Consider the following 144179-nt stretch of genomic DNA (forward strand, 5'->3'; position numbering starts at 1 on the left):
GCTACACTATGTAAGACAACACTATCTGGAAGCAAAGCTTAAGTATAATAAAATACTAGGGCCTTTCTATAGTATAGATGCTCAATAGATGACCAATCTAGCCTTAACCAGCTGTTGCATATCAACAAGGTTGCAGTTGAGGTTTTCAAGTGACTAAAAGGTCCTACAGCAGGTGCCATAATTATCTAACTAAAAGAAGAGCTTAAAGAGAAGTAGGTGGTGAAATGCTGCCTGTGTGAACTCTCCTTCCCGGACAGCTCTGCTTGGCCACCTCAGTCTAACTATGTCTGTATTGCCAGTTCTTGTGGGTTTAAAGCAAGTGAGATACAAGCCCTGTTGTTCATTACATTTGCAGTGTTACAGGCTGTGTTCTCCTTATAAAGTCCTGCTGTGTTACAGGCTGTGTCCTCCTTATAGAGAGCCTTGCTGTGTTACATGCTGTGTTCTTATAGAGATTATTGCTGTGTTTCAGGCTGTGTTCTCCTTACAGAGTCTTGCTGTGATTACAGGCTGTGTTCTCCTTATAGAGTCTTGCTGTTACAGGCTGTGTTCTCCTTATAGAGTCTTGCTGTTACAGGCTGTATTCTCCTTGTATAGTCTTGCTGTGTTACAGTCTATGTTCTCCTTATAGAGAGGTTCTTGCTGTGTTAAAGGCTGTGTTCTTATAGAGATTCTTGCTGTGTTACAGACTATGTTCTCCTTTTAGAGTCCTGCTGTGATTACAGATTGTGTTCTCCTTATAGAGAGAGTTCTGCTGTGTTACAGACTGTTCTCCTTATAGAGTCCTACTGTGTTACAGGCTGTGTTCTCCTTATAGAGAGAGTCCTGCTGTGTATATATGACTGAGTGTGATTGTCCTTTATTGGCTAGTTGTCAGGAAATGACACAGCAGTCAGACACACTATTCCCACAGTAACACCGCAAATGTTGAGGTGCGTTGACGGAATCTTGCTTCAAAGACTTAAGCATCGGCAATACTCGCACACCCATGCAAAGTCCTATTGTATGTATTGTAGTGCATTTTGTGTTTTCTGGGGGGGACTGGTCTGGGAGGGTCAGCCTCTGCCTCGCATGACTAAGTACTCTCCCCTGTCCAGCAGAGCTGTGCATGCAGAGCTGATGAATCATGCCACCGCATGCGCACCAGCATGGTTTCTTTACACTCACTTCAACCCCAACGCAAGCCCAATGCAACATTAAACATTTTGAAACCTTAGCTATCCTTAGTTCTGTATGGTTGTGTAGTGTGGTTTTTAAAACCAGTTGTTTTAAAAAATGTTTGATAATTATTGAAATAGTAATATGTTTTCTGAAAAATCTAAATTGATGTTGTGGATCCATTCTGAGTATTTTTTCTGACACGTTTTTTTCTGATACAGTATGTGAGATAATTCCATCCACATTGCTGACGGAGCATTTCCAGTAGTGTTGGTTTGTCTTGGATTCAAAAAAGCTGTTCATGCGTTTCTTCACCCTGCCCCCCGCCATCATATTCAATATGTTCAGTGTTTTGAGAGTCAGAGGGTAGATACAAGTTACACACTTCATGCTAGTAGTATTCATACCTCAGTCAGGATGTAGGCACAATGTTTGCTGTAGAAAGCAATATGCTTTTTGTTGGATGTGGTTATGAGTGGTACAGTATATTAGTGTTGTAAATGACAGTAGTTGTAGTTGTTCATTTTGAAATAAAGCCTCACCTGAAGCATTTTCCATAACATTTACCCCAAACCCTACTCAATCTCTCTCTCTAGATAAAGTCTAAAAATTAAAATAAAATGTCCGGCCAGCATTATGTATGAACATGGTATTTGCTTCAACAACTGCAAATATCATTTCCTTTTCCCTTCACCTGAGCGGCTCAAGCTAACAATCAGAATGGCTTATTCCGGTAACCCCCTTTGCTTTGAGCACCATATGCCATGCCTGGTCTGGGTTCATGCTGAAGGAACAGACACTGATACAGTACATGTCCTGCTCAACCCTCCTCCTCTCACAGATAAATGGCTCATTTAAGCTGGGAGCGGCTCGCGTTCTGTCAGGCTGGCAGATGCAGTGCCTAGTGCCAGGCCTCCAGGACAACGCCAACATGAACGGGGCTGGTGAGCCGGCGGACATACTGCCGCCCCACTGCATGGTGAAGGACCGCTGGAAAGTGGTGAGTGTTTTGCCGTTGTCAGATTAAAGTATATTATTTTATCTCAAAGGCAGCTTCTCTAATTAGCTAAGATTTTTTTTTAAATCTTGACCTTGAGCCTTATTTCACTGATTGCACAAAGACGTCTTCTCTGTTGCCCTGTACACCTTGTGAAATACTCTCACATCGTAGCTATAAATACTGCCATTTTCACCTACTAACACACTGGACCCAAGGAACAAGTAGTCAAGCATTGCATTTCAGCATTAAATTATAGCTGCTGCGCAGCACTTGATCGGGACTGGGTGGAGTAAGAAGAAGAAGAAGGAGGAGACAAATGAAAAATATATGAGGGTCTAGTTGTACATACATACACAAACTGGTGCAGGCAAATGATTTCCTGTTAACTGCTACAGTTAGGAAATGGAACAAGGTTTGAGGTTGTGACATGGTCACAGCTCTATTCTGTCCTGGCCACACAGTAAACTGCCCACCGACATCAGGACTGCTCATACTTCGCCATACTGTAGGCTCAAAACTCACATTTTCAAGAAGTACTACTGGGATTGTCCCTCTTAAGTACCTATTGTTTTTTTTTGTTATTTACTTTTGCACTTTACCTTAAGCACTAGATTATACTCTTAGTCACTTGTTTAGAAAGGAGACGCACTTGTGAGTTCTGATGAATAGTAGTACACTGACGTCCTATGTTAAATGTAATTATTGTAAGTCACTTTGGAAAAAAAAAAAGTATCAGCTAAATGACTACTGTAATGCAAACACCCAAAGACATGCCATGCTGTTGCTAACTAGCCCAATAATGAATCTTAGCTGTGTGTTGCTGAAAGTTGAAGATTGAGGGTGAATGTCATATTATTGGTTTAATTTGGTTCAGTCCAACTACTGTTTGTAATCACACATTTTGTTTTACATGAAACCAGGACTGGATTTTGATAGAATACTGTGGCAACCCGGGGCCCTCACAGCCCAAAGTGACCATTAGCTGTGGGACTGCAGTTCCCAGAACCCCACAGGTTGTGGATTAGAGCTGAATGACTGTACCTGGACTGATTGTCCATACTTGCCTCAGATCATCAATCAGCCACATCCCCTCACCAAAAACTGGAAAACCCAGGCCAGAAGAAGCCTGTGAGAAGAGGGGCGAGGCAGAAAGCATGCTGCCTCATAGGTGGATTTTGTTTGAGATCTTTCATTTGTAATACTAAGTTTAAAGATACAACCTCTGGCTATTTTCTGCAACTTGCTTCCCTTGTCTGTGTGCCATTGCCATTTTGGCATTTGTGGTCTTCCCTGTCCCCTGGGTTGCACGATACAGAGAAACTATGGGGAAGTTACTGTGCATGAGGTAGAAGTGGAAGAAGAGGAGGAGAAAATGTGTTTGCTCAGACCATAATTTAAACCTTTTATTAAAATATCTTTAAATAAACCATGTCACAGCACAATGCCTGAGATGCATTAGCATTTTTATTCTGCATCTCCCTGGGCTTGAACTCTTGTTGAGCTACCTGCCATGTGAGAGGCCATAGATGGTTTCACACTGACAAGCAATCAAGGGTTGCATGTAGATGTCACAGGTGTATGTAACATGGGGGTTTCATCAGTTTCCATAAACGGTTTGTTAAAGGCACCACAAGGAGTAAAAAGGAATCCAAAGACTAAACAATAAAACTAAGGTACAAACTCAAGTGGAAAACAAAATACAAAGCTTACAATCGTACTGTACAAGATGGCACAGGGAACACAAGGGACAACACACAGCTACAGCAAATAATGAACAAAGAACAAGAGGGGAGCTACATGTAGGCTATTTACTGTATACACAGACTAACAAGACGGGTGGAAACCAATCAAACAATCAGTGGCACAGGTGTCACTGAATAATAAATAAAGAGGCCAAAAACCTTTTATGAGAATGAAAATGCAATCCCTTATTGCATTTCAAACTTCCATACATAACTGGTACATGAAAATGGAATTGCAAATCACAGGATTGCTTTTAATTTTAATATTGAGTGAAATAATGCACGCAGAAGTTGAAAATGAAAATGCAATCCCAATTTGCATTTTCAAATTGCATGACAAAATAGAACATTGAATTGCCAATTGAAAAATGCATTGCCATTTGAATAAAGACACCAAAAAACTTCCATACAGCGGGTCCCCGATGGATGCTCCACCACCATTCCACAGGTAGTTTATTGTCTATATCCTAGGCCCATTGGCCCTAGGCCTATGGATTTCTATTGCTAAATTAACTTACTCTGAACATTTTTTGGGTAACCCTTCCTTTCATAGTCCCCCAATTACTAAACATTTACCTGGTAAATGCATGCAACGTATAGCCTAATATATAATGGGTAATTCCTGAGACACCTATACTGTAGGTATAATTTCAAAACAGGAGTATTTCAAATGTTCAATCACTGCACATAAATTCAATAACTGACATAGTTAACCAGGTAACCACATTTTTACATAGCTTATAACATCCAGTGACAAACAAGGAACACAGTCTATCTAAGCCTGTTGCTGCCCTCCCGTGGCCAAAAATAGTAAATGCAGTCTATCTGCCTCTTGTGGTAGCAACATAGAACTGCAGGTCAACAACACAACAGAGGAAGTCAGGGAGGGAGGGAGTAACAACCGGACATTTGCTATCATTGGTGCGCTGGCTTACAGCCACACACAAACAGAGTGATGAACATCATAATTCCTGCTAGCTCAAAGCATAATGGAAGTTTCTGCTCACTTCGGTCTACATTTTGGTGGTGGTTACAAAGTGATAGCACATATGGCTGATTTGTTATGTTTTTTAAAGTTTCAAACTTTAGACAGTTGCTGTAGTGCCACCATCAGGACTATTGGCCCACTATGCCAGTTGAGGACTTTGGGCATAGGACTGGATCTATGTGAAAAGTTTGGTGATTTTTCATGCATGGGAAGTCAGACTTCCTTGGAAGAAGAAGAATTTGGGGAAATAAAAGAGGTACTGCTGAGGCTCTAAAAAATGCAGCGCACTTTGATTTTGTGGTGAATTCGCCCTTTAAACTACTGCAGTCTATACTGCATATGAGAAGAGGAGGCATTGGAAGTGAAGTATGGGGTATTGCATAACAACACAGTTACAGCATTGCTGACGCTCTGACGGTACCCTGTCAGAACCAATCATGGATGGACTGAACTCTGCGCAAAAAAGTGCTACGCCTCAAAGTAGATGCTATTTGCACACGCATGGTCGATTTGTCTTGACCGCTTGGCTGTCATGGTGGAGCTGTAATAGCTGTGTGAGCACTGGAGCACTCGGTCAAAATGCAGCAGAGGAGTTCAAGAAATGCCAGGGGTAGTGATGGAACACACCGTATGTGTGTGTGTGTGTGTGTGTGGGGGGGGGGGGGGGGGGGGGGGGGAGTGAAGCTAAGGAGTGTAGCCATCCCAGTTGCTTATCCCTAGTGGATTCACTCAGGCCTTTGATCCATACCCTAACAACCACCTCTACGCAGACATCACAGGCACCTGTTAAATCCAAAGTGACATCCCAGTGTTTTGAACATTACTCAAATAAATGTAATATATTACTTATTTCTCTGTAGTCTTTTGAAAAGTAATAATACTAATTTACTTATTACTCCCAGTCAAAAGTAACTAGTTACTTTTGGAATATATTACTTTCCTGTTACACCCCTGTGTTAATGTCAGGGTAAACGCAGCTAATGGCTTCAAACTAGAAAAAAAAATCTGCAGCCTTAGAATCCCTGAAAGTGACAGGCTACAGTAGATGAAAAGCACACCTGGCTCAAACTGATGACACGACAAAATCTTTTAAACAACTACTGTTAATCATGTACGTTTCCGAAAGTGAAAACAAGACAACAAACAAAACAAAAGTAGGCCTAAAGCAACATTTAGGCCTACGTTCAATTTAATATAATATGGCAACATGCTATTTGCTCCTGCTTAATATGGACCCATTTTATAGCCTATCCTATTGCTTCATCACTATCCTATTTCATTGCTCACATCAATAGGGCTGTCTTCAACTGACATCTATTTTTTTCTTCAGGCCTCCAAATTAGGCTGATTATTCTTTAGTACCCTGCAGCATTCTGTATCATTTGTAGCTTAGAGATTGCTTTCTTTGGTAGGCCTGATAGTAGAGCATTGCACTAGTCCAGCCTGCTTGTGATGAAAGCATGCATTAATCTTTCAGTGTCAGCCTGAGAGAGAAAGGGTTGCACCTTGGCAATGTTCCTTTGGTGGTGAAAAGATGTCTTTGTAATATTCTTGAATACACTTGGTGATCTCCACTGCACAAGTAGAGTAGTGGTGAGAGCATTGGACTCCCACCTGGAAGACCGGGGTTCAAGACCCAGTGGGGATGACTTTATGGGACTATACCTCAAACCTCCACATGTTCATCCTTTCACTCCAACCTTTACCCCTTGCCTCATAGGTCAGATCCTGTCCCAACTCCAACCCTTATTCTAACCCCAACCCACACTAAGGACTGGAAGAAGGACACCAAAACCAACCCGCCAATCTCTACTGCACAAGTAGAGTAGTGGTCAGGGCTGGACTGGCCATGTGGCGTACCGGGCAAATGCCCGGTGGGCCGGACCTACTTGTGGGCCGATCAAAAAAAAAAAAGAGCTAACGAACGGCCCATAGAGCAGGGACAGCGGCCCATTGGTCCATTTTCTATACTGACACTGGGCTGGCCCAATCATATGTAGGCCCCACCCCTCCCTCTGTTAGCTTCAGGTGTCATTTGCGTGGGCCGTTGGAGAGCCAACTGGCCTGGCCCGCAGTGAATGGCCTGTCCCCCCGTCAACAAATCGCGCAGCAGCACCCCCCCCCCCCCCCGTCAACAAATCGCGCAGCACCCCCCCCCCCCCCCCCCCCCCCGTCAACAAAACGAAACTGAAGGTGTTCCATCTCACCGCGTCGGCTCGGCTAGTGGCCTGACTGGGGCTACATTTCCCGGTAGGAAATATTCACCCAGTCCAGCCCTGGTAGTGGTGAGAGCATCGGACTCCCACCCGGGAGACCGGGGTTCAAGACCCGGTGGGGATGACTTTATGTTATCAACAGTGTAACTGCTTTAGCCACTGACCGCTACCATTAATGTTATGGAAGCTGCGGCTAGTTGTTGTGAGCTCATGAGCTAACTGGCTATCCCGCTGTTATTGTGCTGAATTAGCATTGGAAGCATTGGAACTGAGGTGTCCAGGCGACATGACCTATCTTCATTTATCAGACATTATTTCATGTCATTTCAATTTACAGCTATTTCAGTAGCATGACTAGCCTCCGTCCTACCAGTCCTGAACAGAAACAAGCCAGCCACGCACATAAGCCTGGCTGGACCTGGCCTGCTTTATGTAGGCCTGCATATAGGCCTAGTACCTTGAGTTTTCGTCAGACAACATCCCATTTCGCAGGCCAAATAACCTTAGATAATAATAAAAATACCAATAACATGCATTACATCAATGGCAAATATGCAAACTGTAGCCTAAATTTAGGTAATGATCTTAAATAAAAAGCAACAAAAAAGCAAGAATTAAAAAGGATTAAAAGAAAAATATATGCAGTATTTTCCACTTGTAAGAATATAGGCTAATTACTTTTTCTTTGACATTGTGGGGTTCATCTGGGCCTTTCTGTCATCTATGAAAATGTAATGAAAAAGTAGTCCCTTCTGCAATAAAATTACAGCCAACACAAAGTTATGAAAACGGGGATGTTTGTGTCATTAATTAGGAAAAGGGGGCAAGCTTTGCAAGCAGGAGAGCGGGAGCCTGTGTGTGAGGGAGACGGATCGGTAAGAGAAGCACTTGAATCCTACAATCACACTCTGGGCTGTAAAATTATGTTTTACAGATACTGTAGGCTAATTTAATTTACGCTCCTGGCCTAGGACAAAAGTAACACAGTAGCAAGTTTTTGGAGGAAGTAACTGTAATATTACTTCTGAAATTTTATTAGTAACTGGTTACACCCCTCATTACTGGGGAAAGTAATATTATTACTGTAACATGTTACTAGTAACACGTTACTGCCCAACACTGGAAATCACTGTGAAACATTGTTGTGTTTGAACAATTTTTTTTAGTTGCTGGAACATTTTGAGTTGTTGGACTTAATTATTTCCAACTGTACAGTTAAAAGGATACCTCCATCCTAGAACAACATTGGACTCAAAAACTATACAAAGACAGAACAACATTGGGCTCTAAACCTATACAAAGACAGAACAACACTGGGCTCTAAAACTATACAAAGACAGAACACATTGGACTCTAAAACTATACAAAGACATGGGTGATGGTGATTCCCCTGACTGGACTTGCTCCTTTTAAACAAAATTAAGAGTCTGCTCTTCCCGGTATTTGCCGTGTCGAAACACTTCAATAACTTCTGCCGGGAAATAACGTGAGACTACGCGTACAAACTCAAGTATCTAGCGGCGGGTGCTCGGTATGATTAACAGTTAGGCCTCTTATTCTCAATGTTAGGACTCTTATTTTGAAAAGGGGATCTTGAGTATTTGGCTTTGTTGGGATAGAGAGAAATAGAAGGATACCGTTTGAAATCAATGTAATATGGACCTGGATTTCTGCCTGACTGAGCTGGCGAGCACCCTCAGCTGAGCTATGAACTGAACGTGATAGCCTACCGAGCTATGGCTAATCTATGAACGTGATAGCCTACCGAGCTATGGCTAATCTATGAACGTGATAGCCTACCGAGCTATGGCTAATCTATGAACGTGATAGCCTACCGAGCTATGGCCAATCTATGAACGTGATAGCCTACCGAGCTATGGCCAATCTATGAACGTGATAGCCTACCGAGCTATGGCTAATCTATGAACGTGATAGCCTACTGAGCTATGGCTAATCTATGAATGTGATAGCCTACCGAGCTATGGCTAATCTATGAACGTGATAGCCTACCGAGCTATGGCTAATCTATGAACGTGATAGATTAGCCATAGCTCGGTAGGCTATCACGTTCATAGATTAGCCATAGCTCGGTAGGCTATGAACGTGATAGCCTACCGAGCTATGGCTAATCTATGAATGTGATAGCCTACCGAGCTATGGCTAATCTATGAACGTGATAGCCTACTGATCTGGCTAATCTATGGCGTGACAGCACAGACTTCTACAGACAGAACTGGTATTGCTAACAAAGATTTTTGTTTTTTCGACTTGTAATTGTTGTAATTACTGGAACGTGGTCAACACAGGTGTGATATCATTCCCAGCTCCGAATTCTGAGGCAACTGGAACGCAGCATGAGTTTCAGGTTTATTGTTAATGAGACATACACAGTACACATACATATACATGTGCTTAGAGGCTACAAAGTTATATAATCCAATTTCCATCTCAAGTCCCAGCAAGACATATATATCTTGTAGCTACTGTAGTTACAAATAATATTGCATGTTATGTGAGAAATATAGATATCCTTCATGGTAAACTCGGCTTAGAAGAGTTTTTGCACTTTCCTTTTCAAGGCACATCATGTAAGTCTTCATCAGACTGATTGTGAAAGTGCCAACACACTCTTCATCCTCAACCATCTAGCTGAAGAAAATCGGAGGGGGAGGATTTGGGGAGATCTATGAGGCCCTGGACCTGCTGACGCGGGAGAACGTGGCGCTGAAAGTGGAATCGGCCCAGCAGCCCAAGCAGGTCCTGAAGATGGAGGTGGCAGTTCTGAAGAAGCTGCAGGGTAAGACCACCCCTGCAACGTCCTGAGTTTAATGTAAGATTTACTCCTTTAGAGAGAAGGCCCACCTTAATTTGAATATAACACCACTTAAGGAGCAGATCTAAGGTTTGAAATATAAAAAGGGATTGGCTCTTTTGAGTGCAGTTACTGTACATTTTCCCAGTTTCCCAACAGCCAATTTAATGTAACAGAATCAAATTACTACAGGCTGTTTATCTAACTGTATTAGCAGTTAACTAATTAGAATAAACATTCAATAAATGATCAACCTTTGTAATACAATGATCATAACTTGAGTAACACCTAAGAAGTTCCCTAGTATACAGACATTGGTTTCATGAATTTTAATATGTTAGATTAAGATATCAAAATGAAATGCACTGGGCTACTGATTAAAATGTCTGATTTAAGTAACGTGTGCCAATGGTCTAAATCCAAAATTCGAGCAACCAGTTGGATTGTATAAAGGCACTAAAGAAAGGCAAGATGCGTCACTGTTTTTGGTGGCCTAATGGATTAGACAGGTGTTTGTAGTACAGTAGGCCTGGGCCCCGTACCACGAAGCTTGTTCAACAAATCCAGGATAACTTTTCGCTAGCTTGCTCGAGTAAACCGGACAACTACAGTAGCCTAGGCTACTGGTGTTTTGTTTTTTTAACACATCATCAAAGGCCAATAATTTGAGAGCGAGCGAATAAGAGGGCAATATTTAGGCTGAAACAACCAAGCTTTTAGGGACACAATAAATAAACTACAGTTATATGACAACAATGGCCAAGCACCACGAAGAGGAATGACAGGACAATAAAATACACCCCCTTAAGCCCCCCACAGACCGCCTCCGCCACAATGTCGTACGACGTCGTACGACGGCCCCGCACACAGGCTGCGACACGCGACGCATTCTAGTGCACTTTAAAAAAACAAATCCCAACTGATCAGCCTTCGATGACAAACTGCCAACAACCTCGCAATGGGTAAGTTAATCTTATCATTTCTTTAAAAAAAATGATGGTGATAGTAGCTAAGCTATAGCCTTACAAGTGATTTCGTATCTTTTAGAAACAATTACGTTGATGCTGTATCAGCCACATAACCGTTGTTGTGTCTGTTTCAGTAGGCAACATTGTGGCAAAACATTGTAGCTAGCCTATCTGGCACTTGCAACATTGTGCTAACGTTAGCCTAGATAACATGACAGACCTTAGTATGTATCTTATGTAACATATAGCCTACTAACGTCTGTTAACTATGTTATGTAACATTATGTTATGCATCAACCGCAGTGTTTGAGTGTCTGTTTTCATGTAGGCAACATTTTATGGCAAAACATTGTATCTGGCACTCATAACGTAGCTAGTGCTACATAGTTAACAGACGTTAGTAGGCTAATATGTAGCGTTTGGCTATGCATCAACCGCAGTTTTTGAGTGTCTGTTTTCAAGTAGGCAAAACATTGTACTGTAGCTATAATTAATGTAGCTAACAAGAACATCTGGTGAACAGACATTAGTAATATGCACCAACCGCAGTTGGTGTGTTTGTTTTCAAGTTGGCAACAGGAACATAGTTAACAAATGTTAGTAGGCAAATTAGGCTATGTATAAGATATGCAAGTATCAATGAGCATGCCACATAATGCCATAGACCTACTACATTTTAGCAGTGTAGCCTATATGCAGGTTATATTATTCTTTTTTTTATTAAGACACACAACATTTCTCCCACACAAGCTAAATATTTACTATTGATATTGTTTTGTCCCTTTTCCTTGAACAGAACAGATACTTGTTGACAAACGCGAGGTGGCTACATTACTTCTACTCCGTAGAAGGCAGGGAAGACGAGGGCGCATGTGGGTTCACCCCATCAACCAAAGACGAGAGGAGCAGGGAGCATACCATAACTTGGTACAGGAGCTTGGATTGGATGAGGAGAGGCACCTGAAATATTTCAGGATGGGCACACTGCAGATGGAGGAGATTCTGAGTGTCATCGGGCCAGATATTGTGAAGCAGGCCACCAACTACAGGGAACCAATAGAACCCAAACAAAGGCTTGCAGTCACCCTAAGGCAAGTGTACAATGATACAGTTAAACATTTCCAATGACCACTCAAACAATAATGTTTAATAGGTTTTGACATTTTAATTAACAATGTTTGGATTATATTATATGGCTGTAGGACTCCCATGGTATAGGGTGGAGAGGAGTGTCAGATGGTATAGGCTGGAGAGGACTGCCAGTTGGTATAGGCTGGAGAGGACTGCCAGATTGGATAGGCTGGAGAGGACTGCCAGATGGTATAGGCTGGTAAGGAGAGCCAGATGGTATAGGCTGGTGAGGAGGACTGCCAGGTGGTATAGGCTAGAGGAGGACTGCCTGATGGTATAGGCTGGAGAGGAGGACTGCCTGATGGTATTGGCTAGAGAGGAGGACTGCCAGGTGGTATAGGCTGGAGAGGACTGCCAGGTGGTATAGGCTAGAGAGGAGGACTGCCAGATGGTATAGGCTGGAGAGGACTGCCAGGTGGTATAGGCTGGAGAGGACTACCAGGTGGTATAGGCTGGAGAGGAGGACTGCCAGGTGGTATAGGCTGGAGAGGACTGCCAGGTGGTATAGGCTGGTGAGGAGGACTGCCAGGTGGTATAGGCTGGAGAGGACTGCCAGGTGGTATAGGCTGGAGAGGAGGACTGCCAGGTGGTATAGGCTGGAGAGGACTGCCAGGTGGTATAGGCTGGTGAGGAGGACTGCCAGGTGGTATAGGCTGGAGAGGAGTGCCAGGTGGTTTAGGCTGGTGAGGAGTGCTAGATGCTTTAAGACTCCCATGCTCCATAGCTATGAAGCATGGGTGGGGGAGGGATGGAGGTGTGGTTGGAGGGATGGAGTGGTAGATTAAAATTGTGCTGGTACTCCTGGGAGTACTCCAAGTTGTCTAATAGAGTCAGCATTTGGATTTTGGCCCTTGCTAATGAGCGGTTATCAAGGCGCTTCATCTGGGGAGCCAGGCTTGCTACAAAAAAGTCTACCTCATGTGTTGGAGGGACACTTCCAGATGGTTGGGACAATATATTCAACAACTGCTCATCAATTTCTTGAGAAGCACTTTTCCTCTTTGTTCCTTTTCTTGTGTTCTCTCTTTCTTGTCGTCTCTCACTCTCTTTCTCTCTCTCAGTCTGGCCCTCTGAGAGATGGCTGCTCAGGGACTCATTTCCCACATTGAGCTCAGAGTCTTCTTCCCCCTCCTCAGCCTCTTCCAAGTTTGTGATTGAGCTAAAAAGAAATACAATAGTTATTTATCATGGTCTCTATATACTGTATATTATTTTCTGTACCAAATTAACATTGTAAATTAAGTACAGGTCCCTGGCATGAAATGTGTAATATCTGTTCTATTAGTATTCACAGAGGTTCAGCCTGCACAATGAATACTGTTGCTAACTTTCTGGGGAGTGAATATGGGGGCAAAAATTAGATTTGCTCAGCATATGTCCAACTCCTCTCATTCCTCGCTCCAGATCCACTGGGCTGATCCTGTCTCTTCCTCCATTTTTGGAAGGAGTCTCTTAACTTCCTCCATTTTTCTTTGCATTCCTTTCCTGTCAAAAAAATAGATGACATTATGTAGTTAATTTGAATGACATAAAACATTGATTAAACCCACAAATGTATATCTTTATCTTTCTCTATAACCACAGATATCTTGGAACTGGGGAGTCATTCAGTAGCTTGGCCTTCAGCTTCCGGCTGGGTGAGCGGACAGTGTCGGGCATCATTCTGGAGACATGTGAGGCCATCATCAAGAGGATGATGTCAACACAACTGCCACCACCAAACGAGGGGATGTGGAGGAAGGTGACAAAGCGCTTTGAGGAGAAATGGCAGTTTCCTCATTGCCTAGGGGCAATTGATGGAAAGCATATTGCCAACTTTGCTCCATCAAACTCCGGCAGCCAGTACTTCAACTATAAGAAGTCCTTCTCCGTTGTGCTCATGGCCCTCGTTGATGCGGCCTGCAGGATCCTGGTGGTCCAGGTAGGAGACTTTGGGAGATCTAGTGAAGGTGGAGTATTCGCCAATTGTGCCTTGGGAAGAGTCCTGAACAATGGAACCCTGGACCTGCCACCCCCAGAGGCCATCCCACGAGCCACCACCTTAGGGGGGGTGCCATATGTTATGGTAGGGGTTGCTGCATTTCCCATGAAAGTGAACATCATGAAGCCATATCCAGGGCACCATCTCAGCAAACAGCCGCAAGTTTTTAATTGCAGGCTGTCAAGGGCCAGGAATGTTGTGGAGAACTGCTGTGGGATCCTGTCCTCTCGGTGGAGGGTCCTTCTGAGCAGGGTCCTTCTTCAGCCTGAGAAGGTAGACAAGGTGGTGCTGACCACCTTCCTCCTCACAAGGGGACAAAATCATCCCCGAGTGTTGCAAGAGGAACAAGGCCTCCTCCAGAAGGCCTTGGAGGAATAGACACACTTGGGGGTAACAGAGGACCCAGGGATGCCTACATTCTCTGTGACAACCTGGTTGCATACTTCAGCTCCCCAGAGGGCAGTTTGGCCTGGCAGGATGGAAGGGTGTAGCCAACTCCTCCTCTCCAGCCTACACCACCTGGCAGTCCTCCTCACCAGCCTATACCATCAGGCAGTCCTCTCCAGCCTATACCACCTGGCAGTCCTCTCCAGCCTATACCACCTGGCTCTCCTCATCAGCCTATACCACCTGGCAGTCCTCCTCCAGCCTATACCATCTGGCAGTCCTCCTCCAGCCTATACCATCTCGCACTCCTCACCAGCCTATACCACCTGGCAGTCCTCCTCCAGCCTATACCATCTGGCAGTCCTCCTCCAGCCTATACCACCTGGCAGTCCTCACCAGCCTATACCACCTGGCAGTCCTCCTCCAGCCTATACCATCTGCCAGTCCTCCTCACCAGCCTATTCCATCTGGCACTCCTCACCAGCCTGTACCACGTGGCAGTCCTCCTCCAGCCTATACCATCTGGCAGTCCTCCTCACCAGCCTATTCCATCTGGCACTCCTCACCAGCCTATACCACCTGGCAGTCCTCCTCTAGCCTATACCACCTGGCAGTCCTCCTCCAGCCTATACCACCTGGCAGTCCTCACCAGCCTATATCACCTGGCAGTCCTCCTCCAGCCTATACCACCTGGCAGTCCTCCTCCAGCCTATACCATCTGGCACTCCTCTCCAGCCTATACCATTATCATCTGGCACTCCTCACCAGCCTATACCACCTGGCTCTCCTCACCAGCCTATACCACCTGGCAGTCCTCCTCCAGCCTATACCACCTGGCAGTCCTCCTCACCAGCCTATTCCATCTGGCATTCCTCACCAGCCTATACCACCTGGCAGTCCTCCTCCAGCCTATACCATCTGGCAGTCCTCCTCACCAGCCTATTCCATCTGGCACTCCTCACCAGCCTATACCACCTGGCAGTCCTCCTCCAGCCTATACCATTTGGCACTCCTCACCAGCCTATACCACATGGCTCTCCTCACCAGCCTATACCACCTAGCAGTCCTCCTCCAGCCTATACCACCTGGCAGTCCTCCTCCAGCCTATACCACCTGGCAGTCCTCCTCCAGCCTATACCATCTGGCACTCCTCTCCAGCTTATACCATCTGGCAGTCCTCCTCCAGCCTATACCATCTGGCAGTCCTCCTCACCAGCCTATACCACCTGGCAGTCCTCCTCCAGCCTATACCACCTGGCAGTCCTCCTCACCAGCTTATAACACCTGGCAGTCCCCCTCCAGCCTTTACCATCTGGCAGTCCTCCTCACCAGCCTATACCACCTTGCTCTACTCACCAGCCTATACCACCTGGCTCTCCTCACCAGCCTATACCATCTGGCAGTCCTCCAAACAATCCCCTCACCCCTCCCTCACCACTACACACACACTCTCTCTCTCTCTCACACGCGCACACACACACCAGCAGCAGTACCAGCAGTAGTATTATTAAACAATAAATGCATGATATAGCCTATACCATTACCATCTGGCACTCCTCACCAGCCTATACCACCTGGCTCTCCTCACCAGCCTATACCACCTGGCAGTCCTCCTCCAGCCTATACCACCTGGCAGTCCTCCTCACCAGCCTATTCCATCTGGCATTCCTCACCAGCCTATACCACCTGGCAGTCCTCCTCCAGCCTATACCATTTGGCACTCCTCACCAGCCTATACCACCTGGCTCTCCTCACCAGCCTATACCACCTGGCAGTCCTCCTCCAGCCTATACCACCTGGCAGTCCTCCTCCAGCCTATACCACATGGCAGTCCTCCTCCAGCCTATACCATCTGGCACTCCTCTCCAGCTTATACCATCTGGCAGTCCTCCTCCAGCCTATACCATCTGGCAGTCCTCCTCACCAGCCTATACCACCTGGCAGTCCTCCTCCAGCCTATACCATCTGGCAGTCCTCCTCACCAGCCTATACCATCTGGCAGTCCTCCTCACCAGCCTATTCCATCTGGCACTCCTCACCAGCCTATACCACCTGGCAGTCCTCCTCCAGCCTATACCATTTGGCACTCCTCACCAGCCTATACCACCTGGCTCTCCTCACCAGCCTATACCACCTAGCAGTCCTCCTCCAGCCTATACCACCTGGCAGTCCTCCTCCAGCCTATACCATCTGGCACTCCTCTCCAGCTTATACCATCTGGCAGTCCTCCTCCAGCCTATACCATCTGGCAGTCCTCCTCACCAGCCTATACCACCTGGCAGTCCTCCTCCAGCCTTTACCACCTGGCAGTCCTCCTCACCAGCTTATAACACCTGGCAGTCCTCCTCCAGCCTTTACCATCTGGCAGTCCTCCTCACCAGCCTATACCATCAGGCAGTCCTCTCCAGCCTATACCACCTGGCAGTCCTCCTCCAGCCTATACCACCTGGCAGTCCTCACCAGCCTATATCACCTGGCAGTCCTCCTCCAGCCTATACCACCTGGCAGTCCTCCTCCAGCCTATACCATCTGGCACTCCTCTCCAGCCTATACCATTATCATCTGGCACTCCTCACCAGCCTATACCACCTGGCTCTCCTCACCAGCCTATACCACCTGGCAGTCCTCCTCCAGCCTATACCACCTGGCAGTCCTCCTCACCAGCCTATTCCATCTGGCATTCCTCACCAGCCTATACCACCTGGCAGTCCTCCTCCAGCCTATACCATCTGGCAGTCCTCCTCACCAGCCTATTCCATCTGGCACTCCTCACCAGCCTATACCACCTGGCAGTCCTCCTCCAGCCTATACCATTTGGCACTCCTCACCAGCCTATACCACATGGCTCTCCTCACCAGCCTATACCACCTAGCAGTCCTCCTCCAGCCTATACCACCTGGCAGTCCTCCTCCAGCCTATACCACCTGGCAGTCCTCCTCCAGCCTATACCATCTGGCACTCCTCTCCAGCTTATACCATCTGGCAGTCCTCCTCCAGCCTATACCATCTGGCAGTCCTCCTCACCAGCCTATACCACCTGGCAGTCCTCCTCCAGCCTATACCACCTGGCAGTCCTCCTCACCAGCTTATAACACCTGGCAGTCCCCCTCCAGCCTTTACCATCTGGCAGTCCTCCTCACCAGCCTATACCACCTTGCTCTACTCACCAGCCTATACCACCTGGCTCTCCTCACCAGCCTATACCATCTGGCAGTCCTCCAAACAATCCCCTCACCCCTCCCTCACCACTACACACACACTCTCTCTCTCTCTCACACGCGCACACACACACCAGCAGCAGTACCAGCAGTAGTATTATTAAACAATAAATGCATGATATAGCCTATACCATTACCATCTGGCACTCCTCACCAGCCTATACCACCTGGCTCTCCTCACCAGCCTATACCACCTGGCAGTCCTCCTCCAGCCTATACCACCTGGCAGTCCTCCTCACCAGCCTATTCCATCTGGCATTCCTCACCAGCCTATACCACCTGGCAGTCCTCCTCCAGCCTATACCATTTGGCACTCCTCACCAGCCTATACCACCTGGCTCTCCTCACCAGCCTATACCACCTGGCAGTCCTCCTCCAGCCTATACCACCTGGCAGTCCTCCTCCAGCCTATACCACATGGCAGTCCTCCTCCAGCCTATACCATCTGGCACTCCTCTCCAGCTTATACCATCTGGCAGTCCTCCTCCAGCCTATACCATCTGGCAGTCCTCCTCACCAGCCTATACCACCTGGCAGTCCTCCTCCAGCCTATACCATCTGGCAGTCCTCCTCACCAGCCTATACCATCTGGCAGTCCTCCTCACCAGCCTATTCCATCTGGCACTCCTCACCAGCCTATACCACCTGGCAGTCCTCCTCCAGCCTATACCATTTGGCACTCCTCACCAGCCTATACCACCTGGCTCTCCTCACCAGCCTATACCACCTAGCAGTCCTCCTCCAGCCTATACCACCTGGCAGTCCTCCTCCAGCCTATACCATCTGGCACTCCTCTCCAGCTTATACCATCTGGCAGTCCTCCTCCAGCCTATACCATCTGGCAGTCCTCCTCACCAGCCTATACCACCTGGCAGTCCTCCTCCAGCCTATACCACCTGGCAGTCCTCCTCACCAGCTTATAACACCTGGCAGTCCTCCTCCAGCCTTTACCATCTGGCAGTCCTCCTCACCAGCCTATACCATCAGGCAGTCCTCTCCAGCCTATACCACCTGGCAGTCCTCTCCAGCCTATACCACCTGGCTCTCCTCATCAGCCTATACCACCTGGCAGTCCTCCTCCAGCCTATACCATCTGGCAGTCCTCCTCCAGCCTATACCATCTCGCACTCCTCACCAGCCTATACCACCTGGCAGTCCTCCTCCAGCCTATACCATCTGGCAGTCCTCCTCCAGCCTATACCACCTGGCAGTCCTCACCAGCCTATACCACCTGGCAGTCCTCCTCCAGCCTATACCATCTGCCAGTCCTCCTCACCAGCCTATTCCATCTGGCACTCCTCACCAGCCTGTACCACGTGGCAGTCCTCCTCCAGCCTATACCATCTGGCAGTCCTCCTCACCAGCCTATTCCATCTGGCACTCCTCACCAGCCTATACCACCTGGCAGTCCTCCTCTAGCCTATACCACCTGGCAGTCCTCCTCCAGCCTATACCACCTGGCAGTCCTCACCAGCCTATATCACCTGGCAGTCCTCCTCCAGCCTATACCACCTGGCAGTCCTCCTCCAGCCTATACCATCTGGCACTCCTCTCCAGCCTATACCATTATCATCTGGCACTCCTCACCAGCCTATACCACCTGGCTCTCCTCACCAGCCTATACCACCTGGCAGTCCTCCTCCAGCCTATACCACCTGGCAGTCCTCCTCACCAGCCTATTCCATCTGGCATTCCTCACCAGCCTATACCACCTGGCAGTCCTCCTCCAGCCTATACCATCTGGCAGTCCTCCTCACCAGCCTATTCCATCTGGCACTCCTCACCAGCCTATACCACCTGGCAGTCCTCCTCCAGCCTATACCATTTGGCACTCCTCACCAGCCTATACCACATGGCTCTCCTCACCAGCCTATACCACCTAGCAGTCCTCCTCCAGCCTATACCACCTGGCAGTCCTCCTCCAGCCTATACCACCTGGCAGTCCTCCTCCAGCCTATACCATCTGGCACTCCTCTCCAGCTTATACCATCTGGCAGTCCTCCTCCAGCCTATACCATCTGGCAGTCCTCCTCACCAGCCTATACCACCTGGCAGTCCTCCTCCAGCCTATACCACCTGGCAGTCCTCCTCACCAGCTTATAACACCTGGCAGTCCCCCTCCAGCCTTTACCATCTGGCAGTCCTCCTCACCAGCCTATACCACCTTGCTCTACTCACCAGCCTATACCACCTGGCTCTCCTCACCAGCCTATACCATCTGGCAGTCCTCCAAACAATCCCCTCACCCCTCCCTCACCACTACACACACACTCTCTCTCTCTCTCACACGCGCACACACACACCAGCAGCAGTACCAGCAGTAGTATTATTAAACAATAAATGCATGATATAGCCTATACCATTACCATCTGGCACTCCTCACCAGCCTATACCACCTGGCTCTCCTCACCAGCCTATACCACCTGGCAGTCCTCCTCCAGCCTATACCACCTGGCAGTCCTCCTCACCAGCCTATTCCATCTGGCATTCCTCACCAGCCTATACCACCTGGCAGTCCTCCTCCAGCCTATACCATTTGGCACTCCTCACCAGCCTATACCACCTGGCTCTCCTCACCAGCCTATACCACCTGGCAGTCCTCCTCCAGCCTATACCACCTGGCAGTCCTCCTCCAGCCTATACCACATGGCAGTCCTCCTCCAGCCTATACCATCTGGCACTCCTCTCCAGCTTATACCATCTGGCAGTCCTCCTCCAGCCTATACCATCTGGCAGTCCTCCTCACCAGCCTATACCACCTGGCAGTCCTCCTCCAGCCTATACCATCTGGCAGTCCTCCTCACCAGCCTATACCATCTGGCAGTCCTCCTCACCAGCCTATTCCATCTGGCACTCCTCACCAGCCTATACCACCTGGCAGTCCTCCTCCAGCCTATACCATTTGGCACTCCTCACCAGCCTATACCACCTGGCTCTCCTCACCAGCCTATACCACCTAGCAGTCCTCCTCCAGCCTATACCACCTGGCAGTCCTCCTCCAGCCTATACCATCTGGCACTCCTCTCCAGCTTATACCATCTGGCAGTCCTCCTCCAGCCTATACCATCTGGCAGTCCTCCTCACCAGCCTATACCACCTGGCAGTCCTCCTCCAGCCTATACCACCTGGCAGTCCTCCTCACCAGCTTATAACACCTGGCAGTCCTCCTCCAGCCTTTACCATCTGGCAGTCCTCCTCACCAGCCTATACCACCTTGCTCTACTCACCAGCCTATACCACCTGGCTCTCCTCACCAGCCTATACCATCTGGCAGTCCTCCAAACAATCCCCTCACCCCTCCCTCACCACTACACACACACACTCTCTCTCTCTCTCACACGCGCACACACACACCAGCAGCAGTACCAGCAGTAGTATTATTAAACAATAAATGCATGATATAGCCTTTACCATTACCATCTGGCACTCCTCACCAGCCTATACCACCTGGCTCTCCTCACCAGCCTATACCACCTGGCAGTCCTCCTCCAGCCTATACCACCTGGCAGTCCTCCTCACCAGCCTATTCCATCTGGCATTCCTCACCAGCCTATACCACCTGGCAGTCCTCCTCCAGCCTATACCATCTGGCAGTCCTCCTCACCAGCCTATTCCATCTGGCACTCCTCACCAGCCTATACCACCTGGCAGTCCTCCTCCAGCCTATACCATTTGGCACTCCTCACCAGCCTATCCCACCTGGCTCTCCTCACCAGCCTATACCACCTGGCAGTCCTCCTCCAGCCTATACCACCTGGCAGTCCTCCTCCAGCCTATACCACCTGGCAGTCCTCCTCCAGCCTATACCATCTGGCACTCCTCTCCAGCTTATACCATCTGGCACTCCTCCTCCAGCCTATACCATCTGGCAGTCCTCCTCACCAGCCTATACCACCTGGCAGTCCTCCTCCAGCCTATACCACCTGGCAGTCCTCCTCACCAGCTTATAACACCTGGCAGTCCTCCTCCAGCCTTTACCATCTGGCAGTCCTCCTCACCAGCCTATACCACCTTGCTCTACTCACCAGCCTATACCACCTGGCTCTCCTCACCAGCCTATACCATCTGGCAGTCCTCCAAACAATCCCCTCACCCCTCCCTCACCACTACACACACACACTCTCTCTCTCTCTCACACGCGCACACACACACCAGCAGCAGTACCAGCAGTAGTATTATTAAACAATAAATTCATGATATAAATCCATGCACTCATGCCGTTTTTATTCAAAAATGAACATGACTACAGTTATGCTACTATGGAAGGAGTATTGATTTAGCAGTTTAGTTTTTTTGTCATAGTTCAACCCCAGGATTATTTATTATAGCCATGTACATAACACACCCATGTTATTTAATTGCACTGACTACGTCATGGACACAATCAGTCATCGGATGGGATAAGTAGGGAAGGGATGGGGTAAGAAGATGAGGATGATACTGATAGACTGCTATATTACAGATAGTAATGTAAATTGTCCGTTTGGGAACCTTTGCGTCTAGTGGAGTACTTAGGACTGGACCGAGGAACTGGTTTGTACTGACACTAAGGACAAGCGATTACAAGAATTCCAATGAACCCTGTACTCATACTTGTTTTACACATAGCAAATAAACGTTATAACGTTATTATATTCTGTATACAGTAGGCACCACTAGAGGGAAGTCTGGTATACCATATATATATAGACACAGCCTGCACCTGGGCCATGTTTAATCTATAAACCGGTGTGCACCGTTTTGTTACGGTTCCCACTTTAACCCAATCAGCAGAGTGATTCAATCCACCACCTGATCTGTTTCAATAAACGTTTTGGCTATATTTTGTCGGGGCTGAACGCAGCCCTGGTGACCGGTGCTGTTTCTACTACCTCCATGCGATGAATGTAGGCGAAGATGATCGTGGCTAAAGATACTTTTCAAACTTGTCACCAGTTATCACCAGTTAACTAGCTAGCACTAGCTAATTTTACACTTCCAAGTTAGTAGAAAATTCATGGTCAAGACTGAGTACTTTACCTGATAATCCCACGATTTCACCAATCTCTCGCCAGCACCGGTCTCTTCTTACGTTGTCTTTGTAGTGTTTGGACGTGGGGTCAAAGAGCATTGGGTATTTCTGCACCTCTGCAATTATTTTCTCCTCCATTGTACAGCTGGGTAGACTAAAATAACCGTTAATAAAACGGTTATTTGAAAGCTACCCAAATGTTCTAAAGGCTTCACGTGAGATTCAGCATTGAGCAGCTAGGTAATTTAAATATCCACCTGGATATGTAGCCTACACAATAATAGGCCTACTTAAAGGATGATATGATGATATGCTAGTTCCAATAGATGTAGGCTAGCCTACATTTTAGCAAAACAATAAACGACACATGGAATAAGGACATGGAAGAGATGGGAATAAAACTAAAATGTTTAACTTTCAGTTATTAGCTTTTACATATATTTAATAGACAGGCATTTCAGTGCAGGAAATCACATGCATTAATCCAAGTTGGATTGCCACGTGTCGGCAGCCGCATTCCAAAAAATAGAGCCGAGTCAAAATCAACCCGGGGCGACATTGTCGGCAGCTGTCGGCACGCCGCCAGTGTGCGGGCTTCCATAGGAAACAATGGGAGCTATTTATTTGGAACGTCGTTTCCTGTCGTGGCGGTGGCGGATGCGGTCTGCGGGGGGCTTTAGGGAACAGCACTCAATAGCCTACTCCCCTACTTCACTAATCAGTGTTTAGACTACTAGCTTACTAGGCTACTAGGCGTATTAGCCCACTGCTCCAGAAAGCAAAATCCACGCTCTCGAGTGCTGATTAAACTAGGCAAAGCAAAACGCACAGCCATAACAACTGGTAATTAATCACAAAAGACCAACCTTATACCGTAACCCAAACTCGTTTAATCCACTTCAATTTGGAATCAACTTTCAACAAATACTCAAGATCTCCGTTTTCCATGTTTGTTGATGCTGCCAATAGCTAGATAGCTAAAGTGGGTAACGTGATTGACAGGTAATGTGAATGACGGGACAGTCATGACAAGTTTTTCGATTGGATAAACCGTCCCAATGTTAAAATGTCAATGGGAATTCCAATGTAAGCACTTCGAGAACTGGCTTACCCTACGCCCACTTTTAAGCATTTTGACAAATCACAGATTAGGTTACATTTCGACTGATGACGACATTGTTCGCAATTTTGTATGTGTGGGCTAATTTGATTGGTTGATTTTTCATTTGGTTTTGACTTCCGTAAGACAGAATCCTTTTGCCTGGCCTACAATGTTAAGTGAATGGCGAGCTAGTAAGACCGGTATCAACGGACCGTAACATGGACTGTATTTTCATGAGGACTGTAGGGGGCGACGGAGCACTACCAAAACGCTAAGCATGGATGAAAATGAAGCGATATATGGCAGAATACAAGACGCATTTAAGTCAAAAACAGTCTGAAAGCCAAGAAAAAAGTAGGCGAGGGCTACGGCATTCAGGTACAGGTAAATAGCTTACCTTGTAAAAGTAGTTGAAGGTGCTCATTAGACTTGCTGGGGGGAAGAATCCAGTAAGAGTTTGTAATAAAATCCAAGGCAACTCTTCATTCCAAATAAAAAGCCTTTAATACAGGGCTAGTTCATAGTTGAACAGGGAACCAACATGTTTAGACGCTAGGTCTTCATCAGGGTAAGAACAAAGAGAGGAAACAGAACTCTGACTTGAACGCTGTCATGATTAACTAACATGAGACAGCTGGCAGAGGCTCAGTCAAGCCCAGCAATAACATGGTCAAATTGACCTGAAGGGGTCAGCAATAACACGCCAATATATATACACAGGCTAACAAAATGATTAAAACCATACATAATCCAATGAATAACAATGCTACATAATAAACTCAATTTATACAAAAGACCCAATCATATAGGCTATATTAAAGAGCCCAAAAATATATATTAAAGGAGTAGTAAAGGTAAAATGCATGTTTAGCCCTGTTTTAAGGTTATGATCATATACAATGGTTCAGATCAAAACGTTGACAAAACTAGCACTTTTGAGAAAGTCTGATAATTGCTCTACCACCACTTAGGTCATACAATGGATGTGGGTGGGCACCTTGAAAAATCATTCAAAAACATGTTAAACTCTCGATTTCAAATACAAGAAGCTGTTTTTTGAATGATTTTTCAAGGTGCCCACCCACATCCATTGTATGACCAAAACGGTGGTAGAGCAATTATCAGACTTTCTCAAAAGTGCTAGTTTTGTCAACGTTTTGATCTGAACCATTGTATATGATCGTAGCGCAGCGATTCAGTATAAGCGATGATTTTGGAGAGACAGAGGGCCGTGCACCATGACTCCATGAGCGGAGCGCACAGCGTACAAGGGCTAGCCTACTCCGGAGTCCGGAGATCTAGTATAGTAGATCTGCAATCTTGGTGAGATGTGGAAATCAGTCACAAGGATCTGAACTTACCGATGGAGGAAGAGGCTAGGGTGCAAAATTCCAATATCACTTTTTCCTAGCGGGTGGGCATGGGGGCGGGTTCTTGAGACAATTCGGCGAGGCGAGGGGGAGTGCCAATTTTGTAAGTCTGACATCAGACTTACAAGGGAGGTGAAAATGGCAGTTTAAAATGATATTGATGGTTACGTATTGTAACCCTAGTTCTATGAGTGGAGCTCATATTGGCTAGCGAAACCCAGCTAGCCACATTGACTGAAGAAAAAAACATACACGCACCTGTGTCCAACCAAGTCCGGTGCACCGCTGTATAAGCGGGCTACGCCCGCACATCTGCTCCTAACTAAAATTTTCAGCGAGCAGACTGAGGGGTCAGCAAGTCTGTTCCCTGTGGGGCTCCGCTCCACTCATAGAACTAGGGTTACAATACGTAACCATCGTTCTATTTTAGCTCCTATTGGCATAAGCAGAGCTACACGACCGCACCATACACTCTTGCTGGCCCCAGTAAAGGAATGGCTAGTCAGGACATGAGCCAGGGCTCCAAGGCGAAACCATACTAACAGTTGATCCGACCCAAGCACTGGCCCGCCACACTCGGCCTACCACAGCCGAGGGCAAGGAGAGGTACGTAAGGTGAGAGCTGGACCAAAGCGGTTACTCCGTAACAAGCCCGTCCCAGACTCACTCATAAACAGGAGCGGAACGTCACTAGATGGGCCTGCTCCTACCTTAGCTGAACCGGTGAGACCTGCGTGAGTCACGTCTGCTTTCCTAGCAGAAAAAGACCCGTAGTTTTGGCGAACCCCTCATGGCATGCAGAAATAGCACATGCATACACTTTGATAGTGGATGCTGCCAAACCGCCACCATGACCCATCAGGTGCTGAAGGAATTCCAAAATCGCCTCGACCGAGCATGACTCGGGAGCGAAGTCCCTTTCTTCACACCAACGCGCAAAAGCAGCCCATTTGCCAGAGTAAACCGAGGCAGTGGAAGCCGCGTGCGCACTCTGAATCGTACAGATCACGGCCGGAGAGAGTCCCCTATCAGACAATCTCCGCCATTCAAGAGTCAGGCCACCAGCGGCCGTCCCAAGACCGGAGGTGCGCAAATCGAGCCTTCCACCTGGGACAGCGCGTTCGGCCAATGAGGGATGTGCCACGGTTCTACAGTAGTCATGGCCATCACTTCTGCATACCATCTCGCCCAGTGGCGGTCCGGCGCTATCAGTATTACTGATACACCCTCTGACCGCACCCTGGCCAACAATGGTAAAATCAGCCCCATCGGCGGGAAAGCATACAGCAGCACCCCTGGCCAGCGGGCATGCGCAAATGCATCCACGCCCAGCAGAGGCTGGTCCTGCTGTTTCAGAGAGAACCAGAGGGGACACCTTGCGTTCTCTCTCGAAGAGATCCACCCCTGCTCTCCCGAACCGGGTCCAGAGCTGAGCCACTATCTGAGGATGTAGGCTCCACTCGTCCGGGTGAGGCCTGCCCCGAGACATCAGGTGCGCCCCGATGTTCAGACGGCCGGCAATGTGCCGTGCCGTCAGTGACCGGAGATTGACATGAGCCCATCGCCACAGCTTCACCGGCAGTCGGTGAAGCGCTGGCGAGCGGACTCCCCCTTGTCGGTTGATGTAAGCTACCGTGGTCTGGTTGTCTGACCGCACCAGCACATCGCGGCCCTGTACCAGGTGTACAAAGTGGCGCAATGCCAGCCGCACCGTCTCCAACTCCAGGAGGTTGATGTGGCGCCGTTCTCCGACGGCCCATAAACCACCTACAGCCTGGGACAGACATGTACCACCCCAGCCGCTTAGAGACGCGTCTGTGAAGACGGCGACATGAGCCGACAACCTGCCTATTGGAACGCCGTGCGCTATCACGCGCCGGTCTCTCCAATAGTCGAGGTCTGCTGACAATGACCCCGGCATCCGCACAAGGCGCCGTCTGTGCCTCACAGGGTCCAGACGAAGCCGCGCGAACCATCTCTGCACGCGTCTCATGTAAAGTAGGCCCAGTGACACTACCACATGGATGGCTGCCATGAGACCCAGGAGGCGCATAATCGACAGAACCGCGATCTTCCGAGAAGGACGGCAAACGCTGAGACTCTTCTCCAGCGTTCCCCTCCTTGAATCAGATAGCCGTGCTCTCATGGCGCTCGTGTCCAGATTAACAATCTGACGGGCAGGCCACAGAGCGCTCTTCTCCCAGTTGACTGCAAACCCCAGGTCGATGAGATGTCTCACCACCGTGGCAGTATGCGTCAGAGCCAACAATGGCTCCGTAGCCAGTACTAGCAGGTCGTCCAGGTACGCCAGGATCCTGATGCCCTGCCGGCGTAGCGGTCTCAACGCCGCCTCCACACAATTGGAAAAGGTTCTGGGGGCGAGCACATATCCAAACGGGAGTCTGGTATATTCGTACGCCACACCCAGGTAGGCGAAACGCAAAAACCTCCAATGCCGATGAGCTATCGTATGTGGAAGTAAGCGTCCTTGAGGTCTATGCTGGTGCAAAATTCGCCAGGAAGGAACGCCTCCAGCATTTGTCGCACCATAACTCATATGGAACTTCAGATTCGCCACCGTTTTATTGAAAAGGCAGAGGTCGGGGACGCCCCCCGTCGCCCCCCGTCGTCTTTGGCACGAGGAAGTAGCGGGAATAAAATCCCTCGTTCCTCTGGTCTGACGGGACCACAGTTACCGCTCCCTTCGCAATCAGTTCTGCAATCTCTGCTGACAGAGCGGCAGCCTGAGCGGGACGCGGTATCACTGTCTCCACTACGCCCGTGAAGGGCGGTGGGGGGCAACAAAACTGAATGAGAAACCCTTCCTGTAGAACACGCTGCAACCAGCTGTCCAGGAGACATTTCTCCTGCCAGACTGTGAAGCGGTTGGAAAGAGGTTGTGCCGGAGATCGCGGGAGCAGATCGAGGAACCTGCCGTAGTTCAATTTGTCCCTGATCGCCACCGGACAGCTGAGAAACTCTGCTGTCCTGGCCCAAGGCGGGCCATCCTCGAAAGGGAGATGAAAAATCCCCGTTGGGAGTTCCATGTCTCTGAACAGCGCGAGGATGAATGGCATTCCTGTCAAGAAGCACTTCATTCATAAAAAGAGGAAGTGAGTCCACACCATCCGCATTGCTAACAAGTCCCCGTTGCTCATTCCATTGAGAGAAAACCGCGGAGTGTTGCAATGCGGGGAATCCCGCCTTCTCATTTGCATGATCTGTCAAGGTGCCGTTTTTTCACAGACCGACTAGACGGGACATGAGAGGCGGGCAGTTATTTCTCACCAACATCACACAAAGCGTCTAGGCGAAAACCATGCGACTGGTGCACGTTGTGAGATGAAGTGTGGATATCAGACACCATAGGCCTACTCCTTTTAGCTAAAGGCCGAACGTTGGCGTCACACACACTGACAGAGCGGCGCCTCGGCTGCTCATGAAAATAACTAGCCGAGGCTGCCGTCAAACCATCACCCTGTTTACCTCGCCTATCCCCGGTGGCAAGTGAAAACGTTTTAACTGCCGAAGCAGAAAAACGTGCCACTGTCCCAGCCGGAGGCTCAGTAAACATGGAGGTATTTTCACTGACCGGTGAGCGTGAAAACTCTCTACCTGTCGAACACACAGGGAGAGGCTCGAACCCTCGGCCCGAATGAACGAACGCCGCCTGGGGGTCTAGCGCATCTTTTTCGCCGCTAAACCCCGCCAGCGGTCGGTCCCGAGAAAACTCTGAACAGGGCAGTACAGCCATAGCACTTAGCCTTGGCGCACACATCCCCTTTGTTTTAACATGTTTGTTTTAACCCCTTTGTTTTAAACAGACCCAAACGGTCTGTTTAGGACAGGGGCGGCGAGACCTGCCGTGGTCAAATCTGACTTTCTCACAGAGGACCCGGCGGCTCTAGCCGAATATATTACATTCGCTGAACTGGCGAGAGCTGCACACGTCACGTCTGCTTTAGCAGGAAAAGACTCCGTGGCTCGAGCCGGTCTTCCAGCTGCGGCGAGACCTGCCGTGGTCAATTCTGACTCTTTCACAGAAGACCCAGCGGCCCGAGAACATTACAGTAGCTGAAACAGGAGGAGATGCAGACTGTACATGACAACCAGGATAACGTTGCATTGTGTTTGCTTTATTCCTCAACAAGGAAACTTGCTCACCGCCACTCTTAACAGAGCGTGGTGTGGGCACAACACAGTCACGCATCTCCACGCACGGTCAATAGGTGCGCCTCTTCCTACCCCAAGCCGAAGGCGGAGCGGTGGGCGCGCTTGAAGGCGCCGGTCCGGTCTCGGCACCCTGGGCGGGGTAGGCAGGGGGAGGTTGCGGGGGAGGAGCCGCGTGCGTAGTCCAGGAGCCCGGGCGAGCCGGTCCATGGGCCGTAGCGGGGCGGGACCCCGTGGCAGGTTGTTTAGCCTTGTGTGTTCGCCGGCGCTTGCTCCCGGTCGCAGCAGCATCAGCCTGAGCACAAGGACGTGCTGGCACACTGCGCTCCCCCGGAGCAGCGAGGTGTCGAGCGAGGAGGAGCCGGTCCTGCTCCTGGCTGCGACAACCCCTCCCTACTGGCCGGTGAGTTGAGGAGGGCACCTTTGTTTTCCTCGCGCAGACGAGTCAGGGAGAGCCATAGGTGGCACTGCTGCATCACCGACGTGGCCATCACTCCACCCAGACAGGAGGCGGAGATTCTCACAAGCTGAGCAACGGCTCCGGCGGCTTTGGCCATCTCCGCTCTCCTGTCTTCATCCATAGAGGTGGGGGTTTGCTCCTTAGCCAGCTGGCCGATGGCCAGCATAGCAATGGAGGAGGAGGCAGCCACGGCCTGCGCGGCCAGCGAAAAACTTTTGTCGGCCAAGGACAGGGTTGTCTGGTCCTTGACGTCCGGCATGAGAGGCTTCCTGGCCAAGCCCCAGGCGGAGGAACCAGGCACCAGGACCGCTGCAATGTCGGGTTCCAGGGGAGGAGAGCCGATAGCTGCTATGTCAGTCCAGCCGGTTACCCTCATAGCTCTGCTGAACTGGCAAAGCGGACCTCTGATGGCCAACGGCCGCTCCCATTCTGCCTCGACGAACGCCTCCAGGTCAGGCATGGCCGGCAGGAGACGAGGAGCAGGCTGGGAGGGACGCCCGTAGCAGACGGAGCTCCACAGGGGGAGCCCCATAGTCGCAGCAGCCTCCGGGACGGAGATACCGAGGTGCTCTCTCCAGCAGCCGGGGCAGGTCGCGATCGAAGGAACCCTGCCCCGGGAAGGAGGTGCCACTAGCCGTAGTGGCTTCTGAGGCAGAGAGACCCTCGTCTGCCTCGGAGAGCTCTTCCTCATCATCCATAGGCGGGAGGGAGGTAATCGGGGCCGCCGGTCGTTGCGGGGGCGCACCGATGTCCTTGCCGTCGACCGCACCGACCAGCTGGGCCAGACCTTCAGTCTCCAGCGACGGCGGAGCGAAGAAATGCGCCCGGAGCATCCTCTCCATGGGGTCCAGGAGGGCGCAGATCTCACAGGTGGGGGACGGAGCCAGACCCGCTCTGGTGTGCTGCGGTCCCAGACAGCGGAAGCAGAGGTGGTGTCCCACGTCGCTGTAGCGGGAGCCGCAGACATAGAAATGATCCGGCAGATCAATCAGCGCCGGCAGGGGGTCATCGAGGGATGCCGCCAGCTCCGCTTGAGTCTGCTGAATAGACATTCTTATCTTGATTTTTCTTCTAGCACAATGCGAGCTGAAAATTTCGAAGGAGCAGATGTGCGGGCATAGCCCGCTTATACAGTGGTGCACCGGACTTGGTTGGACACAGGTGCATGTATGTTTTTTTCTTCAGTCAATATGGCTAGCTGGGTTTCGCTAGCCAGTAGGAGCTAGCCCTGTGGGGCGGAGCTCCACGAAATAGAACATTAATGGTGCGTTCGTTTATAACTGGGAGGTGGCAAATTGCGACTTGCTACTAGGAATAATTAAATAAAACGCTGCATGAACTCGCACTTCCTCGTCGCAAATTCGGATATGTTTCTCAGCCTCCAGTTGCCGGCTGATGTCAATATCATATCATCATCGTATCATTCACTATAGCTCGAATGCACACAGGTCGGAGGTAGGTATTTTGCCACTTGCGACTTGCCACCTCCGACGACAAACGAACGCACCATAACACCGACAGGCACTATTGAGTGAAAATAATCTGAATGGGCGCTTGGGTCTGGTTTTCTGGTTGAACATTAGTGCTATACTGTAGAAGCCTACTGCTAGCTAATTTAGCTGTCAGTGGAAGTAAGGTTAACGTTAGCTACCCTAACGTTTGACATTAGCTAACGTTAACTTACCGGCAAATGTTTTTTCAGGTTGGACATTGAGTCCTTGGCCATCGAGAGGGTTTTGTTGGCTGGGAGGCATAGTTTACACTGTGCTGTAATATTGTTGTGGTTCTGTGACAGGTAAAAAAAAAAAAACCTCCTATTTCCAGGATTTTAATGCACATTGCGGTATTTCTGACATGATGCCCGTGCTGCTCGCTGTCTGTCTGGCAGCTGTGGTCCAACGAGCACATCAGTGGGAATCTTGTTGGCGCGCTGCGCGCATTTGGTAGCCTATTACTAGCCTACTTCTTTTTTTTTTTTTTAAAGCTATTTTGTAAAACTGATGAGGAGGCGAGGGGTGATTGTAATCACGCCTGTAATCCCTGTTACTATGCAAATGTAACTGTAATCTAGATTACATATTTTAAATTGTACTGTAACGGATTACAGTTACTGTTTTTCTGTAATCTGATTACGTAACGGCGTTACATGTAATCCGTTACTCCCCAACCCTGGGAATTGAGTACATCTTGATGTTGACACTTGAAACAAATGAGAAGAGGCAAGTTCATTCTAAAACGGATTGTTAGTAAAAACTTGGAAAGGAGATGTGAGGAGATACCAGAAAAAAATAACTATTAGTTTTGCATATGAAGGCAGGCCAGTTAATGACTGCACTTTAGTGATGGTGACAGAAACTCAGGAGGGTAGAGAGGTTGAAGACTTGAAGTTTGAGTTTATTTCATTCACAATCGCAGTTTACACTGAGAAAGATTGCAGCATTTCACCTAAAAAGTAGCTCATATTAAATACAGATATTTAACACTTTTTTCTGACATGGCCTGAAATGGCACCCTAGGGGGCGCACTTTCTCTTCTAATCAGGCAGTCAATGACTCACAGTCATCATACTTGGTCCAGGTGAGCACATTGGCACACTTTGTGGAACACACACCCTTATCTTCCCCTCATCATAAAAATAGTCACACCTTTCGTACAGGTGGCCATTTCTGGACACTTTTCAACCTCCATCGAAAACTCAACTCAAAGTCATAAGAAATACTGACATTACACATTTTCACAGAAAATGACCATGCAGACATAAAAACGCAAAACATTATAAGCCTACAGACTCACACATTACAGACAGGACAAGACCTTGGGGCTATTCTATGGACTTGTTATACAGTATAGTCTGACAGCTGTGGGCAGGGTTGATGTACAAGCTTGCCAGACTCCTAACCCACTCACCTCTATCGTACTAATTATTTAGCAATGCAAAATATTTCTGAGTGACATTTATAAATATGTCTAAACATCTGATACAAATATCTGTGAAGATTAATTTTTCCAGGTAAAACATTTTCAAAAAAGAATTTTCTTTAAAGATAATGAAAAAGTGAATAACAAAATGAAATGGACTGAAAAATGATGCCAAGCGGGGGTTAAGGCCTGAGTGACCTAGGAGAAATTCAGTTATAGTATGTTCGTGGATAGTCTATTCCATAAAGTATGCCCGCCCTCATACTTAACAGTGATATTGTAATCATGACTAACCAAATTAGGACATTGGGAGGCATTGAGTGTGTACAAGCCCATCATCACAGCCCAACACATGGTCTCCATGGAGAGCCTGGTTTGCTGTAGGCAGCAGTGGTAAGCTAATAAAAACACATCTGTCATCAGAGCCATCATCCCATGAAGCTCTTTCCAGTGTTTCATGCTTCATTCATATTCATTTTAGTAATGCAAAATCTTTTTCAAAGTGACACTTATAAACATATCTAAACACTAGTGTCAGAAGATTCATTTATCCAGGTAAACTACGTTTGAAAATGCTACCAACATGGTGCAGAACCCACAATCTGACCCTAAATGTGGATAAGACCAAGGAGATGGGTAACTTAGCTGGAGATGGAGGTTGACAGGAATAAAATGAATTAAAATCAAACCATGATTACAAATACAGTATATATATATATATATAGAGAGAGAGAGAGAGAGAGAGAGAGAGAGAAAGAGCAAGAGAGATATACATAGATAGATAGATAGATAGATAGATAGATAGATAGATAGATAGATAGATAGATAGATAGATAGATAGATAGACGGACGAATAACCAGTCGCCCTTCATTATTTGCTATACTCGCCTAACGCATGCCTGCGCGCACGCGTATTTATCAGTATCCATATAGACGCAATTCAACCGTAGGTGACACGGTTAAGGCACCGAGTGTTTGCTGCGCTGGCACGAATCACCCCTCATAGCGTGCGTGTGTGTGTGCATACGATAGAGACATGACCCTGATTGAGTTCTGATCATGTCACAAACAGAATTAAATCAACAGGCTGGAGAAGAAGACCAGCTCTTATGTCCCTTTTCAACACCACAACACTGCTAGGTTTCAACCTGTGTTTAGTATGTGTTTCATTTGATTCCCTATCTTTGTCTTTTATTCTTTTAGGTAAAAACCATGTATGTAAGTTTATTGGCTGTGGGAGGAATGAAAAATTCAATTACGTGGTCATGCAACTTCAGGTAAGTAACTCAATGTACTAATCAGTACTAATGTACCAAGCCTTATCGGTTTATATACTTACTGTAGGTCACACTCCACACAAGTCATAAAACTATCATAAACATAACATAGAAGGTGCATATATTATTCAAAATCTGTCACAGTAGACCTCTCAAGTGGCCTCATTTTGTAGCTGAATATTAGCATCTGCAACTTCCGCGGTTTTAAAAACAGAAAGTCTATGGTGAAAAGGAATGTTTGTTTTTTTAAAGGCTTAACTATGGATTACGTCCATTGTATATTTGCTAATACATACATACATATAGATTTTGACACATTTCTTATATATTTCTATGCTTCAATGTGTTTTTAATAATATTTTGCAATATTTACTAACGGCTAACTAGCAAACGGTCACACTTTCACTGCTAGCCAATGGTCACAGCTTTCCAGACTACATTTTCCACCAAAAACTATTTTCTGATCATCCTTGAAGAACTGCAGTAGATACTGCCATAGTGGATGGATGGGGAGTGTAGCTAGCTAGCTGGCCAGTGAAATGATCCAGATGGGGTTGTGTTTACCTCAGGTTCAGCTAGTAGCAGCGAAACGAGCGCTTAGTAGCCTTATCCTGATAAGCACAGAGCTTGGTGGTGATGTCAGTTGTAGGTAAATTATTACTTTGGCTACTTAATGCAAGTCCCCAGGAGCAGCTCTGGGCTGTGTGGCGTTTTTGGCATAGTGGCCAAGCATTGCAAGTCACATGACGCCATGCGGCCCAAAAATACTTTTTCCCATAGATATACATGGGGAAAAAGACAGCTTTTTTCTGGGTAGATCATTCAAAGTCAAAAACGATTCTTTGAGTTATCAAGTTTTAAACCATTGGGGCCATTTTTCTTCAGAGGCCACCATGAGCCAGAGTTTACAGCTGATTCTTTCCCCATGTACGTACAGTATGTCTAAGGGAAAAGAGGGGCCAAGAAAAACACTACTTCACAGGTGCTGTGGGCCATGGAAGTAGGAGTCGTTGAGACTCAGCGTATGCGCTGGGTGAGCAGCTTTCACTGGAACAAAATGAATGGGCCACCATCTTTGAATGCCTCATCCAGAGTTTAACCGGTCCAGTGTTAGTCATATGAGGAATTTACATAGGGCAGAAGTTCCATCTGGATAAATCCTGTGTTAACCATAGACATAGATAGCAGCGATTATGTAAAATCACATAGATTTTTCACATAGAGAAAAAAAAAGTATAACCAAAAACCTTATTTGGGCACAGTTTGGACTAGTGTAACGTCAGACTTGAGAGGTCTACCTTACAATCAAAATAACGCATTCTTGGGTGAATGTGTAAGAAGCTTGTCAACATGTCTTATGTCACCTTTTTATTAAGTAGTGGTCTGTTGAAGGGCTTTTGATGTGGAAATCGTAGAGAATGGGTTCAGTTTGTCCATAAAAAGGATTCGGACATTCTCTTTTTTAGCATCAAAGCATGTGTAGGAGGGAAAAAGCTAGCTGTGTTTTTATAATGACTTGATTTGACTTCTCAAAGTGCTGCAAAAACCTGAACCACCTGAGTTAGAATGCAAATTGGTGCCACCACAACTGACTCAAATTGCAGCATTGTCAAACGAAGTTGCACTTCGCACAAATGCTTCTGTTTAAATGGTGTTGTGTTTCTCTTGTTTAAATGTTGTGTTGTGGTTCTCTTGTTTAAACGGTGTGTTCTGGTTCTCATGTTTAAATGGTGTGTTCTGGTTCTCTTGTTTAAACAGTGTGTTCTGATTCTCTTGTTTAAACAGTGTGTTGTGGTTCTCTTGTTTAAATGGTGTGTTGTGGTTCTCTTGTTTACGAGGGATATTGCTTCAGAAATACCTGCGGATGATCTAAATAAGGATGATAGAATGACCACTTTGATTCGGGAACTTGACAATGTGTTTTTGAGAGAAGAGAAGGACAGGGCTTACGAAGCCTATTCTGAGTTCGATCGGATATCACGGGAGAATGCCGTCTCAGTGGTGGACTATATCGTTGATTTTGAACAGAAATATAACAGGATGCGTAAATTCGATATGGTTCTACCCGATGCTGTTTTAGCATTTAAACTACTGGATACAGCAGGTCTCGACGTGAAAGACAAGCAACTGGCATTGACTGCATGTGGTAGGCATACTTTTGTTGATATGAAGTCAGCACTAAAACGCATATTTGGAGACAAGCATGAGCAAAAGGCGGGAGTCATTAAAGTGAATCAGGATGCAGCATACTACACAGATCAAAGAAGAGAGCAGCCACGAGCCCAGCTAGAGGACCACTCGCAGGCACAAATCCACTTGATAAGTATGGAAGACGAACGAAGTGTGGAATTTGTCAAAGCACATTCCACTGGGTGAAAGATTGCCCACATAAGAAAGAACTTGTAAAGATCACAGAACAAAATGAATGCACGGGAGAACCTGATGAGTGTAATATAACACTGTTTTCTAAGGAATCGGATGCGGAAATATTCATGGTTGAGGCACTGGGATCGGCTGTCATTGATACGGCATGCACGAGGACTGTATGTGGTAAAAAATGGCTGGATAACTATGTAGGGGGACTAAATGAGAACGAAGTAAAGAAAGTAGTTAACACACAGAGTAACAAGCCTTTCAAGTTTGGGGATGGGCGAGTTGTACATTCTACAAAAAAGGTCAAAATACCAGCCAAGATAGGAGAAACAAAATGTTGTATTGAAACAGAAGTAGTCCCATCTGACATCCCTTTACTGCTAAGTAAAATGTCGCTAAAGAGAGCAGGAGCTGTGTTGAACTTGGAGAACGATACAGCGATAATGTTTCGGAAACCAATAGCTCTGGAGTTGACTTCATCAGGACAATACTGTCTAAACATACTGGATAAAGAGTCCCCAAGTGATACATATGAGAATGTGGTTCTGGCCATCACAGAGAATATGACAAAGGAACAAAAACACAAAGCTTTACTTAAACTTCACAAGCAATTTGGACATGCATCCGTTGATAAACTAAAGAAGCTGCTGACAAATGCTGGAAATACAGATGATGAGTGCACTGCTATTCTAGAGGAAATAGTAGGAAAATGTGAGATATGTCTTAAGTACAGCAAGGCTAAGCCCAAGCCTGCTGTTGGTCTTCCCATGGCCTCCAGATACAATGAGACTGTGGCAGTAGATCTACATGAGATAGAACCTAATGTGTGGTATCTACACATCATCGACCACTTTACTCGCTTTAGTGCGGGTAGCATTGTGACCTCAAAGAAACCAAGTGTGATAGTGAAATCCTTCGTACATTCCTGGATCAGTGTCCATGGTCCACCAGAGCGTCTCTTCAGTGACAATGGCGGAGAGTTCAACAATGAGGAAATAAGAGACATGGCAGAGAACTTCAATATCGAGATCAAAACGACAGCTGGCTACAGTCCATGGAGCAATGGCTTGCTGGAACGCCACAACCAAACACTTCCAGAGGTGATACTGAAGGTAAAACTTGAGAAAGGACTTGACTGGAGAACGGCTCTGGATTGGGCACTCATGGCGAAGAACACAATGCAGAACGTGCATGGCTTTAGTTCACATCAGCTGGTGTTTGGACAGAACCCAAACCTTCCCTCTGTGTTAGTCGATCAGCCACCTGCTTTGGAGGGAACTACCATGAGCACATGGGTGGGACAGCACATAACAGCATTACACGCAGCAAGGAAAGCTTTCACAGAGGCAGAATGCTCAGAGAGAATCAGAAGAGCTCTTCGAAAGCAGCTTCGTCCAACAGATGAGAAGTATGAAACTGGGGACAAAGTGTTCTACAAAAGGACTGACTGTGTTGAATGGAAAGGCCCTGGAGTTGTGATAGGGCAAGATGGGGTGGTGATCTTTGTACGCCATGGTGGGACCTATGTCAGGGTTCATCATTCTAGGCTGCGGAAGGTGGATCAGGGGAAAGTAGGTGCTAGTGAGGGTCTGGAGCAACCTGGGGAAAATGACACTGAGGGCAATAAGAATGTACCTGTTACTGATGGTGATATGTATGTTGATATGAACAATGACAGTGGGAATATGCATGTTACTAATGGTGATATAGGTGGTGACATGAACAATGACGGTGAGGCTGGGGGTATAGCAGACCATGATAAAGATAACTCTCAGGGTATCAATCATAAGGATAATCACCAGACAGACATAAGGGTAGGAGCCTCCCTAGGGCTGAAAACGGGTCAGACAATCAGCTTTGTGGATAATGTAACAGGTGCTTCTCACACAGCTAAAGTAATGGGACGAGCAGGAAAGGCTACAGGGAATAACAGAAACTGGTACAACCTATAGTACTTAGATCCTTCTGACATCGCCGGTACTTTGGGGTCAGCTGATCTTGGTAAGGTAGACAACCTTCAGGTTAAGCCAGTGGATAGTGTAGAACTATGTTCTGATATGCAGCAAAATTATGTATTAGTAACAGACGGTGTATCATTTGATAAGGCTAAACAAGATGAGATCAGTAGCTGGAAGGAGAATGGGGTGTTTCAGGAGGTAAAAGATGTGGGTCAAAGGCAGGTGTCAACTAGATGGGTGTGTACACTAAAAGAAACCCCTGATGGTATAATACCCAAAGCGCGTCTTGTGGCTAGGAGTTTTGAAGAATTCAACTCTAAAGATCTACAGAAGGACTCACCTACATGCTCATCTGAGTCCCTCAGACTACTCATGTCAGTTATATGTCAGAAAACATGGACATTGAACTCTATGGATATCAAGTCAGCTTTTCTTCAAGGAATGGAGCTGTCTCGGGACATCCACATTCGCCCTCCTCCTGAGGCTAAAAGTGAGGGAACACTGTGGAAGCTAAGAAAATGTGTCTATGGACTCACTGATGCCTCGCTTTACTGGTACAACAGAGTCAAAGCAACAATGCTGAACACAGGGGCCACTATGTCACAAGTGGATCCTGCTGTCTTCTACTGGCTTGATGAAGAGTATCATGTGACTGGTGTCCTTGCCTGTCATGTGGATGATTTCATCTGGGGTGGCTCGCACGCATTTGCCACCACAATCATCCCCCACCTCAAAACAGTTTTCCAAGTGGGACGTGAGGAACAGGACAACTTTCGCTACGTGGGAATGGAGCTCACCACAGTAGATGGAGAAGTGCTCGTACAACAAGAGATCTACATAAAGAATCTTCAGTCCATTCTCATAGACCCATCAAGAGCTTTGCAGCGTGATGCTCTTCTCACAGAGTGTGAGACTGACGACCTAAGATCAAAGATAGGACAACTCTTATGGGTGGCTAGACAGAGTAGGCCAGATATCATGTTTGATACATGCATCCTTGCAGCCAATCTAAAACATGCTACTGTACAAACCATGCATGAAGCGAATAAGGTAGTAAGAAAACTGAAATCAGAACATGTCACCCTGAAGTTTCAGAACTTAGGAAAGAAGGACTCTTTAAAGCTTGTTGTTTTCAGTGATGCTTCCATGGTAAACCTCCCAGATGGAGGAACACAAGGAGGACATATCATAGTGCTGATGGGCGAGGAAGGACGATTCTCGCCAATCTGCTGGCAATCAAAAAGGATCAGAAGAGTGGTTCGTAGCACGCTGGCAGGAGAGACACTTGCTCTGGCTGATGGTATTGATAATGCCATATTTCTGTCCTCCCTCTATTCTGAACTTACCACAGGAACGGTCAAACAGCGCACCCTACCTGTGATATGTGTAACAGACAACTACTCCTTTGTGGATGCCATCAAGTCCACCAAGTCAGTGACTGAGAAACGACTGAGACTAGAAATAAGTGGAATCAAAGAACTTATCCAGAGCAAAAGGATCCAACGTATTCTGTGGGCAACTTCAAAGGAACAGCTGGCAGACTATCTGACCAAAAAGGGAGCATCTTCCCTGGTATTGCTTGAGGCACTGAAGAATGGACAGTGGAAGCTTGTTAACTGAATGACTGTTTATAAATATGTTTTTTGTTTTCCTGAATTATCCAGTTTTTTTTTTTTAAAGTTTTTTTGTTTAAAAAAAAGAGACGAGATTGTTAAGTTAACTTTGGTGGGTGCTTATAGTACAGTTAATACGATAGCCCTAATACAGTTTTGTGAGTTTCTTCTAATGCAGTCTTTATGGTAAACTGGAGGAATGCGGAAGGCGCACTGCGCACGGGGGTTGGGGTTTTTAGGTGTTCTGTTGGCTGTGGCCACGATGCTGCTAAGAGCATAAATAAACTGAGTTTACTAAGTATAGTTGTCTTATTTGGAGCTAAAAGTTTACACAGTGTTTCTCTTGTTTACACAGTGTGTTATGGCTCCTTAGTTTACATGGTGTGTTGTTCTTCCTGGGCTGACAGGGCCGGAACCTGGCGGATCTGAGGAGGAGCCAACCTCGGGGGACCTTCACCATGAGCACAACCCTCCGCCTGGGGAAGCAGATCCTGGAGTCCATAGAGGCCATCCACTCTGTAGGCTTCCTGCACCGAGACATCAAACCAGTATGTGTGCTCAGGATTTTGCTACTGGGGCTTAATCTAATTCACTCGATTAACCTTTTATTTATAAAGGTAAGTATTATTGAGATAGAAAATGTTCAGTGCTGAAGAAATCTGTCCAAGATGGCTTCCTTCTAGATAACACCATTATTTATTCAGTTAGATCTGACACATGATAATTTGATTGATTGAATTAAAAGGAGTAGTTCTTTAAGTACGTAGAGCTTTTAGTCAGTTTATGAAGGTGTATTTGAACATCAATTAAATCTTAGATGTTTATTAAACATTACAAGCACTATTTAAAGCCACCATATATTTTTTTTTTTGCCAACCATTCATGACCAATTTTGTCTGTTTTCCTCCAGTCCAACTTTGCTATGGGAAGGTTGCCCTCGACATACAGGAAGTGCTACATGTTAGACTTCGGCCTTGCGCGGCAGTACACCAACACCACTGGAGAAGTTCGACCGGTAAGCCATTTGGTTTTCATTCACTTTCTCTGTTATTGTAAAGTTATTAAGGCATTGCTTGGTGTTGGTTTGTCTGTTATTGTAAATTCATTAAGGAGTTGCTTGGTGTTGATTTGTTTGTTATTGTGAAGTCATTCTAAGGTCTTTTGGGAGTTGCTTGGTGTTGGTTTCCAGTGCTTTGTATGATGTGGCTTACCACCACTTCTGCACTAGCAACATGGCATGACCACGGCTTATCATTTATTTAAGCCTCTAGACCAGGGGTCTCAAACTCGCGGCCCGTGGGCCATTTGCGGCCCGCCACACCCCTCCATCCGGCCCGCGACATGATGTCAGAAATATAATGTAATCCGGCCCGCAAAATAATTTATCGTAAACGGCGCCGGCAGACAGGCCTACAATGCGAAATTGAAGTCGGCGCGAGGTGAATGCTGCATACAGTCACAGGTCCAATCAATCCGCACGCGACCATGAACTACAGTATGAACGGAATGCAGCTAGACACCGAGAGGCTGTTCTCATGGTTAACTAACGTTAGGAACACAGACAGTTTCAAGAAATATGGACATTGCAGTATTTTTTGTGGAGTTCAATGGAAATACTACCTGCCTGATATGCAAGAACAAAGTCACCATTCTAAAGGAATATAATGTCAAGAGCTATTCATTAGCCTACTAAACATGGAGTGTCATAGGGAGACGAGAGGAAAAAACGAGCCACACAGCCGAGAGGGCTAACGTCTCAGTCTTTAAAGATAAGTGTCTGGCAAGAAATAGAGTGGTAGCCTACACATGTATTCACGTGCCTGGTAAGAAATGGAAACAAACCTGAACTTTAATAAATGCAATTACAGGTCCAGGGCAGGCTTACAGTAGTGATGCATTTTTCAGCTAAAACAGAATCAAGTACAAATGTAGGCTATTCAAGATAAAATAAAAGTAAGGAAAAATGATTTGCAGCACTAACTGTTAAAAAATATTAAAATGAATGGAAACTGGTTTGAATTTGTATGATGAAAATGTTATTTATGGAATAGTCTTGCAACATTTAGAGACTGAGTTGTGAGTCTAGTTATGGAAATGAAAAATGACATTTTCAGAAATATTGCACTTTCTTATAGTTAGTAGTATATGAAGTTGACATTGAAGTGGCCCTCCTATGAGTTGACGATACCAGCAGTGGCCCCAAGCCAATTTGAGTTTGAGACCCCTGCTCTAGACTTTATGAGTCTAGTCTATTATTTAAGAGATCATTAACACTCACAACAAGAAAAACTTTGGTAGACTGATGTCAAACTGATAAGTTATTGCGAGAAAAAGAACAATATACAAAAAGTGGTGCAGTCACTACAGTATATACAGTGAGGATGCAGAGTGTAATGTGTAAGTGAGTGTGTGAATATGTGTGCGGCGTGATGTGTGAATGCGGTGCCTCCTATACATACATTCAGGTCATGCAAGTGTCTGTCGACTGTCTCTCAACGGTGGTGGAATCTGTGGTGAGGCGGGGGATGGGGGGGGGGGTCAGAGGCAAGGCAAGGCAAGGCAAGGCAAGTTTATTTATATAGCACATTTCAGCCACAGGGCAATTCAAGGTGCTTTACATGAGACATTAAAAGCATTAAAAAAAAAAGCAAGACATTATAGACATTTAAAACAAAAGGCAGGACAAATTAAAAGCATTAAAACAAAAAGCAAGTTATTATAGACATTTAAACAAAAAGCAGGACAAATAGAATATAGGAATAAAAGTTACAGTGCAGTATACTGGTAAACATAGCTCCTCTTAGAAAGCAGTGGCAAAAAGAAAAGTCTTCAGGCTTGTTTTAAAAGAACCAAGAGTTGCAGCAGACCTGCAGTTTTCTGGAAGTTTGTTCCAGATATGTGGAGCATAAAAACTGAATGCTGCTTCTCCATGTTTTGTTTTAACTCTGGGGACAGAAAGCAGACCTGTGCCAGATGACCTGAGGGGTCTGGATGGTTCATAGCATATGAGCAGATCAGAGATATATTTTGGCCCTAGACCATTCAGTGCTTTATAAACCAACAGCAGTATTTTAAAGTCAATTCTTTGACAGACAGGAAGCCAGTGTAAAGACCTTAGTACTGGTGTGATATGCTTCACTTTCTTAGTCTTAGTGAGGACTCGAGCAGCAGCGTTCTGAATCAGCTGCAGCTGTCTGATCGATTTTTTAGAGAGACCTGTATACATGCCGTTACAGTAGTCGAGTCTACTGAAGATAAACGCATGGACAAGTTTTTCCAAATCCTTCTGGGACATAAATCCTTTGATCCTTGATATATTCTTCAGGTGATAGTAGGCTGACTTTGTAATTGACTTAATGTGGCTGTTGAAATTCAGGTCTGAGTCCATGACTACACCAAGATTTCTGGCTTCGTTTGTGGTTTTTAGCATTACTGATTGAAGTTGAGCACTGACTTTTAATCGTTCTTCTTTGGCTCCAAAGACAATTACTTCAGTTTTATTTTTGTTTAGTTGGACAGAGGGGGACACAAGCCTTGTTGAAGAGGTTGATGGATGTGGGGAAGCGGCTGCCTCTGTGGCGTGCAGATATGGTCCTGATGGACTGCAGCCTCCTGCCTGAGGGAAGTGGCACGAATAGATTGTGGCTGGGGTGGGAGTGGTCGGCTAAAATCTTCCTGGTCCACCTCAGGGTCCTGGAGTTGTGCAGGACCAGGAGGGATGGCAGGTTGCTGATCACCTTCTCGGCAGAGGGGTTGATGCGCTGCAGTTTGGCCCTGTCCTTGGCTGTAGTGGCGGAGTACCAGATGGTGATGGAGGAGTTGAGGATGGACTTGATGATGGAGGTGTAGAATAGTACTATCATTTCCTTTGGTAGTCTGCATTTCTTCTTCAGTACATCCTCTGCTGTGGTCTCTTTGCGAGGGAACTGGTGTTTAGTTCCCATTTGAGGTCCTGGGTGATAGTAGTGCCCAGGAAGCGAAGGGACTCGACAGTGGACACACTGGGGTATCATTCAGTGTGATCGGGGGGTGGGGTGGGGCTGATTTATTTCTAAAGTCTACAATCATCTCCACTGTCTAATGTGTTGAGCTGCAGCCTGTTTTAGCCGAACAAGGACAGCAGCTGGTTGATCTCCCATCTGTAGGCGAACTCGTTTCCCTCAGTGACGAGTCCAATGAGGGTGGTGTCGTTAGCAAACTTCAGGAGCTTGACAGACTGGTGGCTGGAGGTGCAGCTGTTGGTACAGGGAGAAACGTAGAGGGGAAAGTCTCTAAATGACTGTTTTACTTTTTCAAGTGTACAGTACATACAACCATAACCACTTAGTAATGTTAGAAAGCTAGATCCCGGACCACCTGGAGGATCCGTTAATGTAAGCCTCCCATCATTTCATGACTCAGCCATATTAACAACTTGTAATTGATCACATAAAGCCTACCTTATCTCGTAACCCAATCCCGTTTAATCCACTTCATTTAGGATAAGTCCTTCTCATGCTGTTTTGCAAGTAAAATCCACATCATGCATTTTGTGCATGGAGCAGTTGAAGTTGATTCCTCGTCCTAAGTAATGTTAGTGAAAGTGTATCTTACTTCACAGCAATGGACTCAAACATTGGTTGCCCTCAAATAAACACAATCTAATGCCTCGTCTCTGATTCATAATTTCACCATCCCAGCAATCAATCATCTGAGCTGGTTCTCAAATGGTAGTTTTGTGAAATCATTTTCCAACAAATATTCTAGATCTCCATTTTCCATGTTGATTGCCACCAGTAGCTAGCTATATAGCTAACGTGGCTCACGTGACTTGTGATTGATTGACATGTGAACAATCGTGGGACAATCGTGACAAGTTTTGATTGGATAAGCGGCCCTATGTTAAAATGTAAATTGGAATTTCCATGTAAACTACTTCCGGCGGGCATACGCTATACCGCCCACTGACAAGCATTTTAACAAATCACTGGTTTGGTTTACTTACGTTACTTACTTACTTAATTACTGGTTAGGTTACATCTTGATTGATTTAATTACTTTACATTACATTACAGTCATTTAGCTGACACTTTTATCCTAAGCGACTAACAATAATTGCATTTAACTTAGGATAAGCATAATCTAGTGCTGAAGGCAAAGTACAAGAATAGCAATGTAAAATACAATAGGTGCTGGGCCTGAGCGTGTGACAGATGTGATATGTACAGAGAATGATAGTTGGTCGTCCAGGGTCATACCCAGATTCCTTGCAGTCCAAGTCGGCGTCACCACTGTGTCTTCAATGGTGGGACTTTGCCGTTTTTTCTGGGAATTCACTTTTGGCAGGAGATGGGGGACCCCACTCCTCACACATTAGAGGCTTGACCCCGCTTTGGGGACCCGGGCTCGGGGGAACCACCCAAGGGCTCTACCCCGATTAGGGGACTGGGGCTCGGGGGAAGGACACAGGGGCTCTACCCCGATTAGGGGACCGGGGCTCGGGGGAAGGACACAGGGGCTCCACCCCGATTAGGGGACTGGGGCTCGGGGGAACCACCCAAGGGCTCTACCCCGATTAGGGGACCAGGGCTCGGGGGAACCACCCAAGGGCTCTACCACGATTAGGGGACCGGGGCTCGGGGGATCCACCTAAGGGGCTTTACCCCGATTAGGGGACCGGGGCTCGGGGAAAGGACCCGGGGGCTCCACCCTAAGTCATTGCTGGATGGTTGGACTTGAGGGTGCATTCTCGTTTTGTTTATTTGTTTATTTAGAAGGATCCCATTAGCTCTACCCTAAAGTAGAGCTACTTTTAACGGGGTCAACATTTAAAACATTACATTACAAATAACATTTAAAACATACATTACATATATCAAACATATAAAACATACATTATAAATGTCAAAAGATAGATAATGTTATAGCTCATTAGGGGCAGTTTTACAGTAGCTCCCCTATCTAACCTAACTCCACTCTCCTTACCCTCCACTAACCTAGCCCTACTCCCTCAGTCCTCCTCTTCTCCATCCGTCCTTCTTTACCACTCTATCTGTCTGTCTGTCTATCTATTTATCTCCTTTTTACACCACTTATCCCTCCATCATCTTTCGCCTTTCTTTATGCATTATCTCCTCTATTTTTCATATCTGTCCACTCCTCTTTTCTTCCATCCCCACCCCTCCCCTCTTCCCTATTCTCTCTCCCATGTCTTCTCTCTTGCCTCTCTGTCTCTCCTTTCTCCTCTTTCCTTTCCTTCCTAATTTGTCTTCTTTGTTTCTTGTTTCTCTTCCCTCCCATCATCTCTCCTTACATGAGCTGCCCCCCCCTCCTCTCCTTTCCCACCCTATCAGATTTCACTTCTCTTCTGGCTGTTCACTCCATCTCTCCTCACTCCCTTTCTCATTTTCCTTCCCTCCACTCCTCCTTCCAACTCTGACATGGGAATTGTAACCTACTCCTCTCTCTTCCATTTGTGTCTCTCCTCCTCTCGTGTCTCCCCTCCTCTCATCTCTCTGGCTACAGTGCTAGCAGTGTCTTCATCTCTGGCTGCAGTGCTAGCAGTGTCATGTCTCTGGCAGCAGTGCTAGCAGTGTCATGTTTGGCTGCAGTGCTAGTACTGTCCTCAGTTCAGTTCTTACGTTGAGTGCTGAGAGCACAGCAGCGTGAGATGAATGTTTGATGTTCCTTCATGCATAAGTGGGCGATGCCCCCGGGCGCAGCCTGCGAGGACGTCTCCTCCTCCCCCTCCCTTCCTTTCCTCCCCCTCCCTTCCTCTGCCCCCCCCCTTTCCCTTGCTCATTTTTCCCTTGTTTATTTCTTGTCTTCTCCCAGCACAGCTGAGTCAGCTTCAACTCACTGATTCATGGCTCCAGCTCCCACTCCTACATTATCTCTACCTCCCTCTTTTTCTCTCCCTCTCTCTCTCTGACAGTCATTCTCTCTCTCATCAGCCACTCTCTCCCTCCCTCCCTCTCTTCCTCTATCTCTATCCCTTGACTTGACCTCCCTCCCTCTGCTCCCCCAAGTTCCCCTGCCTCCCAGGTAGAGGTCTTCACGGGTCCAAAAAATTGGACCCGTTCCGAAAAGGACCTGTGGCTTTCTTACCCGAAACTGACCCGCATAAATTAATTTTCAAAAAACAGAGACCCGTTCCGAAACGACCCGAGGTTAATCAGACCCGTCCGAAATGGACCCGAGGATAATCCGGACCCGAACCGAAATGGACCTGAGCACAACCATAGTTACTAGACCCGTGGCCTAACAGAACCTGACGGGCCTAGGACAGATCCGACTGGACCGACACTGACATTCCAGCAACAACACGGCATTCCAGCAACAACACGGCATTCCAGCGACAACACGGCTAAGATGGCTATGGCAAAAAAGTGATCATGTAACCATTGATTTAATACTGAATTTAATGTAGCCTAGCCATCGATTTAATAATGTAATTCCAAAATAAGTAATGCATTCGTTTCAATGACATAGCCTATTTTATCTAAATAATTAGGCCTATGGCTTTGCAAAACAATCGTCTCGTTGCTATCCTCGGCTTGCTCCGTCATTGCCTACCTGCACCTTAGTGAACCATCATCAATGTGCCTTTTTCATGGGTGGATTTCTTCTCACTGGCAATTCCATTCTTCTCTCTTGCAATTCCATTCTTCTCTCTTGCAATTCCATTCTTCTCTCTTGCAATTCCATTCTTCTCACTTGCAATTCCATACAATTTGACAGTAGGCCTAGTCTAGACCTATAGCCTATACAGCCTTTCATAGTTGAAAATTAACTGATGAAACCTGTAGCCAATATAATTAATTCGGCATTAACTTAAGTCGACACTGCTAATCCATCACAGTCTGATTGCAGAATTAACATAGTAATAATAATAATAAATATTATTATTAACATAGGCTAGTTATAGATATGGATAACGATGACAAAAAGGCACACAAAGTAACTTGAAAGTTCCGCTTTTTTCAGCTGGTGATCTGTGTGCTACGCGTCAGATTTGCATAGGTCTACAGCCACACAGGTTTTGCTGAGTTTCCATTGGCCGAAACGTTAAAGTCGCACTGATACGGACGTTTGAGATCATCTAATTTCCGTAGTTTGACGTATTTCCGACGCAAACAAGCTATGAGGGTGGGACATAATGTTTAGAGGAATTTGATTGGAACATTGACAAGTGGACGGGTTTGAACTTTAGACAGTTTTGGTAGAAGGAAAGCGTTGATTGACGGGTGGATGTCGTGAGATTATTGGCCTAAAATCTAAGGTACCTGTTGTCGTCATTGCATGTGACCTACCATTTTCCAGGAAGTAAGAAATGATATACTTTGATATAAGATTACAACAAAAGTAGAATTTTGTAATTTTTTTGGCATACATCGTTAAATAGGTGAACACTATGACCAATTATGTGAACCAAAATGGGACAGAATGCTTTTTTCATTTCAGTGCGACTTTAAGCACACGCTGCCTCAGTGTGCAGCAACAGATGATATTTAGAACGTAATTCAACACAGATGACCAGTAGGTTAAATGGATCGGGAAACTTCTCCCCCCTTTTTAAAATGTATTTTTATTTATCAGGTCTTCGCGGGTCCATATGGGCAAATCAGTTTCAGATGTGTTTACCCGAGACCTGCGGCAATGTATGATAGACCCGACCCGTAGCCTACCCGTTAGACACGGCAATATTTTGGACCCGACCCTCACGGGTCTCGGGTTTTCAGGTCCGGGTAGACCCGTGAAGACCTCTACTCCCAGGCTCTCATGTTAGTTCCCTCCCCCTCTTCCCCGGTCTCCCCTCTCTCTCTCTCTGCCCCTCCCCCTCCCCTGTCCAACAGCAGTAGGCCCCTCCCCCAGCTCTATCCAACAGCAGTAGGCCCCTCCCCCCAGCCCTGTCCAACAGCAGTCAAATCAGTTTTATTTCCAGGTAGTTTTTACACATACTGGGAATTTGTTCTGGTCAGTTGGTGCACACCATTGATGGAGATAACATTAGACAGGGTGCAAGGACTAGATGGGACAATGTAAAGACAGGACAGTGCAAATGTCAGCACAAAATACAAAATGTTGTGCAATATGTGTACTGTATATACAGTGTGTGTGTGTACAATGTGTTATTGTGTTTTTATGCCCCTCCCCTAGACAGACAGGCTTAAATGACCTTCACCATGCCACCATTTGCTAACGCTTAGCTGTTAGCCGCACAGCCTACTGTTATCACATATGTGACAGCGGCTGGTGATTTGGTCCGAAACTCGGCAAACCCCGCTAACCCCCGCCAAAATGCGCTAGGGGGCAAAATAACTAAAAAAACTTTTTTTTTCGTTTTTTGTTTTTTTGTGTATTACCAAAGTTGAAGTTGTGTAGAACATACTTACTATAACAGACAACAGTTTTAGGTTCAGGAAATAAGTTTAATTAGTCTGCAAACTAAGCTCGTTTTTAGCTGATTTCGAGTCGGGTTTGGGGGCGGGCAGATCAATTAGCATGATTTGGTTTCATTGGCTATTGCTTCCGGGTTCTCCGCCCCCCACCCTTCCCAAACAACACGCCGGCTTTGTTTACATTCAGTCCCAAGTTAACCATGGATGCTACAGCTTTTGCTAAAGAGAAGACGGGGATGGCATCCAGGGCATGGAAAGAGTTTTAAGAGCAGCTAAAACTCCAGCAGAGCAGGACTCGTTCGTACACGGAGTTTTATTCTTGATGAACTGTGATACAGAGATGACTGTATCAACAAAGCATGTTGCTGCCAAGCGACGAACGACGTACCAGATTCACACCACCGCCAAGCATTCTGCTTTGCTTTGGGGTAAGCTGATCTTTATACTATCTGTGCTGTTTACATTACATCAACGTTAGTCGTTTAGCAGAAGCTCCTTTCTAAACAAGTGACTAAGTCTAGCTAGCATAACAAAGGCACTAGCACTAACTAACAAAGGCTAGCTAGCTAACGTTAGCTAACATGCTAGTTAGCTGAGCTAGCCCTTTGTTCCTAAACTAGCCAGCGAGGCAGCTAATATTGAGCTAGGTAGCTATATTATAGAGAGAAACAGAATGAGAGAGCATGAGAGCTATGGTAGTCTGACACCTTTTTCTTTGTTTTGGTTACAGGATGAGCAAAAACCAGCTCCAGCTTGTAAGGAATTGCAGCTCTCCCTTCATACCAGCCAGCAAGAAGATCACTATGCACTACAGCTTTGATTTTGCTCAACAGGTGAGAATACGTTCATCCTATCATGCATTAGCTAGTCTATTTAATCAACACATTCTGGTACTATTTTATCTATATGGAGTGCCAGTACTGTGGGCAATAGTTTAATGTACTTTCTTCCTTCTATTCTATGGCAGTTTTGATGCAGAGAGACCTGGCATGGTTGTGGCCAGAGAACACCGTGATGCACCGGCAGTCGAGTTTCAGCTGCTGCGCAAGCCTGATGTCCTGCCCCCCAGAGAAGGTCTTCTTGTGCAAGCCCCACCCGGACTGGACATGGCCAGACAGACGTATCTCTTTGACAAGATCAGAGAGTTCTGTTCTGATGAGGGACGAGACATCACATGTCCCCCGCCAAACTCCACAGCAGCTCAGAACAAGACTGTCCGCTTGTAGATTCACTGCAGATCATCAGGACGGACAGCACTGCAGGAGAAAGGCCACAGCCTTTCCTGTTTTCCTGTTTGTATACTGAAGCGTTGCTTGTTCTCTTGCACAGACTTGCCCACACTTGCACAGACTGCATTGTTAGAATATTGAATACTGAGCTGAGTACTGTTGTGATTACCTTGAGTATTGAGCTGGGGACTGTTATTACTTTGTTGTACACTTGATCACAATGAACACTATGCACCTTGTCTATAAAACAGACAACTGACTGTACACTTTAACACTTAGACTGTTGCCTTTTTTTGTACACTTAACTACTTATGCTTGTACTTTATATCATGTATGTGACAATAAAGAACGTTAAATTTGAACTTCATCTTATATTGTTCTTAACTGCATTCACAACACAAGATGAATACTGACTCAAAGAGTGTGGGGTCATCAGTGAGAGAGCACCCCACTTGGCTGCCACTCTCAGGTAATACCCCAAGTTGACAGCCACTCTGACAGATAATGACAGATCGTCCAGTGGGGGAGTGGCTGGGGGTGCGGTTACCAGGCTATTGTTCACGCCCATTACCTGGCAGTCAGAGGTGTGAAAATGTTGGAGAACTTTGGAGGGAGATTTCTCAGCGAAGTTGATTTGGCAGTACTAGCATTCAAATAAGCATATCTTCTTCAAATATGTTCAAATTTCAATGTATGAGACCTCATTTGAAAGCTTACAATCTGCACTTTCATAATCTGTAAAAAACTGAAAACTGAAAATGCCTAGTTGAGGACCAAATTACCAGCGGCGGTCACATATAAGCCACATAGCATATTTAGTTAGTAGTAAATGGTTAGCTTGTGCTGTAAAGGTCCTCCCAGCAGCTATATGAAGCATTCTCAGTACTGAGGAAGGTGACCCCCCCCCCCCACTCTGTCTCCAACTCAAACAGGCACGCATCCGGCATTCGCCAAGGTCCTCTTCTTCGATGCTAGGAGGTCGCTGGAGAAGTATGACACGTGTGTTGCGTTTTGAGGTTCTCATGTGCTACTGTTCTGTCTTGTGACATTTATGTAACATAATGATGTTGACACCTTAGGGACATGCTAATTATGGATTCCATTTCCTGGAGAATGCCGTGATATATGAGAAGGGCATCTGGATTCTGTGCTCTGCAGCAAAATAAGAACCACTTTCTTATAGGCCTACTGATACTGAGATAATTCGATATAAGCAATTTTAATATCTTGTCTCAGTTTAGTATTATATGCATAAATTCCTGACTTCTTAATTTTAATTCCACAAAAAAACGTGTAAATATAAAATAGATCATTACACTAGAAACTACATGAGCATATCTTATTTGAACCTGATGAGTGTTGATTTATGTTGGAACCCATGTTCAGGCCACCTCGTGTGGTTTTAATTTCTTTGTGTTTTAGTGCTTGCATTATGTTTTGTTTTGTTTTTCTTCATTGCAGTTTCTTTGGACTTATGATTTTGAAGTGCATGATCAACTCGTTTGTCCATCAGGTCCTCATGGCTGACAGTGACAGAGGGACGTGAGTGTGGTCACCCAGCTTTCTGTTCTCCTCATAGCACAGGGGTCACACCTTGGCTTGTGTTAGTTGAACCTGCAGGAAGTCAGCTAGGGACGCGTTTATAACAACCGATCAGTTAGGGACACGTTGGTGTCCCTAACCGAACAACCGATCATACGTGTACTGTACAGTACTGTATGTACAATACAGAAATAGACAGGTGTCACTTGAGCACCAGATTAACCTTCCACTTTTGTGTGCCTTCACAGAAAACTCAGCATTACTATGACTGCTGAAGGACTAGTGTCAAGTCTAGCTTTACCACTGCTTTCAAGACTGCAGTTTCTCTCATTCTAGTCCCACAGTTTCTCTTGGGACTGAGGGTTTCCTTCCAACATGATGCCTCTCATGGCGGGGCCTGCGGGAAGAGCCTAGCTGGCCGAGAGCACAGGTGTCACAGCTGACGGAACGGGGGCTTCCCTGTCACGCCTCCCCCGTGTTTACCTGGCAGTGTTCAGCAGCGTGCTCAGTGTTCCAGAAACAAACATGGGCATTCTGGGGCCTCATTTATCAAAGAGCGTGTAAATTCAGGTGTAAAAGAGGGCTTACGACAAAAACGAGAAAAGGGCGGACTGCCGCGTACAACGAGAATATTTACACGCTTTTCGGATCTATCAAACATGGCGTACACGCTGCTGCGCCGATTTCTCAATGATAAATCCCACGTTGTCGTAGAAGACAGCGGACGTGCACACGCCTCGTGTTCCGCCCTCTCCACGCCCAAATTCAACCATATATGGCCAAAACTATGACAGTGCACAACGTGGTTACCCGGAAGGAACCGACATAATATAGCGTGGAGCAAAGGCAAGACAATTATGTTTACGGAAAAACGCGGAAAGAAGATAAACTTTTCGGAGACGGAGGTGCATGTGCTTGTTGGTGAGGTCCACGCGAGGAAAAAAAATCATCTTCGCAAGGTATTTGAACTAGCCTACCTTTGTCTGATTGCTCCTACAGTTTAGGTAGCCTACTGTACGTTTTGTGCATCCTGTATTTGGCGTAGCCTACACGGACATTCTGTATTATGTGGCTGTGAGGAAAGCAAACATTCCAAACATTCTGTGGTAGGCTATGATTGATTTAGGACCAAAAACAGGGAACGATAACACAGATGATCACTTCATAATGTTAGACCACATTAAACATTTTCCCCTCTGGGAAATTAAGACTCTCATCTAAATCACCCGGTAAATCACACTTAAGCATTTATTTGGCTGCCAACAGAAAAACATATCAAATGAATATGGCTACACAATGAAATGTTTAATGCATAATAAAGTTTACAGACAAACTCAAAGAAAATGACTGAAATTGTTTCTCCAGACTCTGACGTGGGGTAGGACTCAGAGGAGGGGGAGTCTGCAGTGGTCCTTGACCTGACGGTCGTGCCCCCGCCGGTTGTAGCCTCCACCTCCAGCGCCACGACCTCCAGTGCCTCCACCTCCAGCGTGCCGGCCTCCACCTCCAGTGCCATCTCCAGCGCCTTCGTCTCCGTCTCCACCTCTGGGTGCCAGCGTCCCTGCCTCAAGGGTCCCTGAGGGCTGGGCTTCCTCTCAGACGCTGTGCTGGAGGCTCATGGTCCTAGAGGCCCAGAGGGACATGGCAAAAGGGATTGGGGCAGTTGTGCAGCAGTTGGTGGAGGTCACCACACTACACCACCAGAGCCAACAGGACATCCTCACTGCACTTCATTCCCTCACACACGCTGTCACGGACCTCACACAGTCACTCACTACCACACTCACGGACCTCACACATTCACTCACAAACGCACTCACACACCTCACACAGTCACCCACCAACAGACAATAAAATGGTAACAATGTGAACCTTACTTGTTTGTGTCTTCATAGCTGGCGCATGACCTCAGTGCGGGCCCTTTGGCCCCGCTGGTAACCCTCATGACGGGGAGGGGGCTGAGGGCTTGGGTCCTCATTTTGTGGTGGGGTCTTGACTGGTTCTCATTCTTATCAGCTTTGAATATATATCTTGGCAAACATAACACAGGATGATGTACAAGGAGAGGACAGATACCTAGTGAAAGTACTATTGGTTGCTAGTAAAAAGACAATAATGAGGGCTTGGTATAAGGTGGAACCCCCAACCAAGGAGCAGTGGCTGGGTGTTGTGGAGGAGATTTATATTATGGAGTTCACGCATGCATTGAGGATGCAGGAAGGAAAGTTTGAAGGGAGATGGGAAAAATGGATGGATTATAGAAGGAAGTGTGATGATACCACTAATATTGAAATTGTAATTAATAATAAGTATTATTAATAAGTACAATAAGTATTAATTATTTTGTTGTTTTTCATATTCCATTTTTTTGTTACAGTAGTATTTATACTTTTAAGCAATGCTTTGTGTCCTGAATGGTTAGTTTGTGGATAATTCAATTTTGGCCAAAAGAACCACCAAATCTGTGAGTTAAATATTTTGCTGTTTATGAAATAAAAGTTTCTTATTTTTTTCATCATTATCCTTTTCCAGCCAAGAACTGTTGCAGGATTCCGAGGAACTGTCAGATATGCATCAGTCAATGCACATAAAAACAAAGTAAATATTATTTTATTGTATTCTCAATAGTATTTACTTGCTGCTTGATTACATAATTATACTAATCTTTAAAGAGTTTTTGTTTAAGAAGATGTCACATGTGTAACCAAAGGCTTTAAATAGCTAGGAAGTCACTTGTATACAGTGCATTTTGATAACTATTTCTAACTATTTGATAATTATTTCATTTTCTCCAGGAAATGGGTCGCCATGATGATTTGTGGTCCTTATTTTACATGTTGGTTGAATTTGCAGTTGGACAGCTTCCATGGCGGAAAATCAAGGATAAGGTAGACTGACTCTTTCTGCTCACCATATGAATTCAAGATAGACTGTCCCTGCTCATCATAGTAAATCAAGATAGGTAGACTGTCCCTGCTCACCATATAAAATCAAGATAGGTAGACTGTCCCTGCTCACCATAGCATACATGCACCTTGTTTGCAGTTATAGCAGAGGGATATCTGTTTAATTTCATTAATCAGTTTCATTTCACAATATGGTGTTAGCACTAAAATCTACACAAGTCAAACAATCTGCTGTAGATAGTGGTTCATTTGTAGTATATTTTTATCCTGTATTACATCAATCATATCTTTATTACTATCATTTTATTAGAATAATGAATAAACTTCACTTTAGTTGGAACTGTGTTAATTTAGAGTTTAACATGTGAGTTAAAACAGATGTCTCTGAGTCAGCATTCCTTTGTCCTGTCTTGAGTCAATAAGATAGCAAATGGTCGCTTCTAAAAGTAGCCTACAGTGTAACGTGATCCCAGGAAGGACCCAAGTAGCCCCCGTGTCCGAGGGGGGCAGAGCTCAGTGACCGTTTGTGACCATATCCGTGTTAATGAACATCCCTTGTATGCAAATTTGTTTGTCATGTGATTCCTGGCTTGAAGCCAGGATATAAACTCGGCACCTCCATGAAAACATCAGTATTGCCGAAGTTCTGACCCCATGTAATAGGCTTGCTCAATAAATTGTTGATTCAACCGTTTTTTCTCCTGAAGTACTTTTTGACTCAAAGTTGTGCATTTGAAAAACACTGCACATTGTTGATGTTTTTATTCTCAGGAGCAAGTTGGGCACATCAAGGAACGGTATGACCATAAAATGCTGCTGAAACACATGCCTTCAGAGTTTAACATCTTCCTCGACCACGTGCTGGGCCTGGACTACTACACCAAGCCAGATTATCAGGTACTTCACCAAAACAGATTATCAGGAATTACACCAAAACAGATTATCTGGTACTTCACCAAAACAGATTATCAAGTACTACACCAAACCAGATTATCAAGTACTACACCAAATCAGATTATCAAATACTATACCAAATCAGATTATCAAGTACTACACGAAGACAGATTATCAGATACTTTCACATTATTTGGAGATGGGGAAGTAATATGCAGCACTTGTTACTACAGTAGATTACATTTCCAAAACAAAATAATTGTAATGGAAAAAACAAAACACAGTAAGTATGCTACACTAATTGCTCAGAAAGAAATCATTGACTGTAATGTGACATCATTGACTGTAATGAACTGATTTTTCCCTGTCATTCAAGAATTTGCTCATAGAAAAATTAGCAATTGGTTAACTGAAGAGACTGGTAGAGGTTGGTTCATTAGAAGAGACTGGGAGAGATTGGTTCAACTGAGCCTGGAACCTAACCCCTGAAGATGATTTTGTCAATCTCATTGCTGAACAAATTGTTTGTCACCACTCCTTAGCTCCTGATGTCAGTGTTTGAGAACAGCATGAAGGAACGCATCATCACAGAGAATGAGCCGTTTGATTGGGAGAAAGGAGGGGCTGACTCCACCCAGTCCACCAGCGCCTCCACCCAGCCACAGCACAACACGCGGCCAACCGCCGCCATGGTGGGGTAGGAACCTGCTCAGATCCACAATCACACCTGGCCTGCAGCGGTTCACATTCAGCTAATCCTTTTATGGCGGCCTTACACCAACCAACTTCTCACCCGATTTCAATGTCACTGACAAAGCAGGGTGAACTGGGAGCCCGGGGCAGGGGCGAGGTTTTGGGAGCAAGGAGGGGGGACCTGGCTCGAACCATAACAGTGTGTGTGTGTGTGTGTGTGTGTGTGTGTGTGTGTGTGTGTGTGTGTGTGCATGGGCGATTTTATAGGGGGGGCAAGTGCCCCCCCTGATTGGCCAGCCCAACTCTGCTCCAATAAAATAAAAATAAAAAACTTTTTTTTTTACTAATTAACACAATTATTAAATACATAATTGTGGTTTGTACCAGTTTGTGTTAGGTCATCATTCATTTTTAAAGTGTATTTATTACTTAAACTAGGCTATCTTAAAAATATATATATACCTTAGCCCTATTGTCGCATTACGCTCGCTCATGCCACACAACAGTCCTTTCCCGCTCCATTCACTTCGCCGTCAAAATAAATCGTCTAAATAAGTTATTTAATGGTAGCGCCGAGGCTTCAAAACCCAGCATTTGTTTAAATAGACCATTTTGCTTAGGTAAGTGAAGTTTCATGTTTATCTGACACTTGTAAATATGAGCGCCTCTCCTAAATAGGCCGACACCAATTTATTTTGACGGCGAAGTGAATGGAGCGGGAAAGGACTGTTGTCTGGCATGAGCGAGCGTAATGCGACAACAGGACTGAGAAGGGCTATATATACCTCAACTATTTCCGGTTTGATCTGTTACCGCAAAATGAGATCTGAGAAAAAATAAAACTGGGAATGCTAATGAAGAAGCTACCACTCGAAATAACACCGCAGCAGGTGCAATCGAATGCAGAAGTGCTCCAGAGGCCATCAAACCCAGCTAGCCAAAATGGTTTGGCCCGATAATGGCCCAAATCCGGCAGGCCGGAAGAACTAACTCGGCCCAAGTCCGGTTGCCAGAATCTTGCCGGATCTGGCAAGAATTACGTCCCAGAATCGGCCCGAGTACACTGGCCCGAATCCGGCTGCCGAAACGGAACCAGTATTGCCGGCATTGGGCCGCAATCACGCCAACAAAAAATGACACCCCTAGCCTATACTGGCCCGAGTCTGGGTGCCCAAAGCCTAACCGACTCTGCCAGCATTGGGCCGTAATCACCCCAACAAAACCGCCAGAACTGGCCCATATGTAAGCAGGTTGACAGCCTCTAAAAAAGTAAAGACTTACCCAGTATCAGGGGTGCAAACCCATCACAACTGAAAAAGGTGACATATGCAAACCCATACATACAAATCAAACAAATTACCAATTTTGGGTTAAAAGTGGCTATTTTCACCTAAAGGTGACATGTTTTCACCCCTGCAGTATTCTGCCAGAGCTACATAAAATCTGCCTATGGCTGTCCTACTGTATATATGGCCAGAACTAGTAAATGTTTGATTAGTAAAGGGTTCCTGCAGGATTGTAGAAGTTAAATGTAACCTTTTAGGACCTTTTTGGAACACTTTAAATAGAATATCTATTTCACAGCCATACTTGCAAAAAAAGTATAAAGGAAAATTACTATGAAAGAAATAGGTTTAAGTCCCCCCTAGCACATTTAAAAGTGAAACAGAGAACAAGTTATCGCAACTGAAGTAACTTCATAATCCAATTTTATTATTACATTTTAGACTTTTGAAGAGTAAAAAATATGACTGTATTTTGGAAATGCAAATACATAATGAATTGCTTAGTTTGAACTAAGAACAAACAGCAAATATAACAACACAATAGTGATTTACAACAGAAAAGCTACACACACACAAGCGATAGAAGGTAAACAGCACTGTGAAAAGGCCCTTTCTGCCATGAACACACACACACACGCACTGTTGCTTACAAAGATGGGGTCCTTCTTCGGTGAATTCTCTGAAGCTCTTGGATTAACTGTATGAACACACTGGTGTATCTTTAACTCTCCTGACTGACTGAAGTTCTTCCCACACACACACACACACACACACACACACACACACACACACACACACACACACACACACACACACACAGTGCCTCTGTTGAGGGATGGGCCAGGGGTATGGCAGCTGTAAATGACCCTTTTGACCCTGAAAGATAGACAGAGAGAGAAAAGGAGGGGCGGGGGCAGATAAAGATACACGGTTACTTACACAGTCCGGATTAATATAGATACAGATAGACAGAAAGAGATAGAAATATAAACAGTATTTAGAGAGAGAGATTGCCATTTGCTATATAGATAAGTGAAATATTGTAAGACAGAAGACATGAATGGTCTGAAATATGACAACAGTCAATAATAATGTGATTAAAGTTCCTACCTACCTGGGTAGCAGAGCGTAGTGGTCGGAAGGGTTGCAGAACGCAGTCACCACGTATGTAGGACCTGGCCATGAGAAGCAAGTAATTAAAGTTCACTCACAAAGTACAACTGTTTTCCATCGTGATTAGCTTGCTAGCTAGCTATATTAGCTAATCCATTTTTGCGGATAAAATTACGTTAGTGCTACCTAGCTAACGTTAGCTGGCTAGCGGTAATGTTACTCAGTTAGCTAGCACTAACGGTTCTCAAATTCAAATTCCTTTACTGGCTATGCGCTAGCTATATCAATCATCTGCACATGATTTGAGCCTCTTTATCGAAAAACAATAGGTTACATCGATAGTATCACGGTTTATTAAAACAACTTTACATGGTAGATGGTTCATATTGACAGATATACTCACGGGATGGATGCGGGTGGCAGGTGAAAAGCTCAAAGTCAACCCCCGAGGAGAGCCTGGTGACGCGAAGCTAAGTAGGCATGAGTCACGACTCGCGCCTGTTCAAAACTGTCTTCTTCTTCTTTTCTTGTTTTTGCAACTCCGTCATCATGCCAGTGTGATCACAGTATAATAATGCAGATGTAGGCTACTTCAGATAATAGATGGTTATTTTGAATACGCTGAATACTCTGACAGGTTGCCCCATCCATGATATTGCCTTGTTAAATAGCTAACCACTGCATTACCACTGCATTTGTCCAACAAACCAGTCCCTGCACATATGGAGCTTGAAATATGCCACCCGAATTATTGTTAAATTGTTTGATTACATGAATTCATTAATTACTTGCTCAATTGAGCAAATTTGAATAGAATATTTACATTTTAAATTGATTAATTGGGCTACGTTGACTCAAAGTACAATACATACATTTAATTTAAAAAGCAAAATGTGCCAACTCTTGGCCACAATCGGCCCAAGTATGGCGACCATTATTGGGCCAGATCCGGCTCAGTTTAGGTGAGCCGCTGCCAGAACACAGCCTAATGCCCCGACACTTAGCCGGAATCGGCCCGATTCGGCTGGCTACCTGGGAAGCTAGCACTAGCAACATCAACATCGGCGAGGATGCCAGCACCAGCAGGCAGTTGCAGTTTGATGTTGTGATGTTGGGTATGGCCTAGTGCTCGGTCATAAAGTCATATTGACATGCTCGTGGTGTCTAGATGAAGTTTGATGCATTGTGCATATTGAATTGTCATACGGATTTCTTATTAGCATACTGTTCACAACTGGCATTCTTTGTAACTAGATGGGACGGGACGGCAGAACTGTTTTTTTTTTTTTCTCACGTCAAAATGTTGCCCCCCCTACTCTCAGAGGGTAAAATCGCCTGTGTGTGTGTGTGTGGGTGTGTGTGTATAACAACTAAAGAAAAATAATTGAATGAAAATGTCAACTTTTAACGGATTGGCAGAATTCATCTTATTCAAATCAATATGGTAAAAGCCTGTTAAATATTTACAAGGCATTACATTTAAAGTAGCACCAACCTTTTTATAGCCATCCAATCCACAGCACAGCACATTCATTTTATAGCATTTCATTTTACGTTTATTTTGCATCATGCAAGAATCGAGCTTGGAACATTGAGGTTTTGCGCATCAAAATATTTCCATGAAGTGTCTGAGTGTGCTCCTTAACCTTCCTTTCTCTGGACTCAGGGCCGTCAACGTCACCCCAGTTCCCGGCGACCACCAGAGAGAGAACACAGATGACGTCCTCCAGGACGAGCACCTCAGCGACCAGGAGAACGCCCCTCCAGTGCTACCTGGCCGACAGGGATGCGAGGCGGGCAGCCAGGGCCCTGCCCCCGAGGCCGAGAATTGGGAGGACACCGACTTCAACCGCAACAAGCTCAGGATCAGCCTCAGCAAGGTGCGGCTAAGCTCAGGATCAGCTCAGGATCAACTCAGGATCAGCTCAGGATCAACTCAGGATCAACTCATGATTAGCTCAGGATCAACTCAGGATCAACTCAGGATCAGCTCAGGATCAACTCAGGATCAACTCAGGATCAACTCAGGATCAGCTCATGATCAGCTCAGGATCAGCTCAGGATCAGCTCAGGATCAACTCAGGATCAACTCAGGATCAACTCATGATCAGCTCATGATCAGCTCAGGATCAGCTCAGGATCAGCTCAGAGTCAGATAGAAAGTGATGGTTGGATGATTTGAGAGAGAGGGGATGGGTAAAGATGGATGGATGGTTTGAGAGAGAGAGAGAGGATGTGGGGGGATGTATGGAGGGTTTGAAAGAGAGAGAGGATGTTTGGAGGGTTTAAGAGAGGGGGGATGGGGAGTGAACAGTGAATGAGGTGTGAAAGAAAGTACGGTTGCAGTATTCATTCTCCATACCCTGCTGGACAGGTAGATTGCTGTATTCGTGCTCCAGTACCCTGCCATGAATATGTAGGTAGGTTGCTGTATTCACTGTATTCATGCTGCTGAATTGGTACTGTAGGTTGCTGTATTGCACCACAAAGCAGTGACTGTAACCGTAGACTCGTTCCTCTTGTCTTTTCCCTGTTTGTGTCCCAGCAGGGGCCTCAGGAGGAGGACCCCGGCCGAGGGTCCTGCCCGGTGTCTCCGGCCCGCATGGGAGCCCCGGAGTTGCCTGGCGGCCAGTGCCGCTCGCTCCGATTCAGACGGGTCAACAGCCCCGAGTCAGACCGGCTGTCCGCCGCTGAGGGGAGGGTGGACGGCTATGGCCAAAGGTGAGTTCCTGTCCCTCTACCATCCATAGTGAGTCCCTGTCACTCTACCACGAGTCTCTGTCCCTCTACCATCTCTGTCCCTCTACCATGAGTCTATGTCCCTCTACCATCCATGGTTAGTCTCTGTCCCTCTACCATCTCTGTCCCTCTACCATCTCTGTCCCTGTCCCTCTACCATCCATGGGAAATCCCTAACCCTAAGATCAACCCAGGTCATATTTCTTAATAGAGTGTCTGGAACTTAGGTGTCAGAGGTAGGACTGCCAACACACTCTAATATTGTGTATGTGTGTACACGCGTGTGTCTGTGTGCGTGTACTGTATGTGAATGTGTGTGTGTGCGCGTACGTGTGAATGTTTGCGTGTGTGTGCGTGTGAATGTGTGTGTGTTCAGTGTCAGGTCACGTATGGACATCCTAGGCTCGCCCTCCCGTCTGGTCTACTCCTCCCAGCCCGCCCAGATGCTGTCCGTGGACACCGGCTGCCGTGGCGACCGTCAGCCCAGTGGCCGCCGCGAGGGCTCCGTGGCGTCGGTGGACCAGGAGGCACACAGCAACGCCTTCATACGCTCCGTGCCGCTGGCCGAGGAGGAGGATTTTGACAGCAAGGAGTGGGTGATCATCGACAAGGAGGCGGAGCTGAGGGACTTCCAGCCCACGACATCGGGCACCACGGATGATGAGCCGGAGGAGCTGAGGCCCCTGGAGGAGCAGGAGGAGAGGAGGAGGCTCCGCGCAGGAGGAGGTGAGAGAGCAGGAGGAGGTGGAGGAGGTGAGAGAGCAGAAGGAGATGAGAGAGCAGGAGGAGGTGGAGGAGGTGAGAGCAGGAGGAGGTGAGAGAACTTTCCTGTACTTTCTTTTCATGTCATCTCTTTCCCTGATTCCTAATCGATAATTAAGCAATAACACACGAGAGGGAGTGCTTTATTATGGTTACGGTTATTTATTTGAAAAATATGGGTTTGTAGTGTCCAATTTCGCTAAATTGCGTTTCTTTCAGGCCTCCGCAAACTGAAATAGTTCTCAATTGTCTACCGTTGCTATGGCAACATAACGCAGCTGAGAGCATTTACGGAGTGATACCTTTACCGGTGATTTGCCCGTTGGTATATTGTGGGTATCGGCACGGTCCGAAGGCATCTTGGCCAATCACAATGCACGGTCGGAACTAGCTGTTGCATGAAAATAAATAAATTCACACTTCTTTTGAGATAGATAAAAAATAAACCTGCCCTTCTTTTGAGATGGATAAATAATACTCCATGTGTGGGATCTCTAATGTAGTCTGATCCATGTGTGGGATCTCTAATGTAGTCTGACCCATGTGTGGGATCTCTAATGTAGTCTGTTCCATGTGTGGGATCTCTAATGTAGTCTGTTCCCTGTGTGGGATCTCTAATGTAGCCTGTTCCATGTGTGGGATCTCTAATGTAGTCTGATCCATGTGTGGGATCTCCAATGTTGATCCATGTGTGGGATCTCTAATGTAGTCTGTTCCATGTGTGGGATCTCTAATGTAGTCTGTTCCATGTGTGGGATCTCCAATGTAGTCTGATCCATGTGTGGGATCTCTAATGTAGTCTGTTCCATGTGTGGGATATCTGATGTTGCCTGTTCCATGTGTGGGATCTCTAATGTAGTCTGTTCCATGTGTGGGATCTCCAATGTAGTCTCATCCATGTGTGGGATCTCTAATGTAGTCTGTTCCATGTGTGGGATATCTGATGTTGCCTGTTCCATGTGTGGGATCTCTAATGTAGTCTGTTCCATGTGTGGGATCTCTAATGTAGTCTGTTCCATGTGTGGGTGTAGGAGAGCTGGTGGTGCGCCCCAAGGCGCATACGAGGGACAGCAGTCGCGGCATGCTGACACTGACGGAGGAGGAAGCTTCCAGACGGAGCAGCAGCAGCCCCGCCCAGTCTCCGTGTCACTCGCTCCCGTCAGGCCGCCCCCGCAGGAGGGAGTCTGAACCCGCCGGACCCCAGAGACCGGTGAGAGAGCCAGCCGGCCATCCCAGGAGAGAGCAGCTCTCCTCTCTCCATCCTAGGAGAGAGCAGCTCTTCTCTCTCCATCCTAGGAGAGAGCAGCTCTTCTCTCTCCATCCCAGGAGAGAGCACCTCTCCTCTTGCATGTTCATGGTCATAGAGGCTTCCAGGCGTGTTTCTGTGGTGCAGTTCCACCAAATCTTTTAATCATGTGGATGGGCCTATCTGAGTGTTGTGGTGGCACTGGCGGCTTATCCAGATGGTTAAAGGAGGACCTGTTGCTGAGTCTGCTTTGGTTGAATGCCCGTTGACATGCAGTACTACTCCAACAATGAAGAGGGCAGCCAGACAACCCTGTAGAAGTGAAACACCCAAGCTAACCAGTATGCCTGCAGCCTTTTTTTTAGTGACACTTTCCTTGAGCCACTACTCATGAGCTGGTCTTTGACGTTAGCATGGCATTACACATGTCCTAAGAAGCCATGTTGTTTCGAAGTCCATGTTTAACAGTTGGGGCTTGATGACTCTCTGGTAACAGAAATTTAAAGGATGATTTTAGCTTTCAGAGCTAACGCTCAGACTCAGGTTTCACAGTCACAGTCTTGTGGTAGTCCTTTATATACAGCTTTATACCGTAGCTTTAAAGTTCTTGAAACAGTCATGATTTATGCCAGTTTACTCTACACTAGTGAATTAGTTAGTTAGTTAGTTAGTTAGATAGTTAGTTAGTTAGTTAGATAGTTAGTTAGATAGTTATTTAGTTAGATAGATACTGTAGCTCTCAAGTCATAGTTACATTTCTATATGACATACCGGTATTGATGTAATTTGACTTGCAGCTTTGCCACACCATACAGGATAAACCACCTGCGATTTGACCAAAGGGAGGTTCAAGAAAAGTGTTACTGTATAATCCATGTCAGTTAGCCAAATGTTTTGGTTTGGTTTTCCCCATGGCGTTTGGTTTTGACCATTGTTTCTGTAGATAGACACTAACTGCATATCACATTGGAAGCAACTGATAGGACAATTAACTTTTGATGCCTTTTTAACAAGATGTTACATCTCCTGGACAGTCCATTTTCTTCGCTTGCACAATTCAGTGTAACATTTCCAAGGGATGCACAATACACTGTAACAACTGATTCACTGTCTTGACTCATTGTCTTCGCTGGTTCGAGAATACAAACAGCTCGCTGCTTACATTAGGTTTATTAGCAAAATATACCATTTCTAAGCTGTTTGCAATTAACAAATTACACAAGAACTGTTTAAGTAGTTCAATGAAACTATTATTGCAAGGGTTTTTATCCTAATTCAACACAAAATGCTACTTTTAATGACTACTGCCGTCTCAAGATTATTCAACCCCTTCATGACAAGCATCTTCAGTACTTAGTAGAGCACCCTTTTGCTGTTATGACCTGCTGCAAACACGATGCATAGCCAGACACCAGCTTCTGATAGCGTTCCTGAGGAATCTTAGCCTATTCCTCATGGGCAATGGCCTCAGTAATATTCTTGTGTGTGCATTTTGTTTCATCGCTCCACAAAACAGAATTCCAAAACTTCTGTGGCTTATTTATATGGTTTTGAGCATATTTGAGCCAACCTTGCTTTGAGCCAACCTGCTTTTGGGTCAGTAGTGGTGTGAGTCTTGGAGTCCGGGCATGGAGCCCTTCAGTGTTCAGTATGCGTCTTACTGTGCAAACTGAAACCCAGTGTCTTGCTGCAGGTGTGTTGCAGTCACTCTAGGGTTTTTGACCACTTGCCTCATCAGGAGTCTGGTGGCAGCCGCTGACAGCTTCCTCTTTCTGACACGTCCAGGGAGTGTAGCCACTGTTCCTTTAACTTTAAACTGGTGAACTACAGTAGAACCTCAGAGATCCCAACAACTTGGTCAACCGAACGGGGTCAAAACAGGAAATGAGCAAATCCTGACAGAAAAAGTAACGGTGAAATGGCTAATGTAAAACGCAAACGGGTGACACACTGACGATTGAGAAAAAACTTGAAATTATAGCTAAACTCGAAAAAGGAGCAACTTTGAGCACTATTGCTAGGGAGTACAATGTGGGAAAGTCAACTGTGTCTGATATAAAACAAGACCAGGGGAAAATCCGTTTGCAACGGAGGCTAAAGACAGTAAGATTCTGAAACGAAATAAATACATGAAAGGCTGTTTATCCTATAGGCCAGGGGTGGCCAACCAGTCAGAGACTAAGAGCCACAAAATTTACTGTGGTACCACCCAGAGCCACACCATATATACCAGCGTTTCTCAACCTTTTTTTCAGTCACCGCACCCTTCATAAGTACTTAAAATCCCAAGGCACCCCAGTCTAAAATAAGAAGAAAAACGTTATTGTCCATTAAATATACATTTAAAGTCAATTTATTAAAAATTAATACATACAACAAGATATTTTCTGACATAATATATTTTGGACTGGGTTGGGTTACGCTGGGCTGGACTGGGTTAGGCTGGACTGGGCTGGGCTGGGTTACGCTGGGCTGGGCTGGGATGGGCTGGGTTAGGCTGGACTGGGATGGGCTGGGCTGGGTTAGGCTGGACTGGGCTGGGCTAGGCTAGGCTAGGCTGGACTGGACTGGACTGGACTGGATTGGGCTGGGCTGGGTTAGGCTGGACTGGGATGGGATGGGCTGGGTTAGGCTGGGCTGGACTGGGTTAGGCTGGACTGTGCTGGGTTAGGCTGGACTGGGCTGGGCTAGGCTGGGCTGGGTTAGGCTGGGTTGGACTGGGCTGGGTTAGGCTGGACTGGACTGAGCTGGGTTAGGTTGGACTGGGCTGAGTTGGGCTGGACTGGGCTGGAGATTTGAGGCTTTGAAATGTCCCAATGATGTCTGGCATATCAGACAGAATGGCTTACCATTACGTTCTATGAAGAAAAAATGACTCTCCCACTCGGGTAAAAAATGTCCTGTTTTCGTCTTCATATTTTATTTTCGCTGCGCATTTCTTTCCAGCCATTCTTTGGTTGTGTACAGTAGCCTAGGCTACGTTAGCTTTTGTTGTAAAAGAGAATGACCCACGCAAAGCAAATTATTTTGTTTACAATTTTGTTACCAAGGTGATTTGCTACCTATATGATTGGTTTGAAGTGGTTCTCACGCCACTTCCTCGCGACCTAGCGAAACGAATGATATGATTTTATGACAAATCTGCAATAAACTAAAATGGGCAGGAAGAAATGCACAGCGAAACTAGAGAGAGAGAGAGAAGCTGAATCCCAAATTGCGCACTTAGGCGAAAGTGCAGAGCACTCGCGGCCTTGTGGCCTTATATGCGTGTTCCCGCTAAGTCCACAAGGGCTCAGGGTAGTCCCAAAACGGAATTGCTAGGTCCACAAGTGCGCCACTGACGCCATTTTGCGCACTTTAACCGCACTTACCGAAAGTCCGCAATTTCGCGGACTTAGGAGCAGAAAATACCCACAGCCAACAGCGTCTCATGTGACACAGTGCTTGAGTGCACCCGATTCATGATCCGAGTGCATCACACATAAATGATGACATTTGCAGATAACACAACATTTATCTTGAAATCCACATGCTGCAAACATATCCCACCCAACAATAATTTTTAAATTAATATTAAATTAAAACAGACGTCAATCGGTCAATTTGCAGAGCCGAGCGGAGAGCTGAGGGGAGCGTCAGAGCAGCCTCTGCGTCGGAGGGACGCGGCAGCCAATGAAAACGAAGTGGGAGGGGCATTGAGCTAAAATTTCAAATAGAGGGTCGTTTTTAACATATATCAAGTGTCTACACATTACATATTATGTTTTCTAAATTTTGTGTATTTTGGGATAACCTTCAGAGTTACGAACATTTGAGAGATCCAAATGACGTCATTCCCGGTGGGTTCGGATCTTCGAGGTTCTACTGTATGCTTCCAAGTGTATCTCTAGGACAGAGGAGGCTCGTCCGTTGAGGCAGGGGAGGGCAGTTCTCCTCAGTTTTTGGAGAGAAGAGAGAGATTAAAATATAAATATATGGATTTATTTATTTATAATTAATATTTAATATTATCTCAGTTTTGTTCATAAAGCAGGTTTTCCCTATGGATAAAAACCCATTATTGAAATTCTAAAGCTCCAACAGTGACATATAACATGCAGCTGGAGGACCCATATATATCTATGGAAGGGAGGCTAGCCTCCTTTACTGCAGGGCGGGTTCTTTTATATTAAATCAATGTAATGCCTTTTTTTCTTGCTAATTTGGGATTGGCCAAAACGCTGAATAATTATGCAAGGGAGGACAGGGATTTAATGATTGACATTTTGTTAGTCCAATCACATTCCAGATTCCAGATTTACCACAGTGAAGGCCGATTGAGTCGGCGTTGATGTCTGTGTTACTCTTCCCTGTGCCATTGGAGACTTTTTGTGTGTCCGTAGCTCCATAATATAATACATCCGAAAGTATTATGGGACATATTATACATCAAACTGTTCGTCTATTTGTCTTGATTCTAGCCATCTAAATATCTAAGCTGACATAAATACTTTTTGAGCTAGAGCCATCTGAACACAACAGTTCCACTGGCTGGCTATTAGCCAGTAACATTAGCCACTGTATGGGAGCTACAAGGTGCACGTCAGGCTACGGCATAGGCAGGTGCACAGACTGGCCGGAGGCGCAAACTGTCGGAAACTTGTCCAAAACATTTCTGGAGACTGGGTCACAACACCGGATCGGAGAAATCCGTAGCCTGGCTCCTGCTTGCGTGAGAATTGATCGCTTTGCGGTGCTTATTCCTCATCCAGTGATGGATGGGTGGATGGAAAACGTTCAACTGAATGTTGATATTGTTCTGATAATTGTAGGCTATAGCAACATAAGAGTGGCAGCATTGACAGCAACCCAAATGAGCTAATCCCATAGCTGTACCATTGCTAGCCAGCCATGAGCGAACTGTGTACTGCATTTGCTGTGCAACTTATTCCATTGTCCAGTTGTCAACTCTATTTGCCAACAAACTGTTTGAGAGCCAGCACACCTCAGTGTCCCCTAATCAAAAACATTTTTCATATATCACCTAACCTCTCCAGCACCTCACTAATATCAATTATTTTCTCTCTTTAGAGAAGAGTACAATCCATTACAACAACTATTGCTTACAATGTTTTATTGTTGTTTTGTAATATTTTATCATTAATATGATAAATAAATGCTGCATGTAGTTAAAGAAAGTGTTATTCAGTTTTTCATATGCTAAAATTGACTGTAAATCCACTTTAAGGCTGATATTTCAAATAATAACTGACTGAGGGAAAGTGCCCCCCGGCGCCCAGGGCGGTTCGCCTCTCTTCCTCCTGTCCTCCTCGGTTTTTTGAGTCACCAGCCGCCACTGCTGTAGGAACATTCAGTGCTATGCTATCTTTTTGTATCCTTTTCCTTGTTTGTGCAAGGCAATGATCTCTTCCCTGAACTTTCTGGACAATTATTTTGACCATATTTCTAACATGCAATCAAACTTCACTCTCGACAAACCCCTAGCCAGTACAGGGGCCTCATTTATAAACATTGCGTAGAATCCACGTAACTAAGTTTGCTTAGCTAAGTAAGTACTAAATATACGCACAAAAAATCTCAGATTTATAAAACGCTGCATATCACAACCCATGTTCACTCAGGCACGCCTACGCCAGCTGCCCTTTATAAATCACAATCAACACTTAACTTGGCGCAGGTGGATGTGCGTTCTGATCACACCCCAATTAACACCCACAATTGCCTATAAATGGTCAGTGATACGCCTATACTTATGCAACGACAATGGAGCCGAGTGCAAAAGGCAGAAAGAGAAAGATACATTTTACCGATGCGAGGTGGAGGTATTGGTCAACGAGGTAGAGACGCCGCAAAAGGATCTTTTCGGAACGATGATTTCACATGTGCACGACTGATAAGAGCACCTGTTAGGCCTGAGTGGTCCCATTTAGATTATAATGAATTATCTATCATGCAGGCTATATTGGCATTCGTTTAGTGCGGTAGGCCTTATTAGGTGGCTGCTTATATCCAAACTGATAATCATTATAAGCCTATAGTGTTGTTGCATGGGTAATGGGGTTTGGATCTATATTGCACGTAATCTAATGCTTCACAGGGTGGCCCATGAATAAAATGCCTAATTTATCAACGTTTAAACGGGTCAATTTACAATGAAATCCATAACAATGCAAACATGTAGGCCTATAGTGACTACTTACGGCAAGTATCCCCAATTTAACTGTACGACAGATCTGAGGGTTCTTTGCAGCAGCCAATTTGTGTATTTTCCGGGATATCATGCATTTCACATACTTTCTCAAAACATTCTGTAGGCATATAGAAGCTGCGTGTTCTAATGGATGTTGCGGGATAGCCAAGCACATAGAACATCTGTGCCAAGTACCGGCATATCCAAGCCCCCGTGCGTCATGGCCTACTATAATCCAGCTATATCAGTGCCTGTATCGAGGTCTTGTAAATATATGGGGTCCATGGATGAGTTTCATGTGATTCTATAAAGCGTAATTATAGCTACACACATGACGATTCGGCAAATAAATAATCTAACTTGCTCCCTTGTGTTCTTACAACTTGGAGACGCATCACCTCAATGCGCTGTTTTGCGCACAGCTAATTCTACCAAAGCGGCATGTGAGCATTGGGATGACATGCGTTTTTAGGCCCACATTCCTTGTATGCCTGCTACATGACAATCATAAGACAATATGAGGATATATGATGATGTACAATATAGCCTAATGTAGCCTACAGTTACCTCAAGTAGGACATTTCCATTCACCGCTCAACATCATTGTAATTGCGGCTTGCCTCAGTGGTCATTCGGGTTTACATAAAAGCCTAATCAAATATAGGCTAGAAATACATAAATACATTAACGAATGAATAGGTGGATAATTAAACATACGAATAATTAACTAAATAAATGATTAACTGAATAAATATACTTCAACGCCGAATGCAACATTTGTTTGCTGCGGTATAGGCCTTATAGTTGTAGGCTATCGACATACGGAATCATTACTATGATGAACCTATAGGCTCGTGTCGTGTTGTGTTATCAACCTTAATGTGGCTTTTATTCATAGGCTACTGCCCGTGATTCTTCTCGGGATAGCCTATAAATGAATAGGCCTACAACATAACATTATATTATGACACAAATGGGTAAATTCACAGACACATCCAAAGCAATGCCGACATTATTTCGTAATTAGGCTACGGTGGCGATTGATTCCGTTTATGTCATGTGTTTCGTAGACTTTCCCGAGTTTCATCCCTCTGCCATCGGAGTCGCGTTTTCCCCTTTCTCCAGAAACGTGCTTATCGTAGTTAAAGGAGGGTCGAATTGTGCGTAGAGTTATGCCATGGATGTATTAATAGAACTGGATACAGCCACTCCATTCACTGACCGCTATCAACAATGAAGCCCTATTGAACCGCGCCATCTTGGCAAATTTGTAGTCATTTGACCATTTCCGGTGACTTTTGTACTTGCGCAGTTGTGCTTTTCTGGCCTTCCGGTGACTTTTGTACTTGCGCAGTTGAGCTTTTCTGTCCGACGCGCGTCCACGGTCAACGTTGGCGTTGACCGCTTCTAGCTATCGAATGGCTGACTGGTGTAAGATGGATAGCCTAACGTTAGAGAGATAAATGTAGGCTATGGTTATGTTAATAAAGCTAACAATGATGTTGTAACATGCATGCAGCACTGCCGATCTGAACGATTGATTCATTATTACCATGGATCAGTATTGGGATTGATCAAGGGCGAGTGTGAAATAGCAGCCACGAACTCAGCGGGTTATCCGAGATGCGGTAGCCGCGGCCAAAGCTCCTGCTGGCGGGGAGTGAAGCTCTTCAACTCGCAGGTCACTGGCTCCCTGGAGGAATTTAGCCTGGCTGCAATAACGTTATCGCGAACGGAATGAATACCATCTACTAGCAAACAAAACATCTTCAGTTATAATTAACCTGTTAAAACTAAGATGCCTGGATGAAAAAATAATTTCTCCAATGGATATATAAAAAAAAAACAGGTTAATATGGAAGCCGGTTTTCATTGCTAAATCAAAGCGGGGAGAGCCGGGAACGTGCGTGGACGCGCGTCGGACAGAAAAGCTCAACTGCGCAAGTACAAAAGTCACCGGAAATAGCAAAATGACTACAAATCTAGCCAAGATGGCGCGGTTCAATAGGCCTTCACTTTAGATTTCGAATCCTGGGGGCTTGAGTTATGCACACCTTCCGCCAACTTATCGCTCAGCTCGTTTTTTATAAATACCGGAAGTTGCGTAGAAAGTTGCTCAGCATGGGTTACGCACGCTTTTGTACTTACGCAACGTTTATAAATGAGGCCCCAGGTATTTATGTGTTCTATCTCAAGCACACCTGAACTAATTAGTTGCACCAGGGGTGCTTGAAACCGGGGGTTGGGGAATTGTGATTAATTGCATCAGGTGTGCTTGAGATAGGACGTTAAATAATTTTGAGACTTCAGTTGTGATTAAAAATGTCATTTTGTGTTGAAATTGGTTAAAAACCATTGTAATATTACTTTCATTGAACTATTTCAACTGTTTTTGTCTACTTTGTTTATGGCAAACAGCTGAGAAATTTAGAATTTTGCCAATAAGCAAGGGGGTGAACAGTAGCATGTTTTATGAGGGTGGTGAACAGCAGTATGTTTTATGAGAGGGGTGAACATTAATATGTTTTATGGGGGGGGTTACATAGTATGTTTTATGAGGTGGGGTGAACAGTTATATGTTTTATGAGGGGGGATGAAGAGCATTATGTTTTTTGAGGAGGGTGAGTGGGTGAACAATAGTATGTTTTATGAGGGGGGTAAACAGTAGTATGTTTTAGGAGGGGGGGTAAGGCCGGGTGAGTAGCTTGCAGGTGAGGCCGTGGAGCCATAAGGTGTCATAGGCAGCCGTCAGGTCTATAAAGACAGCTCCGGCCTTCTTTTTGGCCGGAAAGCTGTCCTTGATGTCTTGAGTCATCAAAGTGACTTGATCTATGGTCGAACTCCCACATCGGAACCCAGCCTGCTACTGTGGGAGCAGCAGGGCGATGATTGGTTCGACGTGCGTAGATGAGGCACTTGAGGATCTTGAAGAGGATACTTAGCAGAGAGATGGGGTGGTAACTCTTGGGGTCCCCTTCATGCTTATTTGGCTTAGGGATCGCAACAACTAGGGCTCTTCTCCAGATTTTGGGGATCTTGAGTTGGCGCAAGCAGGAAGAGAGGAACGCTCTTAACCAGGACTTCAAGGCAGGCGTGGCGTAGAGTATAAGCTCCGGGTAGATAGAATCTAGCCCCAGAGCTTTCCCTGGCTTACATGCTGGAGTGCAGCATGGGAGACAAAGCTGGCCAGGCTGCTGTTAGCTGCCCAGGAGGTGAGGGGGGGTGAAGAGCAGTACGTTTTTGTGCGTGGCTGGATTTCTCCCTTACCTTTGTCCAGAAACAGAAGTTGAACCAATTGCAGCAAAATAGCTAACGTTACAGGAATCATCAGTGTAACTGCTTTAGCCACTGACCGCTACAATTAATGTTATGGAAGCTGCTGCTAGCTGTTGTGAGCTCATGAGCTAGCTGGCTAACTTGCTCTTATTGTGCAGGATTAGCATTGGAAGTATTGGAACTGATGTGTAAGACCTATCTTAATTTATCTGACATTATTTCATGTCATTTCAATTCACAGTTATTTCAGTTGCATGACTAGCTTCCGTCCTACCAGTCCTGAACAGAAACAAGCCAGCCAGGCACATAAGCCAGGCTTGACCTGGTCTGGTTTGAGGTGGATGGATGAACAGTAGAATGTTTTATGAGGGAGGCTGAACATTATGTTTTATGAGTGGGGGTGAAGAGCAGTATGTTTTTTTAGGTGGGTGGGTGAACAGTAGTATGTTTTATGAGGGGGGTGAACAGTAGTATATTTTATGAGAGTAGGATGAACAGGAGTATGTTTTATGAGGGGGGGTGAAGAGCAGTATGTTTTTTGAGGTGGGTGGGTGAACAGTAGAATGGTTTATGAGGGATGAACAGTAGTATGTTTTATGAGGGGTGTTACGTGTGTGGTTTATGTATGTTGAATGGATGTAGGCCTACTGTGTTTGGTTCTGTTTTGTGTTGTTTTTGTCTCCCCCTTCTGTTTCACTTCTCCTACTTCTCAGATGTGCGCGCCTGGTTCACCAATTATCATTCACCACCTGTTCCATATCTCCAATCAGCCAGTCCCACGCCCTATATATAGTCCCCTTTTCTTTCAGTTCTCTCTCTCCCTTTTGAGAGCTGGGTTGGTTTGTGTTTAGTTGGAGAGCTGTGGCAGAGCTCTGGTTTGTTTTGATTCTGTTTGATGTTTATCCTTTAGTTATGTTACATGTGAAGCTTCTGTATTTTGTTGTCCATTTACCTTAGTTGTCAGCCTACTTTAGTTGTGTTATGTTTGTTAAATCTCTTGTTTTTGCACACAGGGACAAGTGAGAATAGGAAGATACCCTGGGGTCTACATCTTAACATCACGTAGGTTTACCTGTTGTTACAACCCCAGGTTAGAGTGAGCACCACCCACTGTACGTAGGGGTGCTTAGCACCTGCCAAGGGGGTTGGGGTTATTATTAGGGGCCAAGCCCCGAAGGGGGCGAAGCCCCTATTGTAATTGATGGTATTATTAGGGGCCAAGCCCCAAAGGGGCGAAGACCCTATTGTTATTGTAAGTATTATTATTATTCCGCCATGGGAGTCTATGGCAGGCCCTATAACCGACTGGTCGCTTTTTACGAAAATCGGCAGAGTCATAGAGGCTTAGGCCCCGCAGCAGTGGAGCAAGTCTCACATCGATTGGCCAAAAGGGGGCGCTATAGCAGCTGACTGAAGTTGCGAACTTTGAACAGGCATATCTCAGGCCCCGTTTGACCTACAGACATGACAATTTGCACACATATGTCTCTCCTCATGACGAACAAATTTGCCTCAAGGACCCATAACTTCCGGTTATATAGATTTTCCGCCATCTTGAATTTTTTGAAAAACGCTTAAAATCTATCTCCTCCTAGAGACTTTGACCAATCTGCATGATACTGGGTACACACAATCTAAGGACCGATATCTATAATTCCATCTCGGCAAAAGTAGAAAAAGTTACATTTAACAGCAACTATGAGCCAATGAAAATGGCATGGGGCGTGGCTTTTCACATAAAGGGGTATACTTTCTTAAGGGTTGTGCAGAACACCACGCCACTTGGTAGACATCTGTGCAGATATAACCTGAGGCGGCCACTGCATTATTGGCCGAATCAAACCAAATGGGGGCGCTAGAGAGCTCATTTTCAGTTTAGGCCTAACCGCCATGCAGAGCTTTCCGAACCACGGTACAGTGGTACCAGGGTATGTCTAATGGTCACTCGAGAAAGAAGAGCCTGATTGGCCACAGGGTGGCGCTATAACAAGCCAAAATACATAAAAAAGGCTAAAATGCTAACTTTGAAAGGTCATATCTCATGCCCCGTTGGAGCTAGAGTCATGACGCTTTGGAGGCATATATGTCTCATCAGGTTGAACAAATTTGCCTCAAAGAGCCATAACTTCAGATTATGTTAATTTGCAACAATTTTGCAATTTTAGAAAAACACTTAAAATCTATCTCCTCCTAGAAAGTTTTGTCAATCTACATGAAGCACAGTAGGTAGAATCTAGCAATGAATATCTAAAGTTCCATCTCGGCATAATTTAGAAAACTTGATGAAAAGAGCCACTATGAGCAATTGAATATTGCAGAGGGTGTGGCTTTTCACAAAAAGGCATATTACTTCTGATGGAATAGATGGAACACCACAAAACTTTGTGTTCATATCAACAATGTCAGCCTGAGGCAAAGCCTCCATTACTGGCCAGATCGAACTGAATGGGGGCGCTAGAGAGCTCATTTCCTGTTAAGGCCTAACCGCTTGGATGGTATTTCCTAAAACAGATATAGTAGTACCAGAGCATATCTTGAGGTAACTCAAGAAATATGAAGCAGTTAGGCCAAAGGGTGGCACTATAACAAGCCAAAATTCTTAAAAGTGGCTTAAACGCAATTGATTGCTGTAGCGCCCCCCGTGGCTAAATGGGGTTCCTAATGCTTGTATGGGTAGCGGATGGCATGCTCTACAACTTACTAATTGGGCACAACACTGTCAGATTACATTTTGATGTTTATATAAGCATTGTTGTGCAAAGGGACCCCCATTGCACTTTCATTGTATTTTCATTGCTAGAATTAAACCAATGTGCCGTCTCTTCTTATATGAAGAATGTGCTTGTTTAACTGAAATAATCAAGATCACTACAATTGAATGTATATGGACTCCACGTTAGTTTGACAGTTGTCATTCAGGTCAATTGGATGGAAATGTAGACCTTAAATTACATAGCCTACTTACACCAAATGTATGGGTAGGAGAGGGGCATTCTTCTGAAAACTGTGAGGTTAAGAGAGAAACAAGAATTGTGAGTGTTGTTCACAGATTGCTGAATTGTCAAGCTATCCTTGCAGTGATACTTGATGGTAAAGGTGGGTCTCCCAGGCAGATGGAAGGCCTGGACAATGACCAGGTGGGATGTTGACATGCAGAGAAATAGTCACATGCATAGCTCAAATGTGGCTATGGCAGATGTTAGCCATGTTTCTGTTACACAAATGCAATCAGCGTTCATAAAGAATTGATGTGTGTGTACATCTTTGAAGTCTGCTTTAAGACTGGATATTGTATAGAGCCATTGTAAATTAACTGGCTTTTGTAGGAGTCAGTGTGTGAGAGGCATTTAGTGTAAAATGTGACATAGGTAGAGAGGTGATAGTTGGAGAAGGGTGCAAATGAGATTAAACTAGGGAATGTTATGACAGGTTTGATGGGAAGATTAGTTGTCCAAACAGTAAGGAGTGCAGTATGTGTATTGTATGTGTCATGTGTGACAAACTGGATGGTAGAGTGGTAAAGAGTGTCACGTTTGGAAAGTGTACCTTTTGCACTCTATAGCTTACACACTTCAACCAGGGAGAGGGTTGTAGGCTTTAGCCTAAACACTTCATCCTTGGAGAGCGCAGTAGCCAACAGACTACATAGCCTACTTACACCAAGTGTAGGGGGGGGCATTCTTCTGGAAACTGTGAGGTGTAGAGAGAAACAAAAGTTGTGTGTTCTTCATAGATAGCTGAATTATCAAGAAATCCCCGCACTGAGACTTGATGGTAAAGGTGGGCCTTCCAGGCAGATGGAAGGCCTGGAGAATGATCATGTGGCATGTAGACATGCAGAGAAATAGGTCCTAAAACATATGTACCAAAATAGAATAAATGTAATGAGATTCTAAAAAGGACCTGACTCACTTGACGCTGTCAGATGAATTGAATGTGAATGCAGTTGTATAATGATGATGATGATCATGGTGATGATGATACTGTTGCATGAATTTGACCTGATTCACCTGGTCAGGCGACATAGATGCTCACATGCATAGCTCCACTGTAGCTATGGCGTATTTTCCTCGTTGGCTTTGATGCGTTAGTTGCCGTTAGTTGCGCTTGGCCCCGTTATTGCTGCTTGCAGCTATATTTATTATTTATCTGCCATGGAAGTCTATGGCAGGCCCTATAACCGACTGGTCGCTTTTTATGAAAATCGGCAGAGTCGTAGAGGCTTAGGCCCTGAAGCCATGGAGCAAGTCTCACATGGATTGGCCAAAAGGTGGCGCTATAGCAGCCGACTGAAGTTGCGAACTTTGAACAGGCATATCTCAGGCCCCGTTTGACCTACAGACATGACAATTTGCACACATATGTCTATCCTCATGACGAACAAATTTGCCTCAAGGACCCATAACTTCCGATTATATAGATTTTCCGCCATTTTGAATTTTTTGAAAAACGCTTAAAATCTATCTCCTCCTAGAGACTTTGACCAATCTGCATGATACTGGGTAAACACAATCTAAGGACCGATATCTATAATTCCATCTCGGCAAAAGTAGAAAAAGTTAAATTTAACAGCAACTATGAGCCAATGAAAATGGCATGGGGTGTGGCTTTTCACATAAAGGGGTATACTTTCTTAAGGGTTGTGCAGAACACCACGCCACTTGGTACACATCTGTGCAGATATAACCTGAGGCGGCCACTGCATTATTGGCCGAATCAAACCAAATGGGGGCGCTAGAGAGCTCATTTTCAGTTTAGGCCTAACCGCCATGCAGAGCTTTCCGAACCACGGTACAGTGGTACCAGGGTATGTCTAATGGTCACTCGAGAAAGAAGAGCCTGATTGGCCACAGGGTGGCGCTATAACAAGCCTAAATACATAAAAGGGGCTAAAATGCTAACTTTGAAAGGTCATATCTCATGCCCCGTTGGAGCTAGAGTCATAAAGCTTTGGAGGCATATATGTCTCATCAGGTTGAACAAATTTGCCTCAAGGAGCCATAACTTCAGATTATGTTAATTTGCAACAATTTTGCAATTTTAGAAAAACCCTTCAAATCTATCTCCTCCGAGAAAGTTTTGTCAATCTACCTGAAGCACAGTAGGTAGAATCTAGCAATGAATATCTAAAGTTCCATCTCGGCATAATTTAGAAAACTTGATGAAAAGAGCCACTATGAGCAATTGAATATTGCAGAGGGTGTGGCTTTTCACAAAAAGGCAAAGAACTTCTGATGGAATGGATGGAACACCACAAAACTTTGTGTTCATATCAACAATGTCAGCCTGAGGCAAAGCCTCCATTACTGGCCAGATCAAACTGAATGGGGGCGCTAGAGAGCTCATTTCCTGTTTAGGCCTAACCGCTTCGATAATATTTCCGAAAACAGATATAGTAGTACCAGAGCATATCTTGAGGTAACTCAAGAAATATGAAGCAGTTAGGCCAAAGGGTGGCGCTATAACAAGCCCAAATTCTTAAAAGTGGCTTAAACGCAATTGATTGCTGTAGCGCCCCCCGTGGCTAAATGGGGATGATAATGCTTGTATGGGTAGCTGATGGCATGCTCTACAACTTACTAATTGGGCACAACACTGTTAGATTACATTTTGATGTTTATATAAGCATTGTTGTGCAAAGGGACCCCCATTGCACTTTCATTGTATTTTCATTGCTAGAATTAAACCAATGTGTCGTCTCTTCTTATATGAAGAACGTGCTTGTTTAACTGAAATAATCAAGATCACTACAGTTGAATGCATATGGACTCCACGTTAGTTTGACAGTAGTCATTCAGGTCAATTGGATGGAAATGTAGACCTTAAATTACATAGCCTACTTACACCAAATGTATGGGTAGGAGAGGGGCATTCTTCTGAAAACTGAGGTTAAGAGAGAAACAAGAATTGTGAGTGTTGTTCACAGATTGCTGAATTGTCAAGCTATCCTTGCAGTGATACTTGATGGTGAAGGTGGGTCTCCCAGGCAGATGGAAGGCCTGGACAATGACCAGGTGGGATGTTGACATGCAGAGAAATAGTCACATGCATAGCTCAAATGTGGCTATGGCAGATGTTAGCCATGTTTCTGTTACACAAATGCAATCAGCGTTCATAAAGAATTGATGTGTGTGTACATCTTTAAAGTCTGCTTTAAGACTGGATATTGTGTAGAGCCATTGTAAATGAACTGGCTTTTGTAGGAGTCAGTGTGTGAGAGGCATTTAGTGTAAAATGTGACATAGGTAGAGAGGTGATAGTTGGAGAAGGGTGCAAATGAGATTAAACTAGGGAATGTTATGACAGGTTTGATGGGAAGGTTAGTTGTCCAAAGAGTAACGAGTGCAGTGGTGTGTATTGTATGTGGCATGGGTGACAAACAGGATGGTAGAGTGGTAAAGAGTATCAAGTTTGGAAAGTGTACCTTTTGCAGTATATAGCTTACACACTTCAACCAGGGAGAGGGTTTAAGCCTTTAATCTAAACACTTCATCCTGGGAGAGGACAATAGCCCACAGACTACATAGGCTACTTACACCAAGTGTAGGGGGGGCATTCTTCTGGAAACTTTGAGGTGTAGAGAGAAACAAAAGTTGTGAGTGTTCTTCATAGGTAGCTGAATTATCAAGAAATCCCCGCACTGAGACTTGATGGTAAAGGTGGGCCTTCCAGGCAGATGGAAGGCCTGGAGAATGAGCATGTGGCATGTAGACATGCAGAGAAATTGGTTCAAAAACATATGTACCAAAATAGAATGAATGTAATGAGATTCTAAAAAGGACCTGACTCTCACTTGACGCTGTCAGATGAATTGAATGTGAATGCAGTTGTATAATGACGATGATGATGATGATGATGATGATCATGGTGATGATGATACTGTTGCATGAATTTGACCTGATTCACCTGGTCAGGCGACATAGATGCTCACATGCATAGCTCCAATGTAGCTATGGCGTGTTTTGCTCGTTGGCTTTGATGCGTTCATTGTGCTTGGCCCCGTTATTGCTGCTTGCAGCTATATTTTCTTTTTGTATTTTCTTTGGTGCCACTGATAGTTCTCCTTGATCCCTGTGTTGCTGATTACATTATATTAATAAACCTTCTTGATTTATTATTGGTTTCTGAGTTTTGTGTTGCTGCACCCTCACCTTCTATCTGTCTCCTTATGTTGCGCCCTTCCTCCCTGAGCCACCTTGTGGGGGCGTAACATAAAATGGGGGCTCGTCCGGGATCTTTGATCCTTAAGTGCAACAGAGATGTGAGTGTTGGTGTGCAGTGTACACGTCGTCAAGAAAGCTGTTTTTTGGTTTAGTTTGGTTAAGTTGGTTGTGCCGTGTTTGGAGGCTTGGGTGGCCTGTGGTTGACCATCAGTCATAATGGCTATTTTTGACCTTGAGGAGTTTCTTAGCGCTCCTTCTGTGGAGCAGCTGGATCAGTGTAGAAAGGAGGATCTGCATGCCATTGCGGCACATTTTGGAGTTGCCCTTTCAAAAAGTTTGGTAAAGCCTGAGCTGAAGGACGCTGTGGTACGTCTATTAGTGGACAGGAAGGTGCTTAGTACGGGTGGAGCAGCATCTGCTGTTCCGCCCCCTTCCTCTACTCCCCTAGGAGTAGACAGGCAGGAGGAAGAGGTGGCTGAGGTTGAGTCCGTTACGGATGGGGCCTCTAATCTGGAGTTTAAGCCTCCTCGTACTGTGCCCAAATTTACTCCGCTTCCCATGGGTAGTGGAGCTGGAAGTGATGACGCCCGGCATAGGTTACGTTTAGCTCGGTTACAGTTCGAGGCTCAGGAGAAGGAGAGAGATGCTGAGTACAGTCATCGGTTGGCTATTCGTAAAATGGAGCTGGACATGGAGGCTGAACTCTCCAACCGCAGAATGGTGTTAGAGCTGGAGAACGTGGTTAAAATAAAACAACTCGAGAAGAAGTTAAAATAAAGCAACTAGAATTAGAGGCTGCTAAAGTTGCGAGTCCTGCTCCACATTCTGGTCAGGCTACTCTTGGAGCTGGTTCCTCCACGGTGGTGAGAGGTTTTGACGTGAGCAGAAATATAGCTGTAGTACCTCAGTTTCGTGAGGCCAAGGTAGACTCTTACTTCAGCGCTTTTGAGCGTGTTGCTACCGCTTTGAAATGGCCTGCAGACGTCTTGGCTATAATGCTCCAGAGTAAGTTGACTGGGAAGGCCCAGGAGACACAGTCTAGTCCGCCCCGCCCATTGGCTCCACGCTCCAATGAGGAACGGGAGTGCTATTACTGCCATCAAACGGGGCACATTAAGAATGACTGTGTTATGTTAAAACGCAAGCTGTCACAGCCAACTAAGCGACCAAAAGAGGTGGGTTCAGTCCAGACATTGACGGCTCCAGTGTCAATGGCCCCAGAGGTGTGTAACGCTCTAGAACCCTGTTATGCACCATTTATGTTGGATGGCCTGGTTTCTCTCAGTGGCAGTGAGGCAGACAAGTGTCCTGTACGAATACTAAGAGATACAGGAGCAGCACAGTCTTTTATATTGTCAGACGTGTTACCTTTTTCTGATGAATCGTCAAGTGGCTCCCGTGTTTTGGTGCAAGGCATCGAGATGGGTTTCGTGTCTGTGCCTCTCCATCAGATCCATTTAAGCTGCGGTTTAGCTAAGGGAGTGTTTAAAGTGGGCGTGTGCCGGTCTTTACCTGTGAGAGGTGTTACTTTTCTATTAGGGAATGACATCGCTGGTGGCAGTTATGCCGGTTTTAGAGGTTTTAGAACGCCCTGAGATTTTGTTGCCTGACGTATTGGCTCAGAAGTTCCCTGAAGTGTTTTCAGTTTGTGCAGTCACCCGTGCTCAAGCACGTAGTTTGGGTGAGGTAGTGGACCTGTCCGAGACCATGTTCGCGACTGAGTTGTCTGATACGCCTGCTTCCCCACCTGGGTCTATTCAGCCTACTGATGAGACGAGTGACCAGCTACTTCAGTGTGATAAGCTTATCTCTGAGACAACTCAACGTCCCATGACTCGTAGTAGTCTTATTGTTGCTCAGAATGAGGATTCTAGTCTAACCAGATGTTTTGCTGCTGCTCTTGCTCCAGAAATGGCTAGAAACAAGGAAGTAGCTTATTTTGTGGAAGATGGCCTCCTGATGCGGAGGTGGAAATCCCGCATTGATTTTGAGAATGAGTGGAGTTATGTAGTTCAGATTGTCGTGCCTACCCCATATCGGCAGTCTGTTTTATCTCTGGCTCATGATCATCTCTGGTTGGGACATCTAGGGGTCACAAAAACCTATGACCGAGTTTTAAAGCATTTCTTCTGGCCTGGGTTAAAGAGAGATGTAGCCAGTTTCTGTCGGACGTGCCATGCATGTCAAGTCACGGGGAAGCCCAATCAGGTTATTAAACCTGCCCCTCTTCACCCGATCCCGACTATGGGGGAGCTGTTTGAACATGTACTTGTGGATTGTGTTGGTCCTCTGCCTAAGACCAAATCAGGCAACCAGTTCCTGTTAACGATGATGTGTGTAGCTACACGGTACCCTGAGGCTATCCCTCTAAGGAAAATAACTTCTCAGTCTGTGGTAAGAGCCCTGATCAAGTTCTTTTCCACATTCGGACTCCCTAAGATGGTACAAACCGATCAAGGTACTAATTTCCTTTCAGGTATATTCAAACAGGTGTTAACATCGCTGTCTATCTCACAGAATCTCAAGTGCCTACCACCCGGAGTCTCAGGGGGCTCTCGAAAGGTGGCATCAGACTTTCAAGTCTGTTTTGCGCAAGTACTGCATGGAGAGCGGTAGAGACTGGGACGAGGGCGTTCCGCTAGCTCTATTCGCAGTTCGAGAAACAGTCCAAGAATCACTGGGTTTTAGCCCAGCTGAGCTGGTGTTTGGGCATGCAGTAAGAGGCCCTTTGAAAGTGCTAAAAGATCAGCTTATGGGAGAGACTCCACACATGCAGCGAAATGTGTTGTCCTATGTGAGCAGGTTTAAATAGCGGCTGCATGAGGCTTGGAGTGTCGCTAAGGAGAGTCTCTCTGCTGCTCAGAGCTCTATGAAACGGCAGTTTGATAAACATGCACTTCAGCGTTCTTTCCAGTCGGATGACTTGGTTTTAGTTTTGCTGCCTGTCCCTGGTTCTTCTATGTGTGCTCGTTTTTCTGGTCCTTACTCCATCGAGAGGAGGTTGAATGATGCTGACTATGTTGTCCGGACTCCTGATAGGAGGAGAAACTTGAGTATGTCACAAACATGTTAAAGCGTTACCATCCTAGAGGAGACATCCAGCCTGAGAGCCACAGTGTGCCCTCCGTGGCCGCTGTGGGTGCTGCGGTGCCAGTTGTTGTGTGTCCTAGCTCTTCAACGCTCACAGTGAGTGATGAGGATGGTCTGAGTGGACCTACAGTCCAGCAACAAACTCCTCGATTATCGAACTCTGAGGTGTTGTTGGACCTTCCTTCCTTGATGCCACATTTAAGCAAAGAGCAGGAGGTTGACATGGTGGAGCTCATTCATGCTTTTCCTTGTCTGTTTGGAGATGTTCCAACCCGCACTACAGTTCTGCAACATGACATAGATGTGGGTGGTGCGCGGCCAATTAAGCAGCATATAGAGTGAATGCAGTGAAGAGATCAGTGATGAGGCAGGAAGTCTATTCATTGGAGAATCATCTGGCACACCAGAGTTCAAGTCCATGGAGCTCCCCGTGTCTGCTGGTTCCAAAACCTGATTCCACTTTCCGTTTCTGCACGGATTACAGGAAAGTGAATGCTTTAACAATTCCTGATTCATTCCCCATGCCACACATTGATGATTGCGTAGACACCATTGGTTCAGCCCGTTATGTCACTAAACTGGATCTTTTGAAGGGTTATTGGCAGGTGCCTCTCTCGCCTCGTGCCACAGAGATATCGGCCTTTGCTACACCTGATAGTTTTTTGCAGTATTCAGTCATGGCGTTTGGAATGTGAAACGCTCCGGCAACATTCCAACGGCTGGTCAATATAGTGCTGGGAGATGTGCCTAACTGTACCGCATATCTTGATGATGAGGTGGTAAACTCAACCGATTGGTCTGCTCACGTGAGCTCGCTGACGAATGTTTCGGCGGTTGGCAGATGCATCTCTGACATTGAATTTAGCTAAATGTGAATTTGGAAAAGCAACTGTGATCTACCTAGGCAAACAGGTGGGCGGTGGCAAAGTGCGCCCCCTCGAGGCTAAGGTAGAGGCCATAGCATCTTTCCCAGTGCCGACCACATGGCGAGAGTTACGCCGTTTCCTCGGGATGACGGGTTATTACAGAGGGTTCTGTAGGAACTTTTCCTCAGTGGCAGCCCCTCTGACTGACCTGATCAGTCCCTTGGTGTCGTTTGTGTGGTCGGATAGGTGTCAGACAGCCTTTGAAAGCTGTAAAGCCCTATTGTGCAGTGCACCAGTCCTTAGTCCTCTGATTTTAGTACTCCTTTTTCAATTGAGGTTGACGCGAGTTGTATGGGTGCTGGGGCGGTTCTGACTCAAATGGATGCTGAGGATTTGGTCCATCCAGTAGGATACTTCTCTAAGAAGTTTAATAGTAGTCAGATGTGATACTCTACTATAGAACAAGAGACTTTTGCCTTACTGCTTTCCCTCCAGTTTTTCGAAGTCTGTGTGGGGTCTAGTGTGGAGCCTGTGGTTGTCTACACAGACCACAACCCCCTGGTGTTCCTACACCGCATGTACAACAGCAACCAGCGATTAATGCGGTGGTCTCTGATCATTCAGAGTTATAATTTGGTGATCCGCCACAAGAAAGGCACTGAGAATATTTTGGCTGACGCCCTTTCTCGTGGGTAGCTTGTTGGTGGGTGTTGAAGGGGTTTATTGTGGTTTCGTTGGGATGGTTTGAGGTATCGTCAGCCATGGGCTGACTCTTTATGGGGGGGAGTGTTACGTGTGTGGTTTATGTATGTTGTATGGATGTAGGCCTACTGTGTTTGGTTCTGTTTTGTGTTGTTTTTGTCTCCCCCTTCTGTTTCACTTCTACTTCTCAGATGCGCGCGGCTGGTTCACCAATTATCATTCACCACCTGTTCCATATCTCCAATCAGCCAGTCCCACGCCCTATATATAGTCCCCTTTTCCTTCAGTTCTCTCTCTCCCTTTTGAGAGCTGGGTTGGTTTGTGTTTAGTTGGAGAGCTGTGGCAGAGCTCTGGTTTGTTTTGATTCTGTTTGATGTTTGTCCTTTAGTTATGTTACATGTGAAGCTTCTGTATTTTGTTGTCCATTTTGTTGTCCATTGGTTGGTTGTCAGCCTACTTTAGTTGTGTTATGTTTGTTAAATCTCTTGTTTTTGCACACGGGGACAAGTGAGAATGGGAAGATACCCTGGGGTCTACATCTTAACATCACGTAGGTTTACCTGTTGTTACAACCCTAGGTTAGAGTGAGCACCACCCACTGTACGTAGGGGTGCTTAGCACCTGCCAAGGGGGGTGGGGTTATTATTTATTTTTGTATTTTCTTTGGTGCCACTGATAGTTCTCCTTGATCCCTGTGTTGCTGATTACATTATATTAATAAACCTTCTTGATTTATTATTGGTTTCTGAGTTTTGTGTTGCTGCACCCTCACCTGCTATCTGTTGCCTTTTGTTGCGCCCTTCCTCCCTGAGCCACCTTGTGGGGGTGTAACAAGGGGGGTGAACATTACTATGTTTTATGAGGGGGATGAACAGTAATATGTTTTAGTAGGGGGGTGAAGATCAGTATGTTTTATGAGGGGGGTGAAGAGCAGTATGTTTTTTGAGGTGGTTGGGTGGGTGAACAGTATGTTTTATGAGGGGGGTGAACAGTAGTATGCTTTAGTAGGGGGGGTGAACAGTAGTATGTTTTATGTGGGTGGGTGAACAGTAGTATGTTTTATGAGGGGGGTGAACAGTAGTATGTTTTATGACATATGTTCACCTGCCAAGGGGACTGGTAGATGAAAAAATCCACCGGCCAAGTATATTTTTTTACCGGCCTAAATAATAAATTGCCTTTTTTGTCACATTATCCATCTGTTTCAGTTCTTCAGATAATAGTATTATGTTGAATACATGCTTACGGAAGAGGCCAAAGTAAAATTTCAAATAAATTAGTTTAATTTGACTTCGCCTTCTCCACAGGTGTCGACTGTAGTAGCGCGCGTCCTGAGGTAAATGGGAACGATTTTCTGTGCGCGAGTAGCCCCACGTCACCAGTTTCTCCTAGTGCGCGAGGCTCTGCAACAGTCATGTGACTGAAAACTTTATTTGGTGCAGCGGGGGAGCTATTTAAGTGCAACACACAACAAACAGAACGCCGGTCTATGGCATGGATGTGGCGACATCACACGCATAATTTATTACATGACTCTATTGGTACAAACATTTACCCACCAGCGTGGCGGATAGCCTCTGAAATGTAGTCGCCAAATGGAAATTTTACCCGCCATTGGCGGGTTGCGGGTGTTCATTTTCAGCCCTGGGAGGGGGTGAACAGTAGTATGTTTTATGAGGGGGATGAACAGTAATATGGTTTATGAGGCGGGGTGAACAGTTTAAGAGGGGGGGTGAACAGTAGTATGTTTTATGAGGGGGGGTGAACAGTATAATGTTTTAAGAGGGGGGGTGAACAGTAGTATGTTTTATGAGAGGGGTGAACAGTAGTATGTTTTAAGAGGAGGGGTTAACAGTAGTATGTTTTATGTGAGGGGGTGAACAGTAGTATGTTTTAAGAGGAGGGGGTGAACAGTAATATGTTTTAAGAGGGGGATGAACAGTAATATGTTTTAAGAGGGGGATGAACAGTAGTATGTTTTACGAGGGGGATGAACAGTAGTATGTTTTAAGAGGAGGGGGTGAACAGTAGTGTGTTTTAAGAGGAGGGGGTGAACAGTAGTGTGTTTTATGAGGGGGGTTGAACACTAGTATGTTTTAAAGGGAAGGGGGTGAACAGTAGTATGTTTTATGAGGGAGGTGAACAGTAGTATGTTTTTTGAGGGGGGTTGAACAATAGTATGTTTTATGAGGGGGGAGGTCCATCCATCCATCCATCTTCCTCTGCTTATCCGGGGTCGGGTCGCGGAGGCAGCAGCTCCAGCAGGGGGCCCCAGACATCCCTTTCCCTAGCAGCATCAACCAGCTCTGCCTGGGGAATCTTTAGCCGCTCACAGGCCAGTGCGGAGATGTAGTCTCGCCACCTAGTCCTGGGTCTACCTCCCAGCCGGACACGCCTGGAACACCTCCCTAGGGAGGCGCCCAGGATGCATCCTCACTAGATGCCCGAACCACCTCAACTGGCTCCTTTCGACGCAAAGGAGCAGTGGCTCTACTCCGAGTCTCTCCCGGATGACTGAACTTCTCACCCGATCTCTCAGGGAGACCCCAGACACCCTCCGGAGAAAACTCATTTCGGCCGCTTGTATCCGTGATCTCGTTCTTTCGGTCATGACCTATCCTTCATGACCATAGGTGAGGGTGGTGATGAAGATAGACCGGTAGATCGAGAGCTTTGCCTTTTGGCTCAGCTCTCTTTTCGTCACAACAGTGCGGTAAAGCGTCTGCAGAACCGCACCAGCTGCTCCGATTCTCCGGCCAAACTCCCTCTCCATGGTTCCCTCACTCGTGAACAAGACCCCCAGATACTTGAACTCCTTCACTTGGGGTAAGGACTCATTTCCTACTCGGAGCGGACAGGCCAACGGCTTCCTGCTGAGAACCATGGCCTCAGATTTAGAAGTGCTGATTCTCATCCCAGCCGCTTCACACTCAGTTGCGAACCTATCCAGAGAGTGCTGGAGGTCGCAGGGAGATGATGCCATCACGCCACTATCCACGCCACGGACCTAACATATCCCTGAAGGCCTCCTTCTTTAGTCGGACGCCTTCCCTGACCACCACGGTGTCCGAGGGTTACCGCCCCTTGAGGTACCTATGGCCCTCAGGCCACGGCTCCCAGCCGCGGCTTCGGCAATGGAGGCTTTGAACACCGACCACTTATGCTCGATGTCCCCTACCTCCACAGGGATGCCTGAGAAGTTCCGCCGGAGATGGCAATTGAAATCTCTCTGGACAGGCTCTTCCTCCAGACGTTCCCAGTTCACCCTCACTACACTCGGGTTTTCCAGGTCTGTCCAGAAGCTTCCCCCGCCATCGAAACCAGCTCACCACCAGATGGTAATCAGTGGACAGCTCTGCCCCTCTCTTTACCCGAGTGTCCAAAACACATTGCCTCAGATCAGATGATACGATAACGAAATTGATCATCGACCTTCGGCCTAAGGTGTTCTGATGCCAGGTGTACTTGTGGGCGTCCTTGTGTTCGAACTAGCACAGAAGTCCAACAACAAAACACCACTCGGGTTCAGATCGTGGTGGCCATGCCTCCCAATCATGCCACTCCAAGTTTATCCATCATTGCCCACGTGTGCATTGAAGTCCCCCAATAGGACAGTGGAGTCCCCTGCAGGAGCCCCAAATAGGACTCCACTTAGGGTCTGCAGGAAGGCCGTGTACTCCGAACTGCTGTTCGGTGCATAAGCACAAACCACAGTCAGAGTCCCCCTCCCCCCCACAGTCCTAAGGCGCAGGGAGGCGACCCTCTCGTCCACCGGGGTGAACTCCAGCACAGAGGCGCTCAGCTGGGGGCTAGCTAGTATAGCCACACCTGCCTTACGCCTCATACCGTGAGCAACTCCGGAGAAGAACAGGGTCCAACCCCTATCCAGGAGTTTGGTTCCGGCGCCGGTGCTGTGTGTGGAGGTTAGCCCCACCAGGTGTAATTGGTATCGCTCCACCTCCCTCACAAGCTCCGGCTCCTTCCCCCCCAGCGAGGTCACGTTTCATGTCCCCAGAGCCAACCTCTGCCGCTCGGGTCCGGTCCGTCGGTGCCCCCCGCCTTCACCTCCACCTAGTTGGCAGCGCACCCGACCCCGACAATTCCTCCCGCGGGTGGTGGGTCCACGGGACGATGGAGGATGAGATGGTGTTGCCACGTTGCCGGCCGGGCTCCGTGGTAAGCCCGGCCACCAGGCACTCGCAGGCGGGCCCTCCGTCTGGGCCTTTCTCCGGGCCGGGTCTCCCTTCCTTTTTGTTGTTCTGTCATCAGGGGTTGTTTCCTATTACCCCAGGTAGGGGTGAGGGGGGAGGTGAACAGTAGAATTTTTTTATGAGGGGGATGAACATTAGCATGTTTTATGAGGGGGGTGAAGATCAGTATGTTTTATGAGGGGGGGTGAAGAGCAGTATGTTTTTTGAGGTGGTTGGGTGGGTGAACAGTAGTATGTTTTATGAGGGGGGTCAACAGTAGTATGTTTTATTAGGGGGGTGAACAGTAGTATGTTTTATGAGGGGGGTTGAACAGTAGTATGTTTTATGAGGGGGGGTGGAACAGGAGTATGTTTTATGAGGGGGGTGAACAGTAACACGTTTTATGAGGGGGGCTGAACATTTGTATTTTTATGAGGGGGTGAACAGCACTAACTTTTATGAGGGGGTTGAACAGTAGTATGTTCTACGAGGTGGTGTGAACAGTAATATGTTTTATGAGGGGGGGTGAACAGTAGTATGTTTTAAGAGGAGGGGGTGAACAGTAGTATGTTTTATGTGGGGGGGGGGGTGAACAGTAGTATGTTTTATGAGGGGGGTTGAACAGTAGTATGTTTTAATAGGGGGGGTGAACAGTAGTATGTTTTAAGAGGAGGGGGTGAACAGTAGTATGTTTTATGTGGGGGAGTGAACAGTAGTATGTTTTAAGAGGAGAGGGTAAACACTAGTATGTTTTATGAGGGGGTGAACAGTAGTTTGTTTTATGAGGGGGGGGGGGGTGAAGAGCAGTATGTTTTAAGAGGAGGGGGTGAACAGTAGTATGTTTTATGTGGGGGTGAACAGTAATATGTTTTAAGAAGAGGGTGTAAATGAAAATCTTACTTGGTTTAGTTTAGATTTCAAAGAACACGCTGAGTGGTCGATCAAGCTGGTTTCAACCAAAGACAATAGTTTATTCTATGTTACGATTTGCAAATTCGGACTCGAGCACAGGAAGTGAATCCGGGCAAGAGTGAGTCACTGGGGAATGAAATCGATAGTTTATAACGTGAAAAAGGAAGTGACATAGTTTCAGGATGAAGAGGACAGGGAAGTGATGTCACACAGGAACAATTTGTTGTTTAACCAGACAGATTCTAGAGGAACAAACTACAAAGTTAGAACAACAGTCAAGTAGGAAAACAAAACACAGTGGTGAGACTTGAATTTCATTCACAATTTCCCCCGTTTTGTGGATTAAACATCCACAACTATAAAAAATGAAAGAAAGAATCAACAATGTGGATAATTTAATTATGAAATATCCTAATTATAAAAATCTAACGATTTGGTAAAAACCTTATTCTACACATATGGAAAGGAAGTAACATATTATCCACTAGGTGGAGCATAATAAAGATCTCGGGTTGAAAACTCATAAACTCAAGATTATTTTCTTTCCACATGCAAACTATGTACCAAAACTCCTCACAAAATTTGGCATAAGCAATGTAAAAAGATAACATGATTACTAATCTAATACACATTTCATATATTCATGACTGAGTGGGAAAAAACCTCTTTCTTTGTTTTAGAGGAAAACCCTTAAATTCAAATTAGAACCAACAGATTATGTATCAAAATATTCCAAATCCCCAATATCAATGGCACAGACATCATTAAGGTCTTGAATTGAATTAATATTAAATGTAACTTTTTCTATAATAATTAAGGCAGCATAGGCATATCTGTAACAGAAGTTAAACACTTCCCCATACACTTAAGAACGTTTCTAAAATAATAATCATGAAAATAATAACCATAAAAATTATACCTTTAGATCTGAGAATATTTCCAGACCTTGAAAAAGCATTATCAAAAATTCTCCAAGAATTCCATTTAGGAACATTATTTAAGATCTGAATACCTTTCTTGTTTGCTTCATGGAACTCAATGTAGCATTTGGATCTGAACTAAACGAACAGCAGATATAGCCAATATTATCTCTAAGGGAAGTCTATTTTGTAGCACAACCTTTTTCATGTAATTTACTTCTTTAGCCAAGGCTGAAATTACTTTGTATGATGCGTTCGTGTCATGCGTCCATGAGAGAAAGAATATGCCGAAAACAAATTTAAATTTTGAGATAGCTCTATGGTGTATAGAGTTCGATTGCTGATGAATTACCTGCATTTGAGTGTGATCACGCTTCTGAATCATGGGAATTAAATGAGCAAGATAACATCCATATTACACTGTTGCAATTTAAAGTTGAATAAGCTATTTCCCTATAGCTCAAAAATACGCCATTTGGAATGGCTCTCTGAACCTTAATTTCACATCTCATAAATAGGCTTAGATCATTAATTTGTCCTACTCTGTGTGTTTATCTGAAAATCTCAATACATGCTGTGACATATTGAAGAGGTAATTTCAAATTGTTTAACTCGCTTTTGAAGTTCAGCCCTATGGGTGCAATTCTGTTAGGCTTTAACGCCAATCAACAATTTTATATTTTAATCCAGAAATAGTAGAATTCTAAGGAACTGTGGTACAAGCTAACCTAGTATACAGTGTGTGATTATCTACTTGGCTTGAATATTGTGAGTTATGAATTTACCCTTGGTCCGGCTATTTCAGAAAACTGCGTAACCTCGAACAGAACAGTGAGAGAAATTATTAGGTTTATGATTCTCACTAACCTCTAGTGTTAATTTGTTTAGAATAGCCTCTTCAATCCCTGTATAGGAGTTACCTAGTCTATCTATTTTTTCCCCATGAAAATGACAAGGAAAGGAGTGTCCAGGAGTGTAGGAAATATGAGTAGCTAAACCTTGCCAGTCATAATGTAATAATCTGCTTGGGTTAAAGGAATTTGGTAAAATATGGGTGCAGAGGTACTAAGAGGTACATTTTCAAATCCAATAATTAGAGTAGTTCATTTTAGATGCAAAATCTATAGCCTACTAATAGCTTCATTAGGATGTGTCTTTTCATGTGCAATTTACTTGGTTGATGTAGTTAGGTGCAGAGCAGTTAAACACAGTTAAACACGGTAACCTGAGGATAGTCTGGAACAGATCTACAAATGTCAACTCCATAATTATGAATTTTCAATACCTGTATACCCACTCTAAACCAAACTTCAGTCACAGTTACAACAGTAGAACCTGGAAATTGTTTGTTGCTTTCAAATCTTACATATGCAGAATGTAGTATCTTCCATCCATCTTCGTCTACCGTATAGACCCAACAGTCAAGTGGAGTGCAACGTTCAAATAGGACAAACGAATACTGGGGTGTGTTCTTGTCTTTTCTTCCGTTCAATTGCTTCAGTTTCAGGAGAGAAATGGTTAGAGTTCCTTTTCAGGGAGGGTGTGAGTGGGTGTGTGAGGGAGAGTGTGGTTGGATTATGATTGTGTGTTGCTGGAGTGGCGGTCTGAGTTGTCATCATGACAGCAATGAGGAAAAGGTAGTGTGTTATTCTTTGTCTGATTCCTCATCTGAGAAGACCAGAGAGTGAGCTTTCGCCCTGGTGGTGACACAGGGTGTTGCATCTTGGTTGTTGGAATCCTTGGGCCGGTTGTGCTCGTCCTGATTCGGAACCAGCCTGCAGTGGCTGGCGTGTACCCACAAAGTTCTCTCTGCTATGTCTGGGTCGGCAGCAGGATCTGGTACGGGCCCAGCCAACGGGCACTCTGGTTTCAGGTCTCCGATCACAACCCACTGGCCTGGTTGGAGATGATGCAGGAAGCCCTCTCTGGCGTCCGGAATGGCGCCTTCCCTTAGTGAGGATTTCATACGGGGAGCAGAGTCTTGCAGGTCGGCAATGTCTTTGAGAGACATGGGAGGAGAGATCTGTGAATCCACAGATGAGAGACAGCATAGACAAAACAGGAGAGCAAGAGGAGAGCACCGCAGCTTTAGCAGCGGAGTTGGCAACCATACTACCTATGGACACAGGATCAGAGGTTTCAACAGGAGCTTGGCCTTTGCAAACTACTATACTAGATCATATAAATATTACACATTAAGTTTACCAGTTAAAGTGATAAAATCCACTGTCCCTTTTACATAAATAACTAAATGAATGACCTCATGTAGAGCCAGTCCTCTGGTCTCGTGTGGTCTCCCTGTTCTGCATAAAACAGTGAACTCTGGTGTAAAGCAATATCTGTTAACATCCTTCACTACCCCTGTTTTTTGAAACATGATCTGGTCAGTGTGCTAATTTGAAAACATATTGAAAGCATGAAAGATGCAGTAAAGTTTATGCTAATTATGAAATGAGCATTCATTCAAAATCAGGGTGAGAGAGGAGAATATCTGAGAGGTTTGGGCGTGGCTTATTGATTTCCTCCACTATGTCGACAGTCATGTCTCTCCACCTTCTGGAGGAGGAAGCAGAGTTAAGAACGTGCATCTTTGAAATGCACGGTCAACAGTGCATTCTGATAAAGCAGCAGCCTTGCTGGGTGCAGGTGTGATGTTTCTCCCTGTAAAAGAAGAACAGACACAGCATGCAGGACATGGACAAAACAGCATGCACAGTGCTACTAGGTCTTAACCATAGCGCCAGTGGTAGCTACCACTGATTTCAAGTAGGACACGAGTCCTCTTAACAGAGTCAAGTCTTTTTGGAGTCAGAAATACTTAAACAGTATGCGTTGGTCAGTCTCTGTTTAAGCGTTGTTAGAGCCAGTCGGGCTCGTCAGTCCATGGAATTTTGTCAAGGGGAGCTAGCTTTTGTCCAATGAGGGTTATGTCTGCAAAATCAGGGATAGACTCTGCAGTAGCCTACAGTCCCAAGCAGTGCATTATTTTATTATTACGTGACCAAGGTAATCAACCTGCTCACGCACCAATTGGACTTAGGACTTAGAAATTCTGTGGGCATTTCCTAAAATAAAACAACACTTTCGTGTCATCAAACCATGACTCCTTGTTTCTAACAAGAAGTTGATCGTTTAAAGAGGGGAGACCTAACACACTATGTAAAACAACGCCCCCTAAGGGTGAAAGCAAAAATCCCCTGAAGTCAGGGTGAACAGATGGAAAAAAATGCATTACTCAAACCAAATCACAGTAAATTAATAGCTTCATATGCAATTCTCAAAGTCTGAACAAATATAATTTATCTAAACTTTTCTCAAGAGAACACTAGGGGTGTTGCAGGTTGAGCTCTTAATTTCAACAACCACATTTCTGCGTTTGAGGACAGAGTTTTGAGCACGCTTCGGACGTGATGGTTCCTTGGGTCTGACAATCGCTTGGTTACTATCCTTAAATCTAGTCTAGGTCATACCTATCTCTTACCCAGTCAGTCGGGCAACGTGGGGGTGAGGCTTTTGACCATGCAATTCCACGAACCAAGGTGTCAGCCCATCTGTATGGGAAGTAGGTTACCCCTCTTGCTGGAGAGTCAACTGGTGTGAGTATCCAATTCCTGGAGTAGCCTCCATCTCTCGTCCCGTGCCTGTCTCTACTCTGTAAACAAACTTCAGAAATAATACGTGACACATTTGTTTTACCATGCAGCTGTCTCTGTGGGCCGTCAGACGCACAGACAGAGCTGCATGGTCAGTTTACATATAATAAAAGACAGACAAAATAAAACAGAAAGAAGAAAAGACAGACAAAATAAAAGACGTTTCAATTTCTCATCACCCTTGTGGTTAACACCAGGTCTTCATAGAAATTATGTGCCGGAGGTATATAAACATAACAAAATAATCATAGAAAACAGTTTTGATAAATTGGATTGATGTCTTTTTTTCTTTTTGTTTTCTTCAATATTTCAAGAATATGTCCAATTAGTTAAAGGGCAATGCTCGTTTTTGACAACCTGGACCTTATTTACGACATATTATAAGAAGTTTGACTCACCGAGATCACTTTTGTGTAGTTCGGAGGCATGTAGAAGAAATTTAAAATCCAGCGCGAGCCAGTATATCCATGTAATGACGGTGATCGGGGCACCGAGAATGCAGTTTTTCGTCGTCATTCGTCAGCAACAATCCGATCGTAGCGCAGAGAATGTGAGCCGGAGAATAGCCAGTCTGCGCGCTGGCCTGTGCGCATGCGTGGATACATGGATATACTGGCTCGCGCTGGATTTTAAATTTCTTCTACAGGCCTCCGAACTACACCAAAGTGATCTCGGTGAGTCAAACTTCTTATAATATGTCGTAAATAAGGTCCAGGTTGTCAAAAACGAGCATTGCCCTTTAAGGGCCGTGAACCATGATATTGTGTGGTGGTTTTACCTTCTTAGGATGGATGATATTTATTCCGTTGGAGACACAACACCTCTGAAAACTAGTCCACAAAGCAGATCTGAGCATAATAGGTTAATATGACAATAATACAGTGAATTGAGTGTGAAGTTAGCATCATCTAACACAACTTTAATTGGCAGTCATCTCAAATTATTCAAGTACTTGCGGTTCCAACCTGTGTGGCATTTATCCGGCAGTCCCGGAACGACAGTTGTCTGTAAAACTCAGAACCAATGAATGTGCATCTGAAATCAGCTATAACAATGAGATCTTAAAAAAACAATTACAACTAGTGCTGCGAGCAGCAGTGAGCGGGCCCTCGCACCCCACGCGTGTCGGGGTGTGGCGCCGTTAAAGGGTGTGCTATTTCGGTGTGCAGTACTGAGAGAAACTTCCTGTCACCAGTAGGTGGCGCTCTAGGCGTGACTCAATACCGAAGCATAGATGTGTTCAGGACGGTACCTTGATGAAGCGTGAGACATGTTGAATAAATCGGATAACGTATGTAGGAGTTATGAGGACTTCCTGTAAGCAGTAGGTGGCGCTGTAGGTATGACGTAATACTGACCTACAGATGTGTTCAAGATGCGACCTTCATCAAGCATGAGCAATTTGGAGTAAATCGGATAATGTATGTAGGAGTTATGAGTACTTCCTGTTTCACCAGTAGGTGGCGCTGTAAGTGTAACTCAATACCGACGCATAGATGTGTTCAGAAGGTGACCTTCATGAAGCGTCAGCAATTTGGTGCAAATCGGATGATGTATGCAGGAGTTATGAGGACTTCCTGTTTCACCAATAGGTGGCGCTATGAGTATGACGCAATACTGACACATAGATGTGTTCAGGACAGAACCGTCATGAAGCGTGAGATAAATCGGACAAATCGGATAATGTATGGAGGAGTTATGAGGACTTCCTGTTTCACCAATAGGTGGCGCTATAAGTATGACGCAATACTGACACATAGATGTGTTCAGGACAGAACCGTCATGAAGCGTGAGATATATCGGACAAATCGGATAATGTATGGAGGAGTTATGAGGACTTCCTGTTTTACCAATAGGTGGCGCTATAAGTATGACGCAATACTGACACATAGATGTGTTCAGGACAGAACATTCATGAAGCGTGTGATATATCGGACAAATTGGATAATGTATGGAGGAGTTATGAGGACTTCCTGTTTCACCAATAGGTGGCGCTATAAGTATGATGCAATACTGACACATAGATGTGTTCAGGACAGAACCGTCATGAAGCGTGAGATATATCGGACAAATTGGATAATGTATGGAGGAGTTATGAGGACTTCGTGTTTTATGGCGAAATGTCAAACTTTGGCGGGGCGCCACGGCAAGGGTGTTTGGTGAAAACTCAATTTTTTTGATAACTTTTGATCACAAAAGTCTTAAGATGAACCTGACCCGATATGAAGTTGATCGGATGAAATCTGTAGGAGGAGTTCGTCGAAGTACGAGGCATGGAAATGGTTAAAACAAGGACAAAATGGCACATTAAAAGGAAAATGGCGGCCTTCCTGTTGCATGTTGGGTATAGCTCCAAGAGACATTTTAGTGCGTCTCGATGAACTACATATGCCCTCCGAATTTTGTTCGCCTACATCAAACTGAAAGGTGGGGCTCGCCATTTTAGATTTTCCAGGGGGCGCTCTTGAGCCGTTTTGCCACGCCCATTTCCGTGACCCATGAATTATCAAATTTTTCACCGGGACTGACGTATCTGCAAAGTTTCATCCGTTTTCATCGATGTTTAGGCCACCAAAAAGGCATTTGTTTGGGGAGAAGAAGAACAAGAAGAAAAAGGAGAATAATAACTAGTGCTGCGAGCAGCAGTGAGCGGGCCCTCGCACCCCACGCGTGTTGGGGTGCTGCGCCGTTAAAGGCTGTGCTATTTCGGTGTGCAGTACTGAGTGAAACTTCCTGTCACCAGTAGGTGGCGCTCTAGGTGTGACTCAATACCGAAGCATAGATGTGTTCAGGACGGTACCTTGATGAAGCGTGAGAAATGTTGAGTAAATCGGATAACGTATGTAGGAGTTATGAGGACTTCCTGTTTCACCAGTAGGTGGCGCTGTAAGTGTGACTCAATACCGACACATAGATGGGTTCAGAAGGCCACCTTCATGAAGCGTCATCAATTTGGTGCAAATCGGATGATGTATGCAGGAGTTATGAGGACTTCCTGTTTCACCAATAGGTGGCGCTATACGTATGACGCAATACTGACACATAGATGTGTTCAGGACAGAACCGTCATGAAGCGTGAGATATATCGGACAAATCGGATAATGTATGGAGGAGTTATGGGGACTTCCTGTTTCACCAATAGGTGGCGCTATAAGTATGACGCAATACTGACACATAGATGTGTTCAGGACAGAACCGTCATGAAGCGTGAGATATATCGGACAAATCGGATAATGTATGGAGGAGTTATGAGGACTTCCTGTTTCACCAATAGGTGGCGCTATAAGTATGACGCAATACTGACACATAGATGTGTTCAGGACAGAACCGTCATGAAGCGTGAGATATATCGGACAAATCGGATAATGTATGGAGGAGTTATGGGGACTTCCTGTTTCACCAATAGGTGGCGCTATAAGTATGACGCAATACTGACACATAGATGTGTTCAGGACAGAACCGTCATGAAGCGTGAGATATATCGGACAAATTGGATAATGTATGGAGGAGTTATGAGGACTTCCTGTTTCACCAATAGGTGGCGCTATAAGTATGACGCAATACTGACACATAGATGTGTTCAGGACAGAACCGTCATGAAGCGTGAGATATATCGGACAAATTGGATAATGTATGGAGGAGTTATGAGGACTTCCTGTTTCACCAATAGGTGGCGCTATAAGTATGACGCAATACTGACACATAGATGTGTTCAGGACAGAACCGTCATGAAGCGTGAGATATATCGGACAAATTGGATAATGTATGGAGGAGTTATGAGGACTTCCTGTTTCACCAATAGGTGGCGCTATAAGTATGACGCAATACTGACACATAGATGTGTTCAGGACAGAACCGTCATGAAGCGTGAGATATATCGGACAAATTGGATAATGTATGGAGGAGTTATGAGGACTTCGTGTTTTATGGCGAAATGTCAAACTTTGGCAGGGCGCCACGGCAAGGGTGTTTGGTGAAAACTCAATTTTTTTGATAACTTTTGATCACAAAGGTCTTAAGATGAAGCTGACCCGATATGAAGTTGATCGGATGAAATCTGTAGGAGGAGTTCGTCGAAGTACGAGGCATGGAAATGGTCAAAACAAGGACAAAATGGCACATTAAGAGCAAAATGGCGGACTTCCTGTTGCATGTTGGGTATAGCTCCAAGAGACATTTAAGTGTGGCTCGATGAAATACATATGCCCACCGAATTTCGTTAGCCTACATCAAACTGAAAGGTGGGGCTCGCCATTTTAAACTTTCCAGGGGGCGCTCTTGAGCCGTTTTGCCACGCCCATTTCCGTCACCCATGAATTATCAAATTTTTCACCGGGACTGACGTATCTGCAAAGTTTCATCCGTTTTCATCGATGTTCAGGCCGCCTAAAAGGCATTTGTTTGGAGTAAAGGAGAAGAAGGAGAAGAAGGAGAATAATAATCCTTCGAGTTTCAATAGGGCCTCGCACCGCCAGTGCTCGGGCCCTAATAATCCTTCGAAATACAATAGGGCCTCGCACCGCCAGTGCTCGGGCCCTAATTAGGTTGTAAGACAGTGCTGTATGCAGATTAAGATATTGGCAAATATGAATGATTTTACCCCCGTCACGTACACCCTCACTCATCCTAGATCTCCCTATCTGTCCCATCTAGTCAGAATCACTGTGGATCACTGACATTAGACTCCTGCATTCTAGCGTATAGTCTCTACACTCCCTCTGGAAATGCCCTTCTGCTTTTATCGAAATAATAACGGCTAGTAGATCTATCAAACTTGCTGTGTTGTAGTGTACATCTGTAGTCAGCTTTGCTCTTTCGGTGTTGTGTTTGCCCAACTCTCTGTAGCTGCTCAGTGCAAGTGTGCTGCCTGCAGTCTTGCAGAGTCTCCTCCGCCCTTGGCCTCACATTGTCCATCGAGTAGACCAGAACGCTCTGCAAATCTGACCATTGGCAAGAGCAGCTTACCAAACTCAGTAAACAGATGATCAACAGAGCCAGCAGTTCTAGCATAACCTGGACGGTCATCTTGTGAGTTAGGAGCAGGAATGGAGAGAGCAGGTGAAGCAGTGGAGAAGGTGTGAGTAAGGGCCCCCATTTGGGGGCGAGACACAGCAGGAGAGTACGGCTTGGAAGAGGTCAGGGAGGAAGGGGTGTCATAACCTGGAGGGGGCAAAGCTTGAGAACCAAAGAGTTTTGAGGGAAGGGGGCTCTAAAGGGAGGTGATACAAGGGATAGAGCAAGCATATGGTCAACAGGAGAATAAACACAAGGGGGAGATGTGAACTGTGACGCCTGAGGTGGTTTGAGCTGCAGCAGAGTAACAGACTTTCTTTGATGAAGGCATTTCTGACGCCACTAGTTCCAGATCTAATGAGCAGCTTTCCCATGCAGCAAGATAAAACTAGTCCTATGGCAGTCTTTGATTTCTACTCTATTCTAGTCAATTCAAAAATGATCAAGCTGTCCTCTTAACTTAACCCTAACAACTTAACAGATAACGTACATGAACTGGTGAAATCACTATATTTAGCCCATAATGCAATCTGCTCACAGAAACAGCACTGTTTAAAATGTAATTGTTTAAAAGAAAATAAAACCCCATGAGTACAAAATAGAGATTAAAACAATTTGTAAAAATTGCAACAAATAAGACTAGACAGCACTGCTGTGCTGAGAGATTTTTTTTTTCCTGTTATATTTTTTTCTTCTTCCCTTGTTCAACAAAATGGCAGACTCAGGAGCCAAGAAAGTAGGGAACAAAATGGTGGACCCTCAAAATGGTGGACCACGAGGGAAAACAGGAAGTCTCTCACTTTTTTTTCCACACAAGCAGCAAAACCGGAAGTTAACACACAACACACAAAGTTAGAAGAAAGGACTAACACGTGGACTAGCCAACATGTGGATGAACTAGCTAGCACGTGGAAGCTAGCATTGAAACAATAGAATGACGAAAAACATAGCTAACAGAGAAGATATCATCTACAACATCCTACCAGCTACGATAGCATCCCCGAGGTTGAGGTCCCGTGTCCTCGAGAAAGAACACACAGGCGTCCGTGTGATCGGCCCAAACATGCCGAAAACCGAGCAGTCGTCCCAAAAACATTCACGTCGCCAAAACTTAAATGAAAATCTTACTTGGTTTAGTTTAGATTTCAAAGAACATGCTGAGTGGTCGATCAAGCTGGTTTCAAACAAAGACAATACAGTAGGACCCCACTCATCCGAACTTCAGAGATCCGAACCTCCCGGTCTACCGGACAGGCTTAAAAAACGTTTTTTTTTTTTTTTAGCCTGCTATCTGGTTACTGGTGGGATTTTCATTACAGTACTGTACCCTACTGTGAATAAAAACAGAACTGTATGTAGACCTACATGTTGCCTGTAGGTTGTAGCCTACTGTCACGTTTAATTTATTTGTTACTCTAATGTCGAGCGCAAAACGCAAACGAGTCTGCTGCGCGAGAGCTGCATTCCTTGGTAGCCAGAAAGCGCGTCAGCAACCTGAAGCAGAGGAGCATCGAGTCATTTTTCGTTCCCAGTTAATGGACTTCAGAAACACAGACATGTTGTGGGCATGTAGATTAGCCTACTAGACCTACTGTATTATTTAAATAATAGCCTACAGCCTAGGCCACGTTAGCCTACATCGGTTGTTATAGAGACTTTCTTTTAGGCTACAATAGCCTAAGACACGACAACTTGTCTGTCATTTCATTTATTTATTTATTGATTATCATTTGCTCTAATTGTTCTAATGTTGGGTTGTTTTTAGGCTATAGGCTACCATGTTGTTCTGCGAATACAGTAGCCTATCGATGCAGCGTACTCCTCATTTGAGTATAAAGTACTGTATTTGATCAAAGCTGGCACTCAAGTGGAAATTCGGTTATTTTATTATAGGCTACTGTAGGTCTATTATAGGCTAGGCTATATGAGTTTAGTTGGCTATTTTATTGCAATTTTGATGCATTTTCACAAGTAAAGGGTATTTATTGGTCTATTATGAGTCTATATGAAACAAGTATACCACTTATTGAATTTTGTGCATTTTAACATAAGTTTCAGTCATCCGGACATTTCAGAGATACGAACGACCTTCGGTCCCGTTGGGTTCGGATAAGTGGGGTCCTACTGTAGTTTATTCTATGTTACGATTTGCAAATTCGGACTCAAGCACAGGAAGTGAATCCTGGCAAAAGTGAGTCACTGGGGAATGAAATCGATAGTTTATAACGTGAAAAAGGAAGTGACATAGTTTCAGGATGAAGAGGACAGGGAAGTGATGTCACACAGGAACAATTTGTAGTTTTAACAGACGGATTCTAGACGAACGAACTACAAAGTTAGAACAACAGTCAAGTAGGAAAACAAAACACAGTGGTGAGACTTGAATTTAATTCACAAGGGGGTGAACAGTAGTTTGTTTTATGAGGGGGTGTGAACAGTAATATGTTTTATGAGTCGGGGTGAACTGTAGTATATTTTAAGAGGGGGTGGATGAACCCTAGTATGTTTTATGAGGGGGGGTGGAACAGTAGTATGTTTTATGAAGGGGCGAACAGTAGTATGTTTTAAGAGGAGGGGGTGAACAGTAGTATGTTTTATGAGGGGGGGTTGAAGAGCAGTATGTTTTAAGAGGAGGGGGTGCACAGTAGTATGTTTTATGCGGGGGTGAACAGTAGTATGTTTTAAGAGGGGGGGGGGGTGAACAGTAGAATGTTTTATGAGGGTGAAGAGCAGTATGTTTTATGAGGGGGTTGAACAGTAGTATGTTTTATGAGGGGGGGTTGGAACAGGAGTATGTTTTATGAGGGGGGTGAACAGTAATATGTTTTCGTAGGGGGGTAAACAATAGCATGTTTTATGAGGGGGGCTGAACATTAATATGTTTTAGTAGGGGGGTGAACAGTAGCATGTTTTATGAGGGGGGCTGAACATTTGTATTTTTTATGAGGGGGGTGAACAGTAATGTGTTTTATGAGGGGGGTTAAGAGCAGTATGTTTTATGAGGGGGTTGAACAGTATGTTTTAAGAGGAGAGGGTGAGGGGGTAAACAGTAGTGTGTTTTATGAGGGGGTGTGAACATTAATATGTCTTATGAGTCGGGGTGAACTGTAGTATGTTGTATGAGGGGAGGTGGAACAGTTCTATGTTTAATGAGGGAGTTGGGGGGGGTTGAACAGTAGTATGTTTTATGAGAGGGGTGAACAGCACTAAGTTTTATGAGGGGAGTTGAAGAGTAGGATGTTTTATGAGGGGGGGTTATGATGGGGGGTGAACAGTAGTATGTTCTACGATGTGGGTGAACAGTATTATGTTTTATGAGGGGGGTTGAACAGTAGTATGTTTTATTGGGGGGGGTGAACAATAGTATGTTTTAAGAGGAGGGGGTAAACAGTAGTATATTTTATGAGAGAGGTGAACAGTAGTATGTTTTATGAGGGGGGGGGGTGAAGAGCAATATGTTTTAAGAAGAGGGGGTGAACAGTAGTATGTTCTAGTAGGTGGGTGAACATTAGTATGTCTTATGAGGGGGGGTGAAGAGCAGTATGTTTTTTTGAGGTGGGTGGGTGAACAGTAGTATGTTTTTTGAGGGGGGTTGAACACCAGTATGTTTTATGAGGGGGGGTGGACAGTAGAATGTTTTATGAGGGGGATGGACAGTAGTATGTTTTATGAGGGGGCTGAACATTAGCATGTTTTATCAAATCAATCAATCAAAGCTTTATTTGTATAGCGCATTTCCTACCCAGAGGCAACACAATGCGCTTTACAGAGAACAAGGGAGGTGGGTTTACGTCCCACCCCTACATATTCCAGAGCGAAGCAAAAAAACAGTTATCACCCAGGGGCCAGATAAGTGAGCTGTAAAAAATTCTTCCCTGACCCCTTTCAACAAGGCGATCGAGCAAGCTCCTGGAGTATGTTTGTCTACCGGCTAAGAACATTTATAAAGCAATAAATAACATTAAATTACATTTTCAGAGTAAGAGAGGCTAAAAACATCATAGGGGAGACATGGCAAACACTGATGAATGTCTGTGTGTGCGTGAATGTGCCTGGGCCCAGATAAAGGCAGGGGTTGGGGTAGGGTGGGGGTAGGAAAAGGATATGGACCCGGGTTAGGGTGAGGGGATCTGAGCCCAGGACTGGTGTATGTCTGTGTGTGTGTGAGTGTGCCTGGGTCCAGGTAGAGGCAGGGGTCAGGGGTAGGGTGGGGGTAGGAAGAGGATACGGACCCGGGTGAGGGGAAGGGGGGACTGGGCCCAGGCCTAAAGCCGGAAGTGGACTGGTGTATGTCTGTGTGTACGTGTGTGTGTGTGTTAACTAATTGCTACGACATCCACAGCAGACACAGGGGTATCTATCGGACTCAGTGTGGTCTGCTGGTGACAGTGGGGCATCCACTGGACCTGGTTAGAAAATAGAAGGGGGAGAGAGAGGCACTAGGAAGAGGGGAGGCAGAACAGGGTTAGTAGCACACAGAGCCATAAAAGCAACACAGATATTAAAACAGGCAACCTAGAGCAAGCTCCTGGAATATATTTGTCTAACGGCTAAGAACATTTAAAGAGCAATAAATTACATCAAATTACATTTTCAGAGCAAGAAAGGCTAATAGCATCATGGGAGAGGTATGGCAAACACTGGTGTGTGTCTGTGTGTGTGCCTGGGCCCAGATAGAGGCAGGGGCTGGGGTAGGGAGGGGGTAGGAAAAGGATACGGACCCAGGTTAGGGTGAGGGGAAGGGGGACTGGGCCCAGGTCCAGGCCTAAGCCGGATGTGGACTGATGTGTGTCTGTGTGTGCATGTCTGTGTTAACTAAATACTACAACATCCACAGCTGACACAGGGGTATCTATCGGACTCAGGGTGGTCTGCGGGCGACAGTGGGGCATCCACTGGACCTGGTTAGAAGGTAGGAGGGAGAGAGAGAGGCACTAGGGGAGGCAGAAAACGGTTAGTAGCACGCTGAGCCATTGAAGCAACACAGATATCAGAACAGAACAAGCCTGTTTCAGGGTAACCAGCTTCTGTACACAACTTGATATACATACAGTGCATAGCAGGATATACACCAATGTATACAGAGGATTCACAGGTAGGTTTGAGGCTGCCTTTCTGTGTCTCAATGTCCTAGCTAGTGATTGTAGGCTAGGCCAAAAAGGTACATCTTGAGATCTCGCTTGAAGACCTCCGTTGTTTCGGCCCTTCTTACGCACTCCGGCAGGGTGTTCCAGAGGTTGGGGGCATAGAAACTAAAAGCTGCCTCTCCGTGTTTCTTGGTCCTGGCTTTTGGAACTGTTAAGAGTTCAGTACCTGAGGATCTGAGTGGTCTGTTGGGCATGTACCTAACAAGCATGTCTGAAATGTATTCTGGTGCGTGACTGTGGAGAGATTTATAGACTAGTAATAGTATTTTAAAGTCTATTCTAGAGTTGGCAGGTAACCAGTGTAGTGATTTTAAGGCTGGTGTGATGTGTGCCCTTCGTCTAGTCTTGGTGAGGACTCGTGCTGCAGCGTTCTGTATCATTTGTAGCTTAGAGATTGCTTCCTTTGGTAGGCCTGATAGTAGAGCATTGCAGTATGAGGGGGGTGAACAGTAATATGTTTTAGTAGGGGGGTGAAGATAAGTATGTTTTATGAGGGGGGGTGAAGAGCAGTATGTTTTTTGAGGTGGTTGGGTGGGTGGACAGTAGTATGTTTTATGAGGGGGTAAAGAGCAGTATGTTTTATGAGGGGGACTGAACATTTGTATGTTTTATGAGGGGTGTGAACAGTATGTTTTAAGAGGAGAGGGTGAGGGGGTGAACAGTAGTATGTTTTATGAGTGGGTGTGAACAGTAATATGTTTTATGAGTCGGGGTGAACTGTAGTATATTTTAAGAGGGGGTGGATGAACCGTAGTTTGTTTTATGAGGGGGGGTGGAACAGTAGTATGTTTTATGAGGGGGGTGAACAGTAGTATGTTTTATGAGGGGGGTGAACAGTAGTATGTTTCAGGAGGGGGGTGAACAGTAGTATGTTTTATGTGGGATGGTGGGTGAACAGTAGTATGTTTTATGTGGGGTAGTGGGTGAACAGTAGTATGTTTTATGAGGGGGGGGGGTTGAACATTAGTATGTTTTATGAGGGCTTGTTAACAGTAGTATTTTTAATGGGGGGGGGGGGGTGGTGAACAGTAGTATTTTTAATGAGGGGGGTTGAAATGCTGTAAATGCTTATTAATGTTATTGGGATCAACCATCACCTGAATGAATGTGGTGTTAAATGGAAGGCCTTTGTATATATTTATTTTGGGGGTACAGCTTTGGAATGCACTGTATCTAACCCACCACTAGAGTGTGGCACAATATGTCTCTTTCCAAAACTCCTACCTTTCTTGTAATATTACTGCTATTAAACTACTCTTACTTATGTAATATCACATTACAGCCACTTAGCAGATGATTTTATACAAAGACATTTACAATAATTGCAGCCTCAAGTTTGTTTGAAGGCAAATATGATTTTGCATGACTCGCGACATAGCCTACGGTGTCATTCAGGTCCAAATTAAGTTTGTCGCTTCAATAATGTTAAAACAAGCATGACGTGGCAACTGTGCCACCTCTAGCTGGACGAAATCAATGATTGTGATTAATTTGCATACATTTTTATTTAATGTAATTAACAAGTTAAATTGACAGCCCTAAATATAACTACTATTAAACTACTACTATTAAATTACTTATGTAATATTACTACTTCTAAACTACTACCTCTTATATAATATTACTTCTATTAAACTCAGATTCAGATTCAGATGACTTTATTGGTCCAATAAAGTGACCAAGAAGGGTAATTCATTTGCAGCTCATAACCCATCCATAGATAAAAAGCACAGTAAAAACATTCACAAGCAAAAAAGACAAGTTATATGTTAAAGACATCAGATCAACATCTTGCAAAACAGGGGCGGTGCGGCAGCAATAATATAACTACAGTACAACATATGTCTAGTAGCATAGTCCATAGATCGCAGTTTCAAGACAGCTCAGTGGCTGCTGTAAGCATTTAGTAGGTTGATGGCCTGGGATGAAGGACTTGACATAGCGGTTTGTTTTCCTGGGGGCGCTATATACCACCGTCTCGAGGGCATTAAGGTAAATTAATTGGCCAGAACGTGATCAGGTTGGCCAATAATCTTTTCTGCCTTCTGGGCCACCTGTTTCTCCTAAAGTGAGCCCAAGTCCCACTGCCTCACTCCAGTTATCTCAGAGCAGACTTTTACAATATCATTCCTTCACACACACACACAGACTTTTACAATATCATTCCTTCACACACACACACACACACACACACACACACACACACACACACACACACACACACACACACACAGACTTTTACAAGATCATTCCTTCACACACAGACTTTTACAAGATCATACCTTCACACACACACACAGACTTTTACAAGATCATTCCTTCACACACACACACACACAGACTTTTACAAGATCATTTACACTGATTCTGTCCTTCAAACCATTGAACCAGCAAATACAAGAGAATGTCAGAAGGCGTTGGATGAGTGATTGATAGAACATGCAGGATGGTTTATAGGATAGGAAGTTCACAGTATGGTTTATAGGATAGGAAGTTCACAGGATGGTTTCACAGACATGGAAGAGTTGAGCTTCCTTATCAAGTGGATTCTTTGTTTTCCATGCTTGACAACTGAGTCTGTGTTGGCATCAAATTTGAATTTAGAGTCGAACACTGTTCCCAGGTACTTGAATGTGTCGACAATTTGGATATCCTCACCATGTATTATGCTGGCCTTTGGTTTGCCTCTATTCTGCCTGAAATCAATAATTAATTCCTTTGTTTTTGATACATATAAATCAAGGTAGTTGTCATCACACAATTACCAAGATAGGTAGGGCAAGACCATGATCAGACTCTACGCCCTGGTGAAAAAAACAGTAGGGTGGTGTCGTCGGAGAACTTAACTTAACTTAAAACTGCAATATTACTATTATTAAAATCCTACCTCTTATGTAATATTACTACTATTAAACTCCTACCTCTTATCTAATACTACTACAATGCTATCTTCTCTACAAGCTCTTTCTTTAGCAAAACTTCCAACTTGGCTCACGAGTATATGATAAATATGTATCTAGTTTTCATAAAGGAGAAAATAAAAGATCCATAGGATACAGACAGGTACCATACATATAAGTATAAGTGCTTTCAAACCAAGTTCAGGAAATTAAATTATATTGAACAGATTGAAAATGTCCAATGCGCCCATTTAGTTTATGAATTCATATTTCAACAGCTTTCTGGTATTGACCATAAACCTGGATGAACAGTTGTCTTTGAAATGTGTGTTAAATAGAATCCTGTCATCTGTGAAGGAAATCGTATGCATTGTGTCTTAGATGCACAGTTTTCTATCATGCGTGCATCGTCAGGGTCAGTAATAAGCCGTACATCAAGAAACTATCGATTCTCCTTCATATGCTGGTCAAGCATTTAAATTCACGCAGAACATACTATATTTTTTAAACCTCAATAGATATCTTTGCATAGCGGATTTGACTTGTCATCAATTGGTTTGACACATGATACATTCATCAACATTTATTGACCAACAATGTATTTTGTATATTAGAACCTGCATATGTTGGATATCTTGGATCAATACATATGGCTTATCTGCCCTATGCATTATCCTATTATTGATGACTGGAAAAAAACTTTAGTTGGTAAATTTTCAAACGTCAAAACCAGTCCTGGTAACAATTTATATTAAGGTTCTCTTATTAAGCGTTATTTAATAGGTAATGAGGTCCTTATAAGATGGTTATTAACATTGATATGTGTTAGTAAGACATTTATACGTGTTAATAAGACATTTATAAGTGTTAATATGCATCTTATAAGGACCTTATTACCTATTAACTAATCCTTAATAAGTGGACCTTAAGATAAAGTGTTACCCCACTCCGTAGTCCTGTTTTGTGCCTTATTTCACCGCAAGGACAGCGGTGTGTCCTGCCAAGTCTTGCACACACAGACACACACACACACACACAACATACAGACACACACAGAAACACACACACACAACATACAGACACACACAGACACACACAACACCCACGGCCACCATTTTCTTTGCTCTGCGCTCTCTCCCTTGACATAACCGATGCCTTTACCCAACCCTATCGCTTAAAAGTACCAGTATTTCAAGTTGCGCTTACCGAGGAGAGAGAGAAAACAGGCGAGGGTGCCATGGGAGCAGCCAGAGAAGATGGTGTGGTGGTGGTGTTTCTGGGGTAAGCACAGTTCAGGACAGTCCATTTACCTCTGTCTTTCTCACTGACTTTATGTTCCCAACGCCTCCTTTCTGTTGAGCCATATTTACCCCCTTTCCCCTTGGTGGTGTTTGTGTTCTGTGTGCCTGGTGAGATCATCTCGATTTTTGTGTTCCCTGTTTTGCATTACCAATGGTGATGTTCTACTAAACTCTGTGGATTCTCCAGGTTTCAGTGTGGTCACAGTCTACGTAGTGATTCATGTGCCGTGCTTGTGCAAGTGGCTTGTGTTTTTTTGTTTTTTTTAAGTGCGTTGTTGGAAAATGTTTGCAGTGTGCTGTACCTTGATTATCAGACTTGGCCTAGTCTCAGTTGCTCCAACCTGGCAACCCACAGAGGCATTCTCTTGTAATTGAATAGTGCCATGAATTGTTTTCTAGAAATATACTGTATTCTGTAGCCTCTGTTGTTAAGCTTCTTATCTATAACCAATGCCTCTCCCTGTGTGTGTGTGTGTGTGTGTGTGTGTGTGTGTGTGTGTGTGTGTGTAGACACCCACACTGAACTCATTTAATATGAAAAGAGGGAAGGAAGGAGTAAAGATTAGATTTGATTCCAAAACTGCATTGCCTTTATGTCCTTTCCTAGTTTCCTCCCCATCAATACACCTTGACCTTAAAGGCGCTTGATACATGAGAGCAGGAGCCTAATCTCGCCTGTCTTGATACGTGAGAGCAGGAGCCTAATTTCGTCTTGATGTCATTCAGATACATACGGCACAATCTCACAACTAAAGCTGCTAAAATGTACTTTCATGGCATGATTCTCCCTCACATCACTTACTGTCTAACCACGTGGTCACACACTCACAACACAACCCTGAAGCCCTTACAGTCCGTCTATAAGCAGGCTATCAAGGTTCAAGCCCAGACACTACCATATCTGCAACATACTGCCCAAATACCATCTTCTGAGCTGGGATAGTCTTACTAAATTCCACAACAGCTGCTTAACCTATACAATTCTTAATGGCCTAGCACCTCCCCCGTTGAGAACTTTCATAACACAGACAACTACCAGACTAACCAGAGCAACAGCTCGTGGGGACCTTGTGGTCCCAGGCAGGAAAAGCACGTTCAGCAAATTATCCTACTCCGTCACAGCCCCTGAGACCTGGAATACTCTCCCATCACACATAAGACTGTGTGAAAGACCACATACAGATCTTTCACACATAAACTCAAAGCATGGCTCATAAGCAACCAGGTCTGTCAGCATTACTAGCAGTCCCATGCCTGCCCTGTCTGCCTGTACTGCCCTTGCAGCGCGTTACTATGCCGAGCTAGACAGGTAGCTAACAACTTGACATCTCCCAATATCACAAGGCTTGACTTTTCTTGAAGTTTAATGAAAGAGTCTCGTTGTAAAACTGAAATACAATACAGAAATCAAATACACATTCATTAGTACACAAACACAATTACTGATATGCGAACACACTGATTACACAATTGAAATGTTGTTAATCTCACTGAGAAATCCAATTACAAAATACAATCAAATTTGCCATATATCTATAGTCAAATCCACATGAAAATAATCTTCAGGAAAAAGTATGTTCAACAGGCTAAACAACATTCTCTCATGTTCAACTAAATTATGTCTATACCAATACATACAACATACATGCATACAACTGTGACTAGCAACAAACTAATGATAAACTGTTAGCGTGGTCTACTAAATCAGCTAGCATCAAAAGGCTGGCTAGCGTAGCTAGAGCATGTTCAAACAAACATTGTTTCTTACAGAGAAAATGGCTCAAACGCACGTTTTCTACAAAAAGGTAAACATTAGACTACTTATCTACAGGATTCGTGTACTTACAGACAAATAGTATCCAAGGCAGAAGCGTAACAAGAAAAACAACGCTGCAACACATGAGCTCTGCTGCGTGACTCGTTCTCAACTGAAGAAATGTGCAGAATTCCTGCAAATACTCTAGGTACCAAACTATCCACTAGGTGGCAGTGTAACACTAAACACCTAAAATAATCAACTCAACTATTTCTAAAATGCATTTCTAATGAAAGGCAGCACACTGCCTGCACCTGTCTGTCTGTCTGTCTGTCATTGTTTGATCCCCTCTATCTGCATGATTGTATTGTAGGCCTACAGTTCTTAAATGTTTTACTCTTATGTTGTCTGTTAATGTTTGTCTTAAGTATATGCTGTTTGTGTTGTGTCAATACATGTTTGTTTTATGTCTTAATGTGTTTTTCTTATCTCTTTGTATTTTGCATTTTAATTGTTGCACGCCCATCTGTGCTCCTGTTTTTAGTGGCCTTAACACCACGCCCAGGGACAACAGCTGAAAATTAGCTTGACGTTAATACTGACATATTTATAGTCATGTTTTTAATGTGTGCTGTAGATTAATATGTACTGTACAAATAAAATATGTAATGTAATGTAAATAAATAAATAAAATACATGAGAGCAGGAGCCTAATCTCGCCTGTTGAATCCTTTCAGGTCATCAGTCAGGATGCAGGAAGGGAAGGGAACAAGACCAGGAAGCCCTTTCAGAGTATTGGAGTGTAGCGATGAGTTTAAGTTTGCTTTTGATGATGTTGTCGTCCCCCTCCATCTCAATGCTAACGCCGCCTCCCTCCTGTTCTCTGATTGGTCTGTCTGCAGTCGGATGAAGAGCGGCACCAGCACCCGAGGCCCAATCAGCTGCGGCGGCTGGCCTCCTATGTCTTCTCCTCCTCCACGCTGGAGACAGAGCAGTACCCGCACGCCGGCGGCTCGCTCATCCAGCGCAGCCGCTCAGCGGAGAGCAGCCCCGCCCACGCCGCCTCGGCCCGGCGGCGCCATGCGCCCCTGCAGAGCCCTGGCAGTCCGCGAGGCGGCAGCAGACACTCGGTCCTCAATGCCTCCCGCACGCAGATCCAGCAGATCCTGGCTAAGATCATGAACAAGAACTCCACGAGTTGAGGGCCACTGCATGCTGAAACCTACCATGGGACAGACACAAAGACAGACACACACGCACACACTTACCTATCACCCTATAAGCCATGCTTTTGCGGGCTGATAACACAATGCACCTGTGTCACATGCTCACACACACACAACCACACATATGACTAACTTTCAAAGGAAAGAATAAGAAGAGGAGAAAAGTATTGACAACTAGTCATGCAATAAACTCATAAAAGCTGCTGCTTACAATGTCAGAGTTGCACATTCCAGGGAGATGGACCTGGTTTGATCAAACTGGTGGAGGTGTGAACATTTCCTTCCTGTTCCAGTGTGGTTGTGAATGTGAGAGGCCACAGAACTGAGGACTGCTGGAAGACTGTTCAGCTTTAGTGCGTTTTTATTTTACATTTTTGCTAAAGGCTTTGAGAGGATGTCGTTGAATGCAGGTCATTTCAGCGATACATATACAAAATAATTTAACCCTTTGAATTTAACTCTTTGAAAGTATTAAAATAAGCATATAATAAAAATTGCATTCCAAACTAACACACTCACTCATACACTCTTAAAATAATATTACAAATGAAAATTGTTTGCAAAACTTGTCAAATCATCAATACAATGACTGCTTATACAGTACATCTATCATACAATATAAAGAAATCTGGATGCTTCATTGAGCCAGCTCTTGTTTAAATAAAAAACAGTACGGTTGTTCCAAAAAAGACAGCCAGTGACAGAAAAATGTGTGCAGGTACTGTAGTTATAACTGTAACAGGTACTATAACTGTAAGTATAACTGTAACAGCAGTTACAATGGTCATTTTGATTTTGTGTTGTCAAAGGGTCTGACTACCTTGCTGCGAAGTGCATACATGTTTATGGAGATCTCGCAGCATTTATCTTCTGGGTGACTGTCACCTTGAATGGCATATGTCTATAGTGCTTCCATGTGCTCCCCTGTGTGGTATTCTTGCTTACATCTCCACCACAGGTGTGTGTTTATGATGGAGTAAAGATTTAGCTGAGCCTCTTTGTAGAATAGAATGTTGTGTGTGGACTAAATTTATGAAAATGTATGTATTCCTGTTTTAGTCTCATATCTCATCAAGACTTTCGTTGAATTCAATGATTCGATCTGAGAAGAACATAGTTGTAGCCTATGTAAAGAATGGGTGCAGAAGTAGAGTTAATTTGTGAGGATTTACAGGGGAGAAAACTGCATGCACACTTTTGTCTTTCCATGTTGTCACACCAGATTTTGTTCCTATTTTATACACTGACAAATCCCTTTTGTTGGTCTCACCGCTATAGGCTAACTGTGGTAGCACCGGACTGTCTCACTGCTAGGCTAACTATGGTAGCACTGGACTGCAGTCTCACTGCTAGGCTAACTGTGGTAGCACTGGACAGGGGTCACTACCTGTCTGTCTGTCAAATAGCATAACTATAAAGCCATTGCTGGTCAAAATGTCATTAGACATCTGTGTTTCAAGTGGGCCCATTTTAGCTTGGTAGGCGTACAAGGGTAGACTGTTATGTAGCACAGTGTCAGTTCAGTCATGAACGTCACAAAATGTAATTTCTTGCTCCCTTGAGTACTGTACCTCACTGTTGCACTTTATAGGGGAACCTAAGCTGAAGAAACAGTCACTAATAGGTTGTGGTAATAGAACTCTGATGCAAAAGATAAACTAACGCAATAAATAATGTTTATGAGTCTTGGGGGAAACATTCTGTCTTTTGGTTTGGGCCAATGTCAATGTTCTAAAATGTAAGTAAGTACATTTCCTGCCCATCTTCTACATCTCAAGCAGTGAGGTATTATACACTTCTGTGGGCTGCAACAGTTTTAATGTAAGGGCATGCAGTATAGATGTAGCCATTGTCTTAGTTAAACTGTAAGGTCTGAATTGTACATAATTGCACCCTAGTTGAGAATTATTTAACCGTGACATCACAAGCTTGACACTACACTGTAAGCTGAAGCTAACATCTTTTATTTACTTTACCGGTTTCTAGTAATAATCCATTGTATTTTATCTGTTCTGCTGGAACCATTTTTATTGGTTTTCTACAATGGCATCATCACATATAGCCTTCTTATTTGATGAGGAAGTTGTATGATTGTTTTTCCCTAAAATTTGTTTAAGGGCTATACAAACAAAATATTCACCACTTATGATTTTGCTAAGCTTGCATTTTTAAGGGTTTGCATTACCTACAGTAACAAAGTGGAGCTGCTAACTCAGAACTTTGTTTTGCACACTTACAAATGATTCATGCATGCAGTATCAAAAATATGACCTTAATGTTCTGAGTAAAACAACAAATTACCATAACTATCAATTGAAAAAGGAAGTAAAAATGTGTCACTGTACTCTCTCTGACAATATTGGCATGATGTAAGTAGGAAAAAACTCCTGTAAATGTGTAGTAATTTTCTGTGACTTTTGTATAGCACCGCTAAAGGGATACTCACGGATCAGATCAGAATTTCAAACTGCAATAAAATTGGGTTTTCAGTCCACTGTTACACAATATTATTCACAGATTTAGTTCAATTGTCCAGGGATGACCAACTCAACCCAATAGTTCACCTTCTCAGTTCAACATATCTTGCCATATAAATTGTCTCTTGATCAAAGGCATTAACATTGAATTAGCCCAGTTTGGTGTATTTGATGCTTTCTTCAGAAAGGAAATTGAGCAACAGAATGTGACCGGAAATATTTTAATCTTATAAACAGCCTTTGGCATATTTATTGTAAATGTGACAAATATGTTATTTGTGTCCTTAAAATGCTACTCCAAGTCATTGCACCTGTAAAGCATACTCACTAAGCCCCCTACCCCCAAAAACTTTCAACTAGAACTCAATATATACAGTATGAGTTAAGAATTTGCATAAAACAAGCATGTCGTCTTGTACACAATTATCCTCTTAAATGACTGAATGTCTAGTCTAAAATAGCCTAGAGTTTAGAAGAAGACTGTTTTCAGGTTAAGACTTAGTGAATGACCAAAGTTAGACCAGTGTTTCTCTCTGGGACATGGTTTTGGAATGGTAATTAAATCAGTTGTATTTTGTATGTTTTGTTTAACTGCAGTCTACCAGACATGCAAAGTTAATGTTTAAGGAGCAACAGGGTAAAAGTGAATTATACAGTTGATGTCTAGTAGTGATCAGAAATGTTATCTGCTGTGACTATTTTGGACACTCATTCAGCATTCATATTGTTTGTTGATTTTGTCCCTCAACTACAGTAACTCACATGTTCTGTTAAGTCCAGGTTTAGCCACTCACAATTACATTTAAAGCAATGCACTTACAAACCATATATCTGGATTCTATTACCAAATCACTCAATTACCTCCATGTCTCTGTCAGTCATTCCTTGAGAATACTTCCAATTAGTGCAGAGGTGTGAGCTAGTAGGAAGTGTAATCGATAGTCGCGCTGAGGTTGTTTGCAGTATTAGTCAAGCGTGATCCGTGAGTGTCTTTTAGATATCATGCTTTTAAGCATTTTTGTATCACAATATTACTGTACAGTCTGCTTGTAATATTTACAGGTAAAGCATGTATTTTAAACTTTTTTTATAAATCAACATTACCCATGTACATAACACACAGATCTCACTAATACAGTTTTCAAATGATCTATAGTAGCATGTTATCAAGGTAGTTGGGTTTAGCTTGTATATACTGTGCTGGGTCAGATCTTTATGAAGGGAAACACTTGAAAAATCACATGATATTGGACTGTGTGCCGTCAACAAAAACACTCTGCAATGCATTTTTGTGCCTTTTCTATTCATGTATGTAATCTAGACAATCTTGAAAAGCTTGTGTACAACCAAAACAACATTAAATGGTTTGGGGAAACGGACCTGTGTTTCCTTCTGTGTAAAGTATAAGTATGGATGAAAACAATTAGCCATCACAGAGCAGAACATTTATTTTCTTTTTTTCCCCCCTCCTCCATCATTGGGTGTCGGGGGATGTTTACACATCTCTGGTATCCCATTGATGACCCATGAACCTGACCTCAGACCCTCAGCATGGGATACATCAGTGTCATTCTGAGAATTCACTCATGTTGGTCACCCATATCATTGCCAACACAAGTGTGGAAAATTAAGTTCATATTGTTTACATGGATGTTACATAAACACGATCAGGTCATATTGTTCACATGAATGTTATATGAACACAAGGAGAACCATCAAGTGAAAACTAGCATTGGTGAATAGAGCAAGAGATTTGTTGTACTATTATCATCAGATCTCCTGAATTCCATGTGGCCTGTATAAGCGAAAGTAACGCTCCTTGTCTGAAATCTCTTCTAGGTGGTGATGTCACCTTCAGAGCTAAATGGCCCATCCCTGCCATCTCCAGACTACAGGACAAAGGGTCAGACCGATGAGAAAGAACTCTTCCATATCCTTCCTGAGCTCCAGGTCAAGAGGGACGACTTCCTGACCGTCATGCTCACTGGCACACTGCATCGGCGGCGGACGTTCGCCGCCCCAACCCTGATTGAAGCCCCTGAATCCCGGGGGCCGCGAGACGACGACGTGACCAGGAGCGAGTCTAACAGCCAGGCAAGCCAGAAGAGCAGCGAGCACAGCCAGGACGGAGCTCCCTCCACCCTCATGGTGGAGGACCAGAAGGCCCAGCGAGAGCCCGTTTCGGCCGCCGATGCAGACCCCGACATGGAGGACGCCTCTAAAACCCTGGTTCTGTTTTCACCCGGGGACACCCGCAAATCCCCTTCTGGAACTGGAGACCATAACTTTGAAGGCGATTTGGGGACCCCATCTGCTGTCATCCCTCGAAACGAGAGGCCCTCGATGTGGGAGACAATTCAGCTGGACCAATCTGAACCCGCGGGTTTGTCTGCTACATTGAGGTCGGACTTGAGACCCCCCACCCCTATCGCCCCTGCATCACCCCCCTTCACCAAAGTCGAGCGCACTTTTATCCACATTGCCGAGATGTCCCACCTCAATGTCATGTCTTCCAGCAGTCAAACTGCAAAGGAATGCGACCACGACTTCTTGGCCATTACCCAAGAGGCCTCGGCAGACGGAGATGGCCATGAGCAGAGGAAGCACCTCACAGCAGAGCCCCGAGCCCAATCTGCAGCAGACAAACCCAACGTACCCAGAACTGGAGACCGTCCACTGCTTGTCTCTGCCAAGTCCTTGGAGCCTGTCCGAGAAGCCATGTCACCTGTTCCAGCACGCAAAGATTCATCCATAGACAAATTTAAGAAGGAGCCAACAGAAAATGAAGCCAGTGTCAACCCACAGGAGAATGGCACAGAGCCAGAACCGCTAGAACCGCGAGGACCGCCAGTGCTTCCTAAACCCCGAACCAGGAGCCGGATCCCGGTGCTAGTTTCGGAGGAAGACACTGGCTCGGAACGCTCGTCCTCCCTCTCGGCCCAGGTGTGGCTCCAGAGGAGGGCAGGGCAGCTGGACCTGGCTCGACTGGTGGTGGAGAAGCAGCAGGGGTGCTGGATGAGGAGGCGGCTGATCTCGGGGACTTCGTCCTCCCTGTCATCCGGGGACGACGAGCGGAGGAGGGCTTCGGAGACACTTTCCACTGCCGGCTCGGAAGAGGACACCCACACCTCAGAGGAGTCCTTGGCCAGGAGGAATTGTCATCTCAAGCCGTCAGGGGGGCGGGGCTCTGAGGAGTGGCGAAGCAGGATCCCCCGGCCCGTCACGCCCATCAAGAGACCCTCTGGGCGGCTGGTGGCGGCCTCAGCTCTCTCCCCTCTCAGCTTGCCAGGATCAGGCATTTGTAGAGCTGCAACCTTCATTGGGAATGGGTAAGTTGTTTGGCCTTGCATGTATACAATATAGTGTATGGTATAAAATTACACAATATGGCATGAATAAGTTTCACCAATCAAATAGTTTTGTTATCATTCGTTTGAACCTTGTCGATGCATTTGTTTACCGAAAAACTCAATTTGACTAATTTAAGATTTCCTCCTGTTCTTGTTTCAGACTTCAAACTCAGAAAGTAGGACTGAGCACCCTCCACATCCAGAGGAGGTCCAAAACCATGCCGATCGGGTCCGCCTCTTCTTCCTGCCACCGTCCCTCCCCTGGCCCCAGCTCTGACCAGGCCTGCGGCAGCCTTCGGACCCCCCTACGCTGCGTCTTTGCAACCCGACGTAGTTTCAGCACCTCTCACTGCAGGACAGACAGCCCCTCCCCACAGCGTGTCGGACCAATCAGACAGCCCCTCTCAGTCAGACCCAGTACTGTTCCCCCGCCACGACCGAGAACTACGACTACCGCCCAACGAAGCACTTCACAGGACCCCGCCACGCAGTTGTCCACGCCTGCCAAACCCAGGCCTCAATCCACAGGACCTAGTAAGGCCAAACAAAGCACAATTGACAAGTCTGGCACTGCTAGATAACCAGACTTACCTGTAAGAAATACTGCTAGATAATATACCCAGATGTACAGCTACAGTGAGAAATACTTGTGTATCTCTGTGGTATCTCTGTGGTCTTCAAAGAGAAACTCAAATATTGCCTCAAAAGGTTACAACCCGACCCCGAACAAGACAAACGCTTCGAGTTAGATCTCACAACAATCTCTGTTGGCCCAAATCATTTATCTGGACTACAATAAGATTACATCTTTAATGAGGACACCACGAAGTACAGAGCCACCACCGCGAGCTTCCAGCACAGAGAGATCAAGACAAGACTGCTACAGTCTACCATGGTGCTATGTATTTGCTATTCTCTGGTGAATTATATTCGTTATTTCATTGGGGGGCAGTTGAGAATCAGTTTATTCAGAGTTCCTTGGATTCTGCATCCCATACCGTACACTGGGGGGGTTAACAGTTACCATGGTGCTATGTATTTGCTATTCTCTGGTGAATTATATTCATGTTATTTCATTGGGGGGGCAGTTGAGAATCAGTTTCTTCAGAGTTCCTTGGATTTTGGGGGGGGTTAACAGTTAATCACTTAACAAGCCAAGTACTGTAATAGAATTTCTCAACACACCCACTCTCAACTATTGAATATTCAGCGTTATCATCTCAAGTACAATATCCTGCTCGGTACACTTTGCATGGTAGAGATAGAGATATCACAAACTCTTTTGATGCAGTTGAAAATTTGTATTGAAATGCAATGAAAGTCTCCAGTATGTTCCAGTTGTAGTGACATCCATCTCCAATTCTGTTATAACATGCAGGGTGAACATAATCAGACCCATCCCCAGCTGTGTGGTCTGAATGAATATTTCAGCAATTTTAACGTAGGAAAAGAGTCTTTAATGTTCTCAGTTCATATGGTCTTGGAGAAAGGGGAGGGTTGAGTGTGAAAGCAAATAATATGGTCGGCCTCCTTGTTATTGTGTGCAATGGGCATGCTTTGTATCATTCTATTTTCTGTGTGTTCAATTATATTTATGCTCTGATTTGTATATAAAACAATCCTTCCTCCAAAAATACATCTTTATTTTTTATCTTGCAAAGCAGACTACATTTTAAACCATGCACTGTAGGCCTGCAGTCAAAGGGCCGTGGTGCGTGGAGAGCTCGGTGGGAGGCTACTATAGGCCTACCACTAGCCTACTGGGCCTAAACAGGTTGTTGCTAATTGTCTATTAGCCTACATTTTCTATAATGACCAACCTTAAATATTCTTGCCAGGTTTGCGACAGTGAGGTCTTCCTCCCTGACCTTAAGAATCCTCTCGCCGCGCTTCAGTCGTACTCTCATAATGGCACAAGGTTAGATAGATAGATAGATTCACTTCACTTAAGGTTAAGACAGCACTTGCAATAGCGAACATGTGAGAAAGGTATGACGGGCAATGGCTTATATAGGCTTTAAGGCTAATGAGCGCGCAAAAGGGTGACGTTATTGGCCCTTTTGTAAATTCAAATTTAAGAATACTCTGCGTAGATTTTCTAAAAATAAATAGGCTACAATAACATCATACATTCAAACAAAATAAAATACAAATACAGAATACAAAGACATTACACATTAAACACAAAACATTCAAATTGATAAACCTGATAGTGATAAAACTGTTAGGCTATAGGCCCTACTGTATGAGTGCATCTGAAAGGAGGTTGGTGGTTAGTCTTACCTGTGTGAAGTTGAGCATATCAAACCAGTAGAAGCTGTCTGCAAACTCACAATCCTCTGGTTTTAGATAGGATGGGGGTCGATTATTCATTAGGCCAGCCAGTGTCCTTGGCTTTCTAACCCTAACCCTACCAACCCTGGCTTTGCCCTCCTCCTTATTTTTCCACAGCTGAAACATCCAATTTCCCCCCACAGGGATTATTAAAGTATCTATCTATCTATCTATCTATCTATCTATTGTAGTCGTTTTTCCTCTGCAGTACAGGCCGTGACTCCAAAGGTCAGGATCTATTTTGGTGGTGTCATCCGTGTTAGGTTAGGATGTGGCAAGGAAGGTTGAGTAATATTCATTGCACCAGAGCATTGCACCATTTATAATTTCCTGTCTCTTCCCAAGATGGGAACAACCTAAGAATGGCCAATTGAAATCTGTACTGATAAGGCTGACCAATGAAAACTGTAGGCCGGTTGGCCAAACCTAGTTTAGGCAGGAAGAATGTAAATATTGTGCTTATAAGACATAACATCAATGTGATAAGCTTTAGCTTTGTGTGGACTGTAACCTGCTGTATCACCTTGTGTACTGCCCTGGCAGCGCGTTACTATGCAGAGCTAGACAGGTAGCTAACAACTTGACATCTCCCAATCACAAGGCTTGACTTTTCTTGTAGTTTAATGAAAGAGTCTCGTTGTAAAACTGAAATACAATACAGAAATCAAATACACATTCATTAGTACACAAACACAATTACTGATATGCGAACACACTGATTACACAATTGAAATGTTGTTAATCTCACTGAGAAATCCAATTACAAAATACAATCAAATTTGCCATATATCTATAGTCAAATCCACATGAAAATAATCTTCAGGAAAAAGTATGTTCAACAGGCTAAACAACATTCTCTCATGTTCAACTAAATTATGTCTATACCAATACATACAACATACATGCATACAACTGTGACTAGCAACAAACTAATGATAAACTGTTAGCCTGGTCTACTAAATCAGCTAGCATCAAAAGGCTGGCTAGCGTAGCTAGAGCATGTTCAAACAAACATTGTTTCTTACAGAGAAAATGGCTCAAACGCACGTTTTCTACAAAAAGGTAAACATTAGACTACTTATCTACAGGATTCGTGTACTTACAGACAAATAGTATCCAAGGCACATGAGCTCTGCTGCGTGACTCGTTCTCAACTGAAGAAATGTGCAGAATTCCTGCAAATACTCTAGGTACCAAACTATCCACTAGGTGGCACTAAACACCTAAAATAATCAACTCTTTCACACAACACAACTATTTCTAAAATGCGTTTCTAATGAAAGGCAGCACACTCCCCGCTTGGGAATAATACTTTTAACCCACTAACCATTTAACTAAATCATAAAAGAAAAGTCCTTTGGCTATAAGCATTTTTAATCCTTTCTGCAGGTTTCCTCTGAAAGCAGGACCACAATCTCTGAGACTGGCCTCAGAAATACTTTGGCAGTCCCTCCCTTGACTATCTTCACCTCCACCTTACGGACTCTTTTGTCACTGCTTGGCAAAGTTTTCACAATCAGTCCCACTGGCCATTCATTTCTGTGCACTTGGCTGTCTTTCAGCAAGACAACATCTCCTGTATTGACATTTGGCTTCTCCTCTGTCCATTTTCTGCGACTCTGTAGTGTGGACAGATATTCTCCTCTCCATCTCTTCCAAAAAGTGTCCGCAAGACACTGGACCTGTTTCCATTGTTTTCCATGCAGTACATTCATGTCAAAGTTTCCAGAGGGGGCGGAAACAGCACTCATCTTCTGAGTAAGTAGCATCGCTGGGGTGAGGACTGCTGGCATGTCGGGGTCAGTTGATACTGGCACCAAGGGTCTCGCATTCATGATTGCCATGACTTCGGCCATCAGCGTACTCAAGATCTCATGAGTGAGACGAGTAGGTCCTGTCTGAAGCAGCATACCGTCCAGAATACGCCTAGCTACCCCAATGAGCCTCTCCCATGCACCACCCATATGGGATGAGTGAGGGGGATTAAACACCCATGTGCAGTCTCTCTCCTTTAGAAAGTTTGTCACTGCTGCGATGTTCTCATTGATGCCCAGCTCCTTACAAGCACCAACAAAGTTAGTCCCTCTGTCAGAGCGTAGAAGCTTTGCTGGACCACGGATCGAGAAAAACCTCCTCAGAGCATTGATAAAGCTGTCTGTTGACATGAACTCAATCAGCTCAATGTGCACAGCTCTGGTAGCCATGCATGTAAAAAGTACAGCCCATCGTTTGTTGTCCGCACTACCTCCTCTTGTGCGACGCATCATGACGGTCCATGGGCCAAAGACGTCGAGCCCAACATTGGTGAATGGTGGCTCAGGGGTGAGTCTGTCTGCTGGCAAGTTTGCCATCTTCTGGCCTTCTAACCGCCCTCGTAGCCTGCGACAGATCACACACTTGAAAATCACAGAGGAAACCAGACGCTTGCTGCCAATGATCCAGTATCCTGCAGCTCGGATGGCTCCTTCCGTGATGTGTCGTCCTTGGTGTGCCACTTTCTCATGATAGTATCTCACAGCAGTGTAGCAACATGATGAGTCCGTGGAATGATCACAGGGTGTTTTTCTTCTTTTGACAGGTCTACAGATGCTAAGCGACCTCCAACCCGAAGTAGACCATCTTCATCTTGAACAGGGTTTAGTTTCCTGAGTGGACTTTGTCTGGGGACTGACTTCTCCAGACATTGTAATTCCTCATTGAAGAAATCATGCTGGACAGACTGAATGATCACAGCTTTGGCCTGTGAAAGTTCTCCTGTGCTGACTCCATCGTTGAAACATTTCCAGCCTTTGCATTCAGCATCCTCTGCTCTCTCATGGAAAGATTTGGCAACATGGATGAGCCGGGCCATAATCCGACGGAGTGTGATCCAGCGTGAGAATTGTTCGAAGCGTTGAGAACCCAGCTGAGACTCTGAGGCTTTGGTAACCAGGGCTGTAACATCAGGTCGAATCTCAGCATCAGCTTCCGGCTCCAACAGAGTGAAGAGACTTGACTCTTGACTTGGTGCCTCCTCTGCATTGTCATGAGACAGGAAGGCCGGGCCTGAGAACCAAGCACTGTGTTGCAGGTGAGCTGCTGGTAGAGACCTAGTGGCAAGGTCTGCTGGGTTCAGGTCTGTGGAGACGTAGCTCCACTGGTCAGGGTGTGTGGATTTTCTGATACGCGTCACCCGGTTGGATACATACACATAAAACCGTCTTGTGGAGTTGTGGATGTAGCCAAGCACAATCTTGCTGTCTGTGAAGAACCTGACAGAATCCACATCCAGATCGATCTCATCTCGGATCAGCTCGTACAGTTCAACAGCCAGTACTGCTGCACACAGCTCAAGACGTGGAATGGTGTGAGCAGGTCGAGGGGCTAGTTTGGACTTCCCCATGACAAATCCAACATGGTATTGTCCTTCAGTGTCATCAGCTCTCAAGTAGGCCACAGCTCCTATTGCCACTGTGGACGCATCTGAAAAAATGCACAGTTCCCTTCTCTGGGTGGTAGACAGCGAGACTGGAATGTAGCACCTCTGGATGTGCAGGTCTTCGAGAGCCCTCAAAGAGTTCTTCCAGAGGTTCCATTCAGCTTCTTTTTCTGGGAGGAGTGGCGCATCCCACTCGCTATGGTCAGATGAGAGTTCCCTGAGTAGCGCCTTTCCTTGCATTGTTATGGGTGCCACAAACCCAAGAGGGTCGTACAAGCTATCGACTGTGGACAAGAGACCTCTCCGTGTGAATGGTTTCTCCTCATGGGACACCTGGAATGTGAAGCTGTCTGTTTCCAGGTCCCAGGAGAGCCCCAGGCTACGCTGAAGAGGAAGAGGATCAACTCCAAGGTCCAAGTCCTTCAGGTCTTTAGCACGATCCTCTGCAGGGAAAGCTTCCATCACTTGTTCACTGTTAGATGCTACCTTGTGTAGCCACACATTGGACTCTGCCAACATCTCTCTGGTTCTTGTCAGGATGTCTATGGCTTCCTCAGGAGTTGCGAATGAGGCAAGACCATCGTCGACGTAGAACTGTCTCTCTACAAACTGCTTTGCATCAGATCCGTGTTCTCGCTCACCTTCTTGAGCAGGTCGCCTCATGCAGTAAATGGCCACCGCAGGTGAAGGGCTGTTTCCGAAAACGTGCACCTTCATCCTGTACTCCACATTCTTGCTAATGTCGTTGTCCTCATACCAAAGATACCTGAGGTAATCTCGATGATCTTCTTGCACGACAAAGCAATAAAACATTTGCTGTACATCTACTGTCAGGGCTACAGGTTCTTTCCGGAACCGCAGGAGAACACCCAACAAGGTGTTGTTCAAGTCTGGGCCGCTAAGGAGCACACTATTCAGAGACACTCCGTCACATTCCGCACTTGAATCAAACACAATCCTGATCTGGTCGGGCTTCTGTGGGTGATAAACACCAAATGTCGGAAGGTACCAGTGTTCTTTACCTTCCTCCAGATGTGCAGCAGGCTCTGCTTGATCATTATCCAGCATCTTCTGCATGAACTTGATGTAGTGACACTGCATTTCTGGTTTTCTCTCCAGAGTTCTCCGCAGTGAGCAGAGACGCTTCATGGCCTGCTCTCTGTTACTAGGAAGGCGGCGTCTAGGAGAGCGGAATGGCAAAGGTGCCACCCAGTGGTTTCTGTCATCCTGGTAAACCTGTTCATCCATGATGCTCAGGAAGGCTTTGTCCTCCATGGAGAGTGCTGGTTTGTCATCATCCTTAGACTTTTCAAAAACAGAGCATCCCAAGTTATCTGTACTCACAGTGGGGGCAGTGTCCTCCTCAAAAGCAGAAGAGACTGACCTATGTTGCTGTGTCGTGCCACCATAGTCTTCTTTCACCAGGATACTGTTTGCACATGGGCTGAGGAAGGATGTGCGACCGTTGTGCAGCACGTTTGCTTTGTAGACATTGACCTCTGCAGGTTTGTGAACCGTTCCCAAACAGGCTTCACCAACTATGACCCATCCCAAATCAAGCCGCTGCGCATACGGAGCATTGTGAGGCCCGTTGATTTGCTCACGCACCTTGTGCACCCTTAAGATGTCTCTTCCTAAGAGCAGGAGGATTGGAGCATCTGGGTCTACAGCTGCGATCTTGTCAGCAATTGGCAGTAGGTGAGGGTGATGGCGTGCAACCTCTTGGGAGGGAATCTCTGTTCGATCATCTGGCATCATGTCACACTCAATCAAGGTGGGAAGCGGAAGCTGCAGTTTTCCATCCATAGACTCTATCATGAAGTTAACAGCTCTCCTTCCTGAAGTCTCCATCTTTCCTGCGCACGTTTTCAGTGTGTATGGAGTGGAGCTTGCCTGGACTTCAAAGAGATTGAAGAACTCTGTCTTCGCGAGCGATTTGTTGCTTTGTTCATCAAGCACTGCATACATCCATGATCGCTTTCTCCTTCCTGCTTGCAGGATATGCCTTGACCAAACAGATTTTGGCACATGAGCGTGGAGCATCTGCATTCCCACAGACCTCTGTACACTTTGAGGTGACTGAAGACGCATTCTCGCTTTGTTCCTGACTCTCCTCTTTGTCAACCATAACACTTTCTGTGGTCCAAGAAAAAGGGCCTGGATGCAGGGCTGTGATGTGTCTTTCACTGTTGCACTCAAGGCACTTGATTGCCGCTTTGCAGTCTTTTGCTACATGCCGAGTCGACCCACAACATCTGTAGCATATGCGGTTCTCTTTCAGGTATGATTTTCGCTCTTCTATAGACTTGCCTCTGAAGCTTCGGCACTTCTTGAGTGGGTGTGGCTTGTTGTGTATTGGACATTGACGATCGGGGTCATCCACTTTCTTCCCAGCAGGACCAGGTTGGTTGTCTCGGGATTCTGGTGAGACCTCTGTTTTGTGCACACTTACAGAGGCTCTGTAGCTGTTCTTGACATGTTTCTCTGTTTTGGACAGGACATGGCTGCTTGAGTTGGTGAGAGTGAAACATGGATCGTTCCTGATCTTTGCTTGACGTCGTACAAAGGTGGTGAAGACAGAGAACGGGGGAAATGCCACTCTGTGGTCCTCCTTGTACTGGGATCCATGAGCCATCCATCTCTCCTGGAGGTTGTGGGGGAGCTTTTCCACTATTGGATTCACTCCACGAGCTGTATCAAAATATGAGAGACCTGTAAGATACCCATCTTCTTTAGCACCCTCCAGCTCGAGGAGAATGTCACCCAGTTCTCGTAGCTTGGCATTGTCTTTGTTGGTTAACTTCGGAAAGTCTTCAATCTTCTTGAGTAGAGCGTGTTCAATGACCTCCGGTGCCCCGTAGCATTCTTCAAGACGTTGCCAAACCATGTTGAGTCCTGTTCTGGGATTGAGGACATATACTGAGCGAATCCTCTTCGCCTGTTCTGCTGACTCCAAGCCAAGCCATTTTGTCATCAGGTCCAGCTCCTCTCTATATGACAGGTTCAAATCCTTCGTAGCACTCACAAAAGATGCTTTCCATGACCAATAGTTCTCAGGTCTATCATCAAATTGCAGAAGGCCTGAACTCACCATCTCACGGCGAATGAGGTACCTTGCGAGGTCTGGTGCCCCTTGTGGCTCAGGTGAGTACTCTGTTGGTTTATTTTCTGTCATTTCTTGTCTTGTAGGCTCAGTGTCTCTGAAACCAGGCTGTTTGTGACTGTGTACTCTCTGATGACTAGCTGGTCCAGTGCTGAAAACTTCCAAATGCTTCTTGGATGACTTTTGTGGCTCTCTTGGATTTTCCCTCGATGGAGATTCCTTGATGAACAGCTGGGAGTGTTGTTGGATGTACTCACTAGTACGTTGTATGTTGCTGAGTGCCGGTTGTAGCGTAGGCATTGATTTATAGCTTTGCTCCCCGCTTTCGAGATCCTCAGCTTCCTCATATGCTGCAGCTTCAGCTGAAGCAGCAGCAGCGTCCTTCTGGCTTTGCAGTATGTAGAGATTGGCCTCTAGGTCCGCTTTCTGCTTCATCAAAACAGCCTCTTTCTCTGCAAAGGCCAGTTTAGCATGGGCAGCTTTTGCCTTAGCATGCGCTTTGGCGGCTGAAGACGATGGTGACCGTCTGCTGGAGCGCCGAGATGACCTAGACTGATTTTCGATATCATTGTCTTCATAAGGAGACTCATGCTCCTCTAATAGCTGCTCCTTTTCCTCCACTTTTTGTTCTTCAGTAGCTTGTTGCTCTGTTGCTTGTGGCTGCGTAGCAGAGTGACTATCCTTCAGATATCCTTTTCCTGACCGTAGACTCATGCTTGCTGAGTGTTCTCTTCTTGTGCCTGAGCCTGCTGTGCTCTTGTCTTTTTACTGTACTGCCCTGGCAGCGCGTTACTATGCAGAGCTAGACAGGTAGCTAACAACTTGACATCTCCCAATCACAAGGCTTGACTTTTCTTGTAGTTTAATGAAAGAGTCTCGTTGTAAAACTGAAATACAATACAGAAATCAAATACACATTCATTAGTACACAAACACAATTACTGATATGCGAACACACTGATTACACAATTGAAATGTTGTTAATCTCACTGAGAAATCCAATTACAAAATACAATCAAATTTGCCATATATCTATAGTCAAATCCACATGAAAATAATCTTCAGGAAAAAGTATGTTCAACAGGCTAAACAACATTCTCTCATGTTCAACTAAATTATGTCTATACCAATACATACAACATACATGCATACAACTGTGACTAGCAACAAACTAATGATAAACTGTTAGCCTGGTCTACTAAATCAGCTAGCATCAAAAGGCTGGCTAGCGTAGCTAGAGCATGTTCAAACAAACATTGTTTCTTACAGAGAAAATGGCTCAAACGCACGTTTTCTACAAAAAGGTAAACATTAGACTACTTATCTACAGGATTTGTGTACTTACAGACAAATAGTATCCAAGGCAGAAGCGTAACAAGAAAATAACGCTGCAACACATGAGCTCTGCTGCGTGACTCGTTCTCAACTGAAGAAATGTGCAGAATTCCTGCAAATACTCTAGGTACCAAACTATCCACTAGGTGGCACTAAACACCTAAAATAATCAACTCAACTATTTCTAAAATGCGTTTCTAATGAAAGGCAGCACACCTTGCATGAAAGCAATAAACCTGGATTAACGTTTTCTCGTCTGACATCCTCTTTATTTAAGGACCCTAAATTACAGTAAGATAACTCTTCTTTGAATAAGTCTTGATCAAGTAATATGTGTAAATGAAGTTCCTACATCACTATCTATCTATCTATCTATCTATCTATCTATCTATCTATCTATCTATCTATCTATCTATCTATCTATCTATCTATCTATCTATCTATCTATCTATCGTCCATAGCATTTGTAGTACACTAGACTCAGACTTAAACTTAGACTTAGACTGAAATTTAGACTGAGACAGAACGTTTCAGGCGCTCCTTCGTGCCAGCGGCCATCAGACTCTATAACAGTGCTTGAGTTTTTTTTTTCCTGTGTTCCCGAGTGTTAGAGATGCATGTATGTATGTATGTATGTATGTATGTATGTAGCCTAAATTAGACTATAAATGTGTAAACTTATATTTTGTAACTCTAGGCTACTTGAACCTAGAAAATCTCTGAGTCCGTAGCAACATTTCACTGCAACTGTAGGCTACAATGTTACTTTAGCATGTGACAAATCAAGTTATCTTGAATCTTAAATCCCTTTTGGTCAAGTCATGAGCTGGCCAACTGGCACCAGTGTCTACAGTGATATTCAACATGTCTCTAGCCCAGTCTGTCATCCCCACATGCTTCATGGAGTCCATTATTATGCCCGTGCCCGTACCTAATATTGCCCAGTAGCGCTCACCTCTGTGGTGATGAAGTGTTTTGAGATGTTGGTCAAGACCTACATCTTCTCCCAATTGCCCAGCACACTAGACCCTCTAGTTTGCCAGAAAACGCCATGGCCCACATCCTCCACACTGCCCCCCTATCCCACCTGGACAAAGGGAGGGGGATTTATGTGAGATTGCTGTTTATTGACTGCTTTTAAAACCACAAGCATACAGTAAGCTCTATACAGGACAAGTACGCTTTTATTGGGGGTGATATTGTGATAAACAGGGTAGGGGTAGAGTGAGGTTGCGCAATTGGGAACTGATGGAACTGATTGCGTAATGGGGAACCAGTGCGAACGCTGGTCTGGACTCTGGGATTAAATGGACAGAGCCAGCAGTTGCCGGGGATCGCTGGAGTAGCTGAGACATAGAACTTGACAGAAAGCCATCTGATTGCTGCGAGCAGCACACTCGGGCTGGGAGGGTGTCGTTCGTAGCCGCAAGGGCTACCGGCGAAGAAGACATTTACGCAGGGGGAGCGTCGGAGAAATAGGAGGGGAGGCTGGACGCCTCCTGTAGATAGAGAGGGCTGGGGGATAGGAGTGTGTTCGCCGCCGGCTCTCCAGCCTTGGTTGCTAGTGTTCAGCCTGCCGCCGCACTCTCGTTCCTGCGCCGCCGATGGTCACCTCCAGACCAGAGACTCACCTGCTACATTGAGCCGATCGGACGGCGCAGTCAACCGCTCAGACCCCAGGGGGGGTCTCGAACATTTGGAAAGTTAAGTGTCTTTTAACTTCTCACATTTAAATGTTATTATTGTCTAGGCCTATGCATTTATTAATCTATGTATTTTAATGATCAGTTGTGGGGCAGGACCAAAGGGGATAGATAGGCTATGCTGGGGGATTGTGTAGCATGACCCAGGTCACCGTATAGCGTAGCCTATTTATTAGTGTAGTGGGATTACCTGGTCCTGTGTTGGCTAACGATTGCGGTGAAATTGAGGTGGTGTGTGTCAGGCCCTGCGTTGGCCCATTGTGTGTGCCTGGCTCTAATGAGCGTGCGCACTGCGTTGGCCCATTGTGTGCCGTGGCTCTAAGGAGCGTGCTTTTCTTTTTGTACACTGGTTTAAGCTCACGGTGCTCGGGAAAACTGCCCTGTCTACAAGCTAGCTATATGACCTACTATTCCTGTCCTGACCTGCTGATGGCCCGTAACAAATAAAGAGGCTTATTTTTCTAAACAGTCGTTGATGTGTGTTCTCTGGATTCAGACAGAGCCCGTTCCGGGCTGGTTTATTATGACCGAAAGCGGTTGTTCTGATCATTTATACATTTCCTTGCAGGACGTATGAATGGCATTGTTGTCGCAGCCTGCTGTAGGAGCCTGGTGGGATGCGGCCAGTGCATCAGAGAGGCGCTCCAGACCTCGGAAAACTGCCCCAAATGCCGGGATGAAACTTTTGGGGCATGGTATTTTTGTTGAGTGGGATGGGGGACGTTTTTTTAACTGCCCTCCATAGGCTACGTTGTTTCTGATTAGTGATGTTTGTTGATTAGTTATAGGCTATGCTTGTTATGATGTACAGATGTGGGAAGTTAGAAATGTCACATGCTGCAGCATTTCACCTCGCGGTATTTGGCAGGGAAATCCCGTTGGAAATCTCGTGGGATTTCAGACGGGTGTTATTTCGTTTTAGTGATGCACCACCGCCAGGTGGCGTCTTTGAGTAGATTTAGCAGGCTGGGCTCAGTGTTTTTCTCCTATAGTCTACGAATGAAGCATCATTAAGTTTCACATTCTTTAATTTAAATGCTCTGTTGTAAAGCACTTTGAGCTGAATTTATCTGTATGAAAGGTGCTATACCTTGTTCTCAAACACATGTTTTCTCCATCTGGATGTAATTTAATTATTACGAACACCTATATCTAGGCCTACAGTAGCCTATCTATCTCGGTAACTGACGTCGGGCTGTTTGGTCAAATTCGCAAAATAACAGTATTGTAAATATATTTGTTAGTAAAGATATGGTGAACGTGGGGGTTTTGCGTTTTGTTTCTGGAACGCATTCAACTGGTAGGCTTCTCGTAAACCCCGGAAGTAAATTTGAAGACGGGGCATAATGTAGCCAAGTCTGAGCGCAGTAGGCTATATGGCTTCAGCACGATACAAAGAAAAAATAAGCTTGATCGACTTGTGGATCCATACAAAATTGACATAGTCGCCATGAGTAAAGATCACTCATTGCCAATCATATCCGGACATTAACTATCTTGTGCATAGATAGCGGCAGGTTTGACAGTGTGCGTTCACATGCACAATATACACAATATTTTGTTATTTGAATGATGTTGAATATATATATATTCAAGATCATTCAAATAAGAAAATATCGTGTATGTTTTTAGTTATTTATACCGGCCGCCAGCTGTGAGAGGCTATAGCAGAGGATATGTGCGAAGTGTATTTGAGCTGCCGCCTCAACCGTGCGTAAGAGCAGAGCGCATCAACTCGTGTATAGCTACAGTAGCCCATAGCCATTAAAACGGCTTATTGTTTTATTCATATATCAACTAGATAATTCGATAATAATGAGTAGCCTAGTAGGCTTAAATGAATTCAATAGGGCCAAATAAGCCTTAAGTTGTAGCCTAGGCTACAGTACAATCACAAGACGCATAGGCCTAGCCTATCGTAAAAAGCGTTGCGTTCTCATAGGCCTATATTAACTTAGATAATTATTAATTATGCTCAGGTTATAATGTCCGTTGAAAATAATTCCCTCTAAGCAGAATTTGAATTGTATTAAAATAGGCTCAAATTAAATTTCCACATATTCTGATTCCTTCTAGGTCTATATAAAAAAAAAAAAAAAAAATTATGTGTAGCCTAGGCTATAGGCTTCTCGGTGAACAAAACAGCCACAATGTAGCCTGCTTAGTGAGCAGTCTACCATAAGTAGTGTAGGCTATAGCCTAACCATAATGTAATATATCTAGACTACATGCATTGTGGTATTTCTTTATATAGCCCAGCCTGCAATTGTTTCTCAATAAACAGTTATGTCATCCTCTGAGTCCGAGTAGGCTAATAGACCGGCAGCTCTAAATGCTTTCCCAATCAATGAGACATGGTTGTAAAAATGATGTTTTATTGATGAAAAGGGTAAAACTGAAAAACATGGAGAGTCATTGCATTGATCGATGCAGTCCGTTCAAATAGGCATCAAAAGATAAAGTAGGCCCATTTAAAATGACCAATTACATCTTCAAATCCCTTCTAATCTTGGCCTTTGATAGGGTTTTTTCCCGCTATACTGCCATTTATATCCGAACATTAACTATCTTGTGCATACAGAGCACAAACAATGAAACGAATAGATTTCCTCCCTGTCAGCCTACTTTTATTCTTTAGGTTTTACAGAATCGGCCTACAATGTCCACACATGCATGCGCCATCTGACTAGCTCGTCACTCGCCAGCGAACCTGGACTAGACTATTGTAACCCCCCCCAAATTCTTTTATATTCAAATAAACTGGATGAACCGGTTTCCTAGCCCTGGATCGTGGGGAGGGGGGTAGCCTGCGTTAGCGGGTGCTTTGCCATGACCGGCCATTGAATTCGCTAGTTTGATTGATAGATGGATGGGATTTAACCTCCAAAGTAGATTGTGCAAGTATTGTATAGGCAATATGTGTAAGAGATGAATGGCTGTAACCATGAACTCAGCCAGAGGTAGGCCCTACTGTAGATTATCAGCATTATCACCAGTCTCAATTTATGTCTCAATTTATGTGTTGCCATTCATTTAAACCACCATCTCATCTAGACTACTTCTGTTGCTGCATTTTTACATTTATGCTTTCATGATTTTAGAGCGCAATAAACATTTTCCAGGATTCCAATAAGTCCATCCATTCATCCAACTTTGTGGTGAGCGCAGCGCAGGCTGGTAGCCTACTGTCAAGGCTCACGACTGATGCACTCCCTTAACACGTCTCCCAACTTCCCAGACCATCAAGAGAATTTCAATATGAAAGACCTTGGGATTCCAGGAGTCAAGGCCGTTTCAGACGGGGAGCGACATTCCGCCTGCGTTCTCGCTCGGATCAGCGGGGGACGCACGCGTCCTGCGCGCAGCGGGGAAAGCTGACTACAATTCAGCTCTTGTCGCGGGCGGGCGTGTGCAGCCTAGTTCCATATGAGAACACTCCTCGGTCCAATTCCGTATAGTAGATCAGCCTGTGTACTTTCAACGAATGTATTATTAGACATAATATCATAATAATATATATATAGCCTTCAACGACCTCCTGAGCTGCCTGCCTGATGGTCTCAGGGCTAAAGAGACCGCGCATCGTTCCTCACCCTAACTATTGGCATGCTATCAATGAAAGAAAATACATTGTAAAAAAACATGGTTTTAGGCTATTGTTTTTATGTAGGCCTATAGGTTAAGCTATTTGTGTTCATAAGATAACGTCATTGTAAACGAAAGAAGCCTATAGCCTATAATCCAATTGACTGGAATTAGGGGGTTTGACAAAAGTTAAGAGGCAATTAAATTTGTCTTGACTGCATTCAAGATGTATCTTTCACATTAAAACTACATACAAAGCTGGGAATGCTAAGAAAATTGCATATGTTTGCAAACTAAAACAAGTGAACACAATTTTACAATCGAAAAATACTTAGGAGGCCATTATTTTACTTATATGGGGCAAAAGTGGTTTCTCTTCCTGCTTCTGCCTAAGCCCTCCACAATACCACAACACAACGGTGTCATGTTTTACCGAAGGAGAAGTGAAGAAGACGGTAGCTAGCAGTAGCTAAAGCAGTTGGCTAATGTTAAGATCATTCCTCTAGCTGCTTTGCTGCTAATGCGAGTTCGTCTCCATTCCTGCCCGAGAAACAGAAGTTGAACTAATAGCATCAAAATCAAAATAGCTACAGGAATCATCGTTGTAAAGTTAGCTATCTGCTTTTTAGCCACCGACAGCTACCGTTAATATTATGGAAGCTGCTGTCGTGAGCTAACTTGCTATCACGGTCTTATCGTGCAGCTTCAATCAATCAATCAATCAAAGCTTTATTTATATAGCGCATTTCATACCCAGAGGCAACACAATGCGCTTTACAGAGAACAATGGAGGTGGGCAGACATCCCACCCCTACATATTCCAGAGGGAAGCAAAAAAACAGTAATCACCCGGGGGCCAGATAAGTGAGCTGTAAAAATTCTTCCCTGACCCCTCTCAACGAGGCTGCTTCACAGGCTGCTATTAGCAGACAGCACTAAAGTTGACAAAATCACACTTGCACATCATTAGAATTCCAACCATTTATATGGGATTTATCATTCAACTAAACATGGAACCTGAATACTACCTGATATTTCAACCTGCTGCCATCAGTGATCGGCGCGTCTGCTTGTTTGAGTCATGAATATCTTACACAGTTACATTCCATGTAGTGTCCCAAAACTGTTAAATCATTCCCCATGTAGTTCACCATGAGTCGCACTCAATACATCCATGGTAATAGGGAGGGAGTGAGTGAACCATTTCAAACACATCTCTGGTCATCTCCGTTAGCCATCTTACTCGTCCTGATGCCATGTTCCATATGAGAACACTCAGCCTAATGTATTAAACTTCTACTTGTCCCGACTGTTAACAGATAGGCCTATAGACCCGGCGACAGTTACAGAGATAGAAACTATAAATAGATAGGCTTTGTTCGTAATAATTAAATTACAACCAGACAGAGAACAAGGAGTTTGAGAACGGTAGGCTCATCTAATGTGCGAGATGAGCTACAGCAATGGGTCAATGAGTGGTATTACTGCGCCCCTATGGGCGTGCGAGCGGTGGTGCGGAATGCCGTAAAGCGCCTGTTAGAATACCGCGGGTCAAGTTACATTCTTATGTTCCCACATCTGTATGTGTTTGTTTTTTGGTTCAGGTAGGCTATCCTCTTTCCCCCCCAAAAAGTTCCCTTTTTAGTTTTGCCAGCTACACAATTGAGCCATTTCGGCTTTCGTAGGTAGCCTACTGCGATGAGCGCTGGATTTTTAGCGCTCAAACCCATGGCGCCAACTGGAAACGCACTGAGTTAGATTAGCAACATGGACTCCAACCTGTTGCCCTACTTGACGGTCATAGATAATATGATAAAAAGTGGCTGTAGTGATGAAAACATAAAAAACTACTTGGTATTGGAATGTGGGCTACAAAGAGGAGCATCTATTACGAACATTCGCCGTTTTTGTAAAGATCATGGGATTGAAAGATTGCGAGTGCAACCACCAACTTGAAGCCGCAGTCTTCGATGCAGTCCAAGAGGTAGGCTAGGCTGAAACATTTTGTTGAAAGCCCCAGTAAACCCCTAGATTAGCCACCCTTTGTATAAGGGAACTGAGCTGTAGGGGCCAGTTTACAAATGAGACGTTTTTTTAGTGCCCCTGGTTGGATGGCGACAGAGAACTTTTTATTTGATGCAATTATTCCAAGTAGCCAAGCTGTGCCAATAACCAGCACTCCCTCTCGTGTTGTTGTATATTTTTTAGACCTGTTTTAGAACCCCTTTTCACCACATTCTACTGGACCGCGGCGGGCCACTCAGAACGCATTGTTCTGCGTCCTAATGTTTGAAATAATAGGCCTATCTTCATGGGAAAGTAGGCCTACATTAGCCTGAGGGGCGATCACATGGAGACGCGTCGCTAGAAACGCACCGCCAGCATAACCATGGTTTTCCTCTGGTACGGCGCGCCTAGCGCACACTCCTCTCTTCTGTCGCCAGGCGCGTTTTTCTAGCAGTTTTTAGATGCGCGTTAAAAGTTGAAATTCTCAACTTTTCCACTCAAGACGCGCGTTGCACTGCTCACTGATCCAGGCAGCCAATCAAACCATTGCCTCTACGACTGTTAAAATGTCACTTTATTAAGTTTAAGTTTCAAGTAACCATGTAGGCTACATTACCATTATGTGATCAGTTTAACCAAATAACACGAGTGTTATAGTGTTTGGGGAACCTAGTAGGCCTAGTGATGGCGAAATGAGGCTTTCTGAAACACTGAGGCTTCTAGGCACATTGTATAGCAAATAGATTCATTACTCGAGAACTCATATAATGCTTTGTACACTACTTACACCTGCTGGCACAAATATTTTAGAGCAGCCAACATCGTGTCACACCGAAAGTCTGGCAACGTCGCACCTGCTGGACATTTGGACCACACAGTATGATATTGGAAACTTGGATGTCTGTCTGTTTTTTTTTAGAATTTAAATGACTAATAATTACCATTTTATTTTACCTTAAGACTGGTCCTACGTATGGGAGGAGGATGATGACTGGGTATCTTGCAGCCGCGGGAACCTGTGCATCAGAGGGTCGTGTGGGACACGTGTTGCGCAACATTCATCAGCCTTATCATGAGGCACGGTGTCAGGTAGGTTTTATCAAATGTAGCCTAATTATTCTTTTTCCACAGTTTGAGAGGTCCTTGGAGCAGAGGAACAATTTAATTTAATCGGGGAAAATCAACATAAATCACCCGATTAGCCGGACAGGAGGGTACCTGCTGACCGGCTAGCAGGTCAGAAGGTTGACATATCTCGATTCATAGCGTGATATGCAGGGTATTAGGACGCAGGATATTGTGCATGCTGGCTCAATGGAATGGCTGTGACACACTAAATAGAACGGTACATAATTAATTTGATCAATTACACCTGTTTACCCTGCTTTGATTTTAACATTGGAAGTAGTGGCTGTTTCAGTTGTTGCAGCAGTAGAATAAATGGTAGCAGCAGCAGTAGTGGTGAGTACCATCACCATCAATCGTAGCCGTTTTAGGGAGGCCTAATAGTACTAGTAATAATCGTAGTAGTGCTTTGTTTAGCAGTAATGGTTTCAATCAGTAGGGTATCATGCTGACTAGTGTTATGTGGTTGCTAGGCTGTAACAGGTGGTTGCACTTGCTGGAGAGTTTCTTCTATGTAGTTGCTACAGGTGGTTATGCCTAGGCACCTAAGCAGCACCCCCACTTCATTAAAGTGAGGTGGGGGTGCTTTATATCTACCTGTGCTGTTTTCTCAACTTTGAGTATGGTTTACTATGTAATGAGGTCCTGATGTTCTTTTTTTGTGTCTTTAAGGGAGCCAGGAACCTGAATCCAGTTCCATATACTGCTGCCTATGTGGGTCACAAAATACATATCGACCAAAATGAAAAACTGGCGATGTTTGGTGTAACTCATGTGTTGGCGATCGATGGCTTCTCCAGCAAAATTGTTGGACGATCTACCATGCCTGTGAAAAACAACCTCACCATATACAGTGATGTGTACAGGTAATGAACAAGTAATTGTTCACCTTTGTCCCTACCCAAAATACCCAAAATACTCATCTCAATAACTACCACCTTGTGGATATCAAAGACCCCACTATAATTTGTCTATAGAGGAACAGGTCTACGGATACCCTCACCCTCCATACTGCTGTCTCCAGCTTGTCAATGTTATTCTGTTTTCTTGCAGAAGTGCGGTACTGGAGCATGGCATGTGGGACCAGGTCAGAGTCGATCATGGGAAAGAGTTCTATCCAACACTTTTTATGCAGGAGAAGTTGGTCAACCACCGCCACAACACGGAGAGACCACCATATCTGCAAACACCATCAACAAGGGTGATTCTACAACTTGATATATATATATATATATATATATATATATATATATATATATATATATATATAGTGAAGCTAAGTTAATCAACATGTAATTCATGCTTTGAGAATGAGATCATTCTAAAATGTGTGTAAGCCCTACAATGTTAGGCTGGTTGGCAATGGGTCCAAGGAGGTGACTCTGAGACAGCGTATGCAAGAAGCCCGTGGGCGCGTTTGAAATCAGGGTAGGGGAAATGCGGAAGTGCGTGGTGTGTTTAGTGGAATGGTTGTGGGATGTGTATCTAAGCTATGTGTGTGCGGAATGTAGGCTGTGTCACTAACGTGAGTGTGGGAAATGGTAGGTGGGAGTGTTGAGAGTGCGTGTATCTGCAACAGTCCAGGTCCGAGAGAGAATAGTCCACTGGGAGGTGAGGGTGGAGACCGGGAAGGAAATCGGAACAGACGAGAGGAGGCGAGGAGACACAGGAGGTAGCCGGGAAGCTCGAGGGACACAGGGAGGAACGGTGGGAGCGTAGGAAACGAACAATGAGGACCTTCAGGGGAGACGAGAATAAGACAGGGAAAAAACGACTGGGAAAAAACACAGCTAGAGTACTGAAACAAACCAAGGCTGGATATGTGTGTACCGAGGGCAAAGCTACATTCTGGCACCGAGCTGCAGGTCTGGCTGGGTTAAGTAGGGCGCCGGCTTATCAGCGCCAGGTGTGCTGATAGCAGATTGTTCACCGGTGCGCCGCTGCCAGTGCCGCGGTCTCGGTTTGCGTGCTGAGGTGGAGGTCAGGGGAGTGCGCCCCGGCGAACCAGGCTGACTCACAACATACAGTCCTAGTAGTACACTGACTACCTACGTTAAATGCAATTTTTAGAAGACACAAATTCTGCGTGTCATCCTTGACTTGCCAGTTGGCACAGCTTGGGGTTGACCGTGTGGTTGAAGCATGGAATGCACACAGGATTCCAGGTTTGTGTTGGGGTTTGTCTCTCAAGCAAAGTTGTAATAAAGTCGATAAATAAACTGATTGCATACACTTTGAGTAAAAGTCTAAAGTCATCAAATTTGTCAAGTCATGATGTGTTGAGTGCACCCCCTTTTAAAAAAAATCTATTTTTACACTCTTTTTTTAACATATTGGTGGTTTTGTTGAGTGTTTCTGAAACATGTTTAATGTATCCTTTTTTGTTCAACTTATTTTAGGGAGAAGGATCCCCAGTTCCTTGGCCAGAGAGGGATGCCCAAATCGAGTGTCCTCAGACCTTTTGCCAGATGCATCAGTGGCTGCAGACTGGTATGAGCAAGAGGGGGGATCGCTGACACGTGCTTCACACTTTGGCACCAACCCTTTTCAGAGTGCCCAGGACCAGGAAGCTGCAGAGAGAGAATTTGCTCTCCGGTGCCCAGATGTGAGCATACTGTTGAACAATGCTGTAAATAATCAGCCAGAACATTTTAAATATGAGCTTAGTGGCCTGATTGACATCACAAGAAGACATTCTCAGCGTTGACAGCCTTGTTTTTTTATTTGATGTATTATTTTATTTGTACATTTTTGGGGTAAGCTGGAAGGCTTTATGGGGGCACAGAGTTGTAGATGCCACAATTATATTTTCCATGCACATCCCTAGCACACACACTCACCTTTTTTTGTTGTTGACTTTTTAGGTGAGGTGTAGAGGGTTTAAGGTTATAGGGGGTGACGTGTAGAGGGTTTAAGGTTATAGGGGGTGAGGGGTAGAGGGTTTAAGGATATAGGGGGTGAGGTGTAGAGGGTTTAAGGTTATAGGGGGTGACGTGTAGAGGGTTTAAGGTTATAGGGGGTGAGGGGTAGAGGGTTTAAGGATATAGGGGGTGAGGTGTAGAGGGTTTAAGGATATAGGGGGTGAGGTGTAGAGGGTTTAAGGTTATAGGGGGTGAGGTGCAGAGGGTTTAAGGATATAGGAGGTGAGGGGTAGAGGTTGTAGGAGTATACAGGGTGAGGGGTAGAGGGTTTAAGGATATAGGAGGTGAGGGGTAGAGGTTGTAGGAGTATAGGGAGTGAGGGGTAGAGGGTTTAAGGTTATAGGGGGTGAGGGGTAGAGGGTTTAACGTTATAGGGGGTGAGGGGTAGAGGGTTTAAGGATATAGGGGGTGAGGTGTAGAGGGTTTAAGGTTATAGGGGGTGAGGGGTAGAGGGTTGAAGGATATAGGGAGTGAGGGGTAGAGGGTTTAAGGATATAGGAGGTGAGGGGTAGAGGTTGTAGGAGTATACAGGGTGAGGGGCAGAGGGTTTAAGGATATAGGGGGTGTGGTGTAGGAGTATAGGGGGTGAGGGGTAGAGGGTTTAAGGTTATAGGGGGTGTGGGGTAGAGTGTGTAGGTTCATGTGTTTTTGTATCCCCTTGCCCACTTAAAAGTTTTAAGGTTTGCTGTTATCACTGAAAATAAAGTTGTCTGCTCTGCTTGGTGGATATGTTTTTAATGATTATTCTTGAGTGCGATTCTCAGCTTAGACTAGTTTTGAATAAGTGACTGTCTCCATGGCAATATTGGTGTGCACCATCTGCTTTAAAACAATGCAATGAAATGTTTTCAGTGTCTCTAGCACTTGTTATCCATATCACCAGCCATATTTTGCTTTTAAGTTGGAAAAAAAGTGTAAACTCACGGTCAGTCAATGCTGCACTTGGGGAAACTAGGGTTGTAACAGCAGCGAGAGAGGACACAGACCATAGCAGTATAATGAGGCATTATCCATGACTTATCATTTCATAATTTAATATACATTTTCCGTTTGTTTACATTTGTATGAGGAACCTTTATGCGCACAGGCTGTGGAAAACATTTGTTACAATGTCAAATGTATGGTAAAATACAAAACCGGGACTAGTAGTCCACACATCCTGTTACAATTTACATAAAGGTACTCTGGGAGGGCAGTATTCTGTCTGTGAGCTGGAGTGAGCCCACAGAAACAACACCGCGTCGTTCTCCCTGATGAAGACGGACAGGAGCACTTGGTCCCTGGGCGTGGCCCCGTGCATGCTGCCTACTGTCTGCTCCCGGCTGCCCTTGGGGGGAAGGATGATAGGATGGGTGAAGAGCAAGAGAAGCATTTCATCAGCGACCCTAATGCATGTGTGTGCCCACTGCACCTGTGTCGAGTTGTGTGTGTGTCAAATGCCACACGACGAATAAAGAATTCTTCTGCAGTACGAATAACCTAGCCAGCCCGACCACACAACCTATGGCTTTTCACAGTCTGTATGTGATGGTAACCCTATATGTGTCTGTTTACGTGGGTAGTATATGCCTTCTCAGCTAGGGCCACTGACTCGGCAGAGAACACCCACCCCCAAGACATCAAACATGGGATGGAGGGCGCAGTTGAAGGTTATCAACACTGAAGCTAATGAGACGGGTAATCCAGGCACAGGCCCCTCACCGTGAACTGGTCAGGCCCACAGCGGGCCAGTCTGGAGGGCCTCAACGCACAGGGCAGCGAGGAGGAAACTGAACCAACCTGAAAGACACATGGCAGCTATTTCACTAGGCCTAATATGCTACAGAGATTTGCAATGTGGCCCACTTTTGTCTGCAAGACACTCGATTTAAACATTCAAATGTTCAATGGGAGATAAATGTGACTTGCAATAAAAAAGACAATGCTCTGAGCCCTTTGATCATCATTTATTTTACTAGCTTGTATTACCACATTTAATAAGAGAGGAATAAGGTTATTATTATAAACCATATCATACCAATGCCTTCACGGTCTGTAAAGGCGACCTCTGCTGGTGACTTTATAGATGCTCTGGGGTAACCTACAGTATCAATTAATTAACAGCATGAATGAATGCCACTCAACTAAAATAGTAGTAGCCTATCTTTTTATATCACACTAACTAGCTAACTAACTTTTAATCTGAAGCTACAGGCAACCAATTCCTTTGCAAAGTGCCTGGTTCTCCTGACAGTGAAGTGCGCACGCATGAGACTTTTATGTCGAAGGGTTCATCTTACTTTCGGTTCTTTGCGTTCAGTCACAGATCATTCTTTCGTTTGAAAGGGAGAATTGAGAAATGGAAATACCAACCGCCCGTTTTTCCTACTTTGTTCCACTCGATTTTCAATGGTCATGGCCATTGGAAAAATGGGAAACGAGTCGGTATTTCTGTTTATTCGATTTTGGCTTAAAATGAATAATGCAAAAACACCACCCAATTCCGCTTTTTTCCCTATTTGAATTTTGACCGAAAACAAACGGTTAAAACGTACACGGACCTTTGACCCTTTGTTCTATGTTTACATTCTCACATATTTCTGTTGCTGTATCAAGTAATTGTCCGTTTCTACTATGGAATGTTCTAGAATGTGGTTGTCTTTGTCCTTTTGACATGTAACTGTTAGATATATTTTTTGTTGTCAAACTCATTCTCTATCTAAATGACATCAACCTTCCTTGATTGGATCTTTTCTGAGCCAAGTTGGACACCTGTGTGGTGCATTACCTGACAGCTGATAGATATTGCGCATTAGTGAGCGCTTATGCTGATTGGTTATACTACCCTAGCTTGTAGTATTTATTCAGTTTGTCGCCTGTATATTCACATGCTGAGGAAGGCATACACGCCGAAACGTCCACTGTCTACATTGTTCTAATTATACTTTTTTTCTACTAAAACGAGAGTTTTCATCAACGGAAATTAGGTGGGCATATGTAGTTCATCGAGTCACACTTAAATGTCTCTTGGAGCTATACCCAACATCCAACAGGAAGTCAGCCATTTTGCTCTTAATGTGCCATGTTGTCCTTGTTTTTACCATTTCCATGCCTCGTACTTTAACAAACTCCTCCTACAGATTTCATCCGATCAACTTCATATTTGGTCAGCTTCATCTTAAGACCTTTGTGATCAAAAGTTATCAAAAATCCAAAATGTCCAACTTTGACATTTCGCCATTAAACAGTAAGTCCTCATAAATCCTACATACATTATCCGATTTGCACCTAATTGCTCACGCTTCATGAAGGTCGCATTCTGAACACATCTATGCGTCGGTATTGAGTCACACTTACAGCGCCACCTACTGATTTAACAGGAAGTACTCATTACTCTCTCTCCATCCATTCGGTGGCTCGGTTGTTGTGGGCGAGACGATCATTTGCGCCTGTTGTCGACGGAGCTAGTAAGTTTGAGTTTCACCAACCTCAAGCAACGGACAGATAAGACTGCATACACCTACTGTACAACCTGAAAGTGGCAATCAGAGTTAATGAGCATTGGGTGGCTAATCCAACAAGAAGTAACACATTTAAACAAGCTAAATGTATAAGGATGGAATAGCCTCATCAACTGTTTCTATAAAGGACTCTATAAGTGCTAAAGAGGTGCAATGTTATGGTGTTATGTATGTTCTAAGTTCTAGTCATTGCTTATTGGTATTTACTACTGTGTTGTTTGAGGTGTAAATGAGCCTACATGTAGAAAGATGATTAATAGCAAGTGGAAACAATTTCATTTGTATTGTTAAAGGGTGTAAATGACATTTAATGGGATTAACTCATTGCAAATGAAAACCAGTTAATTTGTATTGTAAAAGTGTTTATTGCACATTAAGTCAAGTCACATAGGCTAGCTCAGGGGTGGCCAACCAGTCAGAGACTAAGAGCCACAAAAATTACTGTGGTACCACCCAGAGCCACACCATATATACCAGCATTTCTCAACCTTTTTTTCAGTCACCACACCCTTCATAAGTACTTAAAATCCCAAGGCACCCCAGTCTAAAATAAGAAGAAAAACGTTATTGTACTTGAAATTTAAAGTTAATTTATTTAAAATTAATACATACAAGAAATTAAGGATATTTTCTGACATAATATATTTTGGACTGGGTTGGGTTAGGCTGGACTGGACTGGACTGGACTGGACTGGGCTGGGCTGGGTTAGGCTGGGCTGGGTTAGGCTGGACTGGGCTGGGCTGGGCTGGGTTAGTCTGGGCTGGGTTAGGCTGGACTGGGATGGGCTGGGTTAAGCTGGACTGGGTTGGGCTGGGTTAGGCTGGACTGAACTGGGCTGGGTTAGGCTGGACTGGGCTGGGCTGGGTTAGGCTGGACTGGGCTGGGCTGGGCTAGGCTGGGCTGGGCTGGGTTAGGCTGGGTTAGGTTGGGCTGGACTGTGCTGGGTTAGGTTGGACTGGGCTGGGTTAGGCTGGACTGGACTGGGTTAGGCTGGGCTGGGCTGGGTTAGGCTGGACTGGGCTGGGTTAGGCTGGACTGGGCTGGGCTGAGCTGGGTTAGGCTGGACTGGGCTGGGCTGAGTTAGGCTGGGTTAGGCTGGACTGGGCTGGGTTGGAGATTTGAGGCTTTGAAATGTCCCAATGATGTCTGGCATATCAGACAGAATGGCTTACCATTACGTTCTATGAAGAAAAAATGACTCTCCCACTCAGATAAAGAAAATGTCCTGTGTTCGTCTTCATATTTTCTTTTCGCTGCACATTTCTTTCTAGCCATTCTTTGGTTGTGTACAGTAGCCTAGGCTACGTTAGCTTTTGTCGTAAAAGAGAATGACCCACGCAAAGCAAATTATTTTGTTTACAATTATTTTGT

At 45.0% G+C, this 144179-nt stretch overlaps 1 protein-coding gene across 1 annotated transcript; it reads left to right on the top strand.

Moving 5' to 3' along the window:
- Positions 1 to 2050: 2050 nt before the first annotated feature.
- ttbk1a (tau tubulin kinase 1a) lies at positions 2051 to 118357 on the top strand (the record flags this gene model as incomplete). Its single annotated transcript, XM_084441360.1, has 15 exons — positions 2051 to 2158; positions 9754 to 9901; positions 33837 to 33910; positions 40262 to 40402; positions 40765 to 40869; positions 54538 to 54603; positions 54801 to 54893; positions 55683 to 55808; positions 56348 to 56502; positions 60564 to 60777; positions 61446 to 61618; positions 62013 to 62362; positions 63430 to 63608; positions 116266 to 117755; positions 117937 to 118357. The coding sequence occupies 15 exons, from the start codon at positions 2051 to 2053 to the stop codon at positions 118355 to 118357; spliced, it is 3843 nt and encodes a 1280-aa protein (XP_084297486.1).
- Between the last annotated feature and the right edge of the window lie 25822 nt (positions 118358 to 144179).

This window comes from Borostomias antarcticus, assembly GCF_949987555.1.
Source record: "Borostomias antarcticus genome assembly, chromosome: 7".
Lineage (NCBI taxonomy): Eukaryota > Metazoa > Chordata > Actinopteri > Stomiiformes > Stomiidae > Borostomias > Borostomias antarcticus.